The 144179-nt window shown below is 31.2% G+C and overlaps 8 protein-coding genes across 8 annotated transcripts in view; 6 read left to right on the forward strand and 2 right to left on the reverse strand.

Annotated features, from left to right (window-relative positions):
- The first annotated feature begins 41692 nt into the window (after window positions 1-41692).
- On the forward strand, window positions 41693-44560 carry LOC119609636. Its single transcript, XM_037964479.1, is given in 4 exon segments — window positions 41693-42368; window positions 42370-42974; window positions 42977-43425; window positions 43427-44560. Coding segments are annotated over 4 exon segments (1368 nt in total). The 5' UTR covers window positions 41693-42168; the 3' UTR covers window positions 43541-44560.
- Window positions 44561-45002: 442 nt separating this feature from the next.
- Window positions 45003-47511, reverse strand: LOC119609639 (probable ATP-dependent RNA helicase DDX56). Its single transcript, XM_037964482.1, is given in 8 exon segments — window positions 45003-45557; window positions 45617-46012; window positions 46541-46884; window positions 46886-47032; window positions 47034-47137; window positions 47140-47227; window positions 47229-47292; window positions 47354-47511. Coding segments are annotated over 8 exon segments (1638 nt in total). The 5' UTR covers window positions 47413-47511; the 3' UTR covers window positions 45003-45121.
- Window positions 47512-49532: 2021 nt separating this feature from the next.
- On the forward strand, window positions 49533-50220 carry LOC119609638 (mpv17-like protein). The gene has a single exon (XM_037964481.1). The coding sequence runs from the start codon at window positions 49654-49656 to the stop codon at window positions 50101-50103; it is 450 nt and encodes a 149-aa protein (XP_037820409.1). The 5' UTR covers window positions 49533-49653; the 3' UTR covers window positions 50104-50220.
- A 43-nt stretch (window positions 50221-50263) lies between these two features.
- Window positions 50264-51304, forward strand: LOC119609637 (mpv17-like protein). The gene is given in 2 exon segments (XM_037964480.1): window positions 50264-50894; window positions 50897-51304. Coding segments are annotated over 2 exon segments (540 nt in total). The 5' UTR covers window positions 50264-50494; the 3' UTR covers window positions 51037-51304.
- LOC119609635 (protein misato) lies at window positions 51284-54042 on the forward strand. The gene is made up of 4 exons (XM_037964478.1): window positions 51284-51511; window positions 51569-51649; window positions 51711-52350; window positions 52952-54042. The coding sequence occupies exons 2-4, from the start codon at window positions 51623-51625 to the stop codon at window positions 53863-53865; spliced, it is 1581 nt and encodes a 526-aa protein (XP_037820406.1). The 5' UTR covers window positions 51284-51511; window positions 51569-51622; the 3' UTR covers window positions 53866-54042.
- A 152-nt stretch (window positions 54043-54194) lies between these two features.
- Window positions 54195-93432, reverse strand: LOC119609642 (inositol hexakisphosphate and diphosphoinositol-pentakisphosphate kinase). Its single transcript, XM_037964484.1, is given in 22 exon segments — window positions 54195-54636; window positions 54638-54729; window positions 54731-54948; window positions 54951-55012; window positions 55014-55270; window positions 55338-55729; window positions 59780-60172; window positions 62404-64071; window positions 67613-67853; window positions 67927-68007; window positions 68103-69036; window positions 69102-69299; window positions 69359-69527; window positions 70834-70937; window positions 71462-71647; window positions 71713-71994; window positions 72059-72263; window positions 77691-77778; window positions 77879-78033; window positions 78107-78338; window positions 78407-78607; window positions 92483-93432. Coding segments are annotated over 22 exon segments (6663 nt in total). The 5' UTR covers window positions 92651-93432; the 3' UTR covers window positions 54195-54299.
- Window positions 93433-94592: 1160 nt separating this feature from the next.
- LOC119609641 (NEDD8 ultimate buster 1) lies at window positions 94593-99272 on the forward strand. The gene is made up of 6 exons (XM_037964483.1): window positions 94593-95021; window positions 95084-95207; window positions 95393-95742; window positions 95802-96044; window positions 97808-98356; window positions 98432-99272. Exons 1-6 carry the CDS (start codon window positions 94902-94904, stop codon window positions 98888-98890), a joined length of 1845 nt encoding a protein of 614 aa, XP_037820411.1. The 5' UTR covers window positions 94593-94901; the 3' UTR covers window positions 98891-99272.
- A 20123-nt stretch (window positions 99273-119395) lies between these two features.
- The window catches only part of LOC119609644 (ATP-binding cassette sub-family A member 13-like), a 61634-nt gene continuing 36850 nt past the window's right edge, over window positions 119396-144179 (forward strand). Inside the window, 2 exon segments of the mRNA XM_037964485.1 lie at window positions 119396-119454; window positions 130457-130580. The gene's annotated coding sequence lies outside the window, so the exon portion shown is untranslated.

Genomic DNA, 144179 nt, shown 5'->3' on the forward strand with positions numbered 1-144179 from the left:
AATATTTTGGGAATTTTGAGAGGGGTAACAAAAACACGTTTTTGCTTTCCATACAGAGTGAGCCGGTCTAATGTACATATGTATCAAAAATTTAGAATTATTATCTTATAATAAGATAATTTTCAGGAAATCTGTATTAATATTCCAACTGTTGACTGGTATACTTCCAAAAATTGTAAAACGTTGGACTCTAAAATATTTTTGTAGTTCTTCATAAATTTTATGATCAATCCATCAAATTGTAAGAGTTATATTTTGGAACACATTAATCCTTCAATGAAATAAACAAAAATAATGTTATAATTAATATTGAATATACATAAGTACTTTTGTATTTGTTGAAATTACCTGTTACACTTTAGGAAGCAATAAAAATAGGATTCTCTTATGATCAATACATTTCCCACCAAAGTTTAAACGGTCAGATCCATTTTTTACATTTTCTGCAAATAATCGACATTTTTAATGGAACCGCGTGATGAAATAAGACATATATAACTTACCAGATCCCTTTTTTATATTTTAATTCAGTTAGAAGTATTTTAATAGGGGGTACAATATTAGCTACTGCTTTCTAAAAATAATTAAAAATTAATTAATTAATTTATTTATTGTTTTGAATCAATAAAAACATTACCTTTCGTGAACATTTTTTAAATAAATTGGAACTAAACCGTCTATAAAGATCTGAAATTACTAAGTCATGGATTATTTTTAAAATTATTTTCAATCACTAACGATAGAAACACCTTAACGACCCTAAACAGGATATTGCTTTTGACACTAATACTGCAATACTATTTTTTGTTTCCTTTCTTCTAATTAAGGAGTTATACACGTTCAAAAACTGTCTACTTAGGTTCAATATATTGGGAATGGCATGTTCAATATTAATAATATTAGTATCATATAAAGGTCATAGAAAGACCTGGTGTTAATAACTAAAAAAGTACCTATAATTAAAATAATTAAATCCAAAGCTATATGAAAATTAATAGAATTGTATTTATTTAAAAAAGGTGGTTTTAAAAATATTTGATTTTAATATTAAATATCTAATATAGGCAATTTCGTGTCGAGTGACCCAAGTCAAAAAATAATTTATGCATGTATAAAACAGTAGTATTAATTTGAATATAATGATTCCAGCTAGCCTTTAAATACTTAAGTAAAATTTTAATGTATTTTTTTTTTTTGTGTTAAGATAATGAAATACAAATAAAATTTTAGCTCAAAGTGATCATACGTAATCTAGAAAGAGGACCTAAACGCGCAAATAGTTTAAAAAATATTGAAAGATACGATTTAACTCAAATAAATCTAAATAGGTTAAACATATTAGAACTTCGTTTAAAAATTATGGAAATGGAAGCCGTTTAGAGTTGTTAACTTATTCCTAAAATAGTATTTTAATGAAAAATATGACAACTTACTTTTTAATTTTATTTATATAATCCTTGAAGATAATTACTTTTTGGTATATATTTAATAAACTTCACCAATTAACAAAACCTTCTTAAATGTTTATTAACAGTTGACTTTTAACACAACACTATCATATTGTTTTTTATTACTTAAGATTCACAATATATTAATTACACTATTTTTCTATGAATATTATGAATATTATTCAATAACTCATTTAAGTTTTACAATGAATAATTAAAACTGAACATGACTGGACAAAACACAAAACATCACTGAACTTAGCAAAATGTCTGCATTATTTATTTTTATTTTTTCGCGTTCAGGCTAAAAATGGAGTATTTATACTTTTTTGTTTTTGTACTCTTCTTACTATCATCCGGAAGTAACCTTAAAGTATACTTCCAGACGGCGAAAACTAGAAATCAATGTATTTTGTTTTTGTAAAATGTGTGCTCTCGTCTGACAATCGTACAGAAGTGACTACAATCCACACTTCCAGATGAATAAAATACAATATTAATGTGAACACTCTTCAAACTGTCTTCCAGAAGTGACATAAACATACATATCAAGAAGGTACAAATTAGGAAACAATGTATTTTGTTATTGTAAAATGTGTGTTCTCACCCAACTCTCATACAGAAGTCACTAAAACATATACTTCCAGATGAAAAAAATTCAACAGTCATGGTTTTTTGTTTAAGCAAAATGGATGCACTCTTCTAACTATCATCCGGAAGTAACTTAAAAATATATTTCTAGAAGACGAAAATTCGAAATCAATGTATTTTGTTTTTGTAAAATGTGCGTTCTCGTCTGACAATCGTCCAGAAGAGTTTCTGACGTGGCGTCTGGGATGATGCGCAATGGTTTTGTCTTCTAAATGTTTGAAGGGTGGATATACATACATACATATATGCGTATATGTATGTTAATGTGTATATATTGATTTAAAAGTTTTTTTTTGTGTGTACTTATAATGACGAGTTGTGATTGAAATAATGTCTGTATTGCATTTAAATCCTATTTATTTAATTTTTATATGCATAAATAATAATTTATGGAAACTGCATTTAATTTAATGAATTATTTTTTTTTTTCAAAACTTTGTTGCAATTTGTTGATTTTTTTGTTTGATATTTATAAATTTATGAGAAATTATTTAATATGTAAATAAAAAAAGTTTGCATAATTTTAGAAAGAATAATGTTATAGTAAAAATATTTGAGTAATTTTGTAGAACTAGATAAAAGAATTGTCATTGTCTAATATAAAGTATTTTCAAAATATTCACCACATAATATTGATATTGATTTTTTGTTAACAATTCAATAACAAAAATAATAAAAATATTTATAGTGACCTTCACTGAATGACAATCAATGTCGGCTGTGGAAAGAAATAGTAATAAAAAATTTCACTTAAATTAAAAAAAACTGTGAAAACTTTTATCATAAAAGTTTGTTTTTTGCAAACAGCTGCCAAATAAACCATAAATAAAACAATACAAAATATGAAAACAATAATAATATCGATGAGAAATAATAATTTAGCAGCAAAAAAAGAACAATTGAAAAAATTAAAGATCTGAGGAAAAAAATATAATAATTTTCATAGTTCCTACTTTAAACTTTATAATTTTGAACAACAAATATAACAAGAAATATTTTTAAAGAATAAATTTTAAAATTAACACATAAGATATCATAATAATAACAAGCATAAAAACGCCCTCAAATTAATATTAACCTGTCATCATAACAATGTTAATAAATTCAGCATCAAAAATATAAAAACCCAAATAAAAACTAAAAAATTAGCCCCATTTTTTCTTTTGTACACTTTTAAAAGTAAATAAAAAAATAGACTCTCATATTTTTATTATTTAAATCCCAAGTGTCTCCGAAAAAAAGAACACAAACAAAGAAATCCCCCGTAACACAAAACAACCATTCACGAAAAACAAATAGACCAAATAACCGCAATTTTTAAACCGTAAAAAAGAGCACATTCAAATATTTAAAAAACCAACTGTATAAATACAAAAGAGGAAAAGCAACAATAATAACAACCATACAAAAAAAAAACACAATACAGAGAAAAAACAACAAAAAAAAATTTAAGTAACTGAATTCTGGCTTCTCCTCACAAAATCGGAGTAGATAAATGAAAACTTAAAATACCATTGTGGCCGTGTGGCTCTACATACAGTGATGGGCAACAATACACATTTCTTGTTAAAGTGTAAAGCACGAGAAACATTTGCAAACATTTCTCTCATTTCATACTGATTTAAAGAACTACCCATAACAGCTCACTCACAATCACACTTAAGCTCCTATACATAAGAACAACAGCAGCAGTAGCAAAAAGAACCGACTGTGAGTGGTAAAAAGGCGCAAAAAGTTTAAAAAAAGTGTGAGAAAATCCCGCAGGACAAATAATTTCAATTTTTCACACTTCTTTAAGAAGTAACGAACCATAAAAAGCTTAAATACTGTTTATGCATGTTCAGGTATTTACAAGTCTACGGTTATATAAAAAAAGCGTTAGAATAAAGAGGACCGGAAGCAGCTTAACGAATTTAAATGAAATTTGATAACATGTGTTGTTTTAATACGTGTGATGTTATCGGTATTAAAATAAATTATTTTTATTGGATTTTATTGTTTTTCTGTAAGGGGTAATTAGGTGACAAACATTATTTTTGAAATCTAGCAAGAGGGAGACTTTTTTCATTCACATATTAGGTATTACTAAAAAAATTTAATTTTTCTAGTTCAATTCTAATTTAGTTCTAGTTCAGTTCTAGTTTAGTTCTAGTTCAGTTCTAGTTCAATTCTAGTTCAGTTCTAGTTCAGTTCTAGTTCAGTTCTAGTTCAGTTCTAGTTCAGGTTCTAGTTCAGTTCTAGTTTCAGTTCTAGTTCAGTTCTAGTTCAGTTCTAGTTCAGTTCTAGTTCAGTTCTAGTTCAGTTCTAGTCAGTTCTAGTTCAGTTCTAGTTCAGTTCTAGTTCAGTTCTAGTTCAGTTCTAGTTCAGTTCTAGTTCAGTTCTAGTTCAGTTCTAGTTCAGTTCTAGTTCAGTTATAGTTCAGTTCTAGTTCAGTTCTAGTTCAGTTCTAGTTCAGTTCTAGTTCAGTTCTAGTTCAGTTCTAGTTCCGTTCTAGTTCAGTTCTAGTTCAGTTCTAGTTCAGTTCTAGTTCAGTTCTAGTTCAGTTCTAGTTCAGTTCTAGTTCCAGTTCTAGTTCAGTTCTAGTTCAGTTCTAGTTCAGTTCTAGTTCAGTTCTAGTTCAGTTCTAGTTCAGTTCTAGTTCAGTTCTAGTTCAGTTCTAGTTCAGTTCTAGTTCAGTTCTAGTTCAGTTCTAGTTCAGTTCTAGTTCAGTTCTAGTTCAGTTCTAGTTCAGTTCTAGTTCAGTTCTAGTTCAGTTCTAGTTTCAGTTCTAGTTCAGTTCTAGTTCAGTTCTAGTTCAGTTCTAGTTCAGTTCTAGTTCAGTTCTAGTTCAGTTCTAGTTCAGTTCTAGTTCAGTTCTAGTTCAGTTCTAGTTCAGTTCTAGTTCAGTTCTAGTTCAGTTCTAGTTCAGTTCTAGTTCAGTTCTAGTTCAGTTCTAGTTCAGTTCTAGTTCAGTTCTAGTTCAGTTCTAGTTCAGTTCTAGTTCAGTTTCGTTCAGTTCTAGTTCAGTTCTAGTTCAGTTCTAGTTCAGTTATAGTTCAGTTCTAGTTCAGTCTAGTTCAGTTCTAGTTCAGTTCTAGTTCAGTTCTAGTTCAGTTCTAGTTCAGTTCTAGTTCAGTTCTAGTTCAGTTCTAGTTCAGTTCTAGTTCAGTTCTAGTTCAGTTCTAGTTCAGTTCTAGTTCAGTTCTAGTTCAGTTCTAGTCAGTTCTAGTTCAGTTCTAGTTCAGTTCTAGTTCAGTTCTAGTTCAGTTCTAGTTCAGTTCTAGTTCATTTCTAGTTCAGTTCTAGTTCAGTTCTAGTTCAGTTCTAGTTCAGTTCTAGTTCAGTTCTAGTTCAGTTCTAGTTCAGTTCTAGTTCAGTTCTAGTTCAGTTCAAGTTCAGTTCTAGTACAGTTCTAGTTCAGTTCTAGTTCAGTTCTAGTTCAGTTCAGTTCTAGTTCAGTTCAGTTCTAGTTCAGTTCTAGTTCAGTTCTAGTTGAGTTCTAGTTCAGTTCTAGTTCAGTTCTAGTTCAATTCTAGTTCAGTTCTAGTTCAGTTCTAGTTCAGTTCTAGTTCAGTTCTAGTTCAGTTCTAGTTCAGTTCTAGTTCAGTTCTAGTTCAGTTCTAGTTCAGTTCTAGTTCAGTTCTAGTTCAGTTCTAGTTCATTTCTAGTTCAGTTCTAGGTCAGTTCTAGTTCAGTTCTAGTTCAGTTCTAGTTCAGTTCTAGTTCAGTTCTAGTTCAGTTCTAGTTCAGTTCTAGTTCAGTTCTAGTTCAGTTCTAGTTCAGTTCTAGTTCAGTTCAAGTTCAGTTCTAGTTCAGTTCTAGTTCAGTTCTAGTTCAGTTCTAGTTCAGTTCTAGTTCAGTTCTAGTTCAGTTCTAGTTCAGTTCTAGTTCAGTTCTAGTTCAGTTCTAGTTCAGTTCTAGTTCAGTTCTAGTTCAGTTCTAGTTCAGTTAGTTCAGTTCTAGTTCAGTTCTAGTTCAGTTCTAGTTCAGTTCTAGTTCAGTTCTAGTTCAGTTCTAGTTCAGTTCTAGTTCAGTTCTAGTTCAGTTCTAGTTCAGTTCTAGTTCAGTTCTAGTTCAGTTCTAGTTCAGTTCTAGTTCAGTTCTAGTTCAGTTCTAGTTCAGTTCTAGTTCAGTTCTAGTTCAGTTCTAGTTCAGTTCTAGTTCAGTTCTAGTTCAGTTCTAGTTCAGTTCTAGTTCAGTTCTAGTTCAGTTCTAGTTCAGTTCTCAGTTTCTAGTTCAGTTCTAGTTCAGTTCTAGTTCAGTTCTAGTTCAGTTCTAGTTCAGTTCTAGTTCAGTTCTAGTTCAGTTCTAGTTTCAGGTTCTAGTTCAGTTCTAGTTCAGTTCTAGTTCAGTTCTAGTTCAGTTCTAGTTCAGTTCTAGTTCATTTCTAGTTCAGTTCTAGTTCTAGTTCAGTTCTAGTTCTTATTAAATTTTGTTGGTGTTCTTTGCAGTACAGGATTTATCAAAATTTAATTGTCCTGCATTTGAAATCTATATTTAATTTCATGCTTCATGAAAATAAAATTCAATTTTCGTTCAGCTAAAATTTCTTTAAATTTACCAAAATCAGAATATTTAAATAGACTTAATCACCTGGTCTTCTGTTAAATTTCATTTCCTGCTACACAAAATAAGAAAATCTACATCTTTCTACAGTCACATCCTCCTCATTCAGGAAAAAGTCCTATTTTTTACTCTACAACTATTTTTAAAACATTTTGAACATGGTCACGTATATTTAACGTCATTCAAATACACTTAATCGTACAATCACACACGAACGCATCAAAACTCTTGCACAGACATCCAAACATGTATAGAAAGCAAGACGGATGGACAGACAAAGAAACAACAAAAAAACAGTCTTTAAGTTTAAAAGTTGTTCTCAAGTGTTTTTTGTTTGTTTATTTACACACGCATAAACATACAGACCTGTGTACATATAAAAGATAAAAAACCTTCATTCGAGCGAAGAGCACCGGAAAAGAAAAATACCACAAGATGAAATAAATATTTACTCGTAAAACACTTTTAAATGTCAAGGTAATTTTTAAAGTATTTTCTTCACAACAAATTTAAAATTACAATCTTTAAATGTATATTCCAAATCTTAAAATAATACGCGGCTTTTGAACTTTTAAAGAGAAGTCTAAGAAATTTGTATTTATTTTATTTAACATATTAAACAAGTTTTGTAATAAACCTAAATAAATATTTTAGACAAACTTATTTGAAGAGGAGAAAAGAGTAAGTTAATAATTTTTTTAAGCAAACCTTTTTTGGTGGTGGGGGTTTAAGACATACATAGGTATGGGTTAATGCTCAATATGACGCCACTTTATAATATTCAGTGTTGTTTTCATATGTAGTTTATCATTTGAAGGGTAATCACCCCTACTTTAGTTTTTCAACTATTCAAATGGGTTTGTCTGTAGGTATGTCTATTGGATTTCAGACATAATATTTCTTCCATGCATATGTATGTATGTACATACGTACAGAGGAGTTCCCTTATAAGTTTGTAAACTCACATACGTTTCCTTATTTTAGTTACATTTTGAAAACGTGCTGCTGAATCAAATATGATGCTCAAGCGTGTGAAAATACCAAAAAGACGTGTTACAACCATCAAATTTTTATTATGAAATGAAATGTTGTTTAAAGTATCATGTACTACAGCTATTTTGGTACATAGTTTGTATGTATATATCTATGAATTTTGAAAATGATTGTGTACAATTTTAAAGAAATATGTATTTCTTAAAGAAAGCAGATGTGAAGAAATATTTTCTTTAAAACTGTAAACAATATATCAATTTAATATGATTTACAACCAAACTTTAATAATCATTTACTCTTGCAACAATAACATTTTATATCAGCGAACAAAAATGTCATACGATCTCAATTCCATTCAAACAATGCGTATACGTAATATTTTTCTTATCTCGTATGTAAATATTTATCACTCATACGCTTAGGGTATTGTAATGCATCCCTCTATGAATGCTTATATTTAATTAAATTCTAATTTTAACGTTTAATAAAAATTAATTTAATGTTTCGCTTTAAATTGCAACATTTTATTTTATCATTAATCTACAGCGTAACAAAATTAAACGGTAACATATTTTATCGCTCACACACTTCCAACTGTCGCATATAATTACATCACAATTGTTTAGGGAACTTAGTGTTGTATGTATGTGTGTGTGTTGCCATGTGTTTTCCCCTCTTGAAAGTGCACAAATTTACATATTCCCACTTGAATTAAAAATTCCATGAACAAAAAAACTGCTCAAAGAATATAATAAATATTTTCAAACAAACAAAATACAAACGTATGCATATGCAAATCGCACAAAATGTGCATTCTTTGTTCATTTTTTTAAGAAATCGAATAGACAAAGGGTGTTTTATAAAAGTATAACTTACAGAGCAATCTGAACTGAACTAAAACTGAACAAGAACTGAACTAGAACTGAATTTGAACTGAACTAGAACTGAATTAGAACTGAACTAGAACTGAACTGGAACTGAACTAGAACTGAACTAGAACTGAACTAGAACTGAACTAGAACTGAACTAGAACTGAACTAGAACTGAACTAGAACTGAACTAGAACTGAACTAGAACTGAACTAGAACTGAACTAGAACTGAACTAGAACTGACTAGAACTGAACTAGAACTGAACTAGAACTGAACTAGAACTGAACTAGAACTGAACTAGAACTGAACTAGAACTGAACTAGAACTGAACTAGAACTGAACTAGAACTGAACTAGAACTGAACTAGAACTGAACTAGAACTGAATAAACTGAACTAGAACTGAACTAGAAACTGAACTAGAACTTACTAGAACTGAACTAGAACTGAACTAGACTGAACTAGAACTGAAGAACTGAACTAGAACTGACTAGAACTGAACTAGAACTGAACTAGAACTGAACTTTAACTGAACTAGAACAGAACTTTAACTGAACTATTTCTTTTACGCTAAATCAAATTTTGTATGGAAATTTTGTTTTATAAAACTTTTATAAAATAAAATGAGAACATATGTTGATACTTTTGAAACACCCTTTATCCCCTCTTCAATACACATGAATATTATGACAACAACGTTTAGCAATGACTTGTATCACGCATCCTCAACCTCTTTGGGGATTTGAAGTGAAGTGTAAAATTTAAGTCACAACTTTGCTATGACTTTTTCGCTTTTCCTTCCATTCTGATGGATGATTAAAGCAAATTCATTTATTTTCAAGGTATTGCATTTAAGTAGATATTTTATGTATATTTATGTAAATGTGAGTTTTAAAAGCAAACATACGTTTCAGTTCAAAAAGTAACAGATTTTGATTAGAAATCAAAAATTTTTTAGAATATATTTTTCCCCTTTTAGCATTATTTTAGATTTTAGAGTATACGAGTTAAAGTTTAATAGAATAATCTTAACATATATTAATTCAAGTACGAAATATAAAAATTATTTATTATTTTCAATAAATGGTTCCACAAAAATATAAAAAACTCAATTGTTAAAATCAGAATAATCTTAAATTTATTATAGATTTTAAAAGGCAAACAATGCCCTCCATTATTTAACCACTAAATATTTTCTTAAATCTAAAAATTGTACTCAGAATTTTTGACAAAAGCCAGATAAACAAGGATAATAATGACGACTATAATAATAACTGTAATTAGAAAAATTATTTTTCTCTTTTTCATTTTCTTTTCTCATACACTTCCTTTACAAAACCAACTTGTGGAATAATGCAATTTTTAATTGCATTTGTCTATAGAGACTATTGTGTCGCTAGTTGTGATGCTAGTGGCGGATGGAGGGTAAAGCAAAAGAAATGGTAAATGTTGAAATGGCATCAAAATGTTCTAACTAAAAAAATATACGCCGATGTACATAAACACATAGTTGGGTATCACTCTATGTAACTGAACATTAGGGTATAACTATTATTTGAAGCGAATAGTTTTTTAATTAATTTCTGTAGAATATTTTTTGTTAACATACAACAACAATTTTCAACAGAAATAATCTTTAATTGTATAACATAGAAAATATTTGGTTCAAACATAGGGATAGTTCAGTTCTTGTTCAGTTTTAGTTCAGTTCTAGTTCAGTTCTAGTTCAGTTCTAGTTCAGTTCTAGTTCAGTTCTAGTTCAGTTCTAGTTCAGTTCTAGTTCAGTTCTAGTTCAGTTCTAGTTCAGTTCTAGTTCAGTTCTAGTTCAGTTCTAGTTCAGTTCTAGTTCAGTTCTAGTTCAGTTCTAGTTCAGTTCTAGTTCAGTTCAGTTCTAGTTCAGTTCTAGTTCAGTTCTAGTTCAGTTCTAGTTCAGTTCTAGTTCAGTTCTAGTTCAGTTCTAGTTCAGTTCTAGTTCAGTTCTAGTTCAGTTCTAGTTCAGTTCTAGTTCAGTTCTAGTTCAGTTCTAGTTCAGTTCTAGTTCAGTTCTAGTTCAGTTCTAGTTCAGTTCTAGTTCAGTTCTAGTCAGTTCTAGTTCAGTTCTAGTTCAGTTCTAGTTCAGTTCTAGTTCAGTTCTAGTTCAGTTCTAGTTCAGTTCTAGTTCAGTTCTCAGTTCTAGTTCAGTTCTAGTTCAGTTCTAGTTCAGTTCTAGTTCAGTTCTAGTTCAGTTCTAGTTCAGTTCTAGTTCAGTTCTAGTTCAGTTCTAGTTCAGTTCTAGTTCAGTTCTAGTTCAGTTCTAGTTCAGTTCTAGTTCAGTTCTAGTTCAGTTCTAGTTCAGTTCTAGTTCAGTTCTAGTTCAGTTCTAGTTCAGTTCTAGTTCAGTTCTAGTTCAGTTCTAGTTCAGTTCTAGTTCAGTTCTAGTTCAGTTCTAGTTCAGTTCTAGTTCAGTTCTAGTTCAGTTCTAGTTCAGTTCTAGTTCAGTTCTAGTTCAGTTCTAGTTCAGTTCTAGTTCAGTTCTAGTTCAGTTCTAGTTCAGTTCTAGTTCAGTTCTAGTTCAGTTCTAGTTCAGTTCTAGTTCAGTTCTAGTTCAGTTCTAGTTCATTCTAGTTCAGTTCTAGTTCAGTTCTAGTTCAGTTCTAGTTCAGTTCTAGTTCAGTTCTAGTTCAGTTCTAGTTCAGTTCTAGTTCAGTTCTAGTTCAGTTCTAGTTCAGTTCTAGTTCAGTTCTAGTTCAGTTCTAGTTCAGTTTAGTTCAGTTCTAGTTCAGTTCTAGTTCAGTTCTAGTTCAGTTCTAGTTCAGTTCTAGTTCAGTTCTAGTTCAGTTCTAGTTCAGTTCTAGTTCAGTTAGTTCAGTTCTAGTTCAGTTCTAGTTCAGTTCTAGTTCAGTTCTAGTTCAGTTCTAGTTCAGTTTAGTTCAGTTCTAGTTCAGTTCTAGTTCAGTTCTAGTTCAGTTCTAGTTCAGTTCTAGTTCAGTTCTAGTTCAGTTCTAGTTCAGTTCTAGTTCAGTTCTAGTTCAGTTCTAGTTCAGTTCTAGTTCAGTTCTAGTTCAGTTCTAGTTCAGTTCTAGTTCAGTTCTAGTTCAGTTCTAGTTCAGTTCTAGTTCAGTTCTAGTTCAGTTCTAGTTCAGTTCTAGTTCAGTTCTAGTTCAGTTCTAGTTCAGTTCTAGTTCAGTTCTAGTTCAGTTCTTTCAGTTCTAGTTCAGTTCTAGTTCTTTTTCTAGTTCAGTTCTAGTTCAGTTCTAGTTCAGTTCTAGTTCAGTTCTAGTTCAGTTCTAGTTCAGTTCTAGTTCAGTTCTAGTTCAGTTCTAGTTCAGTTCTAGTTCAGTTCTAGTTCAGTTCTAGTTCAGTTCTAGTTCAGTTCTAGTTCAGTTCTAGTTCAGTTCTAGTTCAGTTCTAGTTCAGTTCTAGTTCAGTTCTAATTCAGTTCTAATTCAGTTCTAGTTCTAGTTCAGTTCTAGTTCAGTTCTAGTTCAGTTCTAGTTCAGTTCTAGTTCAGTTCTAGTTCAGTTCTAGTTCAGTTCTAGTTCAGTTCTAGTTCAGTTCTAATTCAGTTCTAATTCAGTTCTAGTTCAGTTTCTAGTTCAGTTCTAGTTCAGTTCTAGTTCAGTTCTAGTTCAGTTCTAGTTCAGTTCTAGTTCAGTTCTAGTTCAGTTCTAGTTCAGTTCTAGTTCAGTTCTAGTTCAGTTCTAGTTCAGTTCTAGTTCAGTTCTAGTTCAGTTCTAGTTCAGTTCTAGTTCAGTTCTAGTTCAGTTCTAGTTCAGTTCTAATTCAGTTCTAATTCAGTTCTAGTTCAGTTCTAGTTCAGTTCTAGTTCAGTTCTAGTTCAGTTCTAGTTCAGTTCTAGTTCAGTTCTAGTTCAGTTCTAGTTCAGTTCTAGTTCAGTTCTAGTTCAGTTCTAGTTCAGTTCAGTTCAGTTTCTTAGTTCAAGTTCTAGTTCAGTTCTAGTGTCAGTTCTAGTGCAGTTCAGTAGTTCAGTTTCTAGTTCAGTTCTAGTTCAGCTGCGAGTTCATTAGGGAAACACCCTAATGCGTTTTACGTTTGTTTCCTTGGGGATTTTGAAATAGATTTTTGCTTTCAGTTTTAGAGATACACACATTTGTAAGTATGTTAGTAATATTTATGTAATTGCAAAATCCATAAAACTGACAGTTTAAATACATATTTTAGATAAAATTCATTTTATTTACGTTTTCCTCAGAGTATTTAATTCGAATTTTAATGAAATCTTAAGAAAAAAAAACGATAATCGAACATGTTCCTATTACTTCCTTCTTGCAAAGATTCTGGAGACGAACGTTTTTATTGCAATAAAAGAATCATAATTTCTTTAAAGCTGTCTAAATTAATTTCAATATAAATGTCCCTTAAATTCGTACAGACCTTTTTAAATATTTCTTTGAACCTCAACAATTTATTTTGCCTAATTTTCATACAAGTTGTTCTATAATGCCTCCATAAAAAATTATGTAATTTTCTAGGCTTTTAACCATTTTTCACGAAAAGAAATACATATAAATGAAAAAATCTAATATTTTATCACCTCCATTCAGGTCTTTGTACCAGTCAAAAGACCCACTTATATAAGACTAAACACTAAATAACCATGCAGACAGACAGACAATATGGAAAAACCATACTGAAGTCTGTTATTCAGGGTTTACTTGCCTACCAAAAGCCATAATCAAATTACAACATTTATTTATGATAAAGAAACCTTTTTACACAGACACACTCCAAACATTTGTTCGTACACATGTGTATGTATGTTTGTATGTAGTCTACATAATTAACAACGACTTCAAGAAATGTTAAAACATTTTAAAATACTTATCTTTAAACGATAACGATCCATCTTTGCTCCCTTTTTATTTCTGCTTCCTTGTAAGACTCTACTGGCTTGTTGGGCAAAAGAAAATCTTCAAGGAGTTGTTTGGAATGTATGTTTGTTGAATTTGATAGTAATATTAAACCATAAACTTTAGACTTAAATAAGGTGAAATTTTTACTTACACATAAATATGTGTAAAAATGTGTGTTGTTTGGAAAATTAAACATCACCCGAAAAGACTTAGATTTATGATGACAGTTCATAGGAAGTGATAGTCTAATGTTCCTAACAACTTTCACAGTGTTCTAATAAAAAGTGAAAAAAACAACAAAATGTGTTTGCAAATAAAATATTATGAGAAGACATAGTATAGCAAGAAAACAAATTTTAGAATTTCTTAAATTAAAATTAGTTAGAGCCAAAAAATTTTTGGCTTAAGCCAAGGACACCTGAAATTTAGTTTTATATTTAAATTGTTATTTTTATACCCCAATGACTAGACCTAGTGAGTGAGAAGATTAAGTATGAAGAAAACAAATTATAGCGCATAATTTTTTCACTTTATGAAAATACTTTAAAATGTTGTTGTTATTGGTACCAAAGGAGTCTGGGGACAATGTGTAATTTTAATTTAAAAAATTATGAAAACTTAAGAATTAATGTTTATAATGGGAAGGATCAATCTTTTTAGAAATCAATTGGCGATCATAAAGGTACTATATTAAAATGCTCATATGCATGCCATGCATACCTCTGGACTAGAACTGAACTAGAACTGAACTAGAACTGACTAGAACTGAACTAGAACTGACAGACTGAACTTAGAACTGAACTAGAACTGAACTAGAACTGAAACAGAAAATGAACTAGAACTAACTAGAACTGAACTAGAACTGAACTAGAACTGAACTAGAACTGAACTAGAACTGAACTAGAACTGAACTAGAACTGAACTAGAACTGAACTAGAACTGAACTAGAACTGAACTAGAAATGAACTAGAACTGAACTAGAACTGAACTAGAACTGAACTAGAACTGAACTAGAACTGAACTAGAACTGAACTAGAACTGAACTAGAACTGAACTAGAACTGAACTAGAACTGAACTAGAACTGAACTAGAACTGAACTAGAACTGAACTAGAACTGAACTAGAACTGAACTAGAACTGAACTAGAACTGACTAGAACTAGAACTGAACTAGAACTGAACTAGAACTGAACTAGAACTGAACTAGAACTGAACTAGAACTGAACTAGAACTGAACTAGAACTAGAACTGAACTAGAACTGAACTAGAACTGAACTGAACTAGAACTGAACTGAACTGAACTGAACTGAACTAGAACTGAACTAGAACTGAACTGAACTAGAACTGAACTGAACTAGAACTGAACTAGACTGAACTTGAACTGAACTATACTATGACTAACTATGACTAGACTATGACTAGACTATGACTAGACTATGACTAGACTATGACTAGACTATGACTAGACTATGACTAGACTATGACTAGACTATGACTAGACTATGACTAGACTAGACTAGACTATGACTAGACTAATGACTAGACTATGACTAGACTATGACTAGACTATGACTAGACTATGACTAGACTATGACTATACTATGACTAGACTATGACTAGACTATGACTAGACTATGACTAGACTAGGACTAGACTATGACTAGACTATGACTAGACTATGACTAGACTATGACTAACTATGACTAGACTATGACTAGACTATGACTAGACTATGACTAGACTATGACTAGACTATGACTAGACTATGACTAGACTATGACTAGACTATGACTAGACTATGACTAGACTATGACTAGACTATTGACTAGACTATGACTAGACTATGACTAGACTATGACTAGACTATGACTAGACTATGACTAGACTATGACTAGACTATGACTAGACTATGACTAGACTATGAACTATGACTAGACTATGAACTAGACTATGACTAGACTATGACTAGACTATGACTAGATATGACTAGACTATGACTAGACTATGACTAGACTATGACTAGACTAGACTATGACTAGACTATGACTAGACGATGACTAGACTAGACTAGACTATGACTAGACTATGACTAGACTATGACTAACGATCTAGACTATGACTACTATGACTCGACTATGACTAGACTATGACTAGACTATGACTAGACTTGACTAGACTATGACTAGACTATGACTAGACTATGACTAGACTATGACTAGACTATGACTAGACTATGACTAGACTATGACTAGACTATGACCTAGACTATGACTAAATTGACTAGACTGACTAGACTATGACTACAAACGATTCAAAATTTATAAAAAGATTTCTAAAAAATCTCTAATATAGATTATACACGTTTCGCTATTCCTTATGACAAACTTTACATGCCGCTCTGGGCAAATAAAAAAGTGAGTAGAACTACAACTTTTGAAATACCAAACACGAATTATGAGCCTACAATTATAATAATAGCAAAACGACAATAACAATAGTAAAATTAAGACAAACATAACTTTAACTAAGAGTTTCTTTACTTACATTTAACATAAACATACAAAGAAGTACACACACAATTATAAACTAACACCAGCATTGTGTTCAGAACATACTACCCACTATTTCGGAGTGACCCTCCCGAACTTGTGCTTATCAGCTGCTGTCAATTTATACTTAAATACATGATAGCTGAGGGCCACTAAGGTTAAGCTTCCCATTACATTACTTGGAGACACTTAAGTATCCATTACAAGGTATTCAGACGTAGACAAGTAGACAGATATTTGCTAAAAGCTTTGTTTAAAAGAGATATATTGACTCCCATTAGCATTATTGGGTTATTTTTTCCACAAACATACACTTGGTGTTATTTTACACTGTCTCATCACCGCACTTCAGTGCTGTTTGCCAAAATAAAACGAAAGAACTTTAAGTAATTACAATTAGTTTATGTAGGTTTGTGGGGGTCTCTGTTTATTTAGTTGAAGTTGACTTTATATTCGTCCCTGTTTTTTCTGAGTTTTTATTACAAGAAAGTTTCTTTCCACTAGGAGTTTTCATTTTCTTACATAATTCCAAGTAAAATAAACTGCAATGATGTTTTGTTGTTCTTGTTTAAGTCCTACTGCTGCATTGCATTGTATGTTGATATTTATAAAGATGCATTTTAAATCTCAGCACAAAAAAGCGAACCTTTGGTAAATAAAACAAGCCAAGGACTAGTTTTATTGTCGTAGTTGTTGCTGTTATTGTCGTTAAGAAACATTAGCTAACAAGCTAACAGGCCAAAAACAAGCACAAGATGACAACAAAGTCACAATCTTTGCTGACTGTTATTTTTATTTCTTCGCTTATATAGTGTGTGTGTGTAGATATGTTGGTACGTGTAAATTATTGTATGTGTTTATTTGCGGAGAGCAACTCTTTTGAGTCTAGTATATTGTTTAAAGTAAAAAATAAGTAGGAAAAATATTACAAACCAAACAATTTGCCAGAAATTAAAAGTTTCAATTTAAACTAAAATTTATTACAACCATTAGTAAAATGGGTTTCTTTGTTTTTCTTAAAAAATAAAACTTTTTAATATTCTTTTTGTATATTTATTAGTTTGAAGCCAATATATTTCAAGTCAAGGTTCTCTTTAAATATTTAAGGAATGATATTCCACTAAAATTTTAAATTCAGTAAAATATTTTGAAGTAGACTGTAGAATAAAATAAAGATTTCAGACCAGGCAATAGACTGGACTACGGACTAGACTATAGACTCGACGATTACAGACTAGACTAGACCAAACTACACTAGACTACAGACTAGACTATATACTAGACTATATACTAGACTATATACTAGACTATATATACTAAATGCAGGACCATAGCCTAGACAATAGACTAGATTAAAGACTTTACTTAACTAAAGTACTAAAGAACTTAACTACTGAACTAGAACGGAACTAGAACTGAACTAGAACTGAACTAGAACTGAACTAGAACTGAACTAGAACTGAACTAGAACTACTAAACTAACTAGAAATGAACTAGAACTGAACTAGAACTGAACTAGAACTGAACTAGAACTGAACTAGAACTGAACTAGAACTGAACTAGAACTAGAACTAGAACTGAACTAGAACTGAACTAGAACTGAACTAGAACTGAACTAGAACTGAACTAGAACTGAACTAGAACGAACTGACTGAACTAGAACTGAACTAGAACTGAACTAGAACTGAACTAGAACTGAACTAGAACTGAACTAGAACTGAACTAGAAACTGACTAGAAACTGAACTAGAACTGAACCTAAAGAGAACTGAACTAAACTGAACTAGAACTGACTAGAACTGAACTAGAACGAACTAGAACTGAACTAGAACTGAACTAGAACTGACTAGAACTGAACTAGAACTGAACTAGAACTGAACTAGAACTGAACTAGAACTGGACTAGAACTGAACTAGAACTGAACTAGAACTGAACTAAACTAACTAGAACTGAACTAGACTGAACTAGAACTGAACTAGAACTGAACTAGAACTGAACTAGAACTGAACTAGAACTGAAAACTAGAACTGAACTAGAACCTGAACTAGAACTGAACTAGAACTGAACTCGAACTGAACTAGAACTGAACTAGAACTGAACTAGAACTGAACTAGAACTGAACTAGAACTGAACGAGAACTGAACTAGAACTGAACTAGAACTGAACTAGAACTGAACTAGAACTGAACTAGAACTGAACTAGAACTGAACTAGAACTGAACTAGAACTGAACTAGAAACTGACACTAGAAACTGAACTAGAACTTAACTAGAACTGAACTAGAACTGAACTAGAACTGAACTAGAACTGAACTAGAACTGAACTAGAACTGAACTAGAACTGAACTTAGAACTGAACTAGAACTGAAACTAAGAAATGAACTAGAACTGAACTAGAATGAACTAGAACGGAACTAGAACTGAACTAGAACTGAACTAGAACTGAACTAGAACTGAACTAGAACTGAACTAGAACTGAACTAGAAACTGAACTAGAACTGAACTAGAACTGAACTAGAACTGAACTAGAACTGAACTAGAACTGACTAGAACTGAACTAGAACTGACTAGAACTGAACTAGAAACTGAACTAGAACTGAACTAGAACTGAACTAGAACTGAACTAGAACTGACTAGAACTGAACTAGAACTGAATTAGAACTGAACTAGAACTGAACTAGAACTGAACTAGAACTGAACTAGAATTGAACTAGAACTGAACTAGAACTGAACTAGAACTGAACTAGAACTGAACTAGAACTAGAACTGAACTAGAACTGAACTAGAACTGAACTAGAACTGAACTAGAACTGAACTGAACTGAACTAGAACTGAACTAGAACTGAACTAGAACTGAACTAGAACTGAACTAGAACTGAACTAGAACTGAACTAGAACTGAACTAGAACTGACTAGAACTGAACTAGAACTGAACTAGAACTGAACAGAACTGAACTAGAACTGAACTAGAACTGAACTAGAACTGAACTAGAACTGAACTAGAACGAACTAGAACTGAACTAGAACTGAACTAGAACTGAACTAGAACTGAACTAGAACTGAACTAGAACTGAACTAGAACTGACTAGAACTGAACTAGAACTGAACTAGAACTGAACTAGAACTGAACTAGAACTGAACTAGAACTGAACTAGAACTGAACTAGAACTGAACTAGAACTGAACTGAACTAGAACTGAAGAACTGAACTAGAACTGAACTAGAACTGAACTAGAACTGAACTAGAACTGAACTAGAACTGAACTAGAACTGAACTAGAACTGACTAGAACTGAACTAGAACTGAACTAGAACTGAACTAGAACTGAACTAGAACTGATTAGAAAGAACTAGAACTGAACTAGAAATGAACAAGGAACAAGTTGTTTAAAAATTTGAAATAAAAACCTTAATGCATCAACGTCCGTAATTGTTAATGTACCTCCACAAAATTATTTTTTCCAAACAAATTGTTTGCATATTCCATTAAACCTTATAAATACATTTAATGAGTTATAATTTAATTAGTATTTAATTTAAACATAATTTAACATTTTCCTCCCAACAGACGGGATTTATAAAATATTTAATTTAATTTGTTTTACAAACATATTTTTTGTTCACAACAAATTGACTTTATGGATGGAAAGTCTTAACACTCATTACAAATAAAAACCACAAAATTACCGACACAAATGTAAAAAGTTTTACTTTAATTACAGCATCATCTAGATAACTAACACATAGACATTAAGAAGCATATACAAACAAATTTATATACAACCACTTGTAAGCCATGGTAAGGAAGTTATAAAAATCGATAGGAAGCAAATTATCCTCTGAGAATTGTTACAAAATTCCGTTTTTATGTGTGTGTGAGTTTTTTTTTGTTACTTTTCTTCTCTATAAAAGAAATTACAATGAAAAGCAAAAAAATATATTTTACATGACCTTTTTTTGTTAACAAATACTTATGTGTGTGTACATATGTATATGTTTTTGTATACTCAAACAATGTTGACATTTTTATCCTTTTATGAATGTTATGTCTATGTATGAGTATAATTGCATCAGTAGGTTTCTTCTACTTTCCGCCCAGTGTGAGAACAATAACAAAAATAAAAACAACCACTTATTTGTGACTAATTCACAATGACCTTCTTGAAAGTAATTAAAAGTGACCCTGCAGCTTAATGACAGCAATTTTTCAAATTTCAACAACGAACATACAAACTATTTTTGACAATTTATTTTACAATTCAGAGTTCACTGTGTAAACAAATTTGTAATGTTGTTTGTTGGTATTAGGTTGGTATCGAATCTATGCTGGATGCTTTCATATTCCATTTTCAATGGAAAAATTGAGTGAATAAAACGTTTAGCTGATCTTTCTTAACCAAGAATACCAAGATCAAAATTTTAACCGCTTAGTCAGTAATCTTAGGATAATATTGTTTACTCTACCCTAATATTTTAACATTCATAAGAGCACAAAAGATAAAAGTAGAAGTATTTAAAATCAAAAACATTTAAAGCAAAGTAATGCCTTCTACCGTCTCTCTACTTAAACAAATTGCAACAATTATAACAATTTAGCATATAACGACACTATTTTCAAGCATAAGTTTTAGGAAAATATGTTTCACATAAACGCACATACTGCTGCATACGTAGTGGTATGTATGTACTTAAATTACCAACTTGATGCTTTAATAAAACAAAATCTATTTTAAATACTTCGGTCTTAAAAACAGTTTGTTATTATTGTTGTTTTAGGTAAGTGGTCTAAAAAAACAGTTTTTTAACTTTTAAGCTGTCCAAAGGTATTTAAACTTTAGCTTAAGTTATCTTTGCATACTAACAAACATACACACACAAAAACATACTTATATTCATACCCTTGTATTTGTTAGTTCTCTTTGTAGTTGTTGTTGTTATTATAGTTGCCTTATGAAGCTTAACTTGCTATGACATTTATGGTTTTAATAGCAAATGTCAAAATGTTATATATTTTTTTGCTATTTTTTCTCATTCTCTCTAACACTATAACTTGTTTCCGTTGTGTTTATGTGTCTAAGTTCTACTAGTGTAACTCTGTTTGCTAGCAGGATATGCTTGTCAAGTGAGGTAATTTATTTTGTAAATGAAGTAATACACATACAAGTGAGCATATGTATGTAGGAATGTAATACACAAAGCACATGCATTCGAAAAGCAGACCGCTTAACAGTGGGTTTAAATAGTAAAATTCATCACAATATTTTCGATTCTATAATTGTATATAATAACGTTACAATCAGTAGAAATTCATACATATTCCTGTTTGGTTAAAAGTTAAACGGCCTCTTAACGTTAAATTGCAGAAACTCCTCTAAGGTTTCCTTTATAATATTTTTTAATATGACCAGTAGTTTCCGTAATACAAATTAAAACACATTTTACATTCAAGATTTATTTTTAATATATTTATTTATTTATTTTATATACTTAATATTTAATTGTTGTTAATTAAAAATACCACATACGCCTGAAATTAAGTTCAGTTCAAGATCAGTTCTAGTTCAGTACTAATTCAGTTTTATTTTAGTTCTAGTTCCGTTCTAAGTCATTTATATATTTAAGCATAATACTTATTCTATAATAACTATCTTATTAAGTTTGACAATTATTTTTGCTTTTACTTTGTTCCACTGTAAATATTGGTATGAATATTAGAAACAAACAAATGTAACTTTACACAGATTTAAATGTGTTTGTATATGATCACATTAGAAAGGATAAATAAATATGTGTGTAAATTTTCCTAGGAAAACCCTTAAACTGACCATAACACGGACACAAACTCTCATCAACATATAAACCAACTAACCCTTCACATACATAAACTATAGCCAAAACACACACATACAAGAAAACATAGACATTAACACATACATATAAATATGCATACTTTTTGGTGTATAAAGCAGTTTATCCTTTTCTTTTGTAAGAGAAAGTGTTTTCAACTGTGTCGTTGACATTGGCAACAACAACAACACCTCGTTTAGTTGCAACTATTTTCTATTATGTTTGTCACACTATACTTTTTTTATACCCCTCCTCCATTTCCCTTTATCTTACTCAGTTTGTCTATCTATTTATGTCTTTTATACAGTTTATGGCCTGCTGGTTTGTTATCAGTAATGGTGTGCAAAATGTGGCTGACAACATCAACAACCATGACCCTAAAGCCTAGTCATACCACATCATATTCAAACGCCAATAATCAACAACAGCAACCAACAAACAACAACATCAGCAGCAGCAGCATCATCAACATCCCAAGCAGCAGTAACTTTAACCATAGAACAAATGTTAGCTTGTTTGCCTGCTCTGGTTTGCCAGTTACTCGGCCACCACCCCTTATGGGCTGTTCTTGTCGGTAAGTTTTGGCCTGCTTTTAAACATTATAAATATTTATATGCCTACAACGAATTCGTCGTAGTAAACGTATGGCGCAAAATGACCAAATAAGATTTAATTGACCAAAAAAGTATCGTCGTAAACTTATGTTTAACAAAGCTAAAAAATATGCTAGTGACCCTGATTTTCTGTGTCAGCAAATCGGGAAAATGTTTTAGTTCATGTATTCAAACTTGCTATAAACTTTTTGGAATTCATTAGTTTTTGTGTTTAAGTCTTTAGAGAAGGAAGTTGTTAACATAAGAAATATGGAGACATTTAAAAAAGGGCAAAATTGTTGGACAAAACTGAAAAAAATTCTAGTTCAGTTCTAGTTCAGTTCTAGTTCAGTTCTAGTTCAGTTCTAGTTCAGTTCTAGTTCAGTTCTAGTTCAGTTCTAGTTCAGTTCTAGTTCAGTTCTAGTTCAGTTCTAGTTCAGTTCTAGTTCAGTTCTAGTTCAATTCTAGTTCAGTTCTAGTTCAGTTCTAGTTCAGTTCTAGTTCAGTTCTAGTTCAGTTCTAGTTCAGTTCTAGTTCAGTTCTAGTTCAGTTCTAGTTCAGTTCTAGTTCAGTTCTAGTTCAGTTCTAGTTCAGTTCTAGTTCAGTTCTAGTTCAGTTCTAGTTCAGTTCTAGTTCAGTTCTAGTTCAGTTCTAGTTCAGTTCTAGTTCAGTTCTAGTTCAGTTTTAGTTCAGTTCTAGTTCAGTTAAAAACAATTAAAAATGAAGTAAATGTTTAATACCTATTTAATTGCATACGTATGAGTAATATTTAATTGACTGTAATAAATATTAAACATACGCAACAAATTAAACAATTCCGTAATTTTTAAACTTTTTACAAAATAGGCAATTTAACATAAATCAATTATTAATTTAGATTTAAACTAGTAAAAGTAATTTGATTTTTTGCTCCTAATGCAAAACGTATGATTAATATTTAATTGTTTATTATAAATATTAAATAAACGTTTAAAATTTAAACAATTTCACACATAATTTACTAACTTTTTGCATAAAAGCAATTTTATTATAAATCAATTATTTGTTTAAATTAAATATAATAATTTATTTAAAGCTAATAATTAATGTTAACACTGAAATAAATAGGTATGAGAATTATTTAATTGACGGTGTTTGAATTTAAATAAAAAGTGTTTTTAATTTTGGTAATTTAAACACTTTTAAAAATTCTTAATATTTTAAATTTAAATTTTTAAAATTATTTAAAATTAAAGACTTTGGTATCGAAACCAAAAGAATCTGTAATCAGTTTTCATAAAAAGAAAATTTTGAATTATTTTCCTATTTCAAATATATATTTAATTGTAAATTTAAAATCCACATAAATTATTTATTAATAATAAATTAAAATTAAAAACAAAGCAAGGTTAATTTTTAAATTAAATCATTAATTTAGACAAAAACAATAACAAAAGAAATTTCTACAACAAAGCTAACAAAACAGTTGTTAAAACATAAATTTAAAACTCATTAATAAATTAAAAGTGATAATAATAAAATAAGCAAAAGCACGTACAAATATTTTACGAAATTAAGTAAATTACATAAGCATATATACTAACACAAAAACAAACAAACATATACACATCTAAACAGGCAAATATTTATGTTCATAAAATCTATTTATTATGCAAACATATTTTTGTACCAAATATTATATGTAATTGTGTGTGTATGTGTGTGTTGAAATTTAAAGCCAGACAATTAAAAGCTTAGACCTAAATTTTTAATGTTAATAATAAAAACACGCACACTTACAAACACGGATACCCAAAAAAGCATATGTTTAAAATTTTGGCTGGCATATGTATATGAAAAGTGTGCATATTTAAATAATAAATACATTAAAATAATGAAAGTCTTACACCACCTAACTGACATAATTTTTCAAACACGAGTTGATGTTAACAATAACCTTAGGCATTACACATAAATGGATTGGGTTCATTTATTAAGGTTAAGCAAAATAATTCAGTTACGGGGTTTTAAATTTAGTCAATGATTTAATTTTTCTGAAGAAAAGGGACTGAATGAATAGTGAGTATAGATATTTGGAATATATTTGTGTATAAATTAAAGCAATGTCAACATTTATATAAATATGTTTAATTAGGGGGAAATATTTACAGTAAAAAGCATAGATTTTGAACAATTAAAAAAAATAAATTGTATTAATTTGTTTTGTTTTTTATTGCAACTTTTTCAAAAATTTTTATTTAGAATATAAAACATAAAAATGATTTCTGTTAACTTTATATGGAATATATATATATGTTTTAATCGTCATTATAAAAAAAATTTCACCAATTAAATAAATAACAACACTTCAATGCGGTAAAAATATAGAGGGACAAAATCAGAAGTTGCAATCAAAGAATCTATAAATATCAAAATACATATATTTACGAAAAAATGGAAATGAACTAGAACTGAACTAGAACTGAACTAGAACTGAACTAGAACTGAACTAGAACTGAACTAGAACTGAACTAGAACTGAACTAGAACTGAACTAGAACTGAACTAGAACTGAACTAGAACTGAACAGAAACTGAACTAGAACTGAACTAGAACTGAAACTAGAACTGAACTAGAACTGAACTAGAACTGAACTAGAACTGAACTAGAACTGAACTAGAACTGAACTAGAACTGAACTAGAACTGAACTAAAACTGAACTAGAACTGAACTAGAACTGAACTAGAACTGAACTAGAACTGAACTAGAACTAGAACTAGAACTGAACTAGAACTGAACTAGAACTGAACTAGAACTGAACTAGAACTGACTAGAACTGACTAGAACTGAACTAGAACTGAACTAGAACTGAACTAGAACTGAACTAGAACTGAACTACGAACTGAACTAGAACTGAACTAGAACTGATAGAACTGAACTAGAACTGAACTAGAACTGAACCTAGAACTGAACTAGACTGAACTAGAAGAACTAGAATGAACTAGAACTGACTAGAACTGAACTAGAACTGAACTAGAACTGAACTAGAACTGAACTAGAACTGAACTAGAACTGAACTAGAACTGACTAGAACTGAACTAGAACTGAACTAGAACTGAACTAGAACTGAACTAGAACTGAACTAGAACTGAACTAGAACTGAACTAGAACTGAACTAGAACTGAACTAGAACTGAACTAGAACTGAACTAGAACTGAACTAGAACTAGAACTGAAATAGAACTGAACTAGAACTGAACCAGAACTGAACTAGAACTGAACTAGAACTGAACTAGAACTGAACTAGAACTGAACTAGAACTGAACTAGAACTGAACTAGAACTGAACTAGAACTGAACTAGAACTGAACTAGAACTGAACTAGAACTGAACTAGAACTGAACTAGAACTGACTAGAACTGAACTAGAACTGAACTAGAACTGAACTAGAACTGAACTAGAACTGAACTAGAACTGAACTAGAACTGAACTAGAACTAGAACTGAACTAGAACTGAACTAGAACTGAACTAGAACTGAACTAGAACTGAACTAGAACTGAACTAGAACTGAACTAGAACTGAACTAGAACTGAACTAGAACTGAACTAGAACTGAACTAGAACTGAACTAGAACTGAACTAGAACTGAACCTAACTGATACTACTGCTAGAACTGAACTAGAACTGAACTAGAACTGAACTAGAACTGAACTAGAACTGAACTAGAACTGAACTAGAACTGAACTAGAACTGAACTAGAACTGAACTAGAACTGAACTAGAACTGAACTAGAACTGAACTAGAACTGAACTAGAACTGAACTAGAACTGAACTAGAACTGAACTAGAACTGAACTAGAACTGAACTAGAACTGAACTAGAACTGAACAGAACTGAACTAGAACTGAACTAGAACTGAACTAGAACTAGAACTGAACTAGAACTGAACTAGAACTAGAACTGAACTAGAACTGAACTAGAACTGAACTAGAACTGAACTAGAACTGACTAGAACTGAACTAGAACTGAACTAGAACTGAACTAGAACTGAACTAGAACTGAACTAGAACTGAACTAGAACTGAACTAGAACTGAACTAGAACTGAACTAGAACTGAACTAGAACTGAACTAGAACTGAACTAGAACTGAACTAGAACTGAACTAGAACTGAACTAGAACTGAACTAGAACTGAACTAGAACTGAACTAGAACTGAACTAGAACTGAACTAGAACTGAACTAGAACTGAACTAGAACTGAACTAGAACTGAACTAGAACTGAACTAGAACTGAACTAGAACTGAACTAGAACTGAACTAGAACTGAACTAGAAACTGAACTAGAACTGAACTAGAACTGAACTAGAACTGAACTAGAACTGAACTAGAACTGAACTAGAACTGAACTAGAACTGAACTAGAACTGAACTAAACTGAACTAGAACTGAACTAGAACTGAACTAGAACTGAACTAGAACTGAACTAGAACTGAACTAGAACTGAACTAGAACTGAACTAGAACTGAACTAGAACTGAACTAGAACTGAATTAGAACTGAACTAGAACTGAATTAGAACTGAACTAGAACTGAACTAGAACTGAACTAGAACTGAACTAGAACTGAACTAGAACTGAACTAGAACTGAACTAGAACTGAACTAGAACTGAACTAGAACTGAACTTGAACTGAACTAGAATGAACTAGAACTGAACTAGAACTGAACTAGAACTGAACTAGAACTGAACTAGAACTGAACTAGAACTGAACTAGAACTGAACTAGAACTGAACTAGAACTGAACTAGAACTGAACTAGAACTGAACTAGAACTGAACTAGAACTGAACTAGAACTGAACTAGAACTGAACTAGAACTGAACTAGAACTGAACTAGAACTGAACTAGAACTGAACTAGAACTGAACTAGAACTGAACTAGAACTGAACTAGAACTGAACTAGAACTGAACTAGAACTGAACTAGAACTGAACTAGAACTGAACTAGAACTGAACTAGAACTGAACTAGAACTGAACTAGAACTGAACTAGAACTGAACTAGACTGAACTAGAACTGAACTAGAACTGAACTAGAACTGAACTAGAACTGAACTAGAACTGAACTAGAACTGAACTAGAACTGAACTAGAACTGAACTAGAACTGAACTAGAACTGAACTAGAACTGAACTAGAACTGAACTAGAACTGAACTAGAACTGAACTAGAACTGAACTAGAACTGAACTAGAACTGAACTAGAACTGAACTAGAACTGAACTAGAACTGAACTAGAACTGAAACTAGAACTGAACTAGAACTGAACTAGAACTGAACTAGAACTGAACTAGAACTGAACTAGAACTGAACTAGAACTGAACTAGAACTGAACTAGAACTGAACTACTGAACTAGAACTGAACTAGAACTGAACTAGAACTGAACTAGAACTGAACTTGAATGAACTGAACTAGAACTGAACTAGAACTGAACTAGAACTGAACTAGAACTGAACTAGAACTGAACTAGAACTGAACTAGAACTGAACTAGAACTGAACTAGAACTGAACTAGAACTGAACTAGAACTGAACTAGAACTGAACTAGAACTGAACTAGAACTGAACTAGAACTGAACTAGAACTGAACTAGAACTGAACTAGAACTGAACTAGAACTGAACTAGAACTGAACTAGAACTGAACTAGAACTGAACTAGAACTGAACTAGAACTGAACTAGAACTGAACTAGAACTGAACTAGAACTGAACTAGAACTGAACTAGAACTGAACTAGAACTGAACTAGAACTGAACTAGAACTGAACTAGAACTGAACTAGAACTGAACTAGAACTGAACTAGAACTGAACTAGAACTGAACTAGAACTGAACTAGAACTGAACTAGAACTGAACTAGAACTGAACTAGAACTGAACTAGAACTGAACTACTGAACTAGAACTGAACTAGAACTGAACTAGAACTGAACTAGAACTGAACTAGAACTGAACTAGAACTGAACTAGAACTGAACTAGAACTGAACTAGAACTGAACTAGAACTGAACTAGAACTGAACTAGAACTGAACTAGAACTGAACTAGACTGAACTAGAACTGAACTAGAACTGAACTAGAACTGAACTAGAACTGAACTAGAACTGAACTAGAACTGAACTAGAACTGAACTAGACTGAACTAGAACTGAACTAGAACTGAACTAGAACTGAACTAGAACTGAACTAGAACTGAACTAGAACTGAACTAGAACTGAACTAGAACTGAACTAGAACTGAACTAGAATTGAACTAGAACTGAACTAGAACTGAACTAAACTGAACTAGAACTGAACTGAACTGAACTAGAACTGAACTAGAACTAACTAGAACTGAACTAGAACTGAACTAGAACTGAACTAGAACTGAACTAGAACTGAACTAGAACTGAACTAGAACTGAACTAGAACTGAACTAGAACTGAACTAGAACTGAACTAGAACTGAACTAGAACTGAACTAGAACTGAACTAGAACTGAACTAGAACTGAACTAGAACTGAACTAGAACTGAACTAGAACTGAACTAGAACTGAACTAGAACTGAACTAGAACTGAACTAGAACTGAACTTGAAATGAACTAGAAATGAACTAGAAATAACTAGAACTGAACTAGAACTGAACTAGAACTGAACTAGAAATGAACTAGAACTGAACTAGAACTGAACTAGAACTGAACTAGAACTGAACTAGAACTGAACTAGAACTGAACTAGAACTGAACTAGAACTGAACTAGAACTGAACTAGAACTGAACTAGAACTGAACTAGAACTGAACTAGAACTGAACTAGAACTGAACTAGAACTGAACTAGAACTGAACTAGAACTGAACTAGAACTGAACTAGAACTGAACTAGAACTGAACTAGAACTGAACTAGAACTGAACTAGAACTGAAAAGAACTGAACTAGAACTGAACTAGAACTGAACAGAACTGAACTAGAACTGAACTAGAACTGAACTAGAACTGAACTAGAACTGACTAGAACTGAACGAAACTGAACTAGAACTGAACTAGAACTGAACTAGAACTGAACTAGAACTGAACTAGAACTGAACTAGAACTGAACTAGAACAGACTAGAACAGAACTAGACAGACAGAACTGAGAACTAGAACTGAACTAGAACTGAACTAGAACTGAACTAGAACTGAACTAGAACTGAACTAGAACTGAACTAGAACTGAACTAGAACTGAACTAGAACTGAACTAGAACTGAACTAGAACTAAACTAGAACTAAACTAGAACTAAACTAGAACTAGAACTGAACTAGAACAGAAACAGAAATGAATTCTAGCTTTAAAAATGTTTGGGTATTTTTTTTAATATTTTAAAATTATTATATTTTAATTCAATTCTAATTATCGCTCTGTTATTATTAAATCCTTTTTGCAAATGTAGTATTAAACTAAATAAAAATAAAATTTATTTATTTATTTCTGTACACACTTCTCACTAAATTATGCGAATTGAGAGACCTAATAATCGCCGACAATTTATAAAAACAAATTGTTTTGCAAAGCAACAATTTATTCATTTAGAAAAAAAACTGTTTTTTTAAATTTGAACACTTTTTTGTGCGTTTACAAATAAACATTAAATTGCGTATTAAGAGACCATTAAATTTATTATTATTGTTATTGTGCGAATGTGTGTATATTTTCTGTTTGGGTAGTTGACGATGTTTGTGTTTGTTATTAATTGGCAACATTGTTATGGCGTTGCCACATCCGTTTGTTAAATATTGTGTTTGTATTAAATTGCACTTCCGGTATTTGAAGCTACTTTTTTTAAATTAAGTATTTTTTGCGTATGTGTGTTTTTTTATTATGTGCTTGTGTGTTTAATTGTTTAAATAAATGTGTTTGCATTTATTTATTTGTCAGTGTGAGATAATTTAAAAAACATTTACGCATCATGCGTAAATAATTGTTGAATGTTGTGTTCATGAAGTTGTAGGAGTATGTGGCATATTAATGGTGAATTTTCCACACACAAAATTGACTAGACTCCAAAGAAACATTAAACTGTGAAAAAATGCCGGTTGCTTTTAAATTTGATTTTTGACATTTAACTTGTGTTTTTTGGTTTTTAATGTTTTCTTTATAAATATTAATACGATTTTTAAAATATTGCCAATATTTATATTGCAAAAATAAATGGTGGGTTCGTTTTACCATTTCAAAAATTTTTACGGTTGCTTCATTAGAATTTTTAATTTAGTTTAATTTAAAAATGGTTATATCCATTACTAACCAGTTTTAAGAATCCCAATTACTTTACCCTTCTATAAACTAATTTAGCTTCCTCTCTGTTTTTTTCCAATAAAATAACATTTATGGTATTTATTATTGTTATTATTTGTTATTGTTGCTGTAATTCAACCAAAGGCTAATTGCTGTTAATCAATTGTTAACATTTTTAATGTGCAAAATTTATGTATATATGCTCGACTTTTTTATTGAATTTTCATTTTATATTTAAATTTAATGCACACATTTATACAAATTCACACCATTACACATAAATCTACGTACACATTGAGGTTGTAGCTGTTTTTGTATGATTTTTTCCGATGTTAAATCGACTCGACTCTCTTTATGCATTTATTATTTGTGTATTAATTGTATTAACCTTTTGACTTTGTGTTGTTGGTATTGGCTGAAGTTGTCGTTTTTCTTTTTTCCTATAATAATTCACAGTTGTGGCCATAAAGAAAAGTATTTTGTAAAATACTCCATGAGCAGCATAGTTGAGTTAGTTAGTTAGTAGTTGTTAGTTAGTAGTAGTAGTTAGTTAGTTAGTAGTTAGTTAGTTAGTAGTTAGTTAGTTAGTTAGTAGTTAGTAGTTTAGTAGTTAGTTAGTTAGTAGTTAGTAGTTAGTTGTATTAGTTAGTTAGTAGTTAGTAGTTAGTTAGTTAGTTAGTTTAGTTAGTTAGTTAGTTAGTTAGTTAGTCGTTAGTTAGTTAGTTAGTAGTTAGTTAGTTAGTTAGTTAGTTAGTTAGTTAGTTAGTTAGTTAGTTAGTTAGTTAGTTAGTAGTTAGTTAGTTAGTTAGTTAGTTAGTTAGTTAGTTCGTTAGTTAGTTAGTTAGGTGTTAGTTAGTTAGTAGTTAGTTAGTAGTTAGTTAGTTAGTTAGTTAGTTAGTTAGTTAGTTCGTTAGTTAGTTAGTGTAGTTAGTTAGTTAGTTAGTTTAGTTAGTTAGTTAGTTAGTTAGTTAGTTAGTTAGTAGTTAGTTAGTAGTTAGTTAGTTAGTTAGTTAGTTAGTTAGTTAGTTAGTTAGTTAGTTAGTTAGTTAGTTAGTTAGTTAGTTAGTTTAGTTAGTTAGTTAGTTAGTTAGTTAGTAGTTAGTTAGTTAGTTAGTTAGTTAGTTAGTTAGTTAGTTAGTTAGTTAGTTAGTTAGTTAGTTAGTTAGTTAGTTAGTAGTTAGTTAGTTAGTTAGTTAGTTAGTTAGTTAGTTAGTTAGTTAGTTAGTTAGTTAGTTGTAGTTAGTAGTTAGTAGTTAGTTAGTTAGTTAGTTAGTTAGTTAGTTAGTTAGTTAGTTAGTTAGTTAGTTAGTAGTTAGTTAGTTAGTTAGTTAGTTAGTTAGTTAGTTAGTTAGTTAGTTAGTTAGTTAGTTAGTTAGTTAGTTAGTTAGTTAGTAGTTAGTTAGTTAGTTAGTTAGTTAGTTAGTTAGTTAGTTAGTTAGTTAGTTAGTTAGTTAGTTAGTTAGTTAGTTAGTTAGTTAGTTAGTTAGTAGTTAGTTAGTTAGTTAGTTAGTAGTTAGTTAGTTAGTTAGTTAGTTAGTTAGTAGTTAGTTAGTTAGTTAGTTAGTTAGTTAGTTAGTTAGTTAGTTAGTTAGTTAGTTAGTTAGTAGTTAGTTAGTTAGTTAGTTAGTTAGTTAGTTAGTTAGTTAGTTAGTAGTTAGTAGTAGTTAGTTAGTTAGTTAGTAGTTAGTTAGTTAGTTAGTTAGTTAGTTAGTTAGTTAGTTAGTTAGTTAGTTAGTTAGTTAGTTAGTTAGTTAGTTAGTTAGTTAGTTAGTTAGTTAGTTAGTTAGTTAGTTAGTTAGTTAGTTAGTAGTTAGTTAGTTAGTTAGTAGTTAGTTAGTTAGTTAGTTAGTTAGTTAGTTAGTTAGTTAGTTAGTTAGTTAGTTAGTTAGTTAGTTAGTTAGTTAGTTAGTTAGTTAGTTAGTTAGTTAGTTAGTTAGTTAGTTAGTTAGTTAGTTAGTTAGTTAGTTAGTTAGTTAGTTAGTTAGTTAGTTAGTTAGTAGTTAGTTAGTTAGTTAGTTAGTTAGTTAGTTAGTTAGTTAGTTAGTTAGTTAGTTAGTTAGTTAGTTAGTTAGTTAGTTAGTTAGTTAGTTAGTTAGTTAGTTAGTTAGTTAGTTAGTTAGTTAGTTAGTTAGTTAGTTAGTTAGTAGTTAGTTAGTTAGTTAGTTAGTTAGTTAGTTAGTTAGTTAGTTAGTTAGTTAGTAGTTAGTTAGTTAGTTAGTTAGTTAGTTAGTTAGTTAGTTAGTTAGTTAGTTAGTAGTTAGTTAGTTAGTTAGTTAGTTAGTTAGTTAGTAGTTAGTTAGTTAGTTAGTTAGTTAGTTAGTTAGTTAGTTAGTTAGTTAGTTAGTTAGTTAGTTAGTTAGTTAGTTAGTTAGTTAGTTAGTTAGTTAGTTAGTTAGTTAGTTAGTTAGTTAGTTAGTTAGTTAGTTAGTTAGTTAGTTAGTTAGTTAGTTAGTTAGTTAGTTAGTTAGTAGTTAGTTAGTTAGTTAGTTAGTTAGTTAGTTAGTTAGTTAGTTAGTTAGTTAGTTAGTTAGTTAGTTAGTTAGTTAGTTAGTTAGTTAGTTAGTTAGTTAGTTAGTTAGTTAGTTAGTTAGTTAGTTAGTTAGTTAGTTAGTTAGTTAGTTAGTTAGTTAGTTAGTTAGTTAGTTAGTTAGTTAGTTAGTAGTTAGTTAGTTAGTTAGTTAGTTAGTTAGTTAGTAGTTAGTTAGTTAGTTAGTTAGTTAGTTAGTTAGTTAGTTAGTTAGTTAGTTAGTTAGTTAGTAGTTAGTTAGTTAGTTAGTTAGTTAGTTAGTTAGTTAGTTAGTTAGTTAGTTAGTTAGTTAGTTAGTTAGTTAGTTAGTTAGTTAGTTAGTTAGTTAGTTAGTTAGTTAGTTAGTTAGTTAGTTAGTTAGTTAGTTAGTTAGTTAGTTAGTTAGTTAGTTAGTTAGTTAGTTAGTTAGTTAGTTAGTTTGTTTGTTTGTTAGTTTGTTTGTTAGATAATTAATAGCATAACTTCTCCACATTTTTCATTTTTTACAACACACTGTAATTTAGTATATTTTTGAATATGTATAAAAATCACGAACACTATTACACACCAAATTACATCAACAAGAACAACATTATAAAGCATTAACAATTTGTGGTTTATTTTTGTATATTTCGTTCATTCAACATGCATTATTTGCCATTTTTCATGCACACATAGGTACATACATACATATGTATATGCCAAGATATATATACATTTATGTACACGAATTCATGTACATTTGTATTTCTACATATGTTTATGTGTACATCTGTCTGTTTGTAATTGTTGCTGTATGCTTGATTACCTTTGTGGCGTACACTTAACATTGTGTGTGTGTTGTCACTCAACATTATCAACATTTCCCCAACAATTTTAGTCGTCATTGTCAACATTCAGCATAACATAACATCATCGCCGTCATCATCAGTAAAGGCATCATCCAGACTACAGTTATCCCTAAAATTCTCTATGGAATACTACATTGGCTTGCAAGAGTTTTCATTTAATAATTTATTGATTATTACTAAAGGGTTTTCTGTAGTTTTTTTTTCTAACAAATTACATTCATGTCATCATAACCGAGTATTGTTTACATCTGTATTTACTTACACAATTACAATTACAAAATTTGAATCTTTTTTTCCGTACGCCAGTTATAATTAAATCATCTATTCGTTTATTTATCGTGTGAAATCATAATGCATTTTAATCTGACAAAAAAAAACATTTTATTCATTTGTTACATTAGGCATTGTTTGATTAAATATTTATTGGAAAACAAAATATGTAGATAATTATTTTACTCCATGTTTTTATCTTTGACAATTAGTACTAGTTATTAAAAGTAACATTCTTGTTATATAATGTTGTAATATATTTTATTATAAGAAGATTAGCAGTTTGGGAGTTATGATGTTTTTTTTACTTATTACTTTCACACTATTTGATACAGTGCGTATGAGTAATATTTATTTATGAAAATTTTGTAATACACATACTCCTATAATTTTGTAGTAATGTAAAATATTTGTAAATAACTATTTTAAATAGAATAGGGAATTTTACATTATTTTTATAAAAATTCCTCATTATGGATTTTTTTAAACGATTTACTTATAATGAAGTGATTTTCTATAAGAGGGGGTAGGATAAATTATGGACCGACCCTTATGAAATTCAGAAGATAAATTTTGGTGGTTTTAACCCACCTTAAACTTTAAAGTAATTTTCTAGTCTATAGTCTAGTCTATAGTCTAGTCTATAGTCTAGTCTATAGTCTAGTAGTCTAGTCTATAGTCTAGTCTATAGTCTAGTCTATAGTCTAGTCTATAGTCTAGTCTATAGTCTAGTCTATAGTCTAGTCTATAGTCTAGTCTATAGTCTAGTCTATAGTCTAGTCTATAGTCTAGTCTATAGTCTAGTCTATAGTCTAGTCTATAGTCTAGTCTATAGTCTAGTCTATAGTCTAGTCTATAGTCTAGTCTATAGTCTAGTCTATAGTCTAGTCTATAGTCTAGTCTATAGTCTAGTCTATAGTCTAGTCTATAGTCTAGTCTATAGTCTAGTCTATAGTCTAGTCTATAGTCTAGTCTATAGTCTAGTCTATAGTCTAGTCTATAGTCTAGTCTATAGTCTAGTCTATAGTCTAGTCTATAGTCTAGTCTATAGTCTAGTCTATAGTCTAGTCTATAGTCTAGTCTATAGTCTAGTCTATAGTCTAGTCTATAGTCTAGTCTATAGTCTAGTCTATAGTCTAGTCTATAGTCTAGTCTATAGTCTAGTCTATAGTCTAGTCTATAGTCTAGTCTATAGTCTAGTCTATAGTCTAGTCTATAGTCTAGTCTATAGTCTAGTCTATAGTCTAGTCTATAGTCTAGTCTATAGTCTAGTCTATAGTCTAGTCTATAGTCTAGTCTATAGTCTAGTCTATAGTCTAGTCTATAGTCTAGTCTATAGTCTAGTCTATAGTCTAGTCTATAGTCTAGTCTATAGTCTAGTCTATAGTCTAGTCTATAGTCTAGTCTATAGTCTAGTCTATAGTCTAGTCTATAGTCTAGTCTATAGTCTAGTCTATAGTCTAGTCTATAGTCTAGTCTATAGTCTAGTCTATAGTCTAGTCTATAGTCTAGTCTATAGTCTAGTCTATAGTCTAGTCTATAGTCTAGTCTATAGTCTAGTCTATAGTCTAGTCTATAGTCTAGTCTATAGTCTAGTCATAGTCTAGTCTATAGTCTAGTCTATAGTCTAGTCTATTAGTCTAGTCTATAGTCTAGCTCTATAGTCTAGTCTATGTCTATATAGTCTAGTCTTATAGTCTAGTCTATAGTCTAGTCTATAGTCTAGTCTATAGTCTAGTCTCTAGTCTAGTCTATAGTCTAGTCTATAGTCTAGTCTATAGTTAGTCTATAGTCTAGTCTATAGTCTAGTCTATAGTATAGTCTATAGTCTAGTCTATAGTCTAGTCTAGTCTAGTCTATTAGTCTATAGTCTAGTCTATAGTCTAGTCTATAGTCTAGTCTCTAGTTCTAGTCTATAGTCTAGTCTATAGTCTAGTCATAGTCTAGTCTATAGTCAGTCTATAGTCTAGTCTATAGTCTAGTCTATAGTCTAGTCTATAGTCTAGTCTAATGTCTAGTCTATAGTCTAGTCTATAGTCTAGTCTATAGTCTAGTCTATAGTCTAGTCTAGATAGTCTAGTCTAGTCTATAGTCTAGTCTATAGTCTAGTCTATAGTCTAGTTTATAGTCTAGTCTATAGTCTAGTCTATAGTCTAGTTATAGTCTAGTTTAGTCTAGTCTAGTCTATAGTCTAGTCTATAGTTTAGTCTATAGTCTAGTCTATAGTCTAGTCTATAGTTTAGTCTATAGTCTAGTCTATAGTTTAGTCTATAGTCTAGTCTATAGTCTAGTCTATAACCTAGTCTATAGTCTACTCGATAGTAGGGTATAATTGCCCCAAAATATTTAAAGCATAGGTAAATAATTAAGAAACGAAAGATTCTATTCAGAACATTTTTAAAAAGTTTAGTTTAAAAAAAGTTAAAATAAAAATCTGATAAAGAAACAAAATATTTTGTAAAACTTTTTAATCCCTGTCCCATTTAATAGATTATTTTCTTCATTATAAAAAATTCTGATTTAAATGATTTTTATTATTATAACTTAAACATGCTTCAGTTACGCTTTTAGCCAGGACATTATCTAATAAAAAAACAGCAAAGCTTGAATCTATTACACCTTACAGTTAACAACAACCTAACACAACTAAACTAATGTTGAAGCACATAAATCCTTTTTACCCAAATACAACATCAGAAATATATTCCACTTTCCTGCAAAACTTACAACCTCAACTCGAATAAAAGCTTTTTTCACTACCCACTCTCACTCACTCAATTATGAGTATGAGCTCAATATTTCCTTTTATCAATCTCTCTTATGCTCTCTAGTTCCATGAGAAATATTTTAGTAAAAATTTAACCGGTAGCCGGTAACGTGAGCTTCTATGTATGTATATTTATTGTTAACAATTTCAACTAACTTGTTTAACATTTCAATTTCTTGCCCCTGGACAACAAAGTCTACTTTTACTCTTGTGATTTTCTAGTTTCTCATCAAATCCTTAGCAGAAGTATATACTATGTGTGTGTGTGTATGTAAACACAAGGACTCACAAACATTTTTGTGGGTGGTGCCAAATATAAGAGACACACATACTTACAAACACACATAAAGAGAATGAAAACAAAAGGAAACAAAAAGGGCAACAAATACAAACAAACTCTTTGTTTTGTAAAGTAGGGAAGTGTGTTTATGTTGTTGTTGTTTTTAGATGTGGTGGGATTTTTGTTTTTTTTTTTTTACTTTTACCTACAAATAAATGAGTAGCAGTACTACTGTTTACTGTTGTTTTAGTTGTTGTTAGTAGATTTTCTTAAACATTTGTTAGTGTGTAGAACAGACGGAATATATTTTATGAGCATGACTTCTAGCCATATTTCTTCTGCCATTATTCTTCTCTCCCTTTTAACTAATACTGCTCTTCATCATTTACCTAGTTGTATGTGTACGAGTGTATGTCTGTTGTTGTTTATTCCTTTGGTATTTTTTCTAGCAAATAAGACTCCTAAAAGTATATTATGTATTAGAAAAATCTTTGAATTACTTTAACTGGATTGGAATAAATTAAATAAAAGTTATGGTATATACATAACATATAAGTTTGTGTTAGTGAGTATATGTATATACTAGATTTTAGTTATTTATACAAACTTAACACGTTTCCTTTATATACGTTGTGTATCTTTTGGATGTGGGTTTTACTATTTCTACTACTGTCTTTTTTTTGCTAATACCAGTAGTGGTTGTGTGATAATGATAATTTTTCTATCATTTCCTAAGGTCATAGATCGTACAACGAACTATTGAAAGATTTTTTGAGTTATTACATTTTATGAGGGTAGATAGTAAAATTTAATAATTGTCACTGAGAATTTGATAAAGGATTATTTTATAGCAAATAAGGAATCATTTAAATTAAAGGATTTATCAGAAATTTTTTTATCTTTATTTTTCTATGAACTAACAACCAACAATTGTAGAACGAAAAATCAGGTGTTCGAAGTTGCTTTCATGTTAATACTGCATCCTCCTTGAATCGGATAAGATCGGTTGTGTTTCTCCATCTTAATCGGATGCGGTCGTTTTAATTCTATATTTTGCGGGCCAGATAGTAGTGAAGTATCAAAAAAACGAGAAATTTTAATATTTCTTCTGACACTTGAAAAATGTAAACAACATTATCTGTCAGAAGCGTGTGCTTTAAAAAACAACATTGAGTTTTGCGGGCTCTAACATCTAAAAGTCTATAATTGAATAAATTAGAATGACAAATATTGCTCTCATCGGCAAAAGAGTAAATAGACTTGGCTCAGAAAGTCGTTTATGAAAATAAGAAATTGAGAATTGAATTGAATTGAATTAATCTTGTACTCTGAACAGAGATCTGTTAAAACTCGAAATAAATCGAGTGAAATTATTACCGACACCAAATGCAATTAAACTTGATTGAGGTTCGAAATACCATACTATCAAACGACTTGGAAATATCTAGAGCCAACACATTGCTCTCATCAGAAAGATGAATGGAATGTCATTATTTCTCCGAAAAAAGGCATGCAGGTCTCCCATAGAGCGATCTCTGTCGGTCGTTAATTAAATTGTTGTTTTCTAAATATTTAACAAGATGGAAGTTAGGCATACTTTCCATAACTTTTAAAAGTGCGGAACAATTATCTATTCGGATTATATGATTACTAGACTCACCCTTTTTTAGGAATTGGTGTTACATTAGCAATCTTCCTATCTTTGTCGGTATGATAAGAATGCTGAAAAGATTAGCTAATAGTCCAGCATTCTTTAAGTTTTCATTTGAGTTTGTGGGAATCTGTACACTACTCTCTTTGGACACTTTATCTCTCATATAAGAGCCACCAGACATCTGGAGAATATAAATTCTATTATATTTGATTTGTCGTGGGAGTTTAGTAGCATTTGGTAGATCGATATTTTCTAACTAAACTTAGCGTTATGTTTTCTGAGCGATATGGAAAGAATCCCCAAGATATTATATCCATGCGGGTATACAATTTTCGGTAGCTAATAAGAGTAACTCGCAATTTAATAGATTTGTAAAAATATGTTTTATTAATATATAGTAAAACTTTCAGACAACCCTCGTATTTAAAAATTTGTGCAGTCATATTGAATGTAAAAAAACACCCTGTTTCAAAGTCAAATTTACAATGACTGGTTGGTTACTTTAATGCCAAATGGTTGACTTTTGTATTTAATGCCTTTTTTCTGTTATATGTCCTCTATAACTGATTTTTAACTTAAATGTCTGGCCATTTATTGCAAAAAAATACATTTAACATTTATTGCGAAAGAATACAAACATATTTATACATTGTATTAACAACAATGACCTTGACACCAGACCAATTTTCTATTCAAGGTTATTTTCTTATTCAAATAACGAAATAATAGAGGGAAAGACTTGTAAAAACATTTTTGAATAATTAAGATTTATTATATAATTTATCAACAAAAAAAAAAATATTTGTTTTTTTCTAGACATTCACAAAATAACATAATTTATCATTCCATTGCTATGTGACTTCGAAACATTTAAAATAAACATTATTTTTGGTAGTAGATTTAGTACTTTTTTTAAATTGTATAAAAAAATAAATAAGAATTAATTCTTTTAATAACTTTTATTAGCAGTTTTATAAATATTGAAAATGTAGTAAAAAATTTTAATATGTAGTAGATTTACTACCTTTTTAAATCTCTTAAAAATATATACTTTTAAATACTTTTTAGACCTGGTTCACAATGGAAAACTTTTTTTGGGAAACTTTTGATTTTGTGTGTGAGAGAGAATGAGAAACAAATATCAACGATCACTTTCTCTCACACACAAAATCAAAAGTTTCTCAACAAAAGTTTTCCAGTGTGAACCAGGTCTTATTATAACTTTTAAAAAACTCATAATATTGTGGAAAAAGGGGAAAATAAATTTTAGTAGTAGATTTACTACTTTAAAAAAAAAACTCCAATAAACATAAATTTTATAATTTTTGTATTAAAAATTTATCAAAAATTTAAGGAAAAGTTAAAACTGCCTTTTGTAGTAGATTTAGTACTTTTTTTAGTTTACTAAAAATCAGTAATCAGCACAGTTTTAATGAATTTTTATTAAAAATTTCAAAATTTTTTGGTATTCTTTTAGTAACTTTTATTAGCAGTTTTATAAATATTTAAAATTTAGTCAAAATTTTAACATGTAGTAGATTTACTACCTTTTTAAATCTCTTAAAAATATATACTTTTAAATACTTTTTATTATAACTTTTAAAAAACTCATAATATTGTGGAAAAAGGGAAAATAAATTTTAGTAATAGATTTAGTACTTTTTTTAAAAAACTCCTATAAACATAAATTTTATAATTTTTGTATTAAAATTTATCAAAAATTTAAGGAAAAGTTAAAACTACCTTTTGTAGTAGATTTAGTACTTATTTTAGTTTACTAAAAATCAGTAAACAGCACAAAATTTCAAAATTTTTTGGTATTTATCAAAGTTTCCAAGAGTAGTCGATTTACTACTTTTTTAAAATCTTTTTTTAAAAAACATAAATTTCAAACATTGTTTATAATTTTAGTAGTAGATTTAATACAGTTTTAAAACTCCAAAAAGCTTATGTTTTATAATTTGTGTGTTAAAAATTTACCAGAAACTCTTAAAACTAATTATAATGAATTTTTGCTAAGCATTTCTCATTTTTTTCAAATAGTAGTAGATTTAATACTTTTTTAAAAAGCTTCCTATAACAAAAATTTTTTAAATTTTGTATTAAAAATGTATAAAAAGAAATTTGTGAAAATAATGAAAATTATTTTTAGTACTTGATTTACTACTTTTTTAAGTTAATACAAATTTACCAAAAATCAATATCTAAAACTGTTTTTAAACAATTTCTGTTAAAAATTTAACAAACATTTATTCAAAATATCAAAAAGTAGTACATTTCGTAAGTACTTTTTTAGAAACTCAGATACAAATAGAAAATTTATCTAAAATTTACTATAACATAAAAAATGTATCGAAAATTTTCTATAACATATAAAAATTTTCGAAATTTTTTGAAAATTTATTGAATATTATCTTTAAAATAGAAAATTTAAAGAAAATTTTCTTTAAAATAAAAAATTTATTTTCTATTAATTTATCAAACATTTTCTATAAAATATAAAATTTATCAAACACTTTATGAAAATAGAGAATTTATCGAAATTAACTGTATTTTAAAGATTTAAATAAATTAAAAATTTTAAATACCCAACGTAAGCAATTAAAGTAAAATATTACCAGATAGAAACATTTTCTCTCGTGCTAACTAATACTAAATGGCAATACTGTTTATCTGTACGGTTATTTAACGACTACTTACTCTTCGAATAACGGCTACTCTAAACCACTACTCGTTATCTTTTCACATTGTATATTTTTCATAACAAAACACTGAAGAAGAAAGTGCAAAGCAGATGTAACAAGAAAGTGCATAATTTTTAGGAAAATCTCTGAAATTCTGACTAAAATTAATAATTGTTGATAAATAATATACAATTGTAAACTTTTAATGGTAATAAATAAATAATAAGTAAAAGAAAAGTGTAAATTATATGAAAAAATAACATTATGCAAGTGTAAATGCAATGAAAAAATAAAAACAAACAAAACTGTACTTTGGTGGTTGCAATTAAGAGAAAATAAGTCAAAGGAGCAGCAATAGCAGCACCCCAAGTTGTGAAATTTGATAAATAAAAGAAACTACACAATAAAAAACAAACAAACGTGAAAACAAAAAAAAAATAAAAGTGTTTGTGTTTAAAATGAAAAAGGCGTTTAGTAAAAACAACCGACATGACTAACGTTAAAGTATAATTTGTGACTTTTATTAATTGTTTGAAAGCAAAACACATTGACATGGCACCCAAGGTTCCAGAAAAACAACATACTCAACAGCCGCAGCAGCATCAGCTGCACAACCATCAAAAGCCGCTTCACAACAATTCTGTAGTTATCAAACATTCCAATCCCTTTCACATCTCAGCCCATACTTTATGCCACAATAAACGTTTAAAATTAAAACGTTCTAAATATGGGAGTATTTACGAAATTTCTATAGAAACAATCGGCCGACACCTACACAAAAAACCCCCGGCCACAAGACTGAGGTGCGTAGAAAAAATTGAATAGTTTACAGGCCAATGTGACCATTGATCTTTTATCGGATGAGGAAGAGCAGGGGGCAAATAGCAAAACAGCAGAACAATCTGTGATTGTTTACCCCGGCCGCATGTGTTTAGAAAGAGCGGCAATATTGGGTTTAATGCCGGTGGAGAGGGTCCTCAACCCACCGCCCTTAGTGCCGATATTAAACAATAAACGGCAGCCACCACAATTACACATACAGCCTCAGTTAATTGTAAACCAGCCGCAGCAACAACAAGAATATTTACAGCAACCTTACCTGCTGATGCCAATGCCACAAAATCCACCAGCGCCACAACCTCGCAAACGTAAATCCAGACCTCAAAAGCGACGTTCTGTACCAAATCCTCCCAAAGCTCCCATACTACTCAATCATGAGTCTATAGTATTGAGTGATGATAGCAATGATGTACCCTTCACCATGCCAGGACTACCACCAGCACTACCTTCATTGTCTATGTCTTTACTACAACCGCCGGAAATATCTGTGACATGTCCTACCTCCTCTCAAATACCCTGCCTGCCACAACAAATACTATGCAAGTCGATGAAGAGGTAACCATTTCACTGGTACCACGCTCTCTCAACGCCACCACCTGTGCCAGTCGTTCATCGCTAAATACTTCCCATTCTTTAGCAGAACATCAACAACAACAACAGGAAGTATTTCCCATGCTACCCGATGAGACAACAGTTCATACCGTGATAGCCAATCGTATTTATGAACTGTCTCTCACCAAACTTCGAGAAGGTTTAGCTTCTTGCGGTATACCCGAGTTCGCTGATGGCCAGCAGAAAATATCACCACAAAGACGTAAGGGTATGGTGCAACAACCTCCGGTGGTTTCGCCGCCTCAGGCTCCCATATCTCTGAAATTATCCAGCGATTTAAGCATTTCACTGATCTCAGACGATGAAGACGATACCCGCCAAAAGAATCGCCAACATGAGCCCATACTAAGTCCCGCCTTTTTTACAAAAGTTACCTGTAAATGTGTCGATAGCACCGGTGCCCATGAGACCACCACCACCAACAACAAATAATCATCATTCAACAGAACCCAGAAAACTTAAATTGGGTTAAGTCTAATGTTTGTTCTCATTAATCGAGTCATTTTTTAAAATACATACGTCCCCCTATCATAATCATTCCTTAAAACAAAAATCCCTCCCATATTTTTTTTGTATTAGTATATATTTTTTTATATTTATATTTTTTAAGTATTTTGAATTTTATTTGCTTGTCTTCTTTGTCTATTTAGGTCGTCCTTAGTTTTAGTCCAATCATCTATATTCCTTCTTTCCCCTTTTTACTTGATTTCATTGTTTTCACTATTTGTTTAAGCTAATAATTTTTCGAAAACTTTTTTAAGACAACATTTTCAATTGTAATTATACAATTTTAATTATTCATCTCAAAATTCTTTGTTATTGTTTATTAACAAAGAATTTTTTGCATTTAAATTTGTATTAAAACAGAAAATTTCTTCCAAATTAGAAGAATAAATTTTCGTCATTTCCGAACCACTTTAATTTAAATAAAATTTTAAATTATCTAGCTACTGGAGAGCAAGTTATACTTAATTTTAATTGTTTATTATATAATTAAATTCAAATAAGTTTCCTATTAATTTGTCTCAGTTTTTTTTAAGGAAAACGTTGATTCTATAATTATAATTAATTTTTTAAATTATTAATTAATAAAAACTGTATTTAATTTTTTTTTTTAATTGATGTATAACAATTGAAAGTTGTAGATTTTCGTCTCAAGTATTTATTCAACTAATTAGTATTTATCGAATATTAGAAAAAACTGTTTTTTTTAACTTTCATCCAAGGTTTTCAAAAGCATTGGCCTAAAATACGTTAAGTTTAAAGTAAATTAAAATTTATTTTGCATTCTTTTCAGAAAATAATTCCATTTACTTTGAACTTTAGTTTTTTCTTAAACTTAATTCCTTTTCTATTCGATTTTTTTGTATTTGCTTGGTTTATCTCTTTATTTTTTTTTAACCACATATCTTAATATATTTTGGATTAAAAACCTATCGTACAAAAATAAAAAGGAAAACATCGTTAAAAATTTATCTTTTTAAAACTAAAAATTTTGAAAACAACAAAAAATCTAAACATTATTAAGTATATATGTGTATATATGCAAAAATAACTTTGTATTTAAGTGATATATATCAATAAAAAATATATTTATGAAATAAATTAAAAATTGAAAAAAAAAATATATAAAAATGTGATCACACAACAAAATATTCCATCAATTGATGGGGAGTAAAATGAAATAAAAAGAAAATATAATAAAAATTGTACAAAGAAAGAAAAACTTGGAAACAGTAAATAATTGTACAACTAATATTCAAAATTTTGCAATGGAACTAATAGAGAGATAGTACCTCCCCCACAGATTTAACCTATTCCGTAAGGACGCGTTTAATCGTTTTTATCTAATTTCGAGACCTTATTCTTTAATAACTCATTTCAATATGATCATCGGGATCACACATAATCCAAAATATATAAAACGTAATACATACATATGTATAAATCCACTTTTATTTTTATACACAAAGAAAACTTAACTTATTAAAACTACAAACAAGCTACTTAAAATGTACATAGTAATTATAAAATTCCTCTTAACATTAACATTTTACTTCTTCTTGTGACGTTTTCCACCTCTGCCTCCCGATTTTTTGCCAAAATCTACTTCACTAACCAACAAAGGATTACTAGCTTGACTTTCATAGGCGGCCTTGGCTGAGGATTGGAAATAACGTGGTGTCTTGTTTGAACTTGATGAAGTCGTTGTGGTAGCTATACGTTTTAAGGCTTTGGGTACTATATACTCGGGAACTTGTGATAAATGTGGTTGCACTTTCACCGTCTTTAAAGGTTTGTCATGACGTAAAACTTGCAAATCACGAGTATTTTCATTAAAGAAGCCCTTAAGTTTTTCACTATTGAAAATTTCTATTTTGATTTCTTTCACTCGAGCCTCATGGACAGCAATACGAGTGACAGCACGCCAGGCATCACGGGCACGATAACGGAAGGGTTCAACTTCTTCCATTTTGAATTGATAGTTTCTGAAAATATATACAACATTAGTAATGTTACAAACCTATACAAATCCAGAAAAACTGACTTAATAACTTGTTCATCACTCATATAACCCTCCTTAAGACGTTCTTCTACCGCATCATTGATTTTGGCATCCTTGATACTAACAAAGGATAATACGGTACCCTTGTTATTACCTCTAGCTGTACGACCAGCACGATGTATATACGAACTGACGCCTTGTGGAAAATCGAAATTTATAACATTCGATACACAATGAAAATCTATGCCTCTGGAGGCACCAGATTCACGATCTGATTTATTGCGACCTGGATTTTCCAACATATGCTCATCGGAAGCAATGATGAAATCATAAATACCCTGATTAAATTGATTAATAGTATGGATGCGAATTTTTGCTGGCAATTCAGAGTTCAAGACACAGGATTTTATGCTAAACTGTTCAAGGAACAATTTCAATCTGTAAGGAAAGAATGATAAATTTAAGAATTAGAAATTTTTAATTTCAAATCTACGGATTGTATATAAAAGTTAAAATCAGAGAGAAGATTAGAAATGTAAATCATTTAGAGGCCAACTGTTGGACAGATGCCTCTTCTTTGTATAGCGATAACTAGTTCTTCATCATTTTAAAAATAAAAAGGCAACCAGGATGCACATCATGAAGGCAACATAGTTTTTAAATTAAAATTTAAGATTTTGAAAAATAATGTACTGGAAATTTATCGAAAATTTTCTATATAAGAAAAAAAATATCGAACATTGTCTATATAAAGAGAAAATTTAACGAAAATTTGTTAAAAGTTAACATTTTCGAAAAATATCAAATTTATGGAAAATTTGCTACAGAGAGAAAATTAATTGATAACTTTAAAATTCTCGAATTGGTTTCCTCAAATTGGTAGCTTATCAAAGACTTAACAAAAATTTCAACTAAAACTCAGATGCCTTTAAATGTGTCAATATTTACCATTTACCATATACTTACTTATAACAACGATCCACAGTATTGACAAAAATCACATTTTTACCACGTATCAAACGCAACTTTAACAAAGCATACAAAATGGCCGGTTTATCATTCTCCTCGGCTAAAATACGCTGATGCGATAGTTGACTTTCTGGTACCAATTCAGGTTCTTCCAATTTCAATATAACCGGATTATTTAAAATAACACTCTTCATATTCATCACATCATCGGTAATGGTGGCCGACACCAAAACAGCCTGATAAATGGCTGGCAAATATTCGACCAATTTCTTGAAATCCTTTTCAAAACCAAATGAAAATACCAAATCTGCTTCATCGACTACCAAAGTCTCTAAACGTTTTCAAATCCATGGCTCCAGATTGTAAATGTGACAGGACTTTAGCGGGGGTGGTAGTGATAATAACATCAGGTCTTTCGGACAACAGATGCCTTTGGGCCACCACATCACTAGAGGAAAGATCTACTATGCGCAATACTTTACCACATTTTTTCACTCATTTGTTCCATGGCATTGCGTGTTTGTTGGCAAAGTTCTTTGCTGGGTGCCAACACCATAGCACTGGTACACTGTTCGTCGGCATTCATTTTGGAATGAGAATTTTTTGTATTAAGGGCAAAGCAAAAGCCCGCCGTTTTTCCTGAACCGTTCTGGCCTTAACAATGACATCTTTACCTTCTAGTAGCCAAAGGTATAGCGGCTTCTTGTATCAAAGTGGGTTCTGTCCAGCCTAATTTTGAGATGGCCTTTTAAAAAAACATTGCAAATACATTACACACTTTAATTCTTATATTTATTCTATTATTACCTTAAGTATCGATCATCTAATTCCATTTCATGGAACTGTTTAATTTGTCGTTTGGTGGCCATCGTATATTTTAAAATATTTCTCTAGATTTTTACTATTTTGCTCAAAAATTCTAAAATTCCAAATGCACGTTTTGCAGCAATGATTGTCAACTGTTAATATACGAAGTGCGTTGTTGAATTTATAGAAAATCGCTTGAAAATGCAGCGCACGATTTTGACTTGAAAATATAAAATTTCTGTTTAAAATTTTTATTTTTCTTCCAAAAGTTAGACAATGTGAAAATTAATTTAATTGAGAGTTATTTATTATAATTATTAGTTGTTTTAACAAATTATTAAAAAACATTATTTGTAGGTTGTTTTAAAAGCGCCTAAATTTACAAGTATGTTGGTGGATGCTTCTTATTTATGTTACTGCTGTACTAAGAAATGATAACACTGCTAAAACAAACTAAGTGCTGTCAACTCGCAGGGTGAATAATAGAAAATATTCTACAAATGGTTAGAAATTGAGTAATTTTAATTTAATTAATTTAAGTTTCTTTTTTTATTCTCATTTTTAAACATTAAAACGGAGGACAAATATGCAAACCAAAAATTGAAACAATATTAATAACAAAAATTTCAACATTGATGGATTGGATTAAACAAATTATAAATTTGCACTGGAAACCATACCAAATAATTCTTTTCCATTAAATTGAGAAAATCTTCATGTAATATATATCTCAAATTATCTCCTGATATCGGATATCCATTTACAATGCGAGATAAAGTAATAGTGCCAAAATTTAAAGCTGGAGCCAAAAATATTTGTGTATTTAAAGTTTTTTTTGTACGGATTTGGAAATAGTTGTTGTATTTTCACTAAAGATTTCCGCATTATTGTCGACCAATGACCCAATAAGGAACCGGTAAAGAATAGCCCTATTAAGGTAAATTTTATGGTACGTTTTTTATGAAATTGGCTCCAATCTTGATCTCCACACAAGTCTGGGCAAAGATATCAGCAGCACACATTGTGAAGCCGCTATTCAAGCTTTTCAGGATATAGGGAATAAATAATTTTGCCTTATTAATATTGACAGGCCTATTTTATAAAATTTTGTATTTCTAAATAAATTTGAAAAAATATCTTTTAATTTTGATGTTTATTATTATGATAACAAATAAATTTTCGAAAATTTTAAATAATTTTCATTCTACCACCAATTTTTTCAAATTATCATGTGGCTTTAGTAATACTTCATCTTCATGTAAAATACCCGATAAATAGGAATACCATAGAACAGCTATACAATTAGCAAAAACCAATCTGCAAAGACGGTTGTATCACAAAGACTACCAAAGAACTGGACAGCAGGCCACAAATATAATGACGTTTAATTATAAAGGGAAAATTTACACTTATACTTTTTTCAATTTCCTCTATGGACTCATTTGCCAAAACGCCTTTTGCAGTGATAATACCCAAATTTATGCAAGGCGCTAAATAAATTTGATCACAAAGAAGTTGCTTCAAAATGCGGCTGGTATGACTGTTGTGGACACTGACAAGAGAACCCACGATATTTTTCCAATATGTTAAAATTGGACCCATAAAACACAATCCAATTGTAGCAAATTTTGCTGAACGCTGCCAATTTATTTGTTTAATTTCTTTATTAGAATTATTATAATTTTGCATAAGAACATCTCCGGCTCCCATAAACAAAGCAAGACGACAACTGCTAGCTACATAATGAAAAATCGTACGTATTGTTGATTTAAGTGGACCCGAGGAAAATACACTCATAATTTTGCAATTTTTTTTGTAATTTTTCTTTTATTTTTAAGACATACAAGAAATTTGAATTTAAATTATTTTTTTCACAAATAGTTAATAAAATTTAACATTTAAAAATGTTGTAAATATCAATACTGAAATGACAAATAGAAAAATTTTCGTTCTTGTCATTCATGGTTCTTCCCACCGATGTTCAGTGGTTCTTCATTTTTTAAATTTGGGCAATTTTAAACTACATCTGTTGCATTCTTGGCATTCATAATGCAGTAAAAAAAGTTTCAATTTTATTTTATATTTTAAATTTATAAAAATGTAACGTTGTTTCCATTTCAACCTTTAAAAGTTATTTCTAGTCTGGCAATATCACAAACACAAATCTGCAGCAAATTCATTTTGTAAAACTTGGCAGCACCTTCAATATTTACACTACATTAGATTTCACAACAAATATCAAATTAGTTTTATTTTTGTAAATATTCCAACTTAAAAAAAACGATTCCTCTCTTGCCATCAATATGTTTTCCAGAGCAACCTCCCGTATAACACCCTATTTGGCGGAAGGTTCCCGTGCAGCCGGCATAATGGCTACCGGAGATGTTTTAGCACAAACTTTAGTGGAAAAAAAGGATTTCAAGGACATTGATTACGTGCGCACCATTAAATATGGTTCCTTGGGTTTGTTATTTGTGGGACCTGTGCTAAAATACTGGTATGCTTTGTTGGATCGCAGCATAACCACTCAACAGAATCGTTTACAACGTACGGTCAAGAAAATGTTGGTAGATCAGGCTGTAATGGCTCCGGCTTTAAATTTATCCATAACAGCATTGGTGGGTCTAATAAATGAAGAGAGTGGTGATACTATTAAGGAACGTATACGAGTTCAGTATCCTGATATTATGAAAAATAATATTTATGTTATGGCCGGCAGTGCAAATGATAAACTTCAGCATTGTGCCCTTTAATATCAAGTGGTATTTGTGCAACTGGTGGCGGGTATAGTATGGAATTGTTTTGTTTCTCAGTTATTGAATGATAAAAATGCAGTGAAACAGTGATTTTCTTTAGATTAAGAAAGAAAAGTTTATAGAGTACTTTTATTGATAACAAATTTAAGGGTAATTGAACAGCTGGCTTTTGTTTACATTTTTTCATATCTTTTGCAACAAAAATTGTACAATTTATAGGGCGTTTTTTAATAGTTTTAACATCTAACATTGTAAATACCTATTTATGTAATAAATTCTATAATTTTTACTAAACTAACTCGGGTTAAATTCATTTATACCTAATCCCTTCCAAAATTGGTTATTTAAATAAAATATCCATGTTTTAAAAGTCTCTCATATTGCTGTTATGATGTTTGCTAAAGTTACAACCCGTCTAACAACCTATTTTCCGGAATGTTGTCGAGCTGCTGGAATAATGGCTGCCGGAGATGTTTTAGCTCAAACTGTGGTGGAGAAAAAGGATGTGAATAACCTTGATTATGTACGTACCTTAAAATACAGCTCCTTGGGTTTTGTTTTCGTCGGACCAGTACTAAAATACTGGTTTGGTCTGTTGGATCGTGCCATAACATCAAAACAAAATCGTTTACTGCGCAGTACAAAGAAAATGTTGATAGATCAAGCTATTATGGCTCCAGCTTTAAATTTAGCCATTACCGGGTTAGTGGGAGTGATAAATGAGGAAAGTAGTGATACCATAAAGGAACGTATAAAAGTACAATATCCTGCTATAATGAAGGAAAACTATATATTTGGCCAGCTATACAAATGCTTAATTTCAGTATTGTGCCTTTAAAATATCAAGTGGTATTTGTGCAACTAATAGCGGTGATATGGAATTGTTTTGTTTCGCAAATGTTAAATGAGGAAATTGCAGTTAAACAATGATTTTTCTTTTTTAATACCAAAAGGTAAACAAAACGAAAACGTGCAATACCGGCAAAACATAAACAGCTGGTATTTGTTTACATTTTGTTTAAGGCGAAATCATTTCAAAATAATTTGACTTTCAAACATTTTCTTGTATAAATTGTATCATATTAATGTCCTATTTATTTATTTAAAATGTTAAATAGTTAATTGTTTAAAACTAATTATTGTAAAATCTTAAGTAATAAAATTTAAATAAAAACTAAGGCGAATTTGACCTTTTGCACATCAACAGCTGTGTTTGTTATCATTTTGCTAGCTAAAACTTGGCAGTACTTTTTATTAACATCGCATTTAAAAATTGGATTTATTTCATTGTGATCTCTGTAAAAATATTTTCTTTTAATAAAATATGTCCAATATACGTGAAATATTAACTTTACAATTTGGTAATTATGCCAATTATATAGGAGCCCACTGGTGGAATATACAAGTAAGTAAAACATTGCAATTTTAAGAAATATAAACAGAGTTCTTTACAAATTCCAAGGAATCAGGATTTAGTTATGACCATCTGGAAACCAGGAGAAATATGCCATGATGTATGTACAGACAAGGAGTAAATCATAATGTAAGTTGGTTTTCCATCCATAAAATAGCATTAAAAAAAGTGATTTTTTTTTTTTAAATAGAAACAAACCACCTACACTCCCCGTTTGCTGTTGGTGGATTTGGAAGGATCCCTTAAACATTTACCACGTGAGGGTGAACTATATGGCAACAGTTTAAAAAGAGGCGGTATGGATGATCTTGCTAATGCTGAAAATGTGGCCGAACATGAGGCTGTCAAAAAACTTAAAGAAGATTTATTTTGGCAACCCAGTGAACTGGAGGTGGTAGCCCAACCCGAAACTTCTAAGCATGAGTTTCAAGCTGATCTCGATAAGCCGGAAGTAAGCATAGAAGAAAAAGAATATAATTTAGCGGAAAATGTTGATACTTGGGCTGATTTTCTCTATGCCCGTTATCATCCTCGTACGGTGAATATTGTTAAACAATATCGTCATGACAGCGAAAAGCAAACTTTGGACACTTTTTCACGCGGCTGTGAACTCTGGCAAACGGAAGAGTTTGAGGATGAATTTTGTGATCGAATACGTCAGTATGTGGAGGAGTGTGACTTCTTGCAAGGTTTTCAAACGATATTTGATTCTTTTAATGGGTTTTCTGGTTTGGCCAGCAAATGTTTGGAATATTTGAATGATGAATATGGTAAGGCGAATATGGCGGTGCCGGTTTATTCGCCCAAGAATGCTTTGTATGAAAATGCAGGTGAGTTTTTAGATAATAAGGTAAAGTTATGATGGTAGAAGTTTTAACAAGGAATTGATGTTTGAGGAAATATCAGAAAAAATTTTGTCGTAAAAAAAAACGTTTCAAAATTTTATTGACGATTTTAATAAAAAAAATAGAATTGTGGTATAAAAATGTATCGGAATAAAATTCCCCAAAATTTGAAAATAGAAAATTTATTGAAAAAGTTGAGCTTTGTAGAATATTTTATAGCAAATTTTAATTTATAGAATATTTCCTAAAAAGTAGATTATTTTTCAAAATTTGTCTTAAAAATAGAAAATTTATAGAAAAATTAAGAACTTATCGAGAATTCGAAGACAAAATTGTTGTTTTTTAATTTGGTGAAAGTTGTTAAAAAGTTTGACAGTATTTAAATTAGTGTTTTGAATTTCAATATATAGGGAATATCTATCCCATATATTAGATCTTATATTAGCTGGGATATTTCAAATTTCTAAAACAGATCAAGATCGGTTACACGAAGTACATTTAAGCCAACAGTGTTATATATTTCCACTCATCGTTACTTTCTAATCTTGTTTCTTAAAATTTTCTCTACAAATTTACTATCTCCAAGATGAGCCCATGTCCGATTCAATACGTGTTGTCAACAGTCTTTTAACGGTCAACCAACTAATCGAGCAGTCCTCTCTCTTCATACCCCTCAGTACACAGGATCGTGTATGGCGTCAATTGGGTTCACCCCGAGAATTTCCTTCACTACAATATCAACACGATAATCTCTATCAAACATCCGCTATATTGGCCTCATATTTGGATACTATATCCTTGCGTTATCGTCTCAGAAATGCTCCACTCACTAATACCCTATCCGGCTTTTGTGGTGATCTCACCAATTATGGTCGCAAATTGGCTGCAGCAGCCTTTTCTTTACCTTTCAATATGGAATACAAAATGGATCTTATTGATTGCTTGGATAAATTCGAAGGTTCACTTTTCACACAGCTAACACCAAATTGTAAGATAGGCACCAATTATATTATACAATCTCTATGTGTAAGAGGAATACCGGCAGATCGTTTAAAACGACCACGTGAACAAGCTTCACAAGAACAAATGCGCATGGCCGCATATCGCTGTGATTCCGTATCGCAAATGTTCCAATTATACTTGCAGTGTTCTAATCACAATAGTATGGCTCATGTTACTTCACTACAGTCAGCCATGCCCACACGTATTCCCTATCCATGTGAAATGTTTGATGACAACCTAACTACCTCAGGTTTTGTGAATCCTTATGAAAAACGTTCGAAGGAAGAGAAAGTTAATACGGTACCTTGTGTAGCAGCCATACAATCATCCAGTGAATTGGCTGACACCTTAGAGACTTTGCATCGTGAAGCGAAAAGAATAAAAATTGCTAAATTGCATCGTTTTAAGGCTAGCGGTTTGGAAGAGGATGACTATAGCGAAGCTTTGGAAAATATCCTACAGTTTAAGGATAACTATGAAGATAATTTTGAATTATAGTCTATAAAGAGATTACGTACGAGTATTTAGCGCTGGCTGTATGGATATTTAAGATATTTTGAAATAAACTTAAAGTGAGTTATGCTAAAATTTAATTTATATATGATTATAATGTAATAAAATTAACATTTGTTTACAAATATATTTGTATTAATAAACGTTTTAAGATTCCTTTTACATGCTGACAAAGTAATTATTTTTAAAACAAGTTTGCTATGGAATGCCTGAAAAATTGTGAATGCAAAACGCATAAAACAAGAAAACACTTTTTCCATTTTACACGCAAAAATATATATTTTCTCTTTATTATTTTTCTAATTTTTGTTTAGTTTTCCACACAATTTTTAACTTAAAGCTACACACACACACAAATTTTTCAAAAATTTTCGCACTTTCTATTTGAACTAAATTTAAAATACTTAATTGTAATTTTATTAGTTTTCACTTAAATCCTCTAAATCTTCATCCAATACCTTGGTAGTGGTAAAACGCTTATTAGAACGAGCCGATGGCGAAGTGGCAGCACTGCCGGTATCACTGCTTGAAGAATTTTGGGCAGCCATAGAGTGGGCTGGCACTAGTAGGAATTCATTAAATAGAAAATCAGAATCCATGGAATGTGTCTTGCCATGAAAACTGCGTGTTATGCGCTTAGGCGGTTCTATAAATTTTTCCTTAACTATTAAAGCTCCCGGCCGAGGGCTAGCTGGGCCACTTGTAGTATCCATTCCTCGGGCGGCATTGTTGAGCATGACTGGGTAACTGGACGAATACGGAAATCACTTTATGCTGAGGCGAACTACAAGTAGAAGACGTATTAGAGGCAGCCACTCCCGATGACTTAAGATTTATACAGGATTGTGTTTAAATTGACATCAACATAATCTTCTACATTATTGGGCACTCTCTTCAAAGTATTACTTTCAAAAGGAAAATTCGAGTTAGAAGTAGATTGTGTTAGATTTTCGAATTTCCTTAAGCGTGCATCTTGTTTAAGCTGCAAACTGCTAGGTTGTGGTATATTTATAGAGGCATGTAAAGCTGAGTACTCTTTTTGTCTCTCCAGTTCACCACTTTCGAAAGACTAATTTGTTTTTGAATTCTGGGCGATATGGTGGCTTCGGAGGCCTTGCGTATGCCTAACCGTAGGAGTCTCGGCATTAAGTAAGCCAGCACTTAAAGGAGCATACGACAATAACATTGCCAGTTTGCGTTCATTGGCCGCTAAACGTTTATTTCTCATTATATTGAAAAGTTCGTTGGATTTTTGTGTATCATCTGGTGGCTGACCCTGATTGCTATGAGCTTCACAGCAATAGCAAAATTCTAAATGGGGCTCATCGCGTGGCAATGAGGGAGTAGTGGCAGCTGAGGGTGTGTGGGCATCATCATCATCCTCAAAACCCTAATTAAAGAAAAAATAACATTACATAACATGTGTTAAATGTTTACTTATTACCAAAACACTTACAATCCACTGACAATGTTAGTGATCCCTTATTGGCCGCAATACTCAAATCCATATTAAAACTAACTGGCGTCAAACAGGCACTTTTAGCATCGAAACCACCACCTTCTCCTATACCACCCACTGCTCCGCCACAACTTAATTCCGTTTCGGCCGTTTCTAAACAATCCAAATTGATGGGTGCATAAACACTAACCAAATTGAGATCATCATCTAAACGTGGAAAGAATTTGGCCAATCTTTGTGCAGCCGTCGAAGGCATATTATAGCCCTCGGTACTGGTTAGACTGATGGACATATCACAACTAGGGGTCTCTTGTGAACAGGTATCCGATATAGCCGGCGATGAGGGTTCTGTAATACTGCTAGCTACACTTGATTGTTTGCTCCACAATACTTAAGGGAATTATTGTTTTTTTTACAAGAGAGATTATACAAATTTACAAAAGTTGCTATTAACGTTTTTGTTCCTTACAAGGAATTTTTAATAGTTTACCATTTACTGTGTATGATTATTTTTTAGATATTTTACATTTAAGGCATTTCAGAATAGATATTTATGATTATGGGATGGAATTGGCTGATGTTGTTGTGAAAATAAACGAGCAGCAGTGAAAAAATTATATTTTGTTTTGCATAATTAAAACAATAACATGCAATAATGCTTTCAATATAATTTGAAATAAAAAGTAGAAAACTTTAAATTTATTCTGAATTCGAGTTCTGTAAAATTTTAGTTCTAATTCGGTTCTAGTTCAGTTCTAGTTCAGTTCTAGTTCAGTTCTAGTACAGTTCTAGTTCAGTTCTAGTTCAGTTCTAGTTCAGGCCTAGTTCACTTCTAGTTCAGTTCTAGTTCAGTTCCATTTCTGTTCTAGTTGCAGTTCAGTTCTGGTTCAGTTCTAGTTCAGTTTCAGTTTAGTTTCTAGTTCAAGTTCTATTTCAGTTCTAGTTCAGTCTAGTCCAGTTCTAGTTCAGAGTTCTAGTTCACTTCTATTTCAGTTCACGCTCAGTTGTAGCTTAGTTCTAGTTCAGTCCCTAGTTCAGTTCTAGTTCAGTTCTAGTTCAGTTCTAGTTCAGTTCTACGTTAAGTCTAGTTCAATTCCTGTTTCAGTTCTATTTCAGTTCTAGTTCAGTTCTAGTTCAGTTCTAGTTCAGTCTAGTTCAGTTTCCAGTTCAGTTCTATTTCAGTTCTATTTCGTTCTAGTTCAGTTCTAGTTCAGTTTCTAGTTCAGTTCTAGTTCAGTTCTAGTTCAGTTCTAGTTCAGTTCTAGTTTAGTTCTAGTTCAGTTCTAGTTCCGTTCTAGTTCAGTTCAGTTCAGTTCAAGTTCAGTTCTAGTTCAGTCTAGTTCAGTTCTAGTTCAGTTCTAGTTCAGTTCTAGTCAGTTTCTAGTCAGTTCTAGTTCAGTTCTAGTTACAGTTTGCTAGTCAGTTCTAGTTCAGTTCTAGTTCAGTTCAGTGTTCTAGTTCTCCAGTTCTAGTTCAGTTCTAGTTCAGTTCTAGTTCAGTTCTAGTTCAGTTCTAGTTCGTTAGTTCCGTTAGTTCAGTTCTAGTACAGTTCTAGTCAGTTCTAGTTTCAGTTCTAGTTCAGTTCTAGTTCAGTTCTTGTTCAGTTCTACTTCATTTCTAGTTCAGTTCTAATTCGGTTCTAGTTAATTCTAGTTAATTCGTGTTCAGTTCTAGTCCAGTTCTAGTTCAGTTCTAGTTCAGTTCTAGTTCAGTTCTAGTTCAGTTCTAGTTCAGTTCTAGTTTCAGTTCTAGTTCAGTTCTAGTCAGTTCTAGTTCTAGTTCAGTTCTAGTTCAGTTCTAGTTCAGTTCTAGTTCAGTTCTAGTTCAGTTCTAGTTCAGTTCTAGTTCAGTTCTAGTTCAGTTCTAGTCTCGTTCAGTTCTAGTCAGTTCTAGGTTCAGTTCTAGTTCAGTTCTAGTTCAGTTCTAGTTCAGTTCTAGTTCAGTTCTAGTTCAGTTCTAGTTCAGTTCTAGTTCAGTTCTAGTTCAGTTCTAGTTCAGTTCTAGTTCAGTTCTAGTTCAGTTCTAGTTCAGTTCTAGTTCAGTTCTACTTCAGTTCAAATTCAGTTCTAGTTCAGTTCTAGTTCAGTTCTAGTTCAGTTCAAGCTCAGTTCTAGTTTAGTTCTAGGTCAGTTCTAGTTTAGTTCTAGTTCAGTTCTAGTTCAGTTCTAGTTCAGTTCTAGTTCAGTTCTAGTTCTAGTTCAGTTCTAGTTCAGTTCTAGTTCAGTTCTAGTTCAGTTCTAGTTCAGTTCTAGTTCAGTTCTAGTTCAGTTCTAGTTCAGTTCTAGTTCAGTTCTAGTTCAGTTCTAGTTCAGTTCTAGTTCAGTTCTAGTTCAGTTCTAGTTCAGTTCTAGTTCAGTTCTACTTCAGTTCAAATTCAGTTCTAGTTCAGTTCTAGTTCAGTTCTAGTTCAGTTCTAGTTCAGTTCAAGCTCAGTTCTAGTTTAGTTCTAGTTCAGTTCTAGTTCAGTTCTAGGTCAGTTCTAGTTCAGTTCTAGTTCAGTTCTAGTTCAGTTCTAGTTCAGTTCTAGTTCAGTTCTAGTTCAGTTCTACTTCAGTTCAAATTCAGTTCTAGTTCAGTTCTAGTTCAGTTCTAGTTCAGTTCTAGTTCAGTTCAAGCTCAGTTCTAGTTTAGTTCTAGTTCAGTTCTAGTTCAGTTCTAGTTCAGTTCTAGTTCAGTTTTAGTTCAGTTCTAGTTCAGTTCTAGTTCAGTTCTAGTTCAGTTCTAGTTCAGTTCTAGTTCAGTTCTAGTTCAGTTCTAGTTCAGTTCTAGTTCAGTTCTAGTTCAGTTCTAGTTCAGTTCTAGTTCAGTTCTAGTTCTAGTTCAGTTCTAGTTCAGTTCTAGTTCAGTTCTAGTTCAGTTCTAGTTCAGTTCTAGTTCAGTTCTAGTTCAGTTCTAGTTCAGTTCTAGTTCAGTTCTACTTCAGTTCAAATTCAGTTCTAGTTCAGTTCTAGTTCAGTTCAAGCTCAGTTCTAGTTCAGTTCTAGTTCAGTTCTAGTTCAGTTCTAGTTCAGTTCTAGTTCAGTTCTAGTTCAGTTCTAGTTCAGTTCTAGTTCAGTTCTAGTTCAGTTCTAGTTCAGTTCTAGTTCAGTTCTACTTCAGTTCAAATTCAGTTCTAGTTCAGTTCTAGTTCAGTTCTAGTTCAGTTCTAGTTCAGTTCAAGCTCAGTTCTAGTTTAGTTCTAGTTCAGTTCTAGTTCAGTTCTAGGTCAGTTCTAGTTCAGTTCTAGTTCAGTTCTAGTTCAGTTCTAGTTCAGTTCTAGTTCTAGTTCAGTTCTAGTTCAGTTCTAGTTCAGTTCTAGTTCAGTTCTAGTTCAGTTCTAGTTCAGTTCTAGTTCAGTTCTAGTTCAGTTCTAGTTCAGTTCTAGTTCAGTTCTAGTTCAGTTCTAGTTCAGTTCTAGTTCAGTTCTAGTTCAGTTCTAGTTCAGTTCTAGTTCAGTTCTAGTTCAGTTCTAGTTCAGTCTAGTCTAGTTCAGTTCTAGTTCAGTTCTAGTTCAGTTCTACTTCAGTTCAATTCAGTTCTAGTTCAGTTCTAGTTCAGTTCTAGTTCAGTTCTAGTTCAGTTCTAGTTCAGTTCAAGCTCAGTTCTAGTTTAGTTCTAGTTCAGTTTTAGTTCAGTTCTAGGCCAGTTCTAGTTCAGTTCTAGTTCAGTTCTAGTTCAGTTCTAGTTCAGTTCTAGTTCAGTTCTAGTTCAGTTCTAGTTCAGTTCTATTTCAACATTTTTCTAAAAAGAGTTCGACCGGACACCATAAGTATTCGTATGGGTAACGCAAATATAATTTTTATCACTTATACGCCACAGGGCATAAATTGTAAAAATGTGTATTCCAGTTTGAGTTTTAGTTGAGTACTGAACTACTACGTATTAGTTCAGTTCTATTTCTAGTTCAGTCCATTGATTAATTAATAGACTAGTCCCCAGCAAAAAATATAAATTTTTCTTGAAAAAAACATCTGCAATTTAAGAGTAAAAGAGCAAAATGTTTGCCCTAAATTATTATTAATTATTTCAAACCCCTAAACCCCTGAAAAATCGTTAATTTCTATAAAATATTACCACAAGAATAATAAGAAATGTGCAAATTATATAAATATTTCAACTAATGTGCAAATTAAATAAATTAATAAAAAAAAAAAATATGCAAAATTATCTTAAATACATCAGTGATTTATTTGTTTGTTTCAAAATAGTGTCTTTTAATAAAGGCATACAATAATAAATTTAATTTTTAATTAAATTAAATCAAATTATAATTAAATAAAATAATTTTGTTTTACAATACACCAATTATAAAAGATATAAATTATAATAATGCATTTTGTTTATAATTTTCTTTGCGGCCAAGATACTCAATGATTTAAATTAATATCCATTTAATATTTATATAATAATTTTGAAAATATATATGTAAACATTTACAAATCTTAATTGTAAATCACTTACAAAGTGGTCCGACATTATCGTTTACAGATTTTGTCATTGAATTGCCCTCAACAGCTGGCGTTAGGGGTGTTGAGGCTGCTCCTGGTAAAGCAGGACGTAACTGATGACCACACATGCTACATCTATCGGGATTCTTTTCATTTATCACACTATTATCGTTGCAACGGCATACATGATTTGTGGGTGTACTAGCCAATGGTTCTTCCTCTAGAGTTGTTGTTGTCATCATGGACAAGGGGGTTGAGGGATTTTTGGGCGGTGTGCAAGTGGGCGTTTTAAAGAGCGGAGCCGAAGTCATTTTCTCTAGAAAATGATCTAGCTGTTTGAGCGATAATGCATTGTGTAGCGTTTCCAGGGGGCGTATGGGCGGTACACCACCAAAACCATCCAGAACTGTTAACGAGAAGACTTTTCAAATGAATAGTGGTTTTTAAAGTGATAATTGTGGATTAAATGGGTGGGAATGAAATCTAAATACATATATTTTTAGTGCAGACTGAATTCAAAAAAAAGCTCTATAAAATGTGGCGCGTGGTATTTGAATTAAGATTTCTTTATATAGATTTTCTTAGTCGATAACAATCTATAATAGCTTATGATTAATTTCCAAAAAAGCTAAACAATTTCCAAAATTTTCTTTATTTAAAAAAATGTTATAATCGAACAATATTAGACAATTTTACTCTAAAATCTTGTAAGTCTGACTTACTGCTGGTCACTATTTGCAATGATGTGTACCGGCATGATTGTGCTTGCTGTGACTTAGGATCCTGATAACAAGAATCCTGACCCACAATAGCGCATATAATCATATATTGGTACAAGACCCTTTCTTTATCTACTGTCTAAGAGAAGTTTGATTCTCTCGAGTACCACAAGATGCACAAAATCAACCAGACTAGGGATACAATAGACCTAAGGGAATTCGAGAGTACTCCATTAATGGCGGGCAATCCATGCAACTTAAAATAACTTCGAAACTTAAAGCTGATTATTATTTGGAGCAGTTAATTTTGCAGCAGTGTTAAAAGGCTTTATAGCTGATATTGCGCGATATTGCTGAAAACGATCGATGATTAAAGGCAGCTTATATATAGCCATTAGATAAACATTGCAAAAGATGTAAAAAACCGTTGAAAGAAATTGGGAAAAATATTTTATTTGCCATTTTTACAAATAATTTTAAAAATGTTAAAATTTTTTTTTCCATTTGATGAAAAATTTAAATACCTTTTAAATTTCAAGACAAAATGTTTAGTGGTTTAGGTATAATTGACTTAAATCTAAAATTTATCTATAAATAATATAACGATCCATTTATCTTCCCTTTTATCCATTTCATATTTCATCCTTATTTGTTCAGTAGTTTGGGTATAACCGACTAAAATCTGAAGCAATGTCGCCATCTATCGGCTAAAATTTTATATTTCTGTAAGAAACACGATCGGTATTTTTATATTATAACGATCTATATATATGCCATTGAAATTTTAGATGCATAGGTAAGCAGTTTGAGAGTTATTGACTAAAATATAGTTCCACGGTGAAGCAGAAAGTATCATGGGAATACTTTTAAGAAAGTATGAACTCTTGTCTCGTTAGCAGTAAAAGTTTATATTTTCTGGATTACTAACATACTTTTCTCTTTATAGAACAAAGCAAAGAAAATTTGGGAATCAAATTATGGTATCTCCATTTAAATTTCGATTACGGCCCTTCCGCCTTTGAACTAGTTTCGAAAAGAAATTATATTTGTAGTAATAATTCCTATCTGATCCGAAAAATCGAAGGCAGAGACCGATTTCATGTTTGATTTAATTCATTCAATTAAAAAATTACGATCTATAGTTTTGATAGCGAAATAGTTTGAATTCAGAATTTCTCTTTGATTCTAAAAATCGAAAGCAGTAGAATTTTCTATTCATTTTGGTCAGATAACGATAGGAGAGTTGATCATTCTCGATTGTGGCCCTTCGACCTTTTAAAAGTGCTTCATAAAAAGTTTCGAAAACCATTTATGATTGTAGTTATGTTTGAGATCGAAATTAGTGATAGTGGTTCTATATCCAGTCCTTTAATCATTAATCAGTTTTCAGCTTCAATTAAAAGTCGGGATTGATAGTTTTGATAGAATTTAGTACCTTCGAAATATGTTCAACAGAAAAAGTAGAATTTTGAATTACTATTTGAATCGAAAAATCTCGTTTGACTTGTATTCATTCAATTAAAAGTTGCGATCTCCAATAATTTGATCATTATTGATCTAGGTGATGGTTCTGCAAACCAAGTTTTTAATTCGCGATATTATTTAATTTCAAAGCGAAAAATCTAAAAGATTCTTAAGGATCCAGCTCGAAATTTCCTAATATTGAGTTAAACATCATCCACTGCAAGGTGCTGTACAGAAAGTTGCATAACACTTGCCAAAAATATATAAAAGAACGCAATTTTAGCACCGATAAAATTATCATTATCGGTTCTAAATTTGCGGAAGCTTACTTAAAACAATTTTAAAACCGATTCTGTACACATAATACAAATCAAATTGTCCCTGTCTGTACCTTTACACTAAATTTTATATAAAAAAGAAAAAGAAAAGAAAAACATATTCATTATAAACTTACCGGATGATGATACTGGTATCATATCTCTCAAATTTGGAGCTGAGGAACTTCCAGTTATAACCGCTGTACTAAATAGACTATTGGAGCTAGTGGTCATCTTTTTACTAAAACCACCGAATCCCAACATTTTCATATAAGACATCTGGCCGGCAATACTGTGTCTTTGACGTCTAGACGATACCGATGACGACGATGATGTCGAAGTGACCGTATTATCTGTAGTGGTATCAGCAATAGTAGGTTTGATAATGGAGGAAGTGTTAAAAGGTTTATCGAAGGAATCAATAGGGGTGCGTGAACGAGATGAACAAGAAATGCGAGAAGGAGTTTTAAGGGGATGGTGTTGTTGGTGGATAGAAGAGGCAACGCCAGATGTAGAAGTGATATTTGTATTAAATTCATCAAAATCATCATTGTTTTTATTAAAAGGCAAATCATTGAAATTTGTTGAGGACGTGGGAGAGTTATTAAAAGTAACAACAACATTTGGTATATGAGCGGATGTTGATGGTGGTGGTGTGTATTGGTGTAGGTGAGCATTGTTATTGTTGTTAGTATGATGATGATGATGCATATGAGGATGTTGATAAGAATGATCATGATGCATATGATAGTGATGGAGAGGAAAAGGATTTGGATTGTGATAAGGATGATGATAGGCATTAAAATGTTGTTGTGGAGGATGTTGGGATGTTGAGGGTATAGAATTGGTGTCGACAACAGTAATGGTAGGGTTCGTGATAGTGTCAGTGTTGAGGATGGAAGGAGAAAAGGTTGTATTAGTTGCAGCATTTTCAGCAATTGGAGCAAATTGTTTAAAACTATATAAAGCAGGAAATTTAAAAGGATTCGCCAAATCTACTATAACCGGTGCCGATTGGGCTGAAGATAAACATTGTTTATGGGGATTGAAATCGTTACTATTAGCAGCATGCTTGTTACGTGACAACCTAGAGCCTGGCGGACAGTTATTAAGAATGGGAGGTTCATCTAAAGCCTGACATAATTGTAGTGTAGAAGCAGTGGGGGAATTAGAAGCGGAGGAAGGTTTAAGGGTATTCGATTTTTTACGAAAGTTCATATGAAATTCTCCACTCATTAGAGCTGCCGGAGCAGAAGAGGGTAATTGATAATCCTCTTCAAAAGAATTCCTAGGTGAAGCAATCGCTATAGGTGGACTAGATACTTTTGAGGCATAAGGTACAATATCCGAAATATCAGCTTCACTTTTCGAATGAGCATGTGGATAGGCAACATCCTCATTAACACTAGGCAAATGAAAGGAACAATTACACGACAACGGATGTTCATTGGTGGCTAAGGGAGAGATTTTCCTACAGTCCCTTAGTTTTTGTACAAAATCCGGTTCATCGCCACTTTCCATGCGACGCATAGTCAATAATTGAGCATGACGTTTTTGCAAACGTTCACCGGGTGAGCTGGATTTTTGATGTGCTAAACAAATATCTTGACTTTCGGGTGTGCCTGGATTTACAGAAAAATCAATTTCAGATAAAGGCAGTTCATTGGTGGAAGAATCAATTTTGAATAATGTTAAATTATCAGTTACTCGTATTTGAAAAACCGAACGATTGAGATTAGTCACACGTGAGGTTAGAATCTCTTGGAAATCTTTGTCTTGTCGTGAAACATTCGACTCAACCTCTTCTATTTAAGTTTTTTATTAGTTTAAATCATTAGTTTAAGAATGAAGAGTTTTGTTATTTTTTTTGTTTGTTTGAAAGCCATAACAAAAGCAATAACGTGGACCATTATTAAGGGAGTTTTGAAAGTTATTTAATAGAAAGGGAAATGTTGTGTGTACATTTTTTTTTTTTTTTTTTTTTTGGAAAAATAAAAAAGTTGTTGGTATTTGTTGTTTAATAAGATCAAAGAAATAAATAGAACTTATAAAAAAAATCTTAAAAATAGTGTATTAAGAAACATTTAAGAGAAAGTTTTAAGTAAAAATATAGTACACATACACACAGACACACGCATACATTTACAATATGTTTATTAAAGTTTGGTATGTTCAAAGACAATATGCACCAGGACGCACTCACAACACTCTAGATTATTTCCAGGCAAAAAAAAAAAGCAAGCTTGTATTTAGGGTGATTATTTTAAAGGCTTTAGGTTTTTTAAAGGCGGAAGTTTGAAGGAAGGAATTTTTTAGCGCTGAATGTTATAATACAGTTAAAAATACATAATAGCTTAATGTACAAAATTTGGTGGTAGGGTAATCAGGGTGTTTGGTTTTTTCAAAAATGCTTCAGAACTTTAAGGAAGTATTATTCTGTAAAATTGTAGCAGAACATAAGTGGCTTTTTTTCAAAATTGTCACCTACTGAAGAAGCTGTATAGTTTCGAATGTCGGCCATTAAGAAGCCTAGTTATCTTTAAATAATTCTAGAACAAATTCTTTAATCAATGATTTTTGCTTAGAACTAGTTCTTCAGAAATTTTCGCGATAAAATTTTCTTTTTTAGAATTCCATAACTATTGTTATTTAATCAATATTTTTACATTCAAATGTGATCAAGAAGAAGGAAGGACAGAAAATATTTTCGAAGCCAATTTGAAAGAGGTTGCACCTCACCTCCGAAAGCGTTAAGAAGCCTGTATGCATTCTTTGTAATGGTTACATCCTTTAATTAATCGTTATTAGTTGAATAGTTTTAAAATCTTAATATTTGTTCGCAATTTTCTTCTTGTTTGATTCTTATTAATTGAATTGAAAATTTGTAATCATAATATATGATCTTCCCATAAGAATTTAATCGATGACTGAAAAGGCTTTCAAATCTTCGTTGTTCTTGGAAAAGAGGTACCAAATGCGAACCAATAACTTTGTTTGAAGCTGTTAGCATTGGAACCATTATAACGACATCATCTTGATTAAAACTGTTCTGAGATAAGTTGTCTTATCTCGCATAACGGTAAGATAATTATGACAATCATTTTCAATGAAAGATCAAACATTTAGCGATTTCCTGAATCAGATCGTCGTGAAAACTTTTGCACTAGGAAGTTGTATTATTAAGAAATAAATGCTCAGTTATCATTTGCTAAAATCATTAAGAAATTTTAGAGTTCTTTATTTTCACAATGTTCTTGGTGGAACAAAGATCACGAAGGTTTATAAAACAAGTTTCGAAACCATTACAACTTCATAAAAACTATACAAATTTTACTAGCCTCCGATAGGTTAGTGGTTAGTGTTCTTTACTAACCTCCGATAGGTTAGTGGTTAGTGTTCTAGTCTGTTAGACTAGAATGTGGGTTCGATTCATAGATGGTTTTCTTCGGATTTCATGTAACATACATCCTCCTTTCAAACTAACTAACAAACTTTATAATTAAAATAAACCCTAACATGATCAAAGTATAATTAAGTTCAAGCCTGAGACAGAGCTATGAGAAAATTTGAGAAAGGGCACTCTTACCTGTTAAGAAATGTACTAATATAAATCTCTTTAGCACAAAAGAGTCAAATAATGGAATCAAATGTGTCCTCAGTGTTCTATACACATGGAAATCCTAAAGTAATTTCAAATATTTTCAATTAAGAATCAAACCATTAAGGTATGCGGGATTTTTTCGCAGGCGGTGTTCTAGAAGAGAACTTTGAACTGTAGGTAATTTAATTTCAAGAATATTCTTTAGATTTTCAGATTCTTCGAAGATTTTAGTAGTTAAACAATATTAGATTGAAATTAATTGGCAAATTTCTTCCTTCAAATTAGTTAAAGCCTTTTTATTTTCGTTTTAAGCAAAATTGTATTAGTTTTCATAACTAACTTTATAGTTTAACACGTTACAAGCATGCAATATTAAAACAATTTCAAAGAGATTGTGTAAATTTTGTAGAAAAACATTTGTTTTTGTTCAAAAACTTAATATTTCGCAAAAATGAAAAACTAACAAGGTTTGGAATTTTGTCAAGGAGAATAATACACAGTGTTTTGAATTTGTTTTAATTTTGAATAAAAGTATGAAGAGATCTTTTAAGGTTTCTTCTAAGTCCACATTTTCCAAGAAAATGTATTTTCTCTTAAGTTTCAATATATTTAATATAATTTTCAAAGACTGATCATTAGAATTTACATTTTGTAGGTGTTTTGAAAAGATATTTAAATTTCAAAACCTTATTCAAATCTCATATTATACACAAAATTAAAAACCATCATAACACTGTGTATTTTAAAGAATATTTTACAAGATAATAAACGTTAATTTAACTGCTGACAATATATATTTTTTCCAAATATTATGAAATATTTCTTAAATTATAAAAATTCCTAAAAACAAGAATTCTTATAATCTCGAGTCTTAAAACAAGACTTTATATTGTCAGTTGTTAATTTAACGTTCTAAAGAGAAAACTTAGAAAAAGAATTAGGGACAACGAACTTCAGCCAAATACACGGAATTCCCGGCCAGATGCTTATATAAAGTTTTTTTTTTTATATAATTCATGATTTAGAATACATTGGAGTTGTTTTGTTTTTGTATTAACAAATAAAAAACAAAATAATTAAGAGATTTATAAAAAAAAAATATATAAAGATGTTTGCAGAGATAATTTTGTTGTTGTTGATTGTTTTGTAGAGAATCGTTTATGATACAAAAACAAATAGAAAAAAATCGATTAGAAAATAATAATAAGACATAAAATAAATAGACCCAACAAAATAAATAAATTAAAATTTACAAAGGTTTATTTTTATCTCTTTGTGGCAAAATTAAAAGTTAATAAATTAAACAAATAAATTCACAAAAAAAAAAAAAAAAACATTACAAAACAATGTACACAACGGAAATTGTAAATAAAACAAATTAAACATAAACAAATTGTTTATACAAAAAATAATTAATAATTAAAACAAAATCCTTAAACGGAAATGCTATGTTTATGGAAATTTTGTGAATTTATTTATATTCGTTTTTGATTGGTTTTTATACAACTCTCCTTTAGAGATTTGACGTTTTGCAAAAGAGAAACACCAAAAATTGTGGTTTCTTTTTCAAATCACAAAATATAATCATGCAAATTATATATAAAGTAAAAAAAAAGTTAAAACCATAAAAAAACAATAAAACTTTTTAAACAAAACATTGACAAAAAGATAAAAGTTAATAAAGCTAATTGGTAATTGTTGAAAATAATAATAATTATAATGTATAGAAAAGGAATTGTACATACCTTTAATATTTTTTGGTCTTTGTTCAAAACTACGTGATCTGGGCTCACCATCGGGACTTAGGGGACGGGTAGCTTCAAGAGAACCTGTCTGTTTGGTTTGCTGTTGTTGCGAGGCCAATTCTTGATTGAGTCGCTTGGCCAAATCCATAGCCTCATGTCCCGATACCGTATGATGGGCTCCTATAGGTATGGGTTTAGATTTTAACGGACGTATTTCACAATCTAAACGATCGGGTGAAAGCTTTAAGAGTTGGGGAAATTGTATTGGGTATTAAGGAAAGGTTTTGTGAATTTTGAAAAAAAAGTAAAAATACCATGTGAGTTTTAACTGGACTCTCCTCGGTGTCATTTTCCTCATCTATGCGCGAGGGATTGCTGTTGCAGTCTTCATGATTCTGTAAAATAAAAAAGTACAAAGAGTTTTACTAAAAACATTAAGAACTGAATATTTTCCCAAATTAAAACCAACATTTTTCTCTTATACACTTACCGAAGTTCTCAATTGCCCCGAATCATTGCGAGAATGTGGTCTAAAACCTGGTCCTGGAGGCAAATTCTTTTGCACACAGCAATTAACACCCGGGCTAAAGTGTAATTCCACATGGAATCTCTCCTCCGATGTGGGATCTTTAGTAGGATCTTCATATAACATTATAACAATTTGTGACATATAATTGAGTTCCGATACCATCGAAATATAATCCATAGCACGACGCCATTGTTCATCGGTTAAAACATTCAATAAACCACCATAACGCAGAACCGTTAGTAGAGAATGAACATGACTTTCACTAGTGAAATATAAGCGAGTGCGTACATGTCTACCAGGGCTAGCAACACCATGACTATACTGGGGATTCAAACGATTTACCGACTCATCTTCGACCTCTTCGATATTACGTTGTAAATCTGATTTGATCTTTTTCAATAATGGCGTACATATACCCTGGCCAATTGTCAATTTTTCTTGCATTGTTAAACCATATTCTTGTGGTATAACAATATCGGCTAGATATTTAGCATAAATGTATAATTCCTCTGCCTGATCGTATTGCAGAGTATGTTGATTATGCTGTAAATCATATTTAATGCAATCATAGATATCGGGTATTTTCGAGATGTCATATAGTTTTGATTTAGTACTAAAATCTTTTTCGATTTTTTCCCAACGACAACGCATTAAATCCCAAGTCTCACCATGATAGAGTATAGCATCCTTTGTTTTGGGATCATCTTTTTTAACACTTATAATAATTAGTAACTCTTTAATGAGACTGTGCACATGATTACAGCATTCTACGGGATTTTTAACAAAATCCAAAGCTTGATTAATGGAAATACTGTTATTGGGATTAATAGCCATACGATCATCGGCTGTAAATTCACGATCAACTTGCATTAATTCGTGTAAGCGATTTTTGGCCCTTGGAGAGAAACAGAAAATATTGAAACTTTTAAATTTCTTGTAAAATTTTAAAGAAAAACTTACATATTTTGATATTTACTGGAATCACAATCATTATCCAATAAACCATTAGTATTGGCACTCTTAACCATTTGTACTAAAATGGGCGTTAGTTCACCTTCTAAGGCCAATAGACCTTTGGCAAATGCTGCTGCTGTCATTTGTACTCTTCCCTCATCAGAGGCATAGATTTTTAAATCATGACGAAAGGTGGAGTGTAATCTTTAAGAAAATTATTCAATTTTAAAAAGTGCTACTTAGAATTTCTATACAATATTTACCTTAATAACCCCAATCCCTGTGTACCCGAATAATCTTGTCTTCCTTGTCCTCCCGGATACATACACCTAAATATGCGTCCCAATTCTTCGGCTTGTATGCGTCCCGCCGGTGTTAATTCTCCACCCCATTTTAATATCAATACTAAAGATGGTTCGGTGGGTGCGTCTACTTTAGAAAAAGATTTTAAAATTGTTTAATTTTATTTTTATTATGAAACATTCGTTTGATTATTATTTATCGAGTTTGTAGTGTATTTTTCTTCTTTTGTGTGATTGTGATTATTAGTTGAATATGAAGTATGATTGTCCTTTTAGTTGTTTTAATGTTTTCAAAGATTTATGAGTTAACGTAGGAGGAAGAGGAAAAATTGTTATACATTCTTATGTTGTATGTAGTGTTGACTGTAGTCTGGACTATAGACTAATCCATAGTCTCTTCTGTAAACTAGTTTGTAGTCAGTAATCTTGCCGGTAGTTTAGTATCTAGTCTAATATATAGTCAAATCTATAGTCTATTCTGTTGTCTAGAGTCTAGTCTGAAATATAGCCTGTGGTCAAGTTTCATTTCTCTAGTCTAGTTTAGTCTGTAGTCTTATCTGTAGACTAGTATGTAGTTAATTCTGTAATCTAGTGTATAGCCTAGTCTGTAGTCTTGTCTATAGTCTAGGCTTTAGTTTAGTCTGAAGTCTAGTCTATAGACTAGTATGTAATCTATTCTCTAGTCTAGTTTTCAGTCAAGTCTGTCGTTTATACTGAAGTCTAGTCTGTAGTTAGTAATCTATTCCACTGTATAGGCTGTAGTTTAGTCAATAGTCTTGTATGTAATCTAGTCTCTAGTCTAGTCTGTATTCAAGTATGTAGTCTAGTCTGTAATCTTATCTATAATCTAGTCTACAGTCTAGTGTGTTATTTAGTCTGTAGTTTAGTCTATAGTCTTGTCAGTAGACAAGTTTGTAGTCTAGTCTGCAGTTTAGTCTCTAGGTAGTCTCTACTCTAGTCTCTATTCAGTAGCCTAGTATATATTCTGTAGCATAGGCTCTATTCTATAGCCTAGTGTCTAATCTAGTCTCTTGTATATTGTCTAGTCTCTAGTCTAGTATATAGTCTAGTCTCTAGTCTAGTATATAGTCTAGTCTCTTGTCTAGTCTCTAGTCTAGTATCTAGTCTACTCTGTACTCTAGTCCAGTTTACAGTTTAAACTCAAGTAGTAGTCTATGGACTTGACTAAAGTCAAATCGATATAATCTAGTCTAGTACTTTAGACTATAGTCCACTCTGTAATCTAAACCCTCGTCTTTTACCTGAAAACTTGATTGTTGGCAAGAAAAGTATTTAGCTTAAGAAATTAAGAATCATATAAAGCTCATGAATTTAAAAATATTTACAGATTAATCTTGTTTTCTACTGTGTAGTTTGTGTTTGTATCTGTAGTTAGAAAAACTAAAAAAAAAATATGAAAGAAAATAAATACATACAAGTCTTAACATTATTACCGTCATCAGAACTGGAACCACGAGGACGTCCTTTGGGTTGATATTTCATTTGTACTTTACGATTAATACCAGAAAAGTGACCATACCTAAAAGAAAACAACAATAATCAAATATTTCTTAAAATGATTTTAAAATCAAATTTAATTAAGGCTTTAGAACTGGTTAAGTTGAATCTATAAGGTGCCAAGATTTCATCTAGAAAACTGTTCTGTAATCGGTTGTTTAAATACATAATGATTTTCATTTTGAGTTGATTTTCATTAGGAACTAACACTACTTAAACACTAACATTAATACAATTGCATACTCGCTCTTGAAGGATTCCACTCATATCTTTTAAGTCTTCACAAAGGAACAAAAATAGCGCACGTCTGCTATTGGATATGGTTTCTAGAAGTTGTTACGACAGCAAAGATGTGAGGTGAAAGTAAAATTATTTTGAAGTTCTAGTTCTCAAACGAACTTTTTTGAATACATTATCATTCGCGATTTTTAAAAATAATAACGACACCAAAAACTATATTAAAAATTCCAATGTCACCAGTTCTCGTATTGATTATATGTGAACAATTTCTAATTTCTTTTTTTAGAAAAGAATAATATAACTTACATTTCTAAAACGCTTTTCAATTGTTCCAATTTACTCTTTTTCTCCTCAATTTCGGGATTATCTTTAGTTTCAATTTCAGCCAACAAGAAACGAGCAATATCTAAAATTTCTTGTAATTGTTTAGGACGTTTCAATTTAACATGACCATGCTTAAAGCCATCATATTTTTCAAAAATTTCAAAAAATCTAAAAAAACAAACAAAACAATTATTATTTTTTTAAACAAATTAAAAAAAATTATACCAACTTACTTAGGATGTCTAACTTCAACTTTCATTTTCTGTTTAGGTGTACGATCACCATGTCTTATAACAGCCACTACACAGCGCAACTCCATCATTTTACCAAACGTTGTGGGCACTATGGGAGGATCATCTAATTGAAAGGGCACCGACCAGGGTATATGCAAGGTAGGTGTTAATTCTCTTAAAATCATATTACCCAATATTTTGGCACAATCATCATAGTATTTATTGGAATTTTTAACAAAACTAAAGCCATTTACATCGCACACATACGATTTTCCATTGGCTCTAAAATGTAAAAAAGAAAAATTTATCATAAACATTACGTTTAGAACACTCCCCTTTAATTTACCTTAATAAATCAAAACCACAAACGGTTTGTTTAAAGGCCAAGCAAACTTTGCGTGATATTAATTTTTCGGCATGATTTAATATGACCGGATAACGTATCTCTTTGCCCTCACTGTCGCGCTCAACTTTGCCATCTAAAGCCGGACTTTTGCGTGCTTCAGCATGTGCATAGTCGGGACCCACAGTATAGACTTTGACATCGGTACCTGGAAAATATACTACGTTTTAAAAGTAATACTGGGTTGTTATACAAATCTCATTTTAGTTTATAATAAGATTTTTTTTTTTTTGGTTTTTTGATATTAAGATTTGTTTATTATTTGTTCTTTTAAGGTGTAAGTTATAATAATAATACTTATTTCTTTTTTTTAATTGGATATTCGGTTTTTTGTATTACAAAAATAATTTTAAAGAATTTGTTAAATAACAACAATTAACAACACAAACGTGTACAAACTGTTATCGTAACAAAATGGACGTTTCAGGCAGGTAACGCAATGACAGTGAATGATTTTAAATTTTTCTGATTTTGTTTACATATTTCGAATTGAATTTTTGTCAGCTGCTAAGGTGAAGAAGAAATAATTTAGTTTTTTTTTTATCAATACACAATTTATAGTTTATAAAGGTATAAAATGCCTTTAAAATAAACTTTGAAATTGTAAATGATAAACAGTCATTAAATGCATAAACAATTATTAAAGTTATCAAAGGTTTACACAAAACCGCTAATTCTTAATTATTAAAAACTTTATTAAATGTTTATGTTTAGACTGCAAAAACTTTTACTTGAAATTTATATATAATTAATAAATCAATCTATAAATAAAATTAAATTGTTTATGAACAATTTCTTTTGTAAAAAAAAAGCAATTCAAATAAAAAATTAGCAAAACAAATTGTTTTAAATTAAACATGCGTTAAAAATATGAAAAGAAAAACGTTTAAAATAAAGAAATAAAAATTAATTAACATAAAAAAACTGAATTTTTAAAACCAATTACTTAATTTCTATTAAAACATAACTTTTAATGTTAATAAAACAAATTATTCAAATATTTTACTTCCTGTGATTTCTGAAATTTTGAAAAAAAGATTATTTTTAATAAATCTGTTATTATTAATTAAATTATTTACAATTTTAACAAAATTTGTTTTTAATATTTAAATAATATTAAATTTGTTTCAACAACATTAAAACACCACTTAAGGACCTAAAATAATAAGAATCGAAATTGCGAAATGTTTAAGATCCCCTTTCTCAACATTATTGTCTTGGCGACAATATTAGGTGCGGTGGATAAATGGATGATTAATAGATCCTTTTTTGAGGGACCTTTTAAATCTTAACGAATAACATTTTTAACCTTTGACCCAGCTTACTAAATATTGACCCCAGGACATAAATTGTGAGAAAAGGTATCTTAAAATGTACTTAAGTTAATTTTCGCTGGGAACATCAGTAACTTATTTCTTCTCTATACAAACCGGATTACCCTAATGTACATATAAGATATGTAAAAGTTTCATAATTTTCTAATGAAATTCTTTTCGAGAAAGCTTAAAGTTCATTCTTCAAAGATCATGCCCAAAATCATTCAACCAAATTTTCATTCAACATAAATTTTACTTGTCTATATTACTTTAGAAAGCCCAACAAGAAAGCAGTTAAAATATACTTTCAAAGAATGGTATATGGTGAACCCACAGGCTGCACAAAAGATCCAAAACAGGGTCGCACTGCTTAGGGCCCTTTCTAATTTAATCTAATCTACTTTCAAAGAAACGAAAGAGTACAATTCGATGTTAGTGACAAACGTCGACATTTTGAGAGACTCTAACAGATTGTGAAATTATGATTAAATGATAAATAAACATAAACTTTCCATCTTTATTGACTGATCGCACACATTAAGTATTGCTACATTCCGAAGATCTCTAGAAGCATTCAGTGGAAGTTGCACACAATCTAAAACATGATTAGAATCTTAATAAAGAAATTGTCATCTTTTGGCTCTTGCAGATTGTTAAAACAGGTGATTAAAAGCTAAAAAACACACACCTTCCATAATTATTGACTGATTATACAGTAAATCTTGTTCCGTTCTTTAGATCTATAGAGGATTTCAGTGGAAGTAGCCCACAATCTTAAACATGATTAGGAGCTACACAAACTGAGATCAAGATTAAATAATAGGCCCTAAATCTCCTGGTAAACATTGAGCATAATCTACTCAACATGATTGTTCAAGATGATGTTCTTTATCCCTTTTATCCTTTTTGTAAGCAGATAAGAAACAATCAATTTGAGTCTACAAAAAGTCGCGCTGGACCGAGCCCAAAGATCATAAGAAACGTTGTTTTTTTATGATGCTATAAAGCTCTATACGAGTCAGTAACAGAGTGCCAGAAACTATGCCTTATATATTATTTCGTACGCGTGCCTTTAAAAGAGTTTCAACGGATCTCAATATAAATAAGTCTTCTGTGTCAGATGGATTTAAAACAAAAATTTTCGAATCGAAATACGGAGTAACCTCCTAATGCTCTTTGATGCCATCTCTTTACCATAATATCTTGAGTATTATATACAATGCAGACGAATTTCCTGCATATTGTAAAGTTGCTATTGCAACGCCAATTCTTAAAAGTGAAAGGGCAACAATCCGAAAAAATGTTGTCCAACAGTAAATTGTTTAGCACTTTCCAAAGACAAGGAACATGTGGTCTACTACGATCTTGTTTCGTATCGTATGGCATCGTGCTATTCAACATAAAGCGCTTAATATTTTCAAAATGTTCGATAGAGTGTGGCATGTTGCATTTTGATTAAAACTAACAGGCGTCGTTAATTATTTCTCTCAATTTATTTACAGCTTTGTCAGAGATCGCAGAATTCAAGTGTCGCTATCTGATTTTAATATAATTGAGAACACTTATGTATAGGCGGGAGACAGGAGAGGACCTCGAATCTTATTTGTGACAATAGAATATATTACTTTATTGATTCATTGTATGACCGTCAATACCTAGGAACTTTTTTTGCTATTCTACCGATATTACAATGGAATGTTTTTTCCTCTTAAAGTGTAGAACTGCTATATTTATATGCAACACCAAAAACACTTCCAATTGTGTTGTTATAGGACAAATTTGTTCTTCAGCCGTTCCTATGTGAAAGAAACCTGGTATAGAAGTTAACATGGAGACTTTCGATTTATTTGGTTTAATATCAATTCTCCCACAACCCACTTTTCTTGAACAAACTAGCCGCTAATAGTTCTAATAGATCTGAAACTGTTCCCTCTTGAAATCTGTCTGTTATCTCCTTGTACACATCTATATCTATATAAGACTGTCGTAGACTTCCCAGCAAAAAATAATTGATGTCATACTTTACAAACTACATCTTAATCACATCTTAAAATGCGATTACATATTTTTCACTTTTATAAACCAAATATTTCCTTACAAATGAAACCCCAGTTAAAAGTGAGGAAAGAGATGTGGAAAAGTCATTACAAATAACATATTTGAAGTACATCTAGATTTGGTGAAAGAGTAGTGAAATTTACATAAGCGTGTCATTAAGAGAATGTGTTTTATTTTTGACATCCAAATATCGGATTTTTACTGCTTCTAAAAATAAGATTAGATGTAGTTCAAAGTTGCCAAAAATGAACAACATCCCTCCAATGACACGCAAATGTAAAATTCATAGGTTTTACACCCGAATTTGAAGCACTTCGGGTTACTAGTTGTGATGAAAATTCTACATCTTTTTCCACACTTTTTTTGCTGGGTTACAACGAAGTACTTCCAAATGAATGTAATCTATCAGCACTTCAAAAGTAGCAAAAATATGTTTTTTCCCTTTATTAATATTATTATTATTTAAGTGAAAAATTAATTCTTGAGAATGACTTCAGAAGTAGTGAATTTGGCATCAAATAAAATGGTTATCCCCCCTCCGACAAGCCTGTGTTAAAATTATTACTTCTTCAGGTCTTTTTCAGTATTTCCATTCCAAATACAACTTATTTTTTGCTTCTTTGGAAGTTCTTTTTTTTGCTGGGATATTTAGCTAAAGGCTGTCAGTACATGAAATCTAAACCACTTAACGAACTATGAAGATAAAAGTGAGGAACGAAACGAGTAATTTTTCGTCCAGTTAGTGAAAATGACACTGAAGAATGCAACTTCGTTCAAAATGGTATAAACATGACTGAAAGATATAAAGGTCTCCGCCAAAGGAATATATTGGATTAGTGGAGACTGATAATAAGTGGTTCATGAGCCACAAAATTCTAAACATTCCCAGCAAAAAAAGTGAGGAAAAAGAAGTAGAATTTTCACCACAAATAACATACTTGAAGTACTTCCAATTTTGGCGAAAAACCTATGAATTTTACATTAGCGTGGTATTGGAGGGATGTTGTTCATTTTTGACAACTTTGAACTACATCTAATCTTATTCATAGATGCAGTAAAAATCCGATATTTGGATGTCAAAAATAAACCACATTCTTTCAATGACACGCTTATGTAAATTTCATTGGTTTTTCACCAAAATTTGATGTACTTCAAATATGTTATTTGTAGTGACTTTTCAACATCTCTTTCCTCACTTTTAACTCGGTTTTTATTTGTAAGGAAATATTCGGTTTGTAGAAGCGAAAAATATGCAATCGCATTTTTAGATGTGATTAAGATGTCGTTTGTAAAGTATGACATCTATTATTTTTTGCTGGGTTGTTGTCGAAATACAAAGACAAAATTAGTTTCCTATCCCAAACGAGAGTAGTTTAGACATCAGTGCCACACTAGACCTAATGATTATGATATATCAAGTGAGAAATGACTACTGATTTACAACTAATACGCTTTAAATCCAATACATATTTACTTAATGTAAAATAAATTTAGAAATTAATATTTTTTGTAAATATTAATCTTCTTATTTACTCAATTACCTACACAGTGGAGGTAACTCCCATACAAACAATGTCAATTATTACTTTTCTTTCAATTCCCTTTTAAAATAATTTAACACATAAACAAAAACAAATAATAACAACTTAATTAATTTAAAAATGTAAACAAAATTTAAATTTTATGAATAATAAAACAAAAAAATATTTTTTTTAGTGACATTGATGTGACTCTTTTAGCGATGTAGTAGATTTTAATGACTCATTTTTAGCTAAAAAAAAATACTCAATTAAACACAAGTTATCTGTTATATATACGGCCTGGAATGTGTTAAAGCGGGTTAAAAACATTTTTTAGTAATTTAAATAAAATTAACACAAACAAATAAAAAAAAAAACGTAGCAAACATTTAGAATTAGAACAAACGTACTAGCAAAAAAAAAAAAAGCAACAGCTAGAAATTATTGCTAATAGTTTTCTAATAGCGTAAAATTAAATCGAAAAAAAAAACTTACAAAAACATTGTCAAAAACCAAAATAAATTATACTTAGAAAAAAGGCTGTTATAAAAATAAAATCAAATCAAATTTTTAGGAACATTTTTGCTTTTTTTTATAAAAGTGGCTAAAGAAAATTTTGTTGGTAAGAGAAACAAAAACACAAAATGATTTTGTTATAGAGAATAGTAAAATTATACATACCATCAGTGGGCATGAAATCTTCATAAATAAATGAACCCGTTTTACGAACACGAGATTCGGGGGAGTACACACTACTACGGCTGCCGATCTGAAGAAAAAGAAAGAGAGAGAGGACAAGATTAATTAAAGTTATAATTGTGTTTATTTCTACTAAAACAAATTATTATAAATAACAGCGAAAATATTACCTTTCTAAATAAACGCTGACTACCACCGCCGGCCGAAGTGGGATAGTAAATATAAATATTATGATCTTCAGCCGATACTGGTTTCTCCACAAAGGGTTTATTAAATATAATACCATTGACCTCTACATGATCTTCCGATTCTATAAGTTCATGTTCTGAAATTATATAGAAATGATTAAGAAATTATTAAACAATCAACTATTATTAAAAGAAAGTTTTCATACTAACGTTTTGGATCTGGTGAATCACGATCTAATACCGCATAACGTGGTATTTCAATACCTTCCTTTTCCAATATAGCATAGACTCTACGACGATCCTGTATATCGTACTGCATATGAAGATTATTTAAAACATAAGGTTTACGCAATTGAGCATATTGTATGGCCTTTTCCAAAGGAAAACCCTTAGAGTGAAAGGATACCAAACAATCGCATATAGGCCAATTTTCTACAGGTTCCTTTAAAGAAATTTATTATGTAAATAGTTAACGCAATGTTTACGGTTTTCAGAATAAAATTAATTTACCTTTAGTATGACATCTTCTTCGAATATGACCATTTTAATAAATTCAAAATCCTGCAAACGTGTTAGAATTTCTTTCATTGGTTTCGATTGTGTCTTTTTGGCCATGGCACATATGCCCACAACCACCTGTTTGCCAGGATTTGATGAGGTACTAGCATCTGAATCCATGCCGTCATTACTTTCACAGAAATCTGTGTCGCCCTGTGGGTAATTAATGCATTTAATTAGTTATAGTTAAATGGTTTTGTAAATTTTATTTAGTTTTCTTTAATTTTAGAGCATTACAAAAAATTTTGATTAATCAGTATAAAATTACTAATTATTTAAAATACAATTATTTGTCAAACTCAGAATAAAAAAGCAGGGCTTAAAATTTTGTTTTTGGTATAAATTTATTTAAATAATTTTAGTTTTGTAGCTTAATTATTATAATACATTCGTTTATATTATTCGGTAATATGTATGTATATCTTCATTGTGGCACAATCGAATGGCTTAACAAAATCGTCCAATTGGAGGTGTAACAATAAACCAAGGAATCGAATCTGACCTAGAACATAATTAAAGCAGACCGAGATCTTAAATATAACTAAACTAGAATGAAACCAAACTGAATAAGAACAGTACTAAAACTGAATAAGAACTGTTCTAAAACTAAATTAGATCTGAACTAGAACTGAACTAGAACTGAACTAGAACTGAAGTAGAACTGAACTAGAACTGAACTAGAACTGAACTAGGACTGAACTAGAACTGAACTAGAACTGAACTAAAACTGAACTAGAACAGAACTGAACTAGAACTGAACTAGAACTGAACTAGAACTGAACTAGAACTGAACTAGAACTGAACTAGAACTGAACTAGAACTGAACTAGAACTAGAACTGAACTAGAACTGAACTAGAACTGTACTAGAACTGAACCAGAACTGAACTAGAACTGAACTAGAACTGAACTAGAACTGAACTAGAACTGAACTAGAACTGAACTAGAACTGAACTAGAACTGAACTAGAACTGAACTAGAACTGAACTAGAACTGAACTAGAACTGAACTAGAACTGAACTAGAACTGAACTAGAACTGAACTAGAACTGAACTAGAACTGAACTAGAACTGAACTAGAACTGAACTAGAACTGAACTAGAACTGAACTAGAACTGAACTAGAACTGAACTAGAACTGAACTAGAACTGAACTAGAACTAGAACTGAACTAGAACTGAACTAGAACTGAACCAGAACTGAACTAGAACTGAACTAGAACTGAACTAAAACTGAAATAAAACTGAACCGAGATCTTAAATATAACTAAACTAGAATGAAACCAAACTGAATAAGAACAGTACTAAAACTGAATAAGAACTGTTCTAAAACTAAATTAGATCTGAACTAGAACTGAACTAGAACTGAACTAGAACTGAAGTAGAACTGAACTAGAACTGAACTAGAACTGAACTAGAACTGAACTAGAACTGAACTAGAACTGAACTAAAACTGAACTAGAACAGAACTAGAACTGAACTAGAACTGAACTAGAACTGAACTAGAACTGAACTAGAACTGAACTAGAACTGAACTAGAACTGAACTAGAACTGAACTAGAACTGAACTAGAACTAGAACTGAACTAGAACTGAACTAGAACTGTACTAGAACTGAACCAGAACTGAACTAGAACTGAACTAGAACTGAACTAGAACTGAACTAGAACTGAACTAGAACTGAACTAGAACTGAACTAGAACTGAACTAGAACTGAACTAGAACTGAACTAGAACTGAACTAGAACTGAACTAGAACTGAACTAGAACTGAACTAGAACTGAACCAGAACTGAACTAGAACTGAACTAGAACTGAACTAGAACTGAACTAGAACTGAACTAAAACTGAAATAAAACTGAACTAAAACTGATCTAGAACTGAACTAGAACTGAACTAGAACTGAACTAGAACTGAACTAGAACTGAACTAGAACTGAACTAGAACTGAGCTAGAACTGAACTAGAACTGAACTAGAACTGAACTAGAACTGAACTAGAACTGAACTAGAACTGAACTAGAACTGAACTAAACTGAACTAGAACTGAACTAGAACTGAACTAGAACTGAACTAGAACTGAACTAGAACTGAACTAGAACTGAACTAGAACTGAACTAGAACTGAACTAGAACTGAACTAGAACTGAACTAGAACTGAACTAGAACTGCACTAGAACTGAACTAGAACTGAACTAGAACTGAACTAGAAACTGAACTAGAACTGAACTAGAACTGAACTAGAACTGAACTAGAACTGAACTAGAACTGAACTAGAACTGAACTAGAACTGAACTAGAACTGAACTAGAACTGAACTAGAACTGAACTAGACCTGAACTAGAAACTGAACTAGAACTGAACTAGAACTGAACTAGAACTGAACTAGAACTGAACTAGAACTGAACTGAACTAGAACTGACTAGAACTAAACTGAACTAGAACTGAACTAGAACTGAACTAGAACTGAACTAGAACTGAACTAGAACTGAACTAGAACTGAACTAGAACTGAACTAGAACTGAACTAGAACTGAACTAGACCTGAACTAGAACTGAACTAGACCTGAACTAGAACTGAACTAGAACTGAACTAGAACTGAACTAGAACTGAACTAGAACTGAACTAGAACTGAACTAGAACTGAACTAGAACTGAACTGAACTAGAACTGAACTAGAACTGAACTAGAACTGAACTAGAACTGAACTAGAACTGAACTAGAACTGAACTGAACTAGAACTGAACTAGAACTGAACTAGAACTGAACTAGAACTGAACTAGAACTGAACTAGAACTGAACTAGAACTGAACTAGAACTGAACTAGAACTGAACTAGAACTGAACTAGAACTGAACTAGAACTGAACTAGAACTGAACTAGAACTGAACTAGAACTGAACTAGAACACTGAACTAGAACTGAACTAGAACTGAACTAGAACTGAACTAGAACTGAACTAGAACTGAACTAGAACTGAACTAGAACTGAACTAGAACTGAACTAGAACTGAACTAGAACTGAACTAGAACTGAACTAGAACTGAACTAGAACTGAACTAGAACTGAACTAGAACTGAACTAGAACTGAACTAGAACTGAACTAGAACTGAACTAGAACTGAACTAGAACTGAACTAGAACTGAACTAGAACTGAACTAGAACTGAACTAGAACTGAACTAGAACTGAACTGAACTGGAACTGAACTAGGATTATGTTTCTCCTTTCAACTTCCCCTAAAAACAAATTTCTTTACCAAAAATATGAATAACAAAAAAACTTGTTTTCTCAGACATATTTAAATTTCTATGTTAATTAATTTCCAATGTTTTTAAAGTGCAATGACTGTGCTGTATATATTTAACACTTTTATTTATTTAATTTAACATTCCTGTTTTTAGAAAAAAAAAAAAAAAACTAGAAATGGTTATTTACCAACAAAACTTTAGTAAGAGTGTGTCAAAGATAAAAAATTATTTAAAGATTTATTAAACTGTTTTTATCATAAAGTAAATAAGCGAAAAAATAAACAAATTACTATTTTTTAAATAACTACTCTTCAATATCACCATTAATCTTTACAATAAGGACAGCAATAAACAACGATATTAATAATTTATCATAATTTTGACAAACGATAAATCAAAATTAGAACAATTAACACCTTAACAATATTTAAATCATTTGTTTGTGGCAATTTTAACAAGATTTATGACCCTGTATAGGAAGTTTTCTTATCATTAAACAAATATAAACAAATTAAGCAAAATAACAAAAAAGATAATTTAGTTTTTTTTTAGAAATTCCCCAAAAGGAAATTTTTGATACGTTTATAGTATATTTAACAATTTAACATTTATTTTAAAGGCTATTATAAAATATTAATACATCTACAATATACGCAAAAAATTAAAAATTTATAATGTAACACTTGCATCTATTTATACGAGTAATTAAAATTTTTGTTGGCGGCAAATACGTTTAAATAATTTTAAATGATTATGAAGCTCTAAATGAAAAAATACTCTATGAAAATGTATTCAAACAACAACGAAATAAAATTAAAACCAAATACCTAATACGTTTCTTTTTTTAATTTTTGCTCAATTACAAATTATATTATAGACTAGATGCGAAATATTGACAAAAGAACGGAAAATGTCAATGTTAAGAATAAATAGACAAAACAATTGCCATCATAGCAAAATAATTACAAATTATATATAGACGACTCAGAATAAAAAAAGTGTTTATAAAAATACTTTGATAAAAACAAACCCACATTTAAACATTCATCACAAAAACAAAAGTCATCGACTTCATCATCGTCATCGTCGTAGTAGTCATCGTTATCATTATCGTTTCGGTCATGATCATTATTAACATGTTTATCACTATTATCAGCATCAATACCACCATCAGCACCGCCTCCTACTACTTCATTATTAGGTTTGCATTTATCGGTGTCATCGTTGGTATTTTCATTATTCTCACTTTCAATTGTTGTCAGACGTTTGAGTTTAAGACGTCTTCGATGACGTCTAATACGTTTCTGTTGGTGCTCATCATCATCACTTATAAATTTTTCAATATCATCTTCATCAAAATCACTACAACTTTGATTTTTATTATTAGCATGACAGCCATGGTGATGATGTTGATGGTGGTGATAATGATGACTTGTTGATGTAGGATTATCATCATCATTGCTATCGCTGTTATTGAGGTGTGATAAATGTTTTAATTTCCGCCTGCGATGTTCAGAACGATACTTTTTTAAACGCCACCAATCTCTCAACCAAGTCCATTCCATTATTTTTTTTATTTACTTTTCTTTATTAATTACTAATAAATTATAATTTTTCCTTTAATAATAGCAAAACAATAACAATAATTTTATATTGTTGTTTTTAACAAACACTTGAAAACTATAAGTAATTATATAGTTTTTTCTTTTTGACTTTAATTAATAACTTTATTGCCGACCGCCTAAATGTTTTTCGTTTTCGACCATATTCCAAGTTCGCTTTCAAAACACAACTGATACTCAAGTGAAAAATGCTCTTGCTCTACTACCCAACCCTTCAAATTAAACGCAAAAAAAGAAGAAGACCTTATTTGAAAACAAAATTATTTATATTGCATCTCTTTGTCTAGCAAAAAAACCAAAACAAAGTGTTAAATATTATTTTAAATAATTTTCATACACAATAATATTTTTACTCATTAAAATATAGTACAAAAACAATTACAAAAAACTTGAGAGAGCCAGGGAGATTGATTCAACTAAAATGAGCACCAAAGAGAGAAAAAATTTCATAAAGATTTGGAATTATAGAAGAGAAAAACAAATAAGTGAGAAATAATTGTTATTAATATAAAAAATAAAAACAGTATGTTTTTGAATCGTGAGACTTTCGTTAAATCTTGTTATCAGATTTGGAATTTTTATCAAAATTAAATTATCACATACATGTACGTCATTTTTATGTAAACAATAAGTGTCTTCCTAAGATTACCTAAAAGGGAAATGCGATGTTGATAATGCTCTATAATTGTTAAATAAATTTGAAACTAATGAAAAAGCAAACATAAACAATTAGAGGTTAATGCAATGGATGTGGAATTATAACATAAAATAGAACTAAACTAGTACTGACCTAAAAATGAACTAGAACTGAACTAGTACTGACCTAAAAATGAACTAGAACTGAACTGAACTAGAACTGAACTAGAACTGAACTAGAACTGAACTAGAACTGAACTAGAACTGAACTAGAACTGAACTAGAACTGAACTAGAACTGAACTAGAACTGAACTAGAACTGAACTAGAACTGAACTAGAACTGAACTAAAACTGAACTAGAACTGAACTAGTATTGAAGTAGAACTGAACTAGAACTGAACTAGAACTGAACTAGAACTAAACTAGAACTGAACTAGAACTGAACTAGAACTGAACTAGAACTGAACTAGAACTGAACTAGAACTAAACTAGAACTGAACTAGAACTGAACTAGAACTGAACTAGAACTGAACTAGAACTGAACTAGAACTGAACTAGAACTGATCTAGAACTGATCTAGAACTGATCTAGAACTGAACTAGAACTGAACTAGAACTGAACTAGAACTGAACTAGAACTGAACTAGAACTGAACTAGAACTGAACTAGAACTGAACTAGAACTGAACTAGAACTGAACTAGAACTGAACTAGAACTGAACTAGAACTGAACTAGGACTGAACTAGAACTGAACTAGAACTGAACTAGAACTGAACTTGAACTGAACTAGAACTGAACTAGAACTGAACTAGAACTGAACTAGAACTGAACTAGAACTGAACTAGAACTGAACTAGAACTGAACTAGAACTGAACTAGGACTGAACTAAGACTGAACTAGAACTGAACTAGAACTGAACTAGAACTGAACTAGAACTGAACTAGAACTGAACTAGGACTGAACTAGGACTGAACTAAGACTGAACTAGAACTGAACTAGAACTGAACTAGAACTGAACTAGAACTGAACTAGAACTGAACTAGAACTGAACTAGAACTGAACTAGAACTAAACTAGAACTAAACTAGAACTAAACTAGAACTGAACTAGAACTAAACTAGAACTGAAACTAACAATATTATTGTTAGTTAGTTCTAGAACTGAACTAGAACTGAACTAGAACTGAACTAGAACTGAACTAGAACTGAACTAGAACTGAACCAGAACTGAACTAGAACTGAACTAGAACTGAACTAGAACTGAACTAGAACTGAACTAGAACTGAACTAGAACTGAACTAGAACTGAACAAGAACTGAACTAGAACTGAACTAGAACTGAACTAGAACTGAACTAGAACTGAACTAGAACTGAACTAGAACTGAACTAGAACTGAACTAGAACTGAACTAGAACTGAACTAGAACTGAACTAGAACTGAACTAGAACTGAACTAGAACTGAACTAGAACTGAACTAGAACTGAACTAGAACTGAACTAGAACTGAACTAGAACTGAACTAGAACTGAACTAGAACTGAACTAGAACTGACTAACTACTAGAACTGAACTAGAACTGAACTAGAACTGAACTAGAACTGAACTTGAACTTGAACTGAACTAGAACTGAACTAGAACTGAACTAGAACTGAACTAGAACTGAACTAGAACTGAACTAGAACTGAACTAGAACTGAACTAGAACTGAACTAGAACTGAACTAGAACTGAACTAGAACTGAACTAGAACTGAACTAGAACTGAACTAGAACTGAACTAGAACTGAACTAGAACTGAACTAGAACTGAACTAGAACTGAACTAAAACTGAACTAAAACTGAACTAGAAATGAACTAGAACTGAACTAGAACTGAACTAGAACTGAACTAGAACTGATCTAGAACTGAACTATAAGTAAACTAGAACCGAAATACACAAACTGTAATAAAACTGTATCATTACAATTCATGCCATGTGGCGGATAAGTGATAAAAAATATATTTACGTTACCCATACGTCATTCCGTCAAAACTAAGTTTTAGAATAATGTTGAAGGCTTTTAGTATAGTTTCTTAAATAAACTTTAATACATACTTAAAAAATGCTAACAACTTGTTCTGTAGGCGTTCGCAATGTTAGTAACAAATTTATTTGAGAATGTTTTATAAATTATAAACAAAATTATAATAGATTTGAAAAAACAAACTTGTTTTAATTATCATTAAAAGCCATTGTTCTAAAATTAAATTCTCACAGATGTCACTATATAATATAATTAACATTAAAGTCGAAAATAGTTTGGATTTGTTGAATCTTCAACAATGTTTGTCATTCAGTTTTTAATAGGTTATTGATTGTTTATATCTAATTCTTGACAAACAAGAATTAAATATTGGAAAAATAAAAATTAAAGTAAAAAATTCATACACAAAAATTTGCTAAAATAGCAAATATTTAATAGTTATGTTACGAGTATAGCAGCAAATGATTGAAATATTAAAAAATGCTTCCACTTTCACAAACAATTTAATCACAAACTAATCCACTTTGAATTCCTTTAACACAACATGATTAAAAATTTCACTTCGTAATCATAATTAAAATCTATTTGAATATGTTATGAAAGTAATGCGTAAATTTCCTTTCATTAAATTGATTTTTTGTATAAACATCATTTAGTTTGTTTTTGTTGTTGTTTCAAAACTCACTTGATAAAACATTTGTCGTTGTTGTTAACACTGCGTTGAGATTTCAATAATAATTCTAAATATATATTCGATTTATTGTTAGTTTTTGGTTGTATGAAAATAAAAAAATTAAAGAAAGCGTAAGAGACACCTGTTGACACCACTAGCACCAGAATACAAATGAATGAATTTTGGGCCTACAAAACTAGTTTATCACACGAAAGTTTTTTTTGTTAACATGCTGCTACCGATTAATTAATGAGTTAAATTAACAACAAACGGGCAAAAGCTACAGTCAAAGTCAGATAAGTGTTCTCATAAAATGACAACAGCAACGACAGCGAAACAAACAAAAAAAAAATCAGAATATAAAATAATATTAATAAGATTAATATTTACAGAGCAGTGAAAAGCAAAAAAATATGTATGTTGCTGAGAGTATTCGGGCTCAAATTAACTACAGTTTTTATAAATTCTCAATACTTATAAATTGAGGCGCTCCGGTATTCTCCAAATATTTCAGAAAGATGACAACTTAGTTATAAATTGAGAAGCTGAATTATTCTCCAAATATTTCAGAAAGATGTGCAAAATTTATGGAACCTATTTATAATAATCATTCTTTGTCTGGAAGAGAACGGAACTAGAACTGAACTAGAACTGAACTAGAGCTGAACTAGAACTGAACTAGAACTGAACTAGAACTGAACTAGAACTGAACTAGAACTGAACTAGAACTGAACTAGAACTGAACTAGAACTGAACTAGAACTGAACTAGAACTGAACTAGAACTGAACTAGAACTGAACTAGAACTGAACTAGAACTGAACTAGAACTGAACTAGAACTGAACTAGAACTGAACTAGAACTGAACTAGAACTGAACTAGAACTGAACTAGAACTGAACTAGAACTGAACTAGAACTGAACTAGAACTGAACTAGAACTGAACTAGAACTGAACTAGAACTGAACTAGAACTGAACTAGAACTGAACTAGAACTGAACTAGAACTGAACTAGAACTGAACTAGAACTGAACTAGAACTGAACTAGAACTGAACTAGAACTGAACTAGAACTGAACTAGAACTGAACTAGAACTGAACTAGAACTGACTAGAACTGAACTGAACTGAACTCAGAACTGAACTAAAAGAACAGACTGAACTAGAACTGAACTAGAACTGAACTAGAACTGAACTAGAACTGAACTAGAACTGAACTACTGAACTAGAACTGAACTAGAACTGAACTAGAACTGAACTAGAACTGAACTAGAACTGAACTAGAACTGAACTAGAACTGAACTAGAACTGAACTAGAACTGAACTAGAACTGAACTAAACTGAACTAAAACTGAACTAGAACTGAACTAGAACTAGAACTGAACTAGAACTGAACTAGAACTGAACTAGAACTGAACTAGAACTGAACTCGAACTGAACTAGAACTGAACTAGAACTGAACTAGAACTGAACTAGAACTGAACTAGAACTGAACTAGAACTGAACTAGAACTGAACTAGAACTGAACTAGAACTGAACTAGAACTGAACTAGAACTGAACTAGAACTGAACTAGAACTGAACTAGAACTGAACTAGAACTGAACTAGAACTGAACTAGATCTGAACTAGAACTGAACTAGAACTGAACTAGAACTGAACTAGAACTGAACTAGAACTAGAACTGAACTAGAACTGAACTGGAACTGAACTAGAACTGAACTAGAACTGAACTAGAACTGAACTAGAACTGAACCCAGAAAAACTGAATGTTTTTTGGTTTAAAAAATGTGTTTCTTTTCACTTAAATGCTCCACATTTGCTCTTTACTGTTTTAATTTACATCAACCAACATGGGTCTTCGATAAGACCTTTAAGCTTAACACGAACATACATATATTTAACATGCTCCTATACTCTAAACAAATGGCAAAAATTAATTAATAAACAAAATAAAAAAACCATAAACATAAAATAAACAGTATAATTGTTAGTTTAATGCAATAATAAAATAAACAAATATTTAACCGGGCCGGAAATAGCAAAAAAGTAGAAAAACAAAAAACCATAAAAAGTACTGCCACAGACAACAAATAAATTAAATAAAGCATAAGCAAAAGTTAAAGAAATAATAAAAAGAAAGTAAATATATAGACCACCCACCCCATAAGAAAATGAGGAAGAACGTAAATCCAAGGGGAGTGTAGTAGGCAAAGTTGTTTCTAAAATAGTGCAGTAGTAACATAGTATCCATAGAAAGTATAAAAAATAAAATAAAAAAGAAATTGTGAATAAATATGAATATCCTCTAATTCTCACAAGTATAGATCTTGTATACCCACCCCCCAAATTGGGTGTAGAGCTGACATGTAAAAGTGATAAAGCTATTTCAGCTCCACTCAATGCACAACAAGTATGACACTGCATTTGATGTTTTTTACATATTTGACATTGCAAGCGATTGTGATGACAGTACTTGTGCGGATTGCCCTTCTTGCGATGATGATGCCAATTTTCATCACCGCCACCAGCAGCAGACATCAGTTTTTCGATACGATTTCCCATAATTACTTCTACTACCGGTTTTTCTTGTATTTGCAGTATATGTTCAACCTTTTCGGTACTTGAGAACTAGTGTTCCGTTTTAATTATAATTATATTTGGCAATTTATCAAATATTTGTTTGATTTTTTCTTTTAGCTTGTTTTTTTCGACTTTGTATACCAAAACAAAATAAAATGAAATGACTAGACTAAAAATAGATTTTAATTACAAATTTAGCAATAAGTATGCAAATGTCTTTATAGGTCAGCAGCTGTAGTATTTTGCAAATTTGCAAGAAAATTTAATGAAACAAATGACACGAGATTTATAGAAAAGAAAACCTTAACTTTCGTTTTTTAAAGGATGCTAAAATATGAGGTGATGTCTATTTGTATTACTTATTTGAAATATGCTGCAGCTGTGTTATTTTGCTAGTTGTTTAGTAATAATATAAATTTTACTAAGCATATTTAATTATAATTCTTGAGTTATAAAAAATTACAAAAAATAATAAAAAGTTTCTATGGAAACTTCCCTTTTACGACAAGTTTTCGATATTTCGGATATCCTTTTACCACAATTTATTTAAAAAATACTTTTCAATTTTGTTATTTTTTTTAATATTTAAAAAAATAAGAATTGTTAATTTTTTATTTAACTAGAACTGCACTAGAATTGAACTATGACCTAAAACTAAATTAGATCTGAACTAGAACTGAACTAGAACAGAACTAGAACAGAACTAGTATTGAACAAGAATTGAACTATGTAGTACTGAACAAGAACTGAACTAGAACTGAACTGGAACAGAACTAGAACTGAACTAGAACTGAACTAGAACTGAACTAGAACTGAACTAGAACTGAACTAGAACTGAACTAGAACTGAACTAGAACTGAACTAGAACTGAACTAGAACTGAACTAGAACTGAACTAGAACTGAACTAGAACTGAACTAGAACTGAACTAGAACTGAACTAGAACTGAACTAGAACTGAACTAGAACTGAACTAGAACTGAACTAGAACTGAACTAGAACTGAACTAGAACTGAACTAGAACTGAACTAGAACTGAACTAGAACTGAACTAGAACTGAACTAGAACTGAACTAGAACTGAACTAGAACTGAACTAGAACTGAACTAGAACTGAACTAGAACTGAACTAGAACCGACGAACTAGAACTGAACTAGAACTAGAACTAAACTAGCACTGAACTAGAACTAAACTAGAACTGAACTAGAACTGAACTAGAACTGAACTAGAACTGAACTAGAACTGAACTAGAACTGAACTAGAACTGAACTAGAACTGAACTAGAACTGAACTAGAACTGAACTAGAACTGAACTAGAACTGAACTAGAACTGAACTAGAACTGAACTAGAACTGAACTAGAACTGAACTAGAACTGAACTAGAACTGAACTAGAACTGAACTAGCACTGAACTAGAACTGAACTAGAACTGAACTAGAACTGAACTAAAACTGAACTACAACTGAACTACAACTGAACTACAACTGAACTATAACTGATCTACAACTGAACTTGAACTGTGTATAACTTTTAGAATTACGGCATTAGACATCGGTGTTATACCTATGATAGAGTTTTTAATTAGAAAGGATGATACACATCCCGATGAGCTGTATGGGATGTGTATCATCCTTTCTAATTACTGTTAACGGAACAGTCGATATTAAAGCAGCACTTAGAGCATTGACATGTTATACGGTGCATTCTTTCGTAGATGTAGTATTTAGAAATGCTCTAAATATAAGGCTGTTAACAATAAGTGTTGGGTATCAGGACTGCAATGCACAGGGTGCCTCTTTACCCTAAGAAACTAGCAAAAATAGGTTCGAATCTTGACATGAATATCAATGTGCTTTACGTGAGTACCTTCCTCGATGGCTTAAACTTACGGTAACCTTTAACATCCACTGAGTGGATTATAGGCAGTCCACCACTCGCATCTGAGCGATTTCTATGAAGACTTAAAAGGGACAGGAATTTGATCTCTGAATGATTTCGTACTGAACTAGAACTGAACTAGAACTGAACTAGAACTGAACTACAACTGAACTACAACTGATCTACAACTGAACTACAACTGAATTTGAACTGTGGATAACTTTTAGAATTACGGCATTAGACTTCGGTGTTATACCTATGATAGAGTTTTTAATTAAAAATGATGATACCCATCCCGATGAGCTGTTTGGGATGTGTACTGTTAACGGAACAGTCGATATTAAGGCAGCACTGAGAGCATGGACATGTTATACGGTGCATTCTTTCGTAGATGTAGTATTTAGAATGCTCTAAATGTTAATATAAGGCTGTTAACAATAAGGCTGTGTTGGTTATCAGGACTGCAATGCACAGGGTGCCTCTTTACCCTAAGAAACTAGCAAAAATAGGTTCGAATCTGAGTGGATTATAGGCAGTCCACAACACGCATCTGAGCGATTTCTATGAAGACTTAAAAGGGACAGGAGGTTGATCTCTGAATGATTTCGTACTAATATCAATCAGTCCTGCGATTGCAAAGAATAAAAGGCATTATGGCCAAGATACATATTAGACTGGAGAGGTCTGGTCAAAGGACTCTGAAACTATTTATTTTCAGCTGTGACCTAATATAGGTTTGGAACCGTTTTAATGTAAAACCAAAATCCTTGCAACTACTAAAATCAGGATTTTATTTCAAAATATTTTTGGTAAATTGTATAGAAGCTTTTATATGAAATTTATATAGGTACATACATATGTATGTATTTACGTTTTTGTTACACATACCATACTTAGAACTCAAAAAGTCCTAGGAATTTCAATCAATTTTTTTACACTGCTTTAATATTACATCCCACTTAGGTATGTCTGGTTTCACTTTCATTACTGCTCAACTAACTGCTCTTTTTCTACCACATATACCTATTATGACTTTTTAACTTTAACTAAACTTGACATTGAAAATTTTGTCATGTAACAACAGCAGCCGCAGCATACAAAAGAACAAAAAAACCGAAATGTGTTTACAAGGGATACATAAAATATTTACAAAACGTTCTACTCAAGGCCATTTCTGTGGGGGCATAAAACAAAAAATCATAAATATTGATTTTTCTCCATATACACACAAAATTTACACATGCAAATCGTAAAGAAGGATCTACACCAAATAAGACTACATGACAAAATTGAAAAGATGTACCACAAAACATTACACATTAAACTACATACAAATAAATAAATTAGTAATATAAATGAATAATGTTTATAATTAGTCGAAAAAATTAAAAATTACATTGCCATCGTGACCAACAAAGAATCCAGGCCGCTGATGTGCGCGCTCAGTGCTGCCGCCGGTGTTTCCTACCACGGAGGCATGAGATTGCGAGGAAACGGCAGCTGCTTGTTGGTTGGATTGTTGACGTAAATCCTGATAACCTGATTCCAATTCAGTATAAGACATTTTTGCTTACAACTTCTTGTTCTACGTCGGCAATGTCGAACTTTGTTGTTGTTCCCGAGCTGGGTAAATGTGTCAGGGCTGCTTTAGCGGATGCTATTTCGAGGTGTGACTGCTGCAACAGACGTGTTGTCTTATTGCCGCTGCAGTTGCTGTTTTCGGTTGTTTGTTGTTTTTGTAGGTTAGTAATTGGTGCTTTTAGTAAAATTTTATTTGAATAATTTTGTAATGAATGCATTTAATGGTGAATTTTCCACAAAACATTCACAAATACACAAAAATTGTTAGACAAACTTAAGATTTTTAGTTGCTAAATGAAAACGTTTTGATATTCTAGTCTGGTTTGAAAATTTATATTGATTTTTCCACTGTTGAGGCACTCGGCTAGCCAGTCACCTTAAATTAGTACCAGCACTTTGATTTCAGCCACTAAATGATGACCTTCAATCTTTTATTGTTCAACTTTTTCAAACGTTTAACACGCACTTCTTTATTTGCTGGAAAATATTTAACTTTTGCAAAATAATTTATTTCGGCTTTATAATTATGTAATTCTTTGTTATTTTCTTTTACTTAACACTGCGCATTAATTTTTTTTGTCTATTTTTTGCTTAAATTAGTCAAAAAAGTTTCTGATTTTTCTTTTTCTTACGATTCCCCGTAAAATTTCACACGTCACTTTTGTCAAACGCCTTCAAGCAACTGATTGAGAAGAAGCACATTTATTTAGCAGCCCCAACAATGGGGATAAACAATAACAAATTCTGCAAACATATGTTTTTTTGTTGTTCCCCAACATTTGTGCAGACGTTGACTGTGCTGCAGATTTGTCAATTTGTTGTTGTTATTGGAGTTTTTGCGCAAAATCCATTAAAGTTGCCATATCAGCTGTCTTTTGTTTTGGTTTTCATTATTCGCTTTTACCGGCAATTTGTTGTTGTTTTGCTTTAAAATTTTGCAGAAATAATTTGTTTACTTTTGTTTTGTTTTTGTTTTTAGCTCGGCAAACGAGTGGTTAAAAAGAATAGTGCAAAAAATGTAAACAAATAACTGTTTGATTACATTTACAACTACAACTACTACGCGAAATTAAATTTAAAATATAAAAATTCTATTTTTTTTAAATTTTCTCTCCATATTTCAAATTAAAAAAAAAAATCTCTAATTATTAAAAATTTAAAATTTTATTAACGCATTGACAATTTAAAATTTTATTTAAATATTGAAACTTCTATAAAAATATAATTCTATAAATAAAAAAATCTAAAATTTAATTTTTTAGTAAAAATTTTATACCCGAAATTATGGAAATTTTTAATCAAAAACTAAAATTTCCAATAATATTTAAATAATGTTCAAACTGCTTTATTTTTTGTCCTAATAGTTTTAATTACTAATTAAAAAAATATAATATTTCGCCAAAATTTGTACTTTTAGTAAAAACTTAGATTATGAATTTGATTTTAAAATTCAAAATTTTTAAAGAATCATTTTAATTTTTGGGCAAATTTTGAAATTTTTAAAAAAAAATTTAATTTTTTAAAAAAGTATTTAATTTATTTGTAAAAATTATGAGATTTCGATTTGAAAAATTTAATTTTTTTCTGAGCGGAATGGAATTATTACTGAAAATATTTCAAGTTTGATCGAAAAAATATATTTTTGAAATAAATATTTTTAATTTAGATGAAAAATTTGGAGCGTTACTGTAATTAATTTCATTAAAACGGTTTAAGATATTTTTTCTAATTTAATTTTCCAAATTCTATAAATTTAACTTTGAAATTTAATTTTTAAAGTTTGTGCAGTATTTTCGCTTATAATATATGTATAAAGCCGCTGTTTAATTTCATTATTTCAGACGGCGTCATAAAATTTCATCGTCATAGAGTTCTTTTCCAACTGCTGATAGTAAAAGTAACAGCAACCTTTCTCGCTCGCTCTCATAGCCAATAAAGCCACACATCGAAATGCAACGTAGAAAAAACGTGGTCAAAATAAAACACCAAAAACAAATATAAATAAACACGATATAAACAAAGAAATTTTCTAATGAAAAGCAACAAGAAAACAAATAACGATATTGAAAAGGAATCCGAGTAAAAAGAAAATAATTTAACAAATTATTGTGAAATATACCATAAACAATTTGCTTGTCATTCTATTAATGTCAGCAGTGTTGAAAAGAGGAGCGAGCGACCGACCCGACCTGATCTCTTAGATATTATAGAAATCAATTAAATTTCGAAATAAGATGTCCCAAATAGATAATATTATCATACAAGTTAGAGCACGTTTACAATTGTTGGGCATTAAGTTATGGCTGGAACCATACTATTATGATGGTGTTGGCTGTGTGGAAGAGGAAATTGAGGTGGGTATAATGATTTTAATTGCAGTATATTGATTGATACCGATTTTGATTCTAATTTATAGAAATTGGCTAATAATTTTAGCCAGGACTTGGGCATGACAAAATCCAATTGTAAATTAGCTTTAACAGAATTACAGGAGGGGGCTCTACGTAAACTGGCGGCTCGTAAGGAATTTGAAGATACAGGTTAGTGGGAATAGTTTAAGACAGAAATCTAATTGGAGTAATAAGGTGAAGTAGATCACAGTTTAAATGAGTTAAAAATACTAGTGATAACATTTTAATAAGATAAAGTTAGTTATAGGAAGACACATTCTTACTTAAAAAACGACAGTATCTTATGAGAGTATCTATTTGCTCTTCTTTTCAAGGTCTTGCCACTTTTAGTGTTCGTCGCATTAACAACAAACAGGGTACACAAAGTATAATAGAAGTGAAATGTGCCCTCAAAGCTTTAGGCAGTGAATTACAAACCATTGTGGCGAAATCCTTGGACATAGTTGATCCCAGTCGTATAAAATGCATATCAGCGGGTAAAATTATAGATCCCGATAGATCGTTAGAAATACAAAATGTCAAAAATAATCAACAATTAATGGTGATCATTAGTGAAGTGGATAGAGGTGTCGAACAAAATCAAGAGGATGCCATGTACGATCGTATACGTAAAATAAAAATGGATGTTGAGTCTATAGTGGATTCAAGTCGACAATTATTTGAGGTATTTACCCGAAATTTTGTATAATATAAACATTTATTTTAATCATTTGATAATGCTAGATGGAAGATCAAGATGGCAATCCAGTATTTTTACCACCCGCCGAAAATCGTGCTTTATTAATGGCCTTGGGTTATTATGAAAAAGCACGTGCTGCCATGAAACGTGATCATTATGATGAGGCCTTGGTATTGCTGCTCGAAGCCGATGAGAAATTTATTACCTGTAATTCAAAGTTTTTGGAAGCCGTCGACAATTATGCTTTAGTTAATTTGGATATTGTTTGGTGTTATTTGTGCCTAAAGGTATGTTTTAGTTTTTTGTTTTTATTTAAAATATTATTTAACGTTTTTTCACTCAAAACATATTTAAACATTTTCGCGAGAATATTTGACCAACGACATTATAATTATACTCACTATTCATTTCATCTTTATTAATATTTTAACTTTGTTAAAGTAATATTTTGACAAAACTACCATATAATTTTAAATACAAATTTAGAAGAAGAATATTTCTAAAGTGTTCTAAAAATAGTGAAAAATTCGAAAATTGTCTAAAAATGGAACACTCAACATTTTTAAAAGAAAATTTGCAAAAATTTCTAAAAAATAGTGAATATTTAGAAAATTTGCTAAAATCAGATAATTTTATAAAATTTCGAGAATTTTGTAGTATCAGCGAAACAGACAATTCGATATAAACAGATAAAATTTCGTCAAAAAAGTGAAATAAAAATAGCGAAACAAAACATTAGAAAAATATAAGGATCATTAAGAGAGAGAGAGTGAGAGAGAAGGAAAAGAGAGAGGATTGAAAACAGATGGATTCCCAAAAGGTTTCAAACTCAGTTCCCTTAAGAAGAAAGTCTAATAGTTTTGAACTGGAAAATTTTCTATAAATTAAGAAATTTTCAAATGAGAGATTCTGTGGCGCAAATTATATGCTCCATCAAAAAGGCCATGAAGCTTCTGATATTTTGCAATAAATTTTACTACTACAAGACTGGTTGATCGTGCAGCATTTTGAAAAGATGCCTAGATAGACTTATGCCATTCAATTCTTTGATTCGTTACAGTCATCAAGTTTCATCTGTTGTTTCAGACTTTTGAAGCAGGAATCTTTATTCGAACTTGACAGATTGGGCTTTTAGATATCTTTGATAAAAAAACTGAGAGTTTTAAACTGTATGGCACAATCTGAGGTGATGAAGAAATACTTAGACCAGGAAAGATTATCGCTGTGTTGAAAGTCCACCAGCTTGCTGGCGGTATGGATTTGAATATGGGACTCTGGCACTAGTAAAAAAGTTATCCAATTTGACGATTGATGATTCTTGTCGTTTAGGAGAAAAGTTTCTACTGCGTTGGAAACGTTATGTTAATGAAGTTCAAATCTTTACCAGGTTTCTTGGCGATTTGATATCCATTAGAGTCCTAGTCTGGAATATTTCGTAATTTTATTAAATGATAATCAGCTGGCTAGCGATATGGATTTGAAAATCGGACTCTGTATAATGATATACAATTTGCCGACCACTTAATGTGTGGTATATTGGTCCAGGATTATGTCTTATTTTCAAGCAGTTAGAATATTTCTTTCATGCCCTTTGTCGTCCTCAGTGTAGATCTTATATAATCTTTCTGGGAAGTTTGTTATACTTAATTTGTTCATTCATAATCGAGACAGAGAAGGAAGATCTGAGAATGTTCATATTGTCAGAAAATGTTCCAAGAGTCAGTCGCATGTTCATTTTGAATATACTGTAGGTCTGAAATGAACTTAGTCTCGAGGGTTTGTGGATGTAGTAGTCAATATTGTCAGACGATAATCCATTTGTTTATAGTATCTTAAAGAGCAAAATTGGATTCAATTTCGGATATAAACCCGTAAATCATAATTTACATTGATAAAGTTAAAACGACCCAGGAATTATATCATCATTTCACTTCATTTAATTCATACTAACACCCAAAATTAACGAACCAAAATTCAAAAAGAACCTACTGTAACACAAAAAGTCCAAAAACACGACGTATTACCAAATAATTCTTTAATTCACATACAGAATGTTACCCAGTTACCTGATGCCCAACGACGCTTAGAGCTGTGTGAGAAAAGTTTTCGCCGTTCGTATGGTGAAAACTTTCAACGTTTGATAACCCTTAAAGGCAGTGCCTGTCCTGAAAAAGCCTTAATAATGCGTTTACATCTACTGCAAGGTGTAGTACACTTTCATCAGAATCGTCGCAATGAGGCTTATGAGAAATTTGCAATCGCCGAAACAGAGCTGGATTCTCTTAAAGTTGACGATTCTTTAGTGGCCGCCTTAGTTGAAATGGGCTATGAACCTTTTGAGGCACGCTTAGCTTTACGTTCATGTAGTGGCAATGTGGAACAGGCCATCAATTTTATACACGAAAGAAAAGAAAAATTAAAAGAGTCTCGTAAAAATTCCAAAAAAGAAAGACAAATTCATAAGAATTTATCGACGAAAATTGATAATGATAAAGACTGGGTTAATCCACGTAGTGTTTGCACTCTGATGGAAATGGGTTTCGAACGTGATGTAGTAGTGGAGTCCTTAAAACGTTGCAATAATGATGTGCCCAAAGCAGTAAGTTCAACATCTAGTTAAGAAAAAAAAAAAAAACAAATTATTTTTATTTAATTCTACACGGTTATGTTACAGTTGGATCTTTTACAATCTAGTGCCGAAGAATTAAGACACAACTTACCTCCTACAGCCTCGGCTGATGATGATATATTATCACAACTCAAGCAATTAGGTTTCAATGAGGAAATGGCTCGTGTTGCCTTGGAAACCACCGAAAATAGTTTGGACAATGCCATAGAGTTTCTAATGAAAATGTATGGCAATGAAACGGAATTGGTGGCTGCCATGGATCGCATGACTGCGGCAGCTGCCTCTGCAGCGGCTAATATAGACTACGGAGGACCTTCTACATCTTCCGGTGCCAGCTCTTTGATTACAAAAGCTTTGGATAAGGCTCAAAAGGAAATGGAATCTTTGAAGGCCTATAATAGATTCACGGAAGAAATAACTGACAACGAACATGACTATTTGGATTTACCTTTAGTACAAGAAGAACAATTTCTCGCCGAATATAAACGTTTACTAGAACAGTAATATGTTTGTATTTTTTAACTTTTTTGTTTCCTTTTTAACTTCTTTTTTTTTTATTAAGTTTAAAAACATGTCTTGCTTATTGAGTTTTATTGTTGAAATTGTTTTAAAAACTTCCTTTATTTTACTAACATAATTTTCTTCTTGTTTTATATAAATATAAACCAGTTGGAAATTTCACTTTAAATCGTACTTTAACAATAGCGAAACCAAATCTTTAAGATTGCTTTAGACGGATTTTGTTGCCCGTTTAGTCAAATTTCCAAACGGTTATGTTTATGTTACTAATTGGCCAATTTTTTTATCTAGATTTAGTGTTTTATTAACAAAAAAATCCAAATTTTTGAGAAATAAATTTAACTTTTTATATGACTGTTTAATAAAAGTTTAGATTTTATTTAATATTCGAAACTAGGGCCACTGAGTTATAGCAATTCCACTGAAGATCTGCAGAACATTATTCTTATTGGAATAACTTCAGGAAATTGTTCTTTAATGGTTAACTTTCAAAGTTGTAAATCGTTAACTACAGTCAAATGGATCTCTCCTCTCTTCCTGCCTAAATTTCTCATACATAGATGTTCCTCATATTCAGAAGTTTTCATAGTTATGTATATATCAGATGATTTTTTAAGTCTTCTTTGTGTATGTAGTTCATTTGACAAGAATCATAGGACCATCATAGTCTTCTATATTCCGCTATTAGATTCCGTAGCTAAACTTTCTTTGAGATAAATGGATTAGAAAGAGGTTTAGTTAATCATTGCGTCCACATTTGGTCTCTACCCAAGTCATTTGGTTAAATCAACGAAAGTATTTATTGTTATGTCTACCTCAGACAGTTTTCGCTCTTCGTTCGTTATATGCTCCTTTCCTTTGCGGTATCATAGGCCTGAAATGTCCCATTAATTCCAAATGACATAATCGGAAATAACTTAACAAATTCCTCTGTAATATTGGTATCTTCTCTTTATGTCGACCAATAGTATCAAACCCTAAAACTTTAGAAACAACTCTCTAGAACTTTTCACATTATTATTAGCTCATAATGAAGTAATATATAAAATAATAGTAGGATTTACATAAAAATTGATAATAACACTATTATTTTATATTTATACGCTTTTCAGACGTCGCATTTGCGGGCTATGAACTTGTACATTGAACTTGTCACTTTTTTTTTTAATTGCTTTTTAAACTATTTTAAATGTTTTATTATTTTTTTTTTAAATAATCGTTCACAAGTGCCATACAATTTAGCATACACAATAATTTACCAATGTTGAAAGTTCTGAGGGTTCTGAAAACAACTGGTGGACAACACAAAAACTAATTATTTGGTGGGTACTTTTAAATAAATATATAAATTTCACACTCGACTGACGGACTGCTAAAAATGAAAAAAAAAAAAACAAATTCCAATATAAAATAAACAATAATTAAAAATACTAAATAATTATTAAAAAAGAAGAATAAAAATAGACAAAATAATTATAAATTTGCGTCTGTAAATTATTTTGTTTTTGCAAAAAGCACATAAATTAATCATATATTTGTTTCAATAAAAACAATAACAAAAAAAGATGTTTCAAACATCTTTAAAAACTAATATTTCCGGATTTTAAACTACTAAAGAAATTAGTGACATTAAGGAATTTTGTAGATAGAAGTTGAATTTCTTCGGGAACCCAGAACTAGAACTGAACTAAAACTGAACTAGAACTGATCTAGAACTGAACTAGAACTGAACTAGAACTGAACTAGAACGAACTAGAACTGAACTAGAACTGAACTAGAACTGAACTAGAACTGAACTAGAAACTGAACTAGAACTGAACTAGAACTGAACTAGAACTGAACTAGAACTGAACTAGAACTGAACTAGAACTGAACTAGAACTGACTAGAAACTGAACTAGAACTGAACTAGAACTGAACTAGAACTGAACTAGAACTGAACTAGAACTGAACTAGAACTGAACTAGAACTGAACTAGAACTGAACTAGAACTGAACTAGAACTGAACTAGAACGGAACTAGAACTGAACTAGAACTGAACTAGAACTGAACTAGAACTGAACTAGAACTGAACTAGAACTGAACTAGAACTGAACTAGAACTGAACTAGAACTGAACTAGAACTGAACTAGAACTGAACTAGAACTGAACTAGAACTGAACTAGAACTGAACTAGAACTGAACTAGAACTGAACTAGAACTGAACTAGAACTGAACTAGTACTGAACTAGAACTGAACTAGAACTGAACTAGAACTGAACTAGAACTGAACTAGAACTGAACTAGAACTGAACTAGAACTGAACTAGAACTGAACTAGAACTGAACTAGAACTGAACTAGAACTGAACTAGAACTGAACTAGAACTGAACTAGAACTGAACTAGAACTGAACTAGAACTGAACTAGAACTGAACTAGAACTGAACTAGAACTGAACTAGAACTGAACTAGAACTGAACTAGAACTAGAACTGAACTAGAACTGAACTAGATCTGAACTAGAACTGAACTAGAACTGAACTAGAACTGAACTAGATCTGAACTAGAACTGAACTAGAACTGAACTAGAACTGAACTAGAACTGAACTAGAACTGAACTAGAACTGAACTAGAACTGAACTAGAACTGAACTAGAACTGAACTAGAACTGAACTAGAACTGAACTAGAACTGAACTAGAACTGAACTAGAACTGAACTAGAACTGAACTAGAACTGAACTAGAATTGAACTAGAACTGAACTAGAACTGAACTAGAACTGAACTAGAACTGAACTAGAACTGAACTAGAACTGAACTAGAACTGAACTAGAAGTGAACTAGAACGGAACTAGAACTGAACTAGAACTGAACTAGAACTGAACTAGAACTGAACTAGAACTGAACTAGAACTGAACTAGAACTGAACTAGAACTGAACTAGAACTGAACTAGAACTGAACTAGAACTGAACTAGAACTGAACTAGAACTGAACTAGAACTGAACTAGAACTGAACTAGAACTGAACTAGAACTGAACTAGAACTGAACTAGAACTGAACTAGAACTGAACTATGAACTGAACTAAGAACTGAACTAGAACTGAACTAGAACTGAACTAGAACTGAACTAGAACTAGAACTAGAACTGAACTAGAACTGAACTAGAACTGAACTAGAACTGAACTAGAACTAGAACTAGAACTGAACTAGAACTGACTAGAACTGAACTAGAACTGAACTAGAACTGAACTAGAACTGAACTAGAACTGAACTAGAACTGAACTAGAACTGAACTAGAACTGAACTAGAAATGAACTAGAACTGAACTAGAACTGAACTAGAACTGAACTAGAACTGAACTAGAACTGAACTAGAACTAGAACTGAACTAGAACTGAACTAGAACTAGAACTGAACTAGAACTAATAGAACTGAACTAGAACTGACTAGAACTGAACTAGAACTGAACTAGAACTGAACTAGAACTGAACTAGAACTGAACTAGAACTGAACTAGAACTGAACTAGAACTGAACTAGAACTGAACTAGAACTGAACTAGAACTGAACTAGAACTGAACTAGAACTGAACTAGAACTGAACTAGAACTGAACTAGAACTGAACTAGAACTGAACTAGAACTGAACTAGAACTGAACTAGAACTGAACTAGAACTGAACTAGAACTGAACTAGAACTGAACTAGAACTGAACTAGAACTGAACTAGAACTGAACTAGAACTGAACTAGAACTGAACTAGAACTGAACTAGAACTGAACTAGAACTGAACTAGAACTGAACTAAACTGAACTAGAACTGAATTAGAACTGAACTAGAACTGAACTAGAACTGAACTAGAACTGAACTAGAACTGAACTAGAACTGAACTAGAACTGAACTAGAACTGAACTAGAACTGAACTAGAACTGAACTAGAACTGAACTAGAACTGAACTAGAACTGAACTAGAACTGAACTAGAACTGAACTAGAACTGACCTAGAACTGAACTAGAACTGAACTAGAACTAAACTAGAACTGAACTAGAACTGAACTCGAACTGAACTCGAACTGAACTAGAACTGAACTAGAACTGAACTAGAACTGAACTAGAACTGAACTAGAACTGAACTAGAACTGAACTAGAACTGAACTAGAACTGAACTAGAACTGAACTAGAATTGAACTAGAACTGAACTAGAACTGAACTAGAACTAGAACTGAACTAGAACTGAACTAGAACTAAACTGGAACTGAACTAGAACTGAACTCGAACTGAACTAGAACTGAACTAGAACTGAACTAGAACTGAACTAGAACTGAACTAGAACTGAACTAGAACTGAACTAGAACTGAACTAGAACTGAACTAGAACTGAACTAGAACTAGAACTGAACTAGAACTGAACTAGAATTGAACTAGAACTGAACTAGAACTGAACTAGAACTGAACTAGAACTGAACTAGAATTGAACTAGAACTGAACTAGAACTGAACTAGAACTGAACTAGAACTGAACTAGAACTGAACTAGAACTGAACTAGAACTGAAATAGAACTGAACTAGAACTGAACTAGAACTGAACTAGAACTGAACTAGAACTGAACTAGAACTGAACTAGAACTGAACTAGAACTGAACTAGAACTGAACTAGAACTAGAACTGAACTAGAACTGAACTAGAACTGAACTAGAACTGAACTAGAACTGAACTAGAACTGAACTAGAACTGAACTAGAACTGAACTAGAACTGAACTAGAACTGAACTAGAACTGAACTAGAACTGAACTAGAACTGAACTAGAACTGAACTAGAACTGAACTAGAACTGAACTAGAACTGAACTAGAACTGAACTAGAACTGAACTAGAACTGAACTAGAACTGAACTAGAACTGAACTAGAACTGAACTAGAACTGAACTAGAACTGAACTAGAACTGAACTAGAACTGAACTAGAACTGAACTAGAACTGAACTAGAACTGAACTAGAAATGAACTAGAACTGAACTAGAACTGAACTAGAACTGAACTAGAACTGAACTAGAACTGAATTAGAACTGAACTAGAACTGAACTGGAAGTAAACGATACTTATGCAGTGCGTGGACATAAATGCTTCGGCTAGGATCTTCTGAGACAAGCCGCATGCGGAAAAGATTGTCTACATTGACAGTTGTTCCTAGCTACATCCAAAAGAACTGTGGCACATGGACAACTTGCGGTAAGGAGACCCTAGAAGTCCTCCTTGACGCCCATTTTCCTTGAAACTCGCCTCTCATGGGGGAGCTCTCCGGTGAACTCTCTGATACGCGCATGGAGTCATACAATCTCATTAATGAGGATAAGCTGAAATGGGCTCTCGAGAGTTTTGACCCGTATAAATTACCGGGTCCTGATGGTATAATACCTGCTGATCTCCAGCACAATGAGGATGTCATAATCCCCTGGATGACTAGGATCTACTCGGCCTGTCTTGAATGGTCCTACATTCCTGAATCTTGGACCAGATGCACGGTGGTCTTTATCCCCAAAGGGGGAAAAGCCTCTCATACAAAACCGATAGATTTCAGGCCAATCAGTCTGTCATCCTTCCTCTTGGAAAACTTTCGATCTGCACATTAGAAGTACGATCGATCCTGACCGTTTATCTGCATCTCAACATGCCTACATGTAAGGCAGATCTGTTGAAACTGCACTTCACTCACTCGTAGGTTTTGTCATATCCCTCGTGCACAAGGAATATGCATTAGTGGCGTTCCTTGATATTGAAGGGGCCTTTAACAATGTACTACCAGAATCAATTTTAGTGGAACTGGCTAGGCTGGGTGTTACCCAGCCGATTTCCCAATTTATTAGTAGGCTTTTGACTAATCGAGTCATAATTTCTACCATGGGAAATGCCACTGTTCACAGGATAGCCCACAATAATCCATTACTCATGGAACTCGATTCTACTGCATATGCAGATGACGTGGCGGTTGCTGTCTCTGGCAAGTATCTAACCAGCATTCTACAGGCTGAAATCTCAGCTATAAAAAGAGCGGTTAACTGGATGAGGTACCAGGGTTGGCAGAATTGTACTTTTTTTGATTTAAAAATTGTACTTTTAACACATAGATCTACCGACTTCGGCCAAATTTTTACTAAACGTCGGAAGTGGATATTGTAAAGAATCCTGGAAGTAGTCTTTGGTCCAGTATATATAGACAATTCTATAGAGCAGACAATAAACTAATCTAATGTATAATCTATAGACTAGCCATTTGTCTAATTTATAAACTAGAGGATAGTTCATAGAAAGACCATAGACTGTCTATTGACTAGTCTAAGAACAAGTGTATCGACTAAATGGTCTTATTCATTGACTACTCTCATGACTAATCTATACCATTAAAGTACTTTTAACTAGAACTTTAAAGTATTTCAAGGGCTATTCTATGAAGTCTTTGGACTTGTATAAAAGCTCTATAAACTAGTTTATAGACTAATCTCCTGTCTATTCTAGAGAATAGCCAATTGCCTAGTCAATGGACTAGTACATTGACTAATGAACTTACTTATTGATACATACAAATATTGATTAGTTCTGACTGGGTTAAATTTGCAATAATATAGATTTGGTACAATCGGATTCAAAAAAGTGAAGAAGTCGGCTTGAAATGATTTTGTTTTTTTTTTATTTTGAAAATTCCATTTGCCATCCCTGTGATGTACTATAGGATATGCAATGGTAATATCCGAATTTGTACTGACAGTAAACCTGCTATAAAGTCTCTATCTGTTGTCTACACGACATCCAGATTGGTTCGCGAATGTCGGGTGTCTCTTAACGAGATGGTGAACCATTCGTGCCTGGAACTACTCTGGGTACCGGGTCATTCTAATATTCCCGGAAATAGAAAAGCGGATGAACTAGCTAAAACTGGTTTCCGCCTTCACACAGTAGATACTGACACACTAGTTGGTGTTCCGCTTTCATGCTGTAAGGCCTCTGCTCAGACCAGATGGTCATCACTGACCTATTGCTCTACATCAAGAATGACCTAGCCTCTCTATGATGGGGCTTTCAAGGATGAGACTACGTATACTGGTAGCCATCCTAACAGGGCACTGTACTATAGGTGCGCATGCAAGAAGACTAAATCTTACATACAATGGCTATTGCAGGAGCTATCAAAGTGAGGACGAAACGGAAACTTTAGACCACTTTCTCTGCCCTGCCCTAGCAAATATCAGGACTGAGTTTCTAGGCAGTCCAACATTGCATGAACTTGCGGCTCTTTCTAATATAGACATACATATGTATATAAGATAGAATCGTTCATTCGTGCCTCTGGCTGGTTTAATACCCTGTTAACCACGGACATGTAATGTCCCATACTTTTAGCAGGATCCGCTATAGGGTATCACAACGGGACCATTAGAACCCAAGTAAGTCGGTCAAATGCCCGACTCTCAATCTACTCATGAATAGCTTCGGTTATCGATCGATTAACTACTCTAACTGCTCTCGATAGTTTAACTTTACAATTTGTTAGTTCGCAATCAAAGTTTTTACTGGGATATTATATTAAAATAAATTAAAATTTCTTGTTTTTTAAAGAAATTTATTAGCTTATTAGCACTGTTTATTGAATGTATTAAATTTTAATAAGAAATAATAATAACTATTCTATTCGATCAATTACAAATAAATACAAGCTTAATGCCGGTTAATAAATGTTATTTATCGTAAAACTGAAAAGTTAAATAAATTTTATAATTTGCCATTTCAACATGACTTAACAGAAAAAATTCTTATTGAAAAACGGTTTAACTGACGGATAGATAATTAAATAAAAGTTAAGTTAAAACAAGTAAGAAAGTATAGTCGGGCGAGGCCGACCATATGATACCCTACACCAGTTATGAATATTAAATGTGATATATTTTTCATAATAAAGCATTTATCTTCAATATTCCCTTGTTCCGATACATTTAAGCAATTTATGGATGAAAAGCTAATTTTCTGAAAGAGGCTTTATATGGGGGCTAGGGGCAAATATGGACCAAGTCCGATAAAATTTTGTGAATATATTTATATTTACATAATATTTGATTGTACTGAATTTCAACGCGATATTTGGGACATTCAAGTAATTTTCTGAAGGGGACTTTGTATGGGAGCTAGGGTCAAATGGGGCCCTATCTTTATGAAATTTGGCAGGGTCATCAAGACTTCTATAAAACTTAGTTGTGCCGTATTTTATCGATATATCTGTATATTTAACATAATTATGAGGTCAGAAACCCTTTTCGGGGGGTTCTGTTCTATGGGGGCTAGGTGAAATAATTGACCGATTTTAACCATTTTCAATATGCTTCGTCCTTGGGTCAAATACGTCCGTGCCAAATTTCATCCAATTATCTTGAAAATTGCGACCTGTACCTTGCGCAAAAGGTACCTTGCGATTCTAAGCCGATTGGTATACTTTAAGGTGGGTCTAGGATGAATATTTTTGTATGTTACAAACATCAGCACAAATCCAATATACCCTCCCCACTAAAGTGGTGTAGGGTATAAAAACAAAGAGTGCAAACTACATGCACGAGGAGTTAACGGTTGATTGATTTATTTAAATAATAGTTTTTATTAAAAAAAAACGTTTGTTTTATATTTTATTTCAAACAACTTCCGATATTACAGTAATTTTGTTTTTATTAAATTCTTCTAATAGTATATATTTATCTTCCTAAAAAGATGTTATGTAAACATGCGTGTTATGTTAAAGAAAATTTTGCGATGGAATAGAATATTGGTTCCGGTGTTAAGGGTTTGAAAACAATCGGATTTCTTGATGAAATTGCATTTTTAAGTAATCTTTCAGTTTTCAAATTTTAGTCACTTTTTATTGCTCCTTGAGATTGTAAATATTTAATTTGTAAAGCATTTGTTTTTCAAAAAACATTTCGAAATTAATCTTTTTATTACTCTTTAAAAAGTGGGTACTTTTTCTGATCAAAAGAAGAACACTAAATGATGTGATCTTCATTTCAAATACTAATCACGTAGAATTCAATTTGGACAATATACTTTATTTTAACTTTTATTTCGTGTTGTCTTGGCTTCGTTTTTGTTGGAGCTTCTTAACAGGTTTTATTTTTTTTTTTAATTTTAATAAAGTGTAATAAAAAATGCATAATTTGTTTTGTACTACAAGTTTGAGTTTGTTTTTAAATTGAAAAATTCTCAGAATTGAAAAAAAATTTTAACTTATGTGGTTTTAGTTAAGTAGATACTCCATAGTTTTTTTTTATCCAGTCCCCTCTCTAAACTCTTTTTCTACATTAAAATAATTTACTTTTTTTGATTAAATTTCTTGAATATTTAAATGAATAAAATGAAAAACAATTAAAAACAAGCTAAACTGGTTAATAAATATTAAGTAAAATAATTTATTGATAGCTTTAATAGAAACGTGTTTTGATAATATAAATTTGCAATAGTAAACCCTTTAACTGCACAGTGGAACATAATCACAGATGTTTTAGAAAATGGAAATCGAAAATTGGTCAAAAATTGAAAATTCATTTAAAATTTATTACAAATTTTCTTTTTACTTTAAATAGGAATTTTATCCTAAATTTCTTTTAAATGGGAAATTTATTTAAAATTTCCTTTAAATGGGAAATTTATTTTTAATTTCCTTTAAATAGGAAATTTATCCGAAATTTCTTTTAAATGGGAAATTTATGCTTAATTTCCTTTAAATGGAAAATTTGTCAAAAATTTTCTTAAAACAAAATTTATCCAATTTTTTTTAATGCGAAGTTTATCAAAAAATTCCCTTTAAACAGGAAATTTGTTAAAAATAGTTAGTTAGTTAGTTAGTTAGTAAGTCAGTCAGTCAGTCAGTCAGTCAGTCAGTCAGTCAGTCAGTCAGTCAGTCAGTCAGTCAGTCAGTCAGTCAGTCAGTCAGTCAGTCAGTCAGTCAGTCAGTCAGTCAGTCAGTCAGTCAGTCAGTCAGTCAGTCAGTTAGTTAGTTAGTTAGTTAGTTAGTTAGTTAGTAGTTAGTTAGTTAGTTAGTTAGTTAGTTAGTTAGTTAGTTAGTTAGTTAGTTAGTTAGTTAGTTAGTTCGTTCGTTACGTTTAGTTCGTTATTCGTTTCGTTAGTTTGTTAGTTCGTATTTCTTTAGTTTCAGTTCGTTCTTTTCGTTCGTTCAGTTCCGTCGTTAGATTCGTTCGTTTAGTTCTTCGTCGTTAGTTCGTTCGTTCGTTCGTCGTTTGTTCGTTAGTTTCTTCGTTCGTTCGTTCGTTTCGTTCTCGTTCGTTTAGTTCGTTTAGTTCGTTCGTTCGTTTTCGTTAGTTCGTTCGTTCGTTCAGTTTCGGGTCGTTAGTTCGTTCGTTCGTTAGTTCGTTGTTAGTTCAGTATCGTTCGTTTCGTTCTTCTTCTTCGTTCGTTTCGTTCGTTCGTTCGTTCGTTTCGTTCGTTCAGTTTCGTTCTTTCGTTCTTCTTCGTTCGTTCGTTCGTTGGTCGTTCGTTCGTTCGTTCGTTGCGTTCGTTCGTTCGTTCGTTATTTCTTAGTTCGTTCGTTCGTTCGTTCGTTTCGTTCGTTCGTTCGTTTCGTTCGTTTCGTTCGTTCGTTCGTTCGTTCGTTCGTTCGTTCGTTCGTTTCGTTCGTTCGTTCGTTCGTTCGTTCGTTCGTTGTTTCGTTCGTTCGTTCGTTCGTTCGTTCGTTCGTTCGTTCGTTCGTTCGTTCGTTCGTTTTCGTTCGTTCGTTCGTTCGTTCGTTCGTTCGTTCGTTCGTTCGTTCGTTCGTTCGTTTCGTTCGTTCGTTCGTTCGTTCGTTCGTTCGTTCGTTCGTTCGTTCGTTCGTTTTTCGTTCGTTGTCGTTCGTTCGTTCGTTCGTTCGTTCTTTCGTTCGTTCGTTCGTTCGTTCGTTCGTTCGTTCGTTTCGTTTCGTTCTTTCGTTCGTTCGTTCGTTCGTTCGTTTTCGTTCGTTCGTTCGTTCGTTTCGTTCGTTCGTTCGTTCGTTCGTTCGTTCGTTTCGTTCGTTCGTTCGTTTTTCGTTCGTTCGTTCGTTCGTTCGTTCGTTCGTTCGTTCGTTCGTTTCGTTCGTTTTCGTTCGTTCGTTTCGTTCGTTTTCGTTTCGTTCGTTCGTTCGTTCGTTCGTTCGTTCGTTCTTTCGTTCGTTCGTTCGTTCGTTCGTTCGTTCGTTCGTTCGTTCGTTCGTTCGTTTCGTTCGTTCGTTCGTTCGTTCGTTCGTTCGTTCGTTCGTTGTTCGTCGTTCGTTTTCGTTCGTTCGTTTTCGTTCGTTCGTTCGTTCGTTCGTTCGTTCGTTCGTTCGTTTCGTTCGTTCGTTCGTTCGTTCGTTCGTTCGTTCTCGTTCGTTCGTTCGTTCGTTCGTTCGTTCGTTCGTTCGTTTCGTTCGTTCGTTCGTTCTTCGTTCGTTCGTTTGTTCGTTCGTTCGTTCGTTCGTTCTTCGTTCGTTCGTTCGTTCGTTCGTTCGTTCGTTCGTTCGTTCGTTTCGTTCTTGTTCGTTCGTTCGTTCGTTCGTTCGTTCGTTCGTTCGTTGTTCGTTCGTTCGTTCGTTCGTTCGTGTTCGTTCTTCGTTCGTTCGTTCGTTCGTTCTTCGTTCGTTCGTTCGTTCGTTCGTTCGTTCGTTCTTTCGTTCGTTCGTTCGTTCGTTCGTTCGTTTTCGTTCGTTCGTTCGTTCGTTCGTTCGTTCGTTCGTTCGTTCGTTCGTTCGTTCGTTCGTTCGTTCGTTTCGTTCGTTCGTTCGTTCGTTCGTTCGTTCGTTCGTTCGTTCGTTCGTTCGTTCGTTCGTTCGTTCGTTCGTTCGTTTCGTTCGTTTCGTTCGTTCGTTCGTTCGTTCGTTCGTTCGTTCGTTCGTTCGTTCGTTCGTTCTTTCGTTCGTTCGTTTCGTTCGTTCGTTCGTTCGTTCGTTCGTTTCGTTCGTTCGTTCGTTCGTTCGTTCGTTCGTTCGTCGTTCGTTCGTTCGTTCGTTCGTTCGTTCGTTCGTTCGTTTCTTCGTTCGTTCGTTCGTTCGTTCGTTCGTTCGTTCGTTCGTTCGTTCGTTCGTTCGTTCGTTTCGTTGTTCGTTCGTTCGTTCGTTCGTTCTTTTCGTTCGTTCGTTCGTTCGTTCGTTCGTTCGTTTCGTTCGTTCGTTCGTTCGTTCGTTCGTTCGTTCGTTCGTTCTTTCGTTCGTTCGTTCGTTCGTTCGTTCGTTCGTTCTGTTCGTTCGTTCGTTCGTTGTTCGTTCGTTCGTTCGTTCGTTCGTTCGTTTTCGTTCGTTCGTCGTTCGTTCGTTCGTTCGTTCGTTCGTTCGTTCGTTCGTTCGTTCGTTCGTTCGTTCGTTCGTTCGTTCGTTCGTTCGTTCGTTCGTTCGTTCGTTCGTTCGTTCGTTCGTTCGTTCGTTCGTTCGTTCGTTCGTTCGTTCTTTCGTTCGTTCGTTCGTTCGTTCGTTCGTTCGTTCGTGTTGTTCGTTCTTCGTTTTCGTTCGTTTTTCGTTTCTTTCGTTTCGTTTCGTTCGTTCGTTAGTTCGTTCGTTCGTTCGTTCGTTCGTTCGTTCGTTCGTTTCGTTCGTTCGTTCGTTTTTCTTTCGTTCGTTCGTTCTTTTCGTTCGTTTCGTTTCGTTCGTTAGTCGTTCGTTGTTAGCTTCGTTCGTTCGTTCGTTTTTTCTTCGTTCGTTCGTTCGTTCGTTCGTTCGTTCGTTCGTTCGTTCGTTCGTTCGTTCGTTTCGTTCGTTTTTTCGTTCGTTCGTTCGTTCGTTCGTTCGTTCGTTCGTTCGTTTTTGTTCGTTCGTTCGTTCGTTCGTTCGTTCGTTCGTTCGTTCGTTGTTCGTTCTTTCGTTCGTTCGTTTCGTTCGTTCGTTCGTTCGTTCGTTCGTTCTTTCGTTCTTTCGTTCGTTCGTTCGTTTCGTTCGTTCGTTTTCGTTCGTTCGTTCGTTCGTTCGTTCTTTCGTTTTCGTTCGTTCTTCGTTCGTTCGTTCGTTCGTTTTTGTTCGTTTCGTTCTTTCGTTTGTTCGTTCGTTCGTTCGTTCGTTCGTTTCTCGTTCGTTCTTTCGTTCGTTCGTTCGTTCGTTCGTTCGTTCGTTCGTTCGTGTTTTCGTTCGTCGTTCCGTTCGTTCTTTGTTCGTTCGTTCGTTCGTTGGTTGGTTGGTTCGTTCGTTCTTGTTCGTTCGTTCGTTCGTTCGTTCTTCGTTTCGTTCGTTCGTTCTTCGTTCGTTCGTTCGTTCGTTTCGTTCGTTCGTTAGTTACTTAGTTGGTTAGTTGTCTCTCGTGGTAATCGAACGACCCACAACCTCCGGTTTAACAGAGTAGAACACTAACCCAGCGGAGGCACACAAAACCTAATGTTTAAGGATTATTGATTAAAATTTTCCTTCGTTACAACATTTATCGAAAACTTTGTTTCATTCTGTTTATAATTTAAATTAAAATATTCCATTTCACAAAATTTAATTTCAACTTAATTAATTATTTTTAAGCTTAATTAAAAATTTGAAACACAAATGACAGCAATCACTTATTTTAAAACCCCTCAATTAAATTTTAATATATCTTATTTATTCTTATTTACTTAAAACTTTTAAAACTCTTTTAATAAATTACTATTCCTATTTAAGTAATTAATTAAGTTGTTTTCAAGTTATAAATTATTTTTAAATAAAATAAATAATTCTTAAACGAAATTACTTAATTATGTCAGGACATTTTAAATTTATGATGTATTTAAAGAAAACTGTATTGTCATGACAACTTTTGCAAAATATAGTTAAAGAGTTGTATGGAAACCTTTAAACTTTAATGTATTTCTTAATACTGGATTAATATCTTTGCAAAAAATCGTATATAGTTAATTGATGAATTAGCATATTAACTGATTGGTGTGAATATGGCAATAATTTACATTTGTATCTAAAAGTAATGACAGTAATTTTTTAAAGAGCAACTTTTAATTTCTATAGTAAAGGGTGTTTTAAAGCCTGATGGGGCTTACGAAAATCTTAACTGTCAAACTGACTAATCATCTGACAAATCATCATGATAGTCTTGTCTATAGTCTAGTCTCTAATCTAGTCTAGTCTCTAGTCTAATCTAGTTTCTAGTCTAGATAGTGTCTAGTCTTGTCTCTAGTCTAGTCTTGTCTCTAGTCTAGTCTTGTCTCTATAGACTAGACTATAGTCTAGTCTACAGTCTAGTCTATCGTCTAGTCTATAGACTAGTCTATAGTCTAGTCTATAGACTAGTTTATAGTCTAGTCTATAGTCTAGTCTATAGTCTAGTCTATGGTCTAGTCTATAGTCTAGTCTATAGTCTAGTCTATAGTCTAGTCTATAGTCTAGTCTATAGTCTAGTCTATAGTCTAGTCTATAGTCTAGTCTATGGTCTAGTCTATAGTCTAGTCTATAGTCTAGTCTATGGTCTAGTCTATAGTCTAGTCTATAGTCTAGTCTATAGTCTAGTCTATAGTCTAGTCTATAGTCTAGTCTATAGTCTAGTCTATAGTCTAGTCTATAGTCTAGTCTATAGTCTAGTCTATAGTCTAGTCTATAGTCTAGTCTATAGTCTAGTCTATAGTCTAGTCTATAGTCTAGTCTATAGTCTAGTCTATAGTCTAGTCTATAGTCTATAGTCTAGTCTATAGTCTAGTCTATAGTCTAGTCTATAGTCTAGTCTATAGTCTAGTCTATGGTCTAGTCTATAGTCTAGTCTATAGTCTAGTCTATAGTCTAGTCTATAGTCTAGTCTATAGTCTAGTCTATGGTCTAGTCTATAGTCTAGTCTATAGTCTAGTCTATGGTCTAGTCTATAGTCTAGTCTATAGTCTAGTCTATAGTCTAGTCTATAGTCTAGTCTATAGTCTAGTCTATAGTCTAGTCTATAGTCTAGTCTATAGTCTAGTCTATAGTCTAGTCTATAGTCTATAGTCTAGTCTATAGTCTAGTCTATAGTCTAGTCTATAGTCTAGTCTATAGTCTAGTCTATAGTCTAGTCTATAGTCTAGTCTATAGTCTAGTCTATAGTCTAGTCTATAGTCTAGTCTATAGTCTAGTCTATAGTCTAGTCTATAGTCTAGTCTATAGTCTAGTCTATAGTCTAGTCTATAGTCTATAGTCTAGTCTATAGTCTAGTCTATAGTCTAGTCTATAGTCTAGTCTATAGTCTAGTCTATAGTCTAGTCTATAGTCTAGTCTATAGTCTATAGTCTAGTCTATAGTCTAGTCTATAGTCTAGTCTATAGTCTAGTCTATAGTCTAGTCTATAGTCTAGTCTATAGTCTAGTCTATAGTCTAGTCTATAGTCTAGTCTATAGTCTAGTCTATAGTCTAGTCTATAGTCTAGTCTATAGTCTAGTCTATAGTCTAGTCTATAGTCTAGTCTATAGTCTAGTCTATAGTCTAGTCTATAGTCTAGTCTATAGTCTAGTCTATAGTCTAGTCTATAGTCTAGTCTATAGTCTAGTCTATAGTCTAGTCTATAGTCTAGTCTATAGTCTAGTCTATAGTCTAGTCTATAGTCTAGTCTATAGTCTAGTCTATAGTCTAGTCTATAGTCTAGTCTAGTCGATAGTCTAGTCTATAGTCTAGTCTATAGTCTAGTCTATAGTCTAGTCTATAGTCTAGTCTATAGTCTAGTCTATAGTCTAGTCTATAGTCTAGTCTATAGTCTAGTCTATAGTCTAGTCTATAGTCTAGTCTATAGTCTAGTCTATAGTCTAGTCTATAGTCTAGTCTATAGTCTAGTCTATAGTCTAGTCTATAGTCTAGTCTATAGTCTAGTCTATAGTCTAGTCTATAGTCTAGTCTATAGTCTAGTCTATAGTCTAGTCTATAGTCTAGTCTATAGTCTAGTCTATAGTCTAGTCTATAGTCTAGTCTATAGTCTAGTCTATAGTCTAGTCTATAGTCTAGTCTATAGTCTAGTCTATAGTCTAGTCTATAGTCTAGTCTATAGTCTAGTCTATAGTCTAGTCTATAGTCTAGTCTATAGTCTAGTCTATAGTCTAGTCTATAGTCTAGTCTATAGTCTAGTCTATAGTCTAGTCTATAGTCTAGTCTATAGTCTAGTCTATAGTCTAGTCTATAGTCTAGTCTATAGTCTAGTCTATAGTCTAGTCTATAGTCTAGTCTATAGTCTAGTCTATAGTCTAGTCTATAGTCTAGTCTATAGTCTAGTCTATAGTCTAGTCTATAGTCTAGTCTATAGTCTAGTCAATAGTCTAGTCTATAGTCCAGTCTATAGTCTAGTCTATAGTCTAGTCTATAGTCTAGTCTATAGTCTAGTCTATAGTCTAGTCTATAGTCTAGTCTATAGTCTAGTCTATAGTCTAGTCTATAGTCTAGTCTATAGTCTAGTCTATAGTCTAGTCTATAGTCTAGTCTATAGTCTAGTCTATAGTCTAGTCTATAGTCTAGTCTATAGTCTAGTCTAGTCTAGTCTATAGTCTAGTCTATAGTCTAGTCTATAGTCTAGTCTATAGTCTAGTCTATAGTCTAGTCTATAGTCTAGTCTATAGTCTAGTCTATAGTCTAGTCTATAGTCTAGTCTATAGTCTAGTCTATAGTCTAGTCTATAGTCTAGTCTATAGTCTAGTCTATAGTCTAGTCTATAGTCTAGTCTATAGTCTAGTCTATAGTCTAGTCTATAGTCTAGTCTATAGTCTAGTCTATAGTCTAGTCTATAGTCTAGTCTATAGTCTAGTCTATAGTCTAGTCTATAGTCTAGTCTATAGTCTAGTCTATAGTCTAGTCTATAGTCTAGTCTATAGTCTAGTCTATAGTCTAGTCTATAGTCTAGTCTATAGTCAGTCTATAGTCAGTCTATAGTCTAGTCTATAGTCTAGTCTATAGTCTAGTCTATAGTCTAGTCTATAGTCTAGTCTATAGTCTAGTCTATAGTCTAGTCTATAGTCTAGTCTATAGTCTAGTCTATAGTCTAGTCTATAGTCTAGTCTATAGTCTAGTCTATAGTCTAGTCTAGTAGTCTATAGTCTAGTCTATAGTCTAGTCTATAGTCTAGTCTATAGTCTAGTCTATAGTCTAGTCTATAGTCTAGTCTATAGTCTAGTCTATAGTCTAGTCTATAGTCTAGTCTATAGTCTAGTCTATAGTCTAGTCTATAGTCTAGTCTATAGTCTAGTCTATAGTCTAGTCTATAGTCTAGTCTATAGTCTAGTCTATAGTCTAGTCTATAGTCTAGTCATAGTCTAGTCTATAGTCCAGTCTATAGTCTAGTCTATAGTCTAGTCTATAGTCTAGTCTATAGTCTAGTCTAGTCTAGTCTATAGTCTAGTCTATAGTCTAGTCTATAGTCTAGTCTATAGTCTAGTCTATAGTCTAGTCTATAGTCTAGTCTATAGTCTAGTCTATAGTCTAGTCTATAGTCTAGTCTATAGTCTAGTCTATAGTCTAGTCTATAGTCTAGTCTATAGTCTAGTCTATAGTCTAGTCTATAGTCTAGTCTATAGTCTAGTCTATAGTCTAGTCTATAGTCTAGTCTATAGTCTAGTCTATAGTCTAGTCTATAGTCTAGTCTATAGTCTAGTCTATAGTCTAGTCTATAGTCTAGTCTATAGTCTAGTCTATAGTCTAGTCTATAGTCTAGTCTATAGTCTAGTCTATAGTCTAGTCTATAGTCTAGTCTTAGTCTAGTCTATAGTCTAGTCTATAGTCTAGTCTATAGTCTAGTCTATAGTCTAGTCTATAGTCTAGTCTATAGTCTAGTCTATAGTCTAGTCTATAGTCTATAGTCTAGTCTATAGTCTAGTCTATAGTCTAGTCTATAGTCTAGTCTATAGTCTAGTCTATAGTCTAGTCTATAGTCTAGTCTATAGTCTAGTCTATAGTCTAGTCTATAGTCTAGTCTAGTCTAGTCTATAGTCTAGTCTATAGTCTAGTCTATAGTCTAGTCTATAGTCTAGTCTATAGTCTAGTCTATAGTCTAGTCTATAGTCTAGTCTATAGTCTAGTCTATAGTCTAGTCTATAGTCTAGTCTATAGTCTAGTCTATAGTCTAGTCTATAGTCTAGTCTATAGTCTAGTCTATAGTCTAGTCTATAGTCTAGTCTATAGTCTAGTCTATAGTCTAGTCTATAGTCTAGTCTATAGTCTAGTCTATAGTCTAGTCTATAGTCTAGTCTATAGTCTAGTCTATAGTCTAGTCTCATAGTCGAGTCTAAGTCTAGTCTAGTGTCTATAGTCTAGTCTATAGTCTAGTCTATAGTTAGTCTATCGTCTAGTCTATAGTCCTAGTCTATAGTCTAGTCTATAGTATAGTTCTATAGTCTAGTCTAAGTCCTAGTCTATAGTCTAGTCGTATAGTCTAGTTCTATAGTCTAGTCTATAGTCTAGTCTATAGTCTAGTCTATAGTCTAGTCTATAGTCTAGTCTTAGTCTAGTCTATAGTCTAGTCTATAGTCTAGTCTATAGTCTAGTCTATGTCTAGTCTATAGTCTAGTCTATAGTCTAGTCTATAGTCTAGTCTATAGTCTAGTCTATAGTCAGTCTATAGTCTAGTCTATAGTCTAGTCTATAGTCTAGTCTATAGTCTAGTCTATAGTCTAGTCTATAGTCTAGTCTATAGTCTAGTCTATAGTCTAGTCTATGTCTAGTCTATAGTCTAGTCTATAGTCTAGTCTATAGTCTAGTCTATAGTCTAGTCTATAGTCCTAGTCTATAGTCTAGTCTATAGTCTAGTCTATAGTCTGTCTATAGTCTAGTCTATAGTCTAGTCTATAGTCTAGTCTATAGTCTAGTCTAGTAGTCTATAGTCTAGTCTATAGTCTAGTCTATAGTCTAGTCTATAGTCTAGTCTATAGTCTAGTCTATAGTCTAGTCTATAGTCTAGTCTATAGTCTAGTCTATAGTCTAGTCTATAGTCTAGTCTATAGTCTAGTCTATAGTCTAGTCTATAGTCTAGTCTATAGTCTAGTCTATAGTCTAGTCTATAGTCTAGTCTATAGTCTAGTCTATAGTCTAGTCTATAGTCTAGTCTATAGTCTAGTCTATAGTCTAGTCTATAGTCTAGTCTATAGTCTAGTCTATAGTCTAGTCTATAGTCTAGTCTATAGTCTAGTCTATAGTCTAGTCTATAGTCTAGTCTATAGTCTAGTCTATAGTCTAGTCTATAGTCTAGTCTATAGTCTAGTCTATAGTCTAGTCTATAGTCTAGTCTATAGTCTAGTCTATAGTCTAGTCTATAGTCTAGTCTATAGTCTAGTCTATAGTCTAGTCTATAGTCTAGTCTATAGTCTAGTCTATAGTCTAGTCTATAGTCTAGTCTATAGTCTAGTCGATAGTCTAGTCGATAGTCTAGTCTATAGTCTAGTCTATAGTCTAGTCTATAGTCTAGTCTATAGTCTAGTCTATAGTCTAGTCTATAGTCTAGTCGATAGTCTAGTCGATAGTCTAGTCGATAGTCTAGTCGATAGTCTAGTCGATAGTCTAGTCTATAGTCTAGTCGATAGTCTAGTCTATAGTCTAGTCGATAGTCTAGTCGATAGTCTAGTCTATAGTCTAGTCTATAGTCTAGTCTATAGTCTAGTCTATAGTCTATAGTCTAGTCTATACATAGTCTAGTCTTGTCAATAGAAAAAATATTGTAAATTTCTTTTAAATAGAATATTTTTCGTATCACACTTTGTTTCTGTATTAGAATACATGAAATAGCACTTAGTATAAAACAATTTAAAAAATTTTGTTTTGATATTACAAAAAAAAAAAAAATATCAAGTTTAATAACTTATTAAACTGGTTTGGTTGAGTACTGTAACAATATCAATCTTTAATAATATAAAAATAACACATCAGCTGTTGTTTTTTTTTATCACAAAATTGTATTTAAATTTCGTTTACAAAATTTAAACCCGGCTTAATATTACAATGTTTTTCTCTAACGTATAATTATGCTCTTTATCTATCAACCTTTAACTCCTCTGGCTAAACTTTGTCAATAGCTTAGCAACATGTTGCTAAACATTTTGTTTATTTTAATGTTTACAATGTTTTTACCAAATAGACAAAACTAAAATCAAAGTAGCTGTTGTTGTATTTTCAATATAAGTTTATTGTTGTTGTTGTGTATAAAATCAATATGATTTTAAAGCAAAAAATAGAAAAAAAAAATACAAAAATTCTGAGATGTTTAGTTAAAGCAAAGCGAGCGCTATGAGAGTTTTTTTTAAACCAAAATGTTTCAATATTTTTACAAACTCTTTATTAACTTTAAGCTCAGTTTTAAAGCGGCTATCGGTGACAGCAGTTGTTGTAAGCGGTTTAAAGTGAAAAGCGAAAAAAATAAAACAAAATAAATAAAAAACTCATTAAAAATAAAGTGTGAATAAAATAAAACAAATAAAAATACAAATAATAAAAAAAGAAATCGTTGATATATAAGAAATAAAAACAAATTTAAAATAATAAAAAAATATTTAAACAAAAATAAACGAATAAAGAAAAATTTTAAAAATTTCAGAAAATTATAGAAATTTTATAAAAATTTAAAGAAATTTAAAAAAAATTCCTAAAAAAAATTTTTATTATAAAAAAGTGTTCCAAAAAATAACTTAAAAAAACAAAAATTTTTAAATCTCAAATGTAAGTCAGTGTGATTTTGTAATAAATATTTTAAATAACAAAATTTTGTTGTAAAAAAAAGCAACAACTACAATGTAAGTGAAACAAACACACACCAACCCAATCAAATATTACAACAATAGCAGCAACAACAAAGAAATCATAAACGGAAAGTGAAACTGGATTTTGTGTTTTTACTAGTTTGAGCTTTTTGTTGTTGTTGTTTTTTTATAAATTTTTTATTTGTTTTTTTTTTTGTGCATCATTCCTAGTTTTTTACATATTTTTTTTGTATTTCTTTGCCAATTTTGTCAAATTAGGTGTTTTTTGTAATCATTTTAAAATGTTGTTTGGAAAAAAGTTAAAAAAAAAAATAATAATAGTTTTAAACAAAAACAAAGTTTTTTAAAAAATAGTAACATTTTGTTTTAACAAAAACTAAATTAACAAGTTAAACTTTTTATAATTTTCATTTTGCTCTGATTTTGAAAACACTCGTTGCCGTTTGAATAAGGAAATGTCACGGGAATTAGTTAAAAATCTAGGAAAATTATATTAGTTCCACAAATAGTTCTATAACATATGATTATAGCCTGTAGTTGCTCTATTTTGATGTTGAGATCAATGATTTCTGTTCGGAGTTGTCATCTTAGGAACTTGTGCTGTGAAAGTGTTTTGGTTTGGACACTGGTTTTATGGAACTTGTTCTTAAATCAAAGTTTTTTTTCACGAATTTGTCACAATCAGAACCGGATTTAGGGATGCTTTAAAGAAAATTTTTTAGAATAGTTCTGGGGCTAATTCTTTCTTGAGCGATATTTGTTAGGAACTGGTTCTGTGGATGCTTTTATGAAACAACAGTTCTAGAACTGGTTCTTAAATCAATGTTTTCTTACGAATTTGTCATCATCAGAACCGGATTGAGGGAAGCTTTACAGAACTTAGACACATTCTTTAGAATAGTTATAGTTCTAGGGCTAAGTAGTTCTTTTTTCAGCGATATTTGTTAGGAACTGGTTCTGTGGAAGCGTTTTGGTTTGGACACTGGTTTTATGAAAAAGTTCTGGAACTGGTTCTTAAATAAAGGTTTTTTTTCGAATTTGTCATCATCAGAACCTAACCTAGGGAAACTTTGGAGAACATTCTTTGAATAGTTCCGGACTAGTTCTTTTTTCAGCGATATTTGTTAGGAACTGGTTCTGTGGATGCTGTTATGAAACAGTTCTGGAACTTGTTCTTAAATCAATGTTTTTTTTTTCGAATTTGTCACTATTGGAAACGGATTTAGGGAAACTTTGGAGAACTTATACACATTCTTTAGAGTAGTTCTGGGTTAGTTCTTTTTTTCAGCGATATTTGTTTGAATTTTTTTAAGATTTAGGAACGATTTTGAGAAGTAAATTTATATATTTTTTCAAACAATTTGTGTATTTCCTTTAAATTGAAAACTTTTCGAAAAATATAGGAAATTTATTGAAAATTTTTTTTTATATGAAATTTATTAAAAATGTCCTTTAAAATGGAAAAATGAAAAAATAAAAATTTCTCTTAGATAGGAAATTTTGGTAAATTTCCTATTTAAGGGATTGGAAATTTATTGAAAATTTAATTTAAAGAGGAAATTTTTTGAAAATCTCATTTAAAGAGGAAATTTATTGAAAATTTCCTTTAAATAGGAAATTTATTGAAAATTTTCCTTTAAATAGGAAATTTATTGAAAAATTCCTTTTAAGAGGAAATTATTAAAAATTTTCTTTAAGAGGAAATTATTAAAAATTTTCTTTAAGAGGAAATTATTAAAAATTTCCTTTAAGAGGAAATTATTAAAAATTTCCTTTAAGAGGAAATTTATTGAAAATTTCCTTTTAAGAGGAAATTTATTGAAAATTTCATTTAAAGAGGAAATTTTGGTAAATTTCCCTTAAATAGGAAATTTTGGTAAATTTAATTTAAATAGGAAATTTATTGAAGATTTCCTTTAAATAGGAAATTTATGAAAAATTTCATTTAAAGAGGAAATTTATGAAAAATTTCATTTAAAGAGGAAATTTATTGAAAATTTCATTTAAAAAGGAAATTTATTGAAAATTTCATTTAAAAAGGAAGTTTATTGAAAATTTCCTTTAAATAGGAAATTTATTTAAAATTTCCTTTTAAGAGCAAATTTATTAAATATTTCTTTTAAGAAGAAATTTATTAAAAATGTCTTTTAAGGAGGAAATTTTGGCAAATTTCCTATAAACAGAAAATTTATTAAAAATTTTCTTTAAATAGAAAATTTAATAAAAATTTCCCTTAAATAGTAAATTTTTGTAAATTTCCTATAAATAACAAATTTATTTAAAATTTCCTTTTAAATAGGAAAGTTATGGAAAATTTCCTTTAAGTGGGTAATTTTTTAATAATTGCCTTTAAATAGAAAATTTATTGAAAATTTTCTTTTATCATGAATTTTATTTAAAATTTCCCTCAAATAGTTAATTAATTGAAAACTTCCTCCAAAAAAGAATTTTACAAAAATTTCCCTTAAATAGAAAATTTATTTCAAATTTTCTTCAAATATGAAATTTTTAAATTTTTTTATAAATTGGAAATTTATCGAAAAATTCCATAAGCGGGAAGTTTATTGAAAATTTCCCACAATTAGGAACTTTATTAAATATTTCTTTAAAATGGAAAAATTTATTGAAAATTACCTTTAAAATAGAAATTTACTAAAAATTTCCCATGAAATTTATTGAAAAAATTTTCAAATAGGAAATTTGTTAAAAATTCCCTTAAGTATGAAATTTCGAAATTTATGGAAACATAAGATATTAATTGAAAATTTCTTTATATATGAAATTTATCAAAAATTTCCTTTAAATAGAATATTTCGTAAAAATTCCCCAAGAAATTTATTGAAAATTTCCTCAAATAGGAAATTTATTAAAAATTCCCTTAAATAGGAAATTTACTAAAAATTTTCTCTGAAATACGAAATTTGTGGAAAAATTCCTTTAAATGGAAAATTTATTGAAAATTTCCCTTAAATAATAAGAAATTTACTAAAAATTTCCCTTAAATAGAATATTTTGTAAAAATTCCCCATTAAATTTGTTAAAAATTTCCTTCAATAAAAAAATGTATTAAAAAATCTCTTAAATAGAAAATTAACTAAAAAATTGAAATTCGAAATTAGTGGATTCTTTTAAATGAAAAAATTATTGAAAATTTCCCTCGAATAGAATATGTATAAAATAAGAATATTTTAAAAATTCCCTAACATAGGAAATTTCTGAAAAAATTATTTTAAAAAGAGAATTGAAAACTTCCTATAAATGGGAAATTTACTAAAAATTTCCCTGAAGTGGGAAATTTATCAAAAATTTTCTTTAAATAGTAAATTTTTCTTTAACTAAGAATTTTATAAAAATTGAAATTGAGATTTTATGCAAAATTTCGCCAAAAATAATTTATTGAAAATCTATAATAAAGAATTTTTGAAAGTTTTTTTTTTTTTTATTTTCATATTATAAATTGCATCTATTTTATTTACTTCTATAATTTTATAATTTATACAAAACCCAAACACACGAGTTGGACCAGTTTTTTTTTTTTGTTTAATTTTGTTTATAACTTGAATTGATACATTTTATTGATACAATCAATAAAATGAATGAATTTGAAATAAAAATTGTCTTTGTCTAGCGTTATAATAGGATGTGCCAAATTTATTTATTTAGCTGCACAAAATCCACATACTATGACATAAGATTTAGATGTCAAAAATAGCAAAAATTTGCATAAAATTTGAATAATTTAAATTTTAATCACACGGCAAGTGTTTGACATGATTTTAGACATATTTTGTGGGAATTTCTCGTTATTTGGTAATTTAAAGCGTTTTAAAAATCCTAGACTTTTAATATCGTTTAGATTTAAGACTTCTTAATATACTAATATATTTGAATTTTACGAAAAATTAACCCTCGTATTCCCGCAACAGGCACAGATGTAGTTTTTTGCTTAATTTATTTTTATGAAATTTCTGTTGCCATCTTCACTATAAGAGGAAAATGAAGATTACAAATGTTAAACTTAAATCAAACTATAATTTTGGTTTGACTCTATGTTCATAATTAGTTTTAAGTCTGCTTAGTCGACATTATCTAGAATTTAGAAAAATAAAATCTTATAACAGACAACAATTTTATTTTATTAAAAAATAGAAAAAAATTGGATTTTTTTTAATTGTCTACTGAACAAGTTTATAAATAATTTTATTTAGTTTTTTTGTTGTTTCAGAATATACTTTTTCAAATCACGTAAATAAAACCGGCATTTAGTCTGCCATTAGTTTTTTCTACTTGCTGATTAACAATTAATGTTTACGTATTTTTTTTATAGAAAAAGTATTAATTTAATAGATGTTTTAGAAGAAATGAAAAAAAAATATTCCCTCTTGCTTAAAACAACACGATTTAATTAATATTTTAAAATATTTCTAAAAAAAATCAACAACATTATTGATGAGATAAATAATTTTAAGATAAATTTGATTTAAAAAAAAAATATTTAAATAAATCATAGACTTTGAACTTTTGAATGGATTAAACTTGAAAGTTTATTGAAATAAACTTAAATAACTTAAAAACTGCAAACTTATTGTTAAAGGTTCTGCTAATTATGTTAATTATTAAATTATTTTTACAAAAAATTAACGATTTAGAACCGGAAACTTTTATTACATCTAGAACTTTATTGTATAAACGCTAATTTTTATTCTGATTTTTAAAAACCCTGAATTTTTACAACATTTTGTAATAAGACTTTCAGATTTTTAAACTCAACGCTTGCATTTTATAATAATCAAATCAAATTACTTACTTTTTATATTTTTATACCCATCATGCCAAATATATTTATTTTGTCTAAATTCCGTTTGTAACAAATAGAAATATCGGTCTTAGGCCCATCAAATTATATTCTGAATGCTTTTTAGGTTCTAGGCTGCCTTCGAAGTTTAGTTGTTGATATTCAGTTCTAGTTCAGTTCTAGTTCAGTTCTAGTTCAGTTCTAGTTCAGTTCAAGTTCAGTTCTAGTTCAGTTCTAGTTCTAGTTCAGTTCTAGTTCAGTTCTAGTTCAGTTCTAGTTCAGTTCTAGTTCAGTTCTAGTTCAGTTCTAGTTCAGTTCTAGTTCAGTTCTAGTTCAGTTCTAGTTCAGTTCTAGTTCAGTTCTAGTTCAGTTCTAGTTCAGTTCTAGTTCAGTTCTAGTTCAGTTCTAGTTCAGTTCTAGTTCAGTTCTAGTTCAGTTCTAGTTCAGTTCTAGTTCAGTTCTAGTTCAGTTCTAGTTCAGTTCTAGTTCAGTTCTAGTTCAGTTCTAGTTCAGTTCTAGTTCAGTTCTAGTTTAGTTCTAGTTCAGTTCTAGTTCAGTTCTAGTTCAGTTCTAGTTCAGTTCTAGTTCAGTTCTAGTTCAGTTCTAGTTCAGTTCTAGTTCAGTTCTAGTTCAGTTCTAGTTCAGTTCTAGTTCAGTTCTAGTTCAGTTCTAGTTCAGTTCTAGTTCAGTTCTAGTTCAGTTCTAGTTCAGTTCTAGTTCAGTTCTAGTTCAGTTCTAGTTCAGTTCTAGTTCAGTTCTAGTTCAGTTCTAGTTCAGTTCTAGTTCAGTTCTAGTTCAGTTCTAGTTCAGTTCTAGTTCAGTTCTAGTTCAGTTCTAGTTCAGTTCTATATCAGTTCTAGTTCAGTTCTAGTTCAGTTCTAGTTCAGTTCTAGTTCAGTTCTAGTTCAGTTCTAGTTCAGTTCTAGTTCAGTTCTAGTTCAGTTCTAGTTCAGTTCTAGTTCAGTTCTAGTTCAGTTCTAGTTCAGTTCTAGTTCAGTTCTAGTTCAGATCTAGTTCAGTTCTAGTTCAGTTCTAGTTCAGTTCTAGTTCAGTTCTAGTTCAGTTCTAGTTCAGTTCTAGTTCAGTTCTAGTTCAGTTCTAGTTCAGTTCTAGTTCAGTTCTAGTTCAGTTCTAGTTCAGTTCTAGTTCTAGTTCAGTTCTAGTTCAGTTCTAGTTTAGTTCAGTTCTAGTTCAGTTCTAGTTCAGTTCTAGTTCAGTTCTAGTTCAGTTCTAGTTCAGTTCTAGTTCAGTTCTAGTTCAGTTCTAGTTCAGTTCTAGTTCAGTTCTAGTTCAGTTCTAGTTCAGTTCTAGTTCAGTTCTAGTTCAGTTCAGTTCTAGTTCAGTTCAGTTCAGTTCGTTCAGTTCTAGTTCAGTTCAGTTCTAGTTCAGTTCAGTTCAGTTCAGTTCAGTTCTAGTTCAGTTCTAGTTCAGTTCTAGTTCAGTTCTAGTTCAGTTCTAGTTCAGTTCTAGTTCAGTTCTAGTTCAGTTCTAGTTCAGTTCTAGTTCAGAACTAACAAACTAAGTAACTAATTTCTAACATGCCAATAAACATATCTTTAAAAATAAATCATGATATTAGAATTGGTTCGACAAAAGATCTTAGTTCTTAGTTGATCCAAGTCCACAAGTCCAGCTTCTTAAGAAATCACTTTATTGTCAGTAAATCGATAAAATAGGTTCAACATTCTCAATTAATCCTTAATCCTACACACAAACCAAATGGCTTCGCGGGATTAAACATAAGTTTAAATATGTAATATTGCAAATTTCTGTGAATAAATAAAGTTAAAAAAAAATTTACCCAGTCCCCTTATATAAGCATGTCAGATCTTCTGAAAATCTATATTATTTTAAAATTGGTAATAAAATTTAATTCCGACATACATATCATTACAGAATAAATTTTCTTCCTTAGTAGATGCTGGCTGGTCATTGCATGAATGTTTAATGAATTTTATTTTGTTTATAAAATAAATTATTTAATATGCCAATAATATTGTTAATACAAATCCGCATAAAAATTGAACATTTGCCAGTATATTTAAATATTTCAAGCGAATATTTTAATAAGGGGGTGTTTTTTTTTATCGATATCTGTCACTGGTAGTTAAGCGTAGAGTATAATGTCCCATTGACATTGGCCCCGTATAAAATGTCAGATTTATTTAGTTCCATTATTATTAACCATGAGGGATATGTTCAGTCTATGTTCTAGTATATTGACAATCGTATTATGAGCAAATTTTGGAAATTGTATTTCTTGTGTCATGGGGGTACTGCGGTTTTGAAAAAAATTACAATAGTACTGAATTTTTTGAAAAAAATTTATAAATTTTCATTTTAGAGACAATTTTTGATACATCTTTGCAATTTGTTGTCTAGAAGTAAAAATTTAGACTATAGACTAGACTATAGACCAGAATATAGACTAGACTATAGACTAGACTATAGACTAGACTATAGACTAGACTATAGACTAGACTATAGACTAGACTATAGACTAGACTATAGACTAGACTATAGACTAGACTATAGACTAGACTATAGACTAGACTATAGACTAGACTATAGACTAGACTATAGACTAGACTATAGACTAGACTATAGACTAGACTATAGACTAGACTATAGACTAGACTATAGACTAGACTATAGACTAGACTATAGACTAGACTATAGACTAGACTATAGACTAGACTATAGACTAGACTATAGACTAGACTATAGACTAGACTATAGACTAGACTATAGACTAGACTATAGACTAGACTATAGACTAGACTATAGACTAGACTATAGACTAGACTATAGACTAGACTATAGACTAGACTATAGACTAGACTATAGACTAGATTATAGACTAGATTATAGACTAGACTTTAGACTAGATTATAGACTAGACTATAGACTAGAATATAGACTAGACTATAGACTAGACTATAGACTAGACTATAGACTAGACTATAGACTAGACTATAGACTAGACTATAGACTAGAATATAGACTAGACTATAGACTAGACTATAGACTAGACTAGCCTATAGACTAGACTATCCTATAGACTAGTCTTGTTCTTGAGAACCACTTTTAGTTTTATGAATTTTCTCCCTATAGAAATTTCCAGTACAATAAATTTTCCCTAAATTGCTACCACCCTAATAGCTATATAAACAAATATTAAACTCGATTTGATTTAAACATTAAATCATTGTTGTTGTAGTTTAAAACCGAAAGTAAACGTGAGCTTTTTTTAGTTTGTTTATGTTAATTTATTGCTGCTCGCGTTATTTTCTGCTTCTTTTTCTTCAGTTCCAGCGATACGATTTCATTAAAGCGTCTGCTAATAAACGCGAATAAACTAAAAACAAAACCAAAAATTGACAACAAAAATTTTTGAAAAAACTTCCGCATTATTAATAATGACAATTAGGCGCAAAGACAGTAACACTGCAAAAAAAGGGTGGTATAAGCGGACGAAATGGGAAAACATTTGGTAAAAGTATAAAATTGACAAAGGAGTAAAATTAGACCAGAAGGGAAAGAAAATGGACTTTTTAAGACCAAAGTTAACAAATAGCTAAAAAAGAGTCCAACCAACTTAATGTAATAAGAAACTCTCACTCTTCCGCTCTCTTCTTACTTTTGATCAGTTTGGTTGATTTGTTTTGATTACAATTTTCTAATTTTTTTATACACTGTTGTTTATAACCTAAAAATTACGATTACGTTATTTATTACATTTGTTTGTTTTTCTTTGCTGTTGTTGTTTTATTTTGATTTTAAATGGTGTGATATTCTTTGTTTATTTTATTTATTAGTTGCACTTTTTATGGAAATAATTAAGTTGTATTTTTTTTTAACAATTTTGTCTAAGTTTGTCTGCAGGTGCGTGTGACTATTGTTTATTTAAAAACAATGCAAATATTCATTACAAATAATAAAAAAATTATAAAATGTAAATTTATGAGAAAATTGCATTCATTATGGACAAAGTTTGTATAGCAACAAAATAAAAAACATAATATTTTTTGTTTTATTGAATGGTGGGATTAATAATTTATAAAAATTTAACAAACAATTGTTGTAAGATCTTTGTAATAGGAGAGGGTATTTGAAAGAAACAAAAAAACATTAGATAAATTTTCTATTTAGAGGAAATGTTAGTAAAATTTTCTATTTATAAAAAGTTTTTGATAAAAATTCGATAAATTTTCTTTTTAGAGAACATTTTTGAAAAATTTTCTATTGTTGTCAAGAAGTAAAAATTTAGACTAGACTAGACTAGACTAGACTAGACTAGACTAGACTATAGACTAGACTATAGACTAGACTATAGACTAGACTATAGACTAGACTATAGACTAGACTATAGACTAGACTATAGACTAGACTATAGACTAGACTATAGACTAGACTATAGACTAGACTATAGACTAGACTATAGACTAGACTATAGACTAGACTATAGACTAGACTATAGACTAGACTATAGACTAGACTATAGACTAGACTATAGACTAGACTATAGACTAGACTATAGACTAGACTATAGACTAGACTATAGACTAGACTATAGACTAGACTATAGACTAGACTATAGACTAGACTATAGACTAGACTATAGACTAGACTATAGACTAGACTATAGACTAGACTATAGACTAGACTATAGACTAGACTATAGACTAGACTATAGACTAGACTATAGACTAGACTATAGACTAGACCTATAGACTAGACTATAGACTAGACTATAGACTAGACTATAGACTAGACTATAGACTAGACTATAGACTAGACTATAGACTAGACTATAGACTAGACTATAGACTAGACTATAGACTAGACTATAGACTAGACTATAGACTAGACTATAGACTAGACTATAGACTAGACTATAGACTAGACTATAGACTAGACTAGAGACTATACTATAGACTAGACGATAGACTAGACTATAGACTAGACCTATAGACTAGACTATAGACTAGACTATAGACTAACTATAGACTAGACTATAGACTAGACTATAGACTAGAACTATAGACTTAGACTATAGACTAGACTATAGACTAGACTATAGACTAGACTATAGACTAGACTATAGACTAGACTATAGACTAGACTATAGACTAGACTATAGACTAGACTATAGACTAGATTATAGACTAGACTATAGACTAGACTATAGACTAGACTATAGACTAGACTATAGACTAGACTATAGACTAGACGATAGACTAGACTATAGACTAGACTATAGACTAGACTATAGACTAGACTATAGACTAGACTATAGACTAGACTATAGACTAGACTATAGACTAGACCTATAGACTAGACTATAGACGATGACTAGATTAGACTAGACTATAGACTAGACTATGGACTAGACTATGGACTAGACTATGGACTAGACTATGGACTAGACTATGGACTAGACTATGGACTAGACTATGGACTAGACTATGGACTAGACTATGGACTAGAAAATAAGACTATATACAAGACTATGGATTAGATCAGACTGTAGATCAGCCTCTAGTTAATAGAATAGACTTTACACTAAACGGCAGACTAGACTATTGGCTAGATATTCAAGTTTAAAAGTTATTAAATTAGTTTTTCACTAAAAATATAATTCAAAAAATATAAATATTAATGACTGCGCTATTTATTAATTTTAATGACACTAATTTGTTAATTGTTTTTATAATGTTTTAGAATGAATTGTAAAAACCAACAAAATTTGTATATTGACATTGACACGGTGCTCTAGATTTTCTTTGGGGGAAGCAAAAAATATTGAGACTTTAATTAATTTTTTAAGAATATAAGTATTAAATTACAGATAAAAAAAATACTTGTAAAAGAATAGTAATTTTAAAATCGTGCAAAACGTGTTTAATTTGTATCTAAAATGTTAATAATAAAATGAAAGCGTAGATTTTGAGGTTGATTTTTCTGCAGTTTAAAAATTTAACTATCGATTTCGTTTTCTTATGATAGTGTTTTTCGTAAATCATAACAAAAACAAATCTTCTTAGAAAAACTATTAATAAATTAACATGTTTTATATTAAAACATTGTTAACACTTTTATCTACTTAATCTTCATAAAAACAACTCTTTATGATTAATGTCCAATGATTTTCTTTTCTTTACAGATCAATAAAAAAGAAGGTAATTTTTATAACATCTTCTCCCAAATAACAACCTTGACCTTGAAATAGCGCAGAAAAAAAAAATTGGATGCTAAATAAAAATCATTTAATAAACAAACTTGTTTTTGTAAGTAAGTAATAATATTTATATTATTAATTAGCACTTTTTCTACTAGAGGGATAGAAAAAACCAATTGATTTATTATTTTAATTATTCATTAGAAGGAACGTCGTTAAATATGTTTAAAATTATGATAAATGATTGTCAACTTCGCAACTTAAATTTTACAGATTTTTTTTTTATAGATTTGTTTAAAAACTTTATTAATATAATTTTCTCTAGAAAATATTAATTGTTGGTTTAGACAAAGTCCAAATCTCCGGCTTCTACATTTATTTTTATACCCACCATCAAAAATGATGGGGGGTATATTGATTTTGTCAATCCGTTTGTAACACATCGAAATATTAGTCATAGACCCACAAAAGTATATATATTCTGGGTCCTCATTAAATTCTAAGATGATCTAGCCATGTCTGTCCGTCCGTCTGTCTGTCTGTCCGTCTGTCCGTCTGTCCGTCTGTCTGTCTGTCTGTCTGTCTGTCTGTCTGTCTGTCTGTCTGTCCGTCTGTCCGTCTGTCTGTTGAAAGCACGATAGAGTCCGACTGGAAAGAGCTAGAGGATTGAAATTTCACATAAATATTTCTTATAGGTAAGGTTTGTTTGGAATTGAAGGAGGGCAATATCGGTCTACGTCTTCGGATAGCCCCCATACAAGTGTCCCCTCGAAAAGCAGCTTTAACAGCCATAACTTGTTTAAAAATACGAATATAGCGATGAAATTCGACATAAGTAAGTTTCTTATGATTCAAAATCACTATGCAAAATTTTATGCGGATCGGTTCATAACTGACCCTACCCCCCATATAAAGTCCCCTTCAGAAATGACTTTAACGCTCATTACTGGCTTAAAAATACTAGTATATAGATGACATTCGACATAAGTAAGTTTCATACGAGTCAAAATCTATCTAAAAAATTTTATGAGGATCGGTCCATGATTGACCCTACCTCCCATATTAGGTCCCCTTCAGAAAATAACTGCAACGCTCATTAATGGTTTAAAAATACGAGTGTAGCGATGAAATTCGACACAAATCAATTTAATACGAACCAAATTCTGTCTACCAAATTTTATGAGGATCGACCCATAATTGACCCTACCCCCCTATATAAGGTCCCCTTGAGAAAATTACTTTAACGCTTATAACTGGCCTAAATATACGAGTATATAGATGAAATTCGACATAAGTAAGCTTCATTCGAGTCAAACGTGGTTTGATGGTGGGTATATAAGATTCGGCATAGCCGAATATAACACTCTTACTTGTTGTGTTTTGATTTGTTTGCAAATAATAATTTTCTGGATTGTTTATTTATTTTATTGAATCATGATTTTCAAGTTGTTAATTCAAATTATTTAACTTCAATTTACTTGAGCTAAGTAGTTATTTCATTTCAATTATAAAATTTCAAAATAGATTTCAACAGATCTAAACGTTATTGTTTAAAAACTCCTCCGACTTTAGGTAAAGAACAAAGTTTTTAAAGTTTCTTGAAATATTTCATTGAATAATAAAATACCACTTAATTAATTATAGTTAGAAATATGAGATTTTGCAAATGCAAAAATATTAATTCATGAAGTTTGACCTTTTGAAACGACCATGCAGTTTTATTACTAGATAAATAAATAAGAGATATGAAATTTTGGGTTAACAGTAAAAAATAACTTTTAGAAAATTGAAAAGATCATGATATGATATAACATTGTCATAATGCTGTCAAGTAGACAGACAACTATCTATATACCACACAGTAGACTATAGACTAGACTATAGACTAGATTATAGACTAGATCATACACTAGACTATAGACTAGATCATAGACTAGACTATTGACTAGATCATAGACTAGACTATAGACTAGATCATAGACTAGACTATAGACTAGACTATAGACTAGACCAGGGGTCGGCAAACTACGGCTCGCGAGCCAAATGCGGCTCTTTAGATGTCTAGCTATGGCTCTTTAGTTTCATACACATATTTTATTTATTTTAAAAAAAAATATTTATATATTTTAAAATCTTTCCGAATCTATTAAAGAGCAGTGTATTAAAACTAACAAAACAATTCGCAAACGTTTCTACAATATACACAACTTTTTAACTTTGCTCAATCGTTCTGTACATAAGCGAAACAAAAACATATACTTTTTGAGTGAAAAAGAAAGAAAACAACACAATTATATATGCGCTCATTTCCTTTTATTTGGCGTTACAATCACACATTTGAGAGTAAATCCTCATTGAGCCATTTGGAATTTGTATTGGATCTCTAGAAACTCAAAGTTTAAAAGCAAGTTGGAAGAGTTAGGTAAAAAGTCAACTAACAAATTAAAATTTAGAGTCATTTTTGAAACTTTAAACAACAAGTTATGATCCAAACTTTCTAAAGCCATACAAACCTATCACTCCCATTGAATTTGTTCCATGTACAAGTTAATATTGTAAGAAAATGTTGGATTCTTTAAAGTGTTCATTGAAAATGGAGTATCATATCAGCGCTCCTACGAAGTACCATTAAATAAGATGTAAAACATGATCATACATTCCGAAATTTTCGTGTTTTTTCGAATTAAAACATATTTTTTTGGAAATTTAAGATATAGTAATTAATTAATAATGTGGAGAGTTTGGATACAGTTAAATACTAAAAACTTGGTCTATTTGAAGACTTTAATCTTTTTTAAAGAATTTTATATTTTTTGCACGCTTTCTATAAAAAGGTGCCAAAAAATTAAAATTTTTTAAATATTCCATATTTTAATGACAGTGATCTATGAAAGATTGACATATTTTTGACATAAAATGTTTGGCTATAAATAAATAAATAAGGGACCAGAAAGCGTATTATGGACCCATCCTTACAAAATTTGGTAATGAGATTTTAGATCCTATAAAACTTGTTTGTGTTGATTTTCATCACTATACTTGTATTTTAGGCTGCTGTATGTCATAACTTCGTTTTCGAAAGTGGACTCTAAGAGCGATAGGGTCATTTTCTAATGGGGATCTAGTATGGGGGATAGGATCAATTATGAGCAGATCATCAAATTTGGTAAAGTGATTTTTATTCCTGTTTGTGTTAAATTTCGTCATAATACTGCTATTATTAAGCCAGTTATGAGTGTTAAAATAAAATTAAGAAGATAGATTTTTTGTTCTTATACAACTTGTTTATGTCGAATTTCGTCTCTATACTGCTACTGTTAAGTCAATTATGATCGTTAGAGTAATTTTCTTAAAGGGGCCTTATATTGGTGCTGGTCAATTATGGCTTGATGTCCGCAATACATCATATAAAAAAACTTATGCAAAATTTTATCTCGATTGCTGCCTAATTAATATACATAACTATGACACTTTATACTGTATTATGGCAGATGCCTTTAAATTATATCACTGTCGCCCCACTCTAATAAACTTTTATATCTCTTTATATAACAAGTGTTAAAAAACGCATTCGAATGACCCACAAAAATTAAAAAAGTATTTTTAGTCAAAAATCTATAAGAAAGATTCCTTGCAGAATTGTCTTGCAGATAATTAAACAAAAAATATGGTTTTGAAGTGAATTCATAACGTATTTGTAATGCTTTAATAAACAAACATTTTGTGGCTCTTTTAAAACCCATGTTTTGTAAACTGTAAATTTTGGCTCTTCCGACTCAGAAGTCTGCCGACCCCTGGACTAGACGATAGACTAGACTATAGACTAGACGATAGACTAGACTATAGACTAGACGATAGACTAGACTATAGACTAGACTATAGACTAGACTATAGACTAGACGATAGACTAGACTATAGACTAGACCAGCGGTTCCCACCATTTTTTACTTCGCGGACCCCTTGAGGAATTTATTTAATTTCACGGACCCCCATACATATTTTGATATCTTATTGTTATAAATAACACTGTGATACAAAAGTGAAGAAAAATAAAATGCAGGCGTTCTCATATACCAATTCTATTTCGTTATAGTCCATAGAGTACGAATATATTTTTAGTTTTCCCCTATCACTTCATTAACTTACTTTTTAAGAGCAAAAGATGCGAAAAAGAGCCATTTTTGAAGTTTTAAATCTGAAAAATCATAAGTTTAGTAGTTTTCATCCGATTTTCAAATCCAATATTTTTTTTAATGATACAAGTGTCTTTTAATCCAAAAAAAGAAATCCAAAATTGATGGTCAAATGTCTGAGTTACGGTCGTTTAAGTAAAAAAACTCACACTTTTTTAAAAAAAATTTCATTTTCATCATGCTCTACTTTGACCATGAGGCAGTGAGTTAATCTTTTTTACTTTCCTGAAGAATCACATAAAGGAAGGTTTCTAAAACTTGTTATTTCATAAAAATCTACGAAAACTGGATGATTTATGCCAATTTTTCTAATAGCATGTTTCTCGAATTTTTGTTTTTTTCCATACAAATTAATTTTTGTATAAAAATGTTTATAAACATTTTTTAAACTTGTTACAAAGAAAACCAGAAACATGAACGTTTTTGTATGGAAGAAATATGCTATATTTTTATAAAACTTAGCACAACTCATAACCTTTTTCATCGATTATCATAAATTGACCATCATTGGAAACCCAACTTAATGTGCCTTTTTTCAAATGTAATAAAAGCTAAAGTTACTGCTTCATGGCCAACGTAGAGCCGATCCTCCCTAAATGTTGTGGAGAAATTTTGGCACGCATTAAACTTATGTGCATCAATTTTAGTCACTACAGTCATATTTTTAAGCCAGTAATGAGCATTATAGTTATTTGCAGAGAGAGGGGTCCTTATATGCGGGAAGGGTCATTTTTTGGCCGATCCAAAATAAAAATTGGTACAGAGGTTTTGGCTCGTAAGAAACTTAAGTGTGTAGCACTTCATCGCTTTACTCATATTTTTAAGACAGTAATGAGCGTTGAAGCTATTTCCTGAAGTGGACCCAATAGGGGGAGTAGGGCCAATTATGGACCTATCCACATAAAAGTTATTAAAAATATTTTGGCTCGCGAGGAACTTAATTGTGTAAAATGTTATTGCTATATTCGTAATTTTTAGCCAGTAATGAGCGTTAAAGTCATTTTCAGATGGAGGATAGGGTCATTTATGGGACGATCTTAAAACAAAATCGTAGAGCGATTTTGGTTCGTAAGAAACTTACTTATACCGAATTTCATCGCTATACTCACATTTTTGGACCAGTAATGAGTGTTAAAGTCATTTTCTGAAGGGGACCTTATATGAGGGTAGGGTCAATTATGGACCGATCCTCAAAAAATTTGGTAGAAAGATTTTGGCTCACATGAAACTTATTTATGTAGAATTTCATTGCTATACTTGCATTTTGGGACCAGTAATGAGTGTTAGAGTCATTTTCAGAAGGGGACCGTATATGGGGGTAGGGTCATTTATGGGCCGATCCTAAAAAAAATTGGTTAAAAGGTTTTGGTTCGTAAGAAACTTACTTATACCGAATTTCATCGCTATACTCGAATTTTTAGGCCAGTAATGAGTGTTAAAGTAATTTTCTGAAGGGGACCATATATTAGGGGTAGGGTCATTTATGGGCCGATCCTCAAAAAATTTGGTAGAAAGATTTTGGCTCATATGAAACTTATTTATGTCGAATTTCATCCCTATACTCGTACTTCTGAAGCAGTTATGTCCGTTAAAGCTGTTTTTTGGAGGTCCACTTGTATGGGGGCTATCCGAAAAATTGGACCGATATTGCCTATTTTTAATACCAAACAAACTTTAGCAATAGGGAATATTTATGCAAAATTTCAACTGTCTAGCTCCTCTCGTGTGGTCCCTATCGTGATTTCAACAGGCAGATGGACGGACGGACGGACATGGCTAGATCGTCTTAGAATTTAATAAGGACCCGGAATATATATACTTTTATGGGTCTATGGCCAATATTTCGATGTGTTACAAACGGAATGACAAAATCAATATACCCCCCATCTTTTTTGATGGTGGGTATAAAAATTGTGAAAAAAGTGTGAGTTTTTTTTTACTTAAATGGCCGTAACCAAGACATTAATCATAAATTTTGGATTTATTTTTTTGGGTTGAAAGACAACACTTGTATCTTTAAAACAAAATATCCAATTTGAAAATCGGTTGCAAACTACCAAACATATATTTTTTTTAAGTTAAAACTTCAAAAATAGCTCTTTTTCACAACTTTTGCTCTTAAAAAGGAACTAAACGAAGTGATCGGGAAAAATTAAAAAATAAATTCCTACTCTATGGACTATAACGAAATAGAATTTGGTATATGAGAACCCTTGCATTTTTTTGCTGTATCACTGTGTAATTGTTCGTCCGAAAATTGTCTTAGTCCTGGTCCATAAACCCTATAAAATATTCCCGTACATTGAGAACATTTAGTATTTCGGAGATGTTTTCAATTTCATGGTTTTAAATATAGAATGACTTCTAACATGATGTTTAATTTTATGATCGTGAGAGCTTTCATGTTCATTTCTCGTCAAGGTAGAGAAAAGGTTTCTTTAACAAGTATTGTCGACGTGTGCTTAAAGAGTCATGTTTCTAAATTTTTTTGCGATTGCATAGGAGTGAGCTGAGTATGTAAGCTAAGTTTTCGGGAAAATATGTGAAAGTTAGACTTCTTCGATGTTGTTGCGGAATGCGTTACCCACATAAAATATGACCTGAACTCTTTGCGAATGTACTGTGAATTTGGATCTTAAATTTGAATTTTAAAATACCTACGAATTATTTTACTGCGTGGTTTTGACTATTTACGCAAAACGCTATGAATTTTCTGATGTTGATTTAATAATATTGGACAACAAAATGAAGTTAAAATCTGTGTATCACGTTGGAATAGAATATTTATATTTAAAATTAACTAGATTAACACTTTTGCTTACAATTTAAAAAAATATTATGAAATGTGACCTAACTTCATATTCCGGGATACCAGTATCAGTATTTAATTCTAAGGCAAATCATTATCCGTCTGCTATAAAAACATTTATTTCGATACATATATATTTATAAAAATTACAAATCACGTAATACTTTACTTTATAAAAGTGAAACAATAATTTCAGGATGAAACTGATAAACGACCGAAACAATAAAATTCAAAGAGTCACCAACAAATCTGGGATTATTGAATAAAAATTGTGTATTTTAGTATTTATGAAAAATTTGGAGATATTTTTAATATTTTGTAACATATAGAGAATATTTTTTATTCATGATTTTTTTCGTTCGTCTTCGCGGACCCCCTAGGATTTTGCTACGGACCACTAGGGGTCCGCGGACCCCCTTTTGGGAACCGTTGGACTAGACTATAGACTAGACTATAGACTAGACGATAGACTAGACTATAGACTAGACTATAGACTAGACTATAGACTAGACTATAGACTAGACTATAGACTAGACTATATACTAGACTATAGACTAGACTATAGACTAGACTATAGACTAGACTATAGACTAGACTATAGACTAGACTATAGACTAGACTATAGACTAGACTATAGACTAGACTATAGACTAGACTATAGACTAGACTATAGACTAGACTATAGACTAGACTATAGACTAGACTATAGACTAGACTATAGACTAGACTATAGACTAGACTATAGACTAGACTATAGACTAGACTATAGACTAGACTATAGACTAGACTATAGACTAGACTATAGACTAGACTATAGACTAGACTATAGACTAGACTATAGACTAGACTATAGACCAGGCTATAGACTAGACTAGACTAGACTATAGACTAGACTATAGACCAGACTATAGACTAGACTATAGACTAGACTATAGACTAGACTATAGACTAGACTATAGACTAGACTATAGACTAGACTATAGACTAGACTATAGACTAGATATGCTGGCGTTAATAAGTTTTACTCCATTAATTAAAACTTTAAATACCTTAAGTTATATGCTAATTAAATTAAAATAAAATTCTTTAAATAAATATATTTTCAAACGATAAAAAACCCCGTGCAATGACAAAGTATAAAAAAACTCGCATTAATATTTTTAGAATCAATGGGATATACCTACTTATTTAAAAATATGTAGTTTTATAATTAAATGGATTTTGGTGGGCCAATAAAAAAAAACTTAAAAAAATAGCACTTAGGTCTTTTTGTTTTTGCATCGGTTATGTATTTAAAATATTTGTACAAGTTTGTGTAAAATAATGTTGTTCAAGAATTTTGTAATTATTCACTGAAATTCTATAGTATAAATTTGTTACTTATTTATATAGATTTTTTTTGCTCGATTTCAATACTATTTTTTAGTTGAGTGATTTTCATGAAGGTTGTTGCTAATTTTTTCTGCAGGTTTTGCTATTTTTTTGTTTAGTTGTCGTTAATATTGACTATTAAAACATAATTTTTATGTCACCATCATCATTAGCAATGACCAGCTGTATTTGGTAATTGAATAGTAGTTTTTTTATTTTTAAACTTTTGATGGAAAATAACTGCAAAAAACCCTTTGGACATTTTTGTATTTGTAATTTTAAACATGGCGATACTAATTGAAAAATAAATTGATTATTCTATAGCAGGTATTTATTTCTATTTATGGAAAATTTGTTATAAATTCTCAATTTCATAGCTACTATAGACTAGGTTCTTAACTATATACTAGACTATAGACTAGACTATAGACTAGACTATAGACTAGACTACAGACTGGACTATAGACTAGACTATAGACTAGACTATAGACTAGACTATAGACTAGACTATAGACTAGACTATAGACTAGACTATAGACTAGATAAACTAGACTATAGACTAGACTATAGACTAGACTATAGACTAGACTATAGACTAAACAACTATAGACTAGACTATAGACTAGACTATAGACTAGACTATAGACTAGACTATAGACTAGACTATAGACTAGACTCTAGACTATAGACTAGACTATAGACTAGACTATAGACTAGACTATAGACTAGACTATAGACTAGACTATAGACTAGACTATAGACTAGACTATAGACTAGACTATAGACTAGACTATAGACTAGATAGACTAGACTATAGACTAGACTATAGACTAGACTATAGACTAGACTATAGACTAGACTATAGACTAGACTATAGACTAGACTATAGACTAGACTATAGACTAGACTATAGACTAGACTATAGACTAGACTATAGACTAGACTATAGACTAGACTATAGACTAGACTATAGACTAGACTATAGACTAGACTATAGACTAGACTATAGACTAGACTATAGACTAGACTATAGACTAGACTATAGACTAGACTATAGACTAGACTATAGACTAGACTATAGACTAGACTATAGACTAGACTATAGACTAGACTATAGACTAGACTATAGACTAGACTATAGACTAGACTATAGACTAGACTATAGACTAGACTATAGACTAGACTATAGACTAGACTATAGACTAGACTATAGACTAGACTATAGACTAGACTATAGACTAGACTATAGACTAGACTATAGACTAGACTATAGACTAGACTATAGACTAGACTATAGACTAGACTATAGACTAGACTATAGACTAGACTAGACTAGACTAGACTATAGACTAGACTATAGACTAGACTATAGACTAGCTATAGACTAGACTATAGACTAGACTATATAGACATAGACTATACTATAGACTAGACTAGACTATAGACTAGACTATAGACTAGACTATAGACTAGACTATAGACTAGACTATAGACTAGACTATAGACTAGACTATAGACTAGACTATAGACTAGACTATAGACTAGACTATAGACTAGACTATAGACTAGACTATAGACTAGACTATAGACTAGACTATAGACTAGACTATAGACTAGACTATAGACTAGACTATAGACTAGACTATAGACTAGACTATAGACTAGACTATAGACTAGACTATAGACTAGACTATAGACTATAGACTAGACTATAGACTAGACTATAGACTAGACTATAGACTAGACTATAGACTAGACTATAGACTAGACTATAGACTAGACTATAGACTAGACTATAGACTAGACTATAGACTAGACTATAGACTAGACTATAGACTAGACTATAGACTAGACTATAGACTAGACTATAGACTAGACTATAGACTAGACTATAGACTAGACTATAGACTAGACTATAGACTAGACTATAGACTAGACTATAGACTAGACTATAGACTAGACTATAGACTAGACTATAGACTAGACTATAGACTAGACTATAGACTAGACTATAGACTAGACTATAGACTAGACTATAGACTAGACTATAGACTAGACTATAGACTAGACTATAGACTAGACTATAGACTAGACTATAGATAGACTAGATAGACTAGACTATAGACTAGACTATAGACTAGACTATAGACTAGACTATAGATAGACTATAGACTAGACTATAGACTAGACGATAGACTAGACTATAGACTAGACTATAGACTAGACTATAGACTAGACTATAGACTAGACTATAGACTAGACTATAGACTAGACTATAGACTAGACTATAGACTAGACTATAGACTAGACTATAGACTAGACTATAGACTAGACTATAGATAGACTATAGACTAGACTATAGACTAGACTATAGACTAGACTATAGACTAGACTATAGACTAGACTATAGACTAGAAAGACTATAGACTAGACTATAGACTAGACTATAGACTAGACTATGACTAGACTATAGACTAGTATAGACTAGACTATAGACTAGACTATAGACTAGACTATAGACTAGACTATAGACTAGACTATAGACTAGACTATAGACTAGACTATGAGACTATAGACTAGACTCTAGACTATAGACGAATAGAATACTAGACTATAGACTAGACTAAGACTAGACTATAGACTAGACTATAGACTAAGACTATAGACTAGACTATAGACTAGACTATAGACTAGACTATAGACTAGACTAAGACTAGACTATAGACTAGACTATAGACTAGACTATAGACTAGACTATAGACTAGACTATAGACTAGACTATAGACTAGACTGTAGACTAGACTATAGACTAGACTATAGACTAGACTATAGACTAGATTATAGACTAGACTATAGACTATATTATAGACTAGACTATAGACTAGACTAGACTATAGACTAGACTATAGACTATAGAATATAGACTATAGAATATAGACTAGACTAGAATAGACTATAGACTATGGACTAGACTATAGATTAGTCTAGACTAGACCTGACTATAGACTATGGACTATAGACTATAGACTGGACTATAGACTATGGTGTAGACTATAGACTAGACTATAAACTATAGACTAGACTGTAGACTATAGACTAGACTATAGACTACGCTATAGACTACAATAGACTAGACTATAGACTAGACTAGACTATAGACTATAGACTATAGACTATAGTGTATAGACTATAGAGTATAGACTATAGACTATAGATTATAGACTATAGACTATAGATTATAGACTATAGACTATAGACTGTAGACTATAGACTATAGACTGTAGACTATAGACTATAGACTGTAGACTATAGACTGTAGACTTTAGACTATAGAATATAGACTAGACTATAGACTAGACTAGACTATAGACTAGACTATATTAAATTAGACTAGACTATAGACTAGACTATTGACTAGACTAAACTATAGACTAGATAAGACTATAGTCTAGACTATAGGCTAGACTATAGACTAGACATCATTAAATCAAATCGAATTTGAACTTCGTATTGAAACCAAATGTTGGTTATTTTACTTCAAAATAAAATGGCTAATTGTTTGCTTTTAAAAATATATTTCATTTCCAAGTTAATTGTTTTTATAACAAAAATAATTTGTAAATAACACAGTTGATATTATTAATTTGAAAATCTATATCTTTTCTACAAGTGTTTTAATAACGTTTTGTTTAAATAAATTAAATATAAACAATTAAATAAATATTGAAAAATTATTTTTATTATTTTCCCCAACAATACAATTAAAAGGCACCGACATCTGTTTTGTCTTAAAAGAATAATTCAATACAATTTATTGCGATTAAAAAAATACCTTTTTATTTATGACATGTTTACATTAAATTCATTTTATCATTAAATTAAAATTCGAAAAGTTAGAAAAAATATTTTAAAATAAAATAAATAAAAATTTTATTTAAATATGGGAATTTTTATTTATTGGTTGCACAAGAATCTTTTTATTTAATAATGTCAAAAATACATTGAAGCGCAACTTGTGTCCAAAACAATGTTGCAGCAACATGTTTGATTTGGTAATAAATAATAAGCAAAATATGCAAAGTTTGTTTATTGAAAACTTTTGCAAAAATTGTATAATAATTAATACAACTAATAACCCGTTTTTAGTTAATTTAAGAAATTCTAAAACTGGATTAACATATTTATCTGTATTCGTTTTCTTCTCATACACGTGTTTATTTTGTTATTTAGATCTTGCAATTATATTTGTCAGACATTTTAACGTTTATGGACAATTAAAACCCTGCAACCTGTTAAGCTAAATAAAATGATTCGAATCGTCATTACAAAATCGTAATCAAATTTATTTATTAACAATTTAAAAATAAAAGAAAGTTAATTACGATTTGGAAACACGTAAAAATGACACGAAATAAATTAAATAAAACCCATTAAAAGTTCATTAAACCTATGCGACGATTATTATAAAATAGCCATAGAATCTATTTCTATATCCAGTTCAGAGCTCAAGGTACAAAGTCTGTGTTACGATTCGATAAGATATTGCAATTGATTGCTTTTAAGGGGAATTTTTTTCCACAATAACAAGTTTTTAAGAAGCTTTTTTGTAAATTTCCATTTATTTTTGTAAATTGTCAAAAAATATTTATGAAAAATTAAATAAACAAATTAGTCTATAATCTGTCCTATAGTCTGGCAAATAGTCTGGGTTAGTCTAGTCTATATAGTCTAGTCTATAGTCTAGTCTATAGTCTAGTCTATAGTCTAGTCTATAGTCTAGTCTATAGTCTAGTCTATAGTCTAGTCTATAGTCTAGTCTATAGTCTAGTCTATAGTCTAGTCTATAGTCTAGTCTATAGTCTAGTCTATAGTCTAGTCTATAGTCTAGTCTATAGTCTAGTCTATAGTCTAGTCTATAGTCTAGTCTATAGTCTAGTCTATAGTCTAGTCTATAGTCTAGTCTATAGTCTAGTCTATAGTCTAGTCTATAGTCTAGTCTATAGTCTAGTCTATAGTCTAGTCTATAGTCTAGTCTATAGTCTATAGTCTAGTCTATAGTCTAGTCTATAGTCTAGTCTATAGTCTAGTCTATAGTCTAGTCTATAGTCTAGTCTATAGTCTAGTCTATAGTCTAGTCTATAGTCTAGTCTATAGTCTAGTCTATAGTCTAGTCTATAGTCTAGTCTATAGTCTAGTCTATAGTCTAGTCTATAGTCTAGTCTATAGTCTAGTCTATAGTCTAGTCTATAGTCTAGTCTATAGTCCTAGTCTATAGTCTAGTCTATAGTCTAGTCTATAGTCTAGTCTATAGTCTAGTCTATAGTCTAGTCTATAG

Source organism: Lucilia sericata, unplaced genomic scaffold, assembly GCF_015586225.1.
Source record: "Lucilia sericata isolate MDLA Ls3-8-SP2 unplaced genomic scaffold, ASM1558622v1 Contig001023F_arrow, whole genome shotgun sequence".
Classification (NCBI taxonomy): domain Eukaryota; kingdom Metazoa; phylum Arthropoda; class Insecta; order Diptera; family Calliphoridae; genus Lucilia; species Lucilia sericata.

What these genes read in the sequence shown, in the direction of transcription:
- LOC119609638 (XM_037964481.1), top strand. Translation starts at nt 49,654, where the DNA reads ATGTTTTCCAGAGCAACCTCCCGTATAACACCCTATTTGGCGGAAGGT.
- LOC119609641 (XM_037964483.1), top strand. Translation starts at nt 94,902, where the DNA reads ATGTCCCAAATAGATAATATTATCATACAAGTTAGAGCACGTTTACAA. An exon ending in GTGTGGAAGAGGAAATTGAG is followed by an intron (nt 95,022 to 95,083) that starts GTGGGTATAATG and finishes TCTAATTTATAG; the next exon opens with AAATTGGCTAATAATTTTAG. An exon ending in CAAGTCGACAATTATTTGAG is followed by an intron (nt 95,743 to 95,801) that starts GTATTTACCCGA and finishes TGATAATGCTAG; the next exon opens with ATGGAAGATCAAGATGGCAA.
- LOC119609635 (XM_037964478.1), top strand. Translation starts at nt 51,623, where the DNA reads ATGTACAGACAAGGAGTAAATCATAAT. An exon ending in GACAAGGAGTAAATCATAAT is followed by an intron (nt 51,650 to 51,710) that starts GTAAGTTGGTTT and finishes TTTTTTAAATAG; the next exon opens with AAACAAACCACCTACACTCC. An exon ending in TGCTTTGTATGAAAATGCAG is followed by an intron (nt 52,351 to 52,951) that starts GTGAGTTTTTAG and finishes ACTATCTCCAAG; the next exon opens with ATGAGCCCATGTCCGATTCA.